This window comes from Saccoglossus kowalevskii, chromosome 4, assembly GCF_978046115.1.
Source record: "Saccoglossus kowalevskii chromosome 4, keSacKowa6.1, whole genome shotgun sequence".
Taxonomy (NCBI): Eukaryota; Metazoa; Hemichordata; class Enteropneusta; family Harrimaniidae; genus Saccoglossus; species Saccoglossus kowalevskii.
Genome location: NC_140644.1, coordinates 26252267 through 26362150, shown reverse-complemented (window position 1 = coordinate 26362150; position 109884 = coordinate 26252267). Strand labels below are relative to the sequence as shown.

The 109884-nt window shown below is 34.4% G+C and overlaps 3 protein-coding genes across 3 annotated transcripts; 2 read left to right on the top strand and 1 right to left on the bottom strand.

Moving 5' to 3' along the window:
* The first annotated feature begins 1375 nt into the window (after positions 1 to 1375).
* LOC144355082 (uncharacterized) lies at positions 1376 to 75523 on the top strand. The gene is made up of 7 exons (XM_085498588.1): positions 1376 to 1554; positions 16746 to 16827; positions 18171 to 18256; positions 68631 to 68723; positions 68960 to 69028; positions 70220 to 70300; positions 74801 to 75523. The coding sequence occupies exons 1-7, from the start codon at positions 1480 to 1482 to the stop codon at positions 75110 to 75112; spliced, it is 798 nt and encodes a 265-aa protein (XP_085354714.1). The 5' UTR covers positions 1376 to 1479; the 3' UTR covers positions 75113 to 75523.
* A 10942-nt stretch (positions 75524 to 86465) lies between these two features.
* On the top strand, positions 86466 to 91518 carry LOC100374281 (uncharacterized). The gene is made up of 7 exons (XM_085498587.1): positions 86466 to 86677; positions 88549 to 88630; positions 88938 to 89032; positions 89473 to 89574; positions 89790 to 89849; positions 90386 to 90499; positions 91282 to 91518. The coding sequence occupies exons 1-7, from the start codon at positions 86606 to 86608 to the stop codon at positions 91342 to 91344; spliced, it is 588 nt and encodes a 195-aa protein (XP_085354713.1). The 5' UTR covers positions 86466 to 86605; the 3' UTR covers positions 91345 to 91518.
* A 3085-nt stretch (positions 91519 to 94603) lies between these two features.
* Positions 94604 to 99611, bottom strand: LOC144356229 (uncharacterized). Its single transcript, XM_085498585.1, has 2 exons — positions 99507 to 99611; positions 94604 to 97790 (listed from the first exon to the last, which is right to left on the bottom strand). The coding sequence occupies exon 2, from the start codon at positions 97775 to 97777 to the stop codon at positions 96974 to 96976; it is 804 nt and encodes a 267-aa protein (XP_085354711.1). The 5' UTR covers positions 97778 to 97790; positions 99507 to 99611; the 3' UTR covers positions 94604 to 96973.
* Positions 99612 to 109884: the final 10273 nt, after the last annotated feature.

Genomic DNA, 109884 nt, shown 5'->3' with positions numbered 1-109884 from the left:
TGATGCAACGGATCTTGCATCAGAAACACTGAAAAAATATTTGGTGTATTTTTTTATTGAACTTACTTTTTATTTGCTTGCAGTCTTTTTAAAATGTTGGTAATCGTGAAAAACCACAAGGTGGCGATAGTAAAAATTATACAAAATAAGATGCATGTAATAATAAAAAAATCAATCACAAAATAATAAGTATATTATTATATAAATATATTAGTTTTTAGTTTTTATTATATATTTTATTTATATATCCCACGCCTTGATAAAATGCAATAATATAGAGAATATAACAATGTTTTTCCTGTATTATTCTCGCTCAATCGGTAGTTATGAAAATTAGCATTTATTTGTGTGCGTATGGAATACATTTTGACATGAATTATTCTGAATATACTTCTGAATTTGTCAAAATCAGTTGTTTTCAGTCGTAAGATGTAATATTGTTGTTTTGTACTGTATGTTGGAGAATACATTGAACTCCTGGTATGTAAACGCTGTTTTTGTAGTAGCAGTATTTGTGAGTTTTCGTTCGATGACACAATGAAGTTGTCTAATATGCATATGCATCGGTTGTTTTTGGTACGTACAAATAATGCATATGCGTATCTGTGTTTTTGATTTACCCAATACTATCTTGTGTCCTGCAAACAATACATTATAATCTCATTTGCAGTATAAAACCAAGGCTGTTGATCACTATATCTTTGTAACTGTTTTTTCTTAACGAGAATCTTTTTACCAAAGCAGAGTAACATTTCCACTTTCTATTATATGCATTAAAATTGATAAAATCAGTTTGTTTGGCAAAGATCACGGAGGCTAGTCTGTGCCTAAATCAAGGGCATGGTGCCTAATCACAAATTAAGCACAATTGTCATTACTGACAACGGTTCTGCGTCTGTGCCAGAAATGTTTAGACAATACATACATATGGCGGCTATGGCCCTGGCAGATTCAGGCATAAGGTAGCCAGAAAAGTGCTTAATACAACGATAGAACGTGCCTATAGTAGTAATTGGCATAAGTGTAGGCACACTTCTAAAGGTTGTCTATATTTACATTATTAACCCATGGAGGTATTATTACCTCCATGATTAATCTAACACTATTGTGTGATGTGAAGTACCGAAAGCAAAGTCATGCAACAATACTCAAATATCGATAATGTGTGTTTATAATACCAGTTCTGATGATCTAGATTTTGTATTGCGGGAGAAATAAACTATTGGCATTTGTTTTATTTTACCCACCTCAACTACTAATATTTCAGTGGCCCTTAGCATTTGAAATTAAAAACAAAATAATTACAAAAATTGCCTCTGGGGGCGATCTTCTAAATCCCTACTCGTTAATATCTCATTAGCATAGACTGACGTCAAAGTCTGTGATCAGTATCACTCTCAATGCATAAGAAGATGCATTTTCCTGATAAATAACATCGGTGCTGCACCTGATTTCTCACAACCTGTCTTCGTCTTCGACATGGCTCTTTTACGACAATGTTGCTGTTGGAATAACGTGAGATCAGGATCGTTAGCAAGCGGAATTTACACATTGGTAAGTCATACTCACTGTAATATTGTATGTCAAAACACAGTCCTCTACTAGAATAGTGACTGTGGTCAAAATGATTTGATCAAATCCGCGCGCTTACATGTTGCCGATCAGTATTTATCAAACAAATCCATGACATCTACTCCAAACAGCTATCATGTCGTCGGATTTTTCTAACTGTTAATTGTATGCAATCCGAGAGCTCCTGATCTTAATTTTACTCAGAGAAGTTCGTATGTTGACCTACCCTGACCTACATTGTGTAACAGTATTGACCAACGTTCGGTGACCACCTTCATGTCTGACATATTTTCACCACGGAGGCTAACGATGTAAGCACTTAGTAGTAACGTTGGCGATCAGTACTCCGGATTGTGAGCTAAAAAGACTTTAAACAATTGCGGGATGATGTTTTTTACTGTAAATAATAGATTACATTTCTGGAACAAATTAACCCAAATACCATTCACGTTTATACTCCCACAAACAAAACGTGCTTATATCGTGAGCCCCTGTGTTTTTTTCCACTGATTTCAAAAATAATGATAAAACACGCACTTATGTCAAACAATTCATGTTGAACTCATGGTAATTGATATAATGAGTGGATCGAGCAAATGATGTTGCCTTGTTCAAGGATAACACAGAAACCCCAAAGCACGTTGCAGGCACTTGTAAAACAAAGACTATACCTCTGGCATTATATTACAGAGGTTGCCTTTAAGGATGAGACCCAGGTTCGTGGGTGCTTATATTCAAACCTGTATTTTCACAGTGAAGATGGAATTTGACTACCTACATGTTATATATTTATAGTTAGCTAGGTGTGTGAATCATGTGAAAATATTGTTTTTTCTCAAACTAGTGAAGTGTATGTGTGTTTCTCTCGAAAATAGGCTTTTTTGAGTTTTTTCACTCAAAACAGACGTAATCAAAAAATGCGAGCCTTAGTTTTCTTGGAATAGAAGTCAAAAACTTTTCAATTTATGAATGAATAAATTAGCGTTTGTTTTTATTCTACTCAAGATTTCTGTCGTTTTAATAAGTTCATCGAATAATGCGGTATGTATAGTTATTGGTGTACGAAATGAGAATCTTCTGTGAAATAATTGAACTGTTCCATTGATTCTGTGTCTGTCAGACGTCTATTAAAGTATTATTCGTAGTGCCAAAATGAAAGGCCCGAAAACGGCAAATTTGCATAAAAGTAATTTCTTGTCTTTCTACCCGACTGAAAACCTACCTATTTTTTTTCGTGGTATAAAGTACAAGTTTGATTGCTTTGATACTTGGTATATATGTACCTCTCTCAAATTTGTTCATTATGTGACAAAATCTTAAATGTTGTAATTTTGAAGAATTTTTTTTGTAATTTTTGTTAAAAGTGATATTTTTGAATTGCTTGATTTCATGTACTGTGTGGACTTCTCTCACATTTCTTTGTAATGTAAAATTACCTTCAATGTTTTAATATTTCTGTCATTATTAGTATAAAATGATATTTTTGACTTCTTTTTGAAAACAGCTCATTATTTTTTGTATGTAGGTACCTCAAGCGCACTCATGTAAGATTTGTTTCTTTGTGACTTCTATTCCCTAAAGATATCAAATGTTGTAACCCTTGGCCGTACCTGTGACGTGACCAAGATTTTACTTGTTTTACTTGAATGTCCCTTTCAAATATTAAAAAAAAACTTTCTCATGTAATATTCCTTCTTTGCGTTCCTGCAAGGATTAGAGATTATCTCTCTCAAATATGAATATAAAACATTTTCTCCCATAAAATCCCTGTAAATATTTTTTTTTCAATATAAAACGCAGTTGTCAATCTGTCTGCAATCCTGACATATTTACATATACAAACAATGTGACAACGTCTAAGAACAATATTTTGAAACAAAGTATGTAATCAGTTATCTTAAAATATTCAGAGTAATGTCAATGACAAAATCTCTGTGGTTTTCACTATGAGACGTCAGAGTTGTTGGAACACTTCCTGTTTGATATGGTCACATGCTACCGGTACTTTATTATAGATTTCCTGGAAAATACAAATGTGTGATGCTTTGTGATTATTATATCACATGCATTGATTTTGTTACCATGGATACATGCATGTGCCCCCTGATCAAAGGTAAAAAACCTGTTCTAATCACTTCTGACTGGTTCACTTGTAGATTGTTCAGTCTCGTGTTCAGCACGTAATCTATATGTGTTTCGGTTAAATGTTATTTGTAACGTTTTAACATTTTAAAAGTTTTCTTGGGTTGAAATCTGTCACAAGCACGTTTTTGAGCGTATCTCTTTTTATGTGATCTCTTCTTTTTATCAATAATCGATTACATTAAATGTCATCAACCCCGATTTAAATTGACTCAAAACGTGGCCTGGTTATTCACATTGAAATTCATTTTAAAATTCACATTGCCCAAACTGAAGCAGAACACTATTAGTACCCTATACAATAATGTCAAATCCAGCAGGATGCAACAGTTCGATGCTTTTTGGTTAAATATTATTTTGCTACATATCGTTTATAACGCTGATCTGAACCACTGCCACAATGATAAGGAATATTTACAGTGCAATTTAGCCCAGTGTTTGTCCGCAAGCATAAACAAGGCTTATTAATTTTGTTTTTGCGCATGGTTACTTATCATTAGAATTGGGTACTTCATAGCATTAGGTATATTCTATTATAGTCCCGACAGAAATTATTAGTCCCCGTTCGAACGCAGTCCGAAAACGGGGACTTATGTTTTGACCTCTGTGCGTGTGTGCGTCTGTGCGTGCGTCTGTGTGTGTGTGTCCGAACCTGTATCTTAGAAATGCCTGGACCAATCACAATCAAACTTCACACATACATCATACATGGTATTATACATATGCACATTGATTTGTTTCACGATCTGATTCAAGATGGCCAAATGGCGACCATTTTTGTTCTAAAAATCATCGAAATCAAGCATTTCTCGGCTGTTTACAGATGGATTTTGTTCAAACTTCTCAAGTATCTCTCAATACTCGTTTGACGATCAGATACAAATGTCAATCATTTAAATGTTAAACAGTCATCATAATCATATTCCTGACATCATATTCCAGCTATATAACTAAAAACAAAACTATATATCTTAATTTCGATAACTAACGGGGACTGTGCCATGCATGGCTTGTTTATGTATGATTCTTGACAGTAAAATATGTACATCTGAATAATTGCGATTGCAGAATTCATTTGAGTAAACACAGTGTAATAGGTCAGAGGTCACATGGACTAGGCATGCAGATAGCTGAAAATAAATTCCTAGCTGCTGCTTATCCCATGTATAGTTATTTGATAGTCTTGAATTCTTTTCAAAAACTGCAAGCCTGATTGCTTCGATTTCATGTACTGTGTGGACTTCTCTCACATTTCTTTGTAATGTAAAATTACCTTCAATGTTTTAATATTTCTGTCATTATTAGTATAAAATGATATTTTTGACTTCTTTTTGAAAACAGCTCATTATTTTTTGTATGTAGGTACCTCAAGCGCACTCATGTAAGATTTGTTTCTTTGTGACTTCTATTCCCAAGATATCAAATGTTGTAACCCTTGGCCGTACCTGTGACGTGACCAAGATTTTACTTGTTTTACTTGAATGTCCCTTTCAAATATTAAAAAAAAACTTTCTCATGTAATATTCCTTCTTTGCGTTCCTGCAAGGATTAGAGATTATCTCTCTCAAATATGAATATAAAACATTTTCTCCCATAAAATCCCTGTAAATATTTTTTTTTCAATATAAAACGCAGTTGTCAATCTGTCTGCAATCCTGACATATTTACATATACAAACAATGTGACAACGTCTAAGAACAATATTTTGAAACAAAGTATGTAATCAGTTATCTTAAAATATTCAGAGTAATGTCAATGACAAAATCTCTGTGGTTTTCACTATGAGACGCCAGAGTTGTTGGAACACTTCCTGTTTGATATGGTCACATGCTACCGGTACTTTATTATAGATTTCCTGGAAAATACAAATGTGTGATGCTTTGTGATTATTATATCACATGCATTGATTTTGTTACCATGGATACATGCATGTGCCCCCTGATCAAAGGTAAAAAACCTGTTCTAATCACTTCTGACTGGTTCACTAGTAGATTGTTCAGTCTCGTGTTCAGCACGTAATCTATATGTGTTTCGGTTAAATGTTATTTGTAACGTTTTAACATTTTAAAAGTTTTCTTGGGTTGAAATCTGTCACATGCACGTTTTTGAGCGTATCTCTTGTGATGTGATCTCTCTTTTTATCAATAATCGATTACATTAAATGTCATCAACCCCGATTTAAATTGACTCAAAACATGGCCTGGTTATTCACATTGAAATTCATTTTAAAATTCACATTGCCCAAACTGAAGCAGAACACTATTAGTACCCTATACAATAATGTCAAATCCAGCAGGATGCAACAGTTCAATGCTTTTTGGTTAAATATTATTTTGCTACATATCGTTTATAACGCTGATCTGAACCACTGCCACAATGATAAGGAATATTTACAGTGCAATTTAGCCCAGTGTTTGTCCGCAAGCATAAACAAGGCTTATTAATTTAGTTTTTTGCGCATGGTTGCTTATCATTAGAATTGGGTACTTCATAGCATTAGGCATATTCTATTATAGTCCCGACAGAAATTATTAGTCCCCGTTCAGACACAGTCCGAAAACGGGGACTTATGTTTTGACCTCTGTGCGTGCGTGCGTCTGTGCGTGCGTCTGTGCGTGCGTCTGTGCGTGCGTCCGAACCTGTATCTTAGAAATGCCTGGACCAATCACAATCAAACTTCACACATATATCATACATGGTATTATACATATGCACATTGATTTGTTTCACGATCTGATTGAAGATGGCCAAATGGCGTCCATTTTTGTTCTAAAAATCATCAAAATCAAGCATTTCTCGGCTGTTTACAGATGGATTTTGTTCAAACTTCTCAAGTATCTCTCAATACTCGTTTGACGATCAGATACAAATGTCAATCATTTTAATGTTAAACAGTCATCATAATCATATTCCTGACATCATATTTCAGCTATATAACTAAAAACAAAACTATATATCTTAATTTCGATAACTAACGGGGACTGTGCCATGCATGGCTTGTTTATGTATGATTCTTGACAGTAAAATATGTACATCTGAATAATTGCGATTGCAGAATTCATTTGAGTAAACACAGTGTAATAGGTCAGAGGTCACATGGACTAGGCATGCAGACAGCTGAAAATAAATTCGTAGCTGCTGCTTATCCCATGTATAGTTATTTGATAGTCTTGAATTCTTTTCAAAAACTGCAAGCCCGATTGCTTCGATTTCATGTACTGTGTGGACTTCTTTCACATTTCTTTGTAATGTAAAATTACCTTCAATGTTTTAATATTTCTGTCATTATTAGTATAAAATGATATTTTTGACTTCTTTTTGAAAACAGCTCATTATTTTTTGTATGTAGGTACCTCAAGCGCACTCATGTAAGATTTGTTTCTTTGTGACTTCTATTCCCTAAAGATATCAAATGTTGTAACCCTTGGCCGTACCTGTGACGTGACCAAGATTTTACTTGTTTTACTTGAATGTCCCTTTCAAATATTAAAAAAAAACTTTCTCATGTAATATTCCTTCTTTGCGTTCCTGCAAGGATTAGAGATTATCTCTCTCAAATATGAATATAAAACATTTTCTCCCATAAAATCCCTGTAAATATTTTTTTTTCAATATAAAACGCAGTTGTCAATCTGTCTGCAATCCTGACATATTTACATATACAAACAATGTGACAACGTCTAAGAACAATATTTTGAAACAAAGTATGTAATCAGTTATCTTAAAATATTCAGAGTAATGTCAATGACAAAATCTCTGTGGTTTTCACTATGAGACGCCAGAGTTGTTGGAACACTTCCTGTTTGATATGGTCACATGCTACCGGTACTTTATTATAGATTTCCTGGAAAATACAAATGTGTGATGCTTTGTGATTATTATATCACATGCATTGATTTTGTTACCATGGATACATGCATGTGCCCCCTGATCAAAGGTAAAAAACCTGTTCTAATCACTTCTGACTGGTTCACTTGTAGATTGTTCAGTCTCGTGTTCAGCACGTAATCTATATGTGTTTCGGTTAAATGTTATTTGTAACGTTTTAACATTTTAAAAGTTTTCTTGGGTTGAAATCTGTCACAAGCACGTTTTTGAGCGTATCTCTTTTTATGTGATCTCTTCTTTTTATCAATAATCGATTACATTAAATGTCATCAACCCCGATTTAAATTGACTCAAAACGTGGCCTGGTTATTCACATTGAAATTCATTTTAAAATTCACATTGCCCAAACTGAAGCAGAACACTATTAGTACCCTATACAATAATGTCAAATCCAGCAGGATGCAACAGTTCGATGCTTTTTGGTTAAATATTATTTTGCTACATATCGTTTATAACGCTGATCTGAACCACTGCCACAATGATAAGGAATATTTACAGTGCAATTTAGCCCAGTGTTTGTCCGCAAGCATAAACAAGGCTTATTAATTTTGTTTTTGCGCATGGTTACTTATCATTAGAATTGGGTACTTCATAGCATTAGGTATATTCTATTATAGTCCCGACAGAAATTATTAGTCCCCGTTCGAACGCAGTCCGAAAACGGGGACTTATGTTTTGACCTCTGTGCGTGCGTGCGTCTGTGCGTGCGTCTGTGTGTGTGTGTCCGAACCTGTATCTTAGAAATGCCTGGACCAATCACAATCAAACTTCACACATACATCATACATGGTATTATACATATGCACATTGATTTGTTTCACGATCTGATTCAAGATGGCCAAATGGCGACCATTTTTGTTCTAAAAATCATCGAAATCAAGCATTTCTCGGCTGTTTACAGATGGATTTTGTTCAAACTTCTCAAGTATCTCTCAATACTCGTTTGACGATCAGATACAAATGTCAATCATTTAAATGTTAAACAGTCATCATAATCATATTCCTGACATCATATTCCAGCTATATAACTAAAAACAAAACTATATATCTTAATTTCGATAACTAACGGGGACTGTGCCATGCATGGCTTGTTTATGTATGATTCTTGACAGTAAAATATGTACATCTGAATAATTGCGATTGCAGAATTCATTTGAGTAAACACAGTGTAATAGGTCAGAGGTCAGAGGTCACATGGACTAGGCATGCAGACAGCTGAAAATAAATTCGTAGCTGCTGCTTATCCCATGTATAGTTATTTGATAGTCTTGAATTCTTTTCAAAAACTGCAAGCCTGATTGCTTCGATTTCATGTACTGTGTGGACTTCTTTCACATTTCTTTGTAATGTAAAATTACCTTCAATGTTTTAATATTTCTGTCATTATTAGTATAAAATGATATTTTTGACTTCTTTTTGAAAACAGCTCATTATTTTTTGTATGTAGGTACCTCAAGCGCACTCATGTAAGATTTGTTTCTTTGTGACTTCTATTCCCTAAAGATATCAAATGTTGTAACCCTTGGCCGTACCTGTGACGTGACCAAGATTTTACTTGTTTTACTTGAATGTCCTTTTCAAATATTAAAAAAAAACTTTCTCGTGTAATATTCCTTCTTTGCGTTCCTGCAAGGATTAGAGATTATCTCTCTCAAATATGAATATAAAACATTTTGTCCCATAAAATCCCTGTAAATATTTTTTTTTCAATATAAAATGCAGTTGTCAATCTGTCTGCAATCCTGACATATTTACATATACAAACAATGTGACAACGTCTAAGAACAATATTTTGAAACAAAGTATGTAATCAGTTATCTTAAAATATTCAGAGTAATGTCAATGACAAAATCTCTGTGGTTTTCACTATGAGACGCCAGAGTTGTTGGAACACTTCCTGTTTGATATGGTCACATGCTACCGGTACTTTATTATAGATTTCCTGGAAAATACAAATGTGTGATGCTTTGTGATTATTATATCACATGCATTGATTTTGTTACCATGGATACATGCATGTGCCCCCTGATCAAAGGTAAAAAACCTGTTCTAATCACTTCTGACTGGTTCACTAGTAGATTGTTCAGTCTCGTGTTCAGCACGTAATCTATATGTGTTTCGGTTAAATGTTATTTGTAACGTTTTAACATTTTAAAAGTTTTCTTGGGTTGAAATCTGTCACATGCACGTTTTTGAGCGTATCTCTTGTGATGTGATCTCTCTTTTTATCAATAATCGATTACATTAAATGTCATCAACCCCGATTTAAATTGACTCAAAACATGGCCTGGTTATTCACATTGAAATTCATTTTAAAATTCACATTGCCCAAACTGAAGCAGAACACTATTAGTACCCTATACAATAATGTCAAATCCAGCAGGATGCAACAGTTCGATGCTTTTTGGTTAAATATTATTTTGCTACATATCGTTTATAACGCTGATCTGAACCACTGCCACAATGATAAGGAATATTTACAGTGCAATTTAGCCCAGTGTTTGTCCGCAAGCATAAACAAGGCTTATTAATTTAGTTTTTTGCGCATGGTTGCTTATCATTAGAATTGGGTACTTCATAGCATTAGGCATATTCTATTATAGTCCCGACAAAAATTATTAGTCCCCGCTCAGACACAGTCCGAAAACGGGGACTTATGTTTTGACCTCTGTGCGTGCGTGCGTCTGTGCGTGCGTCTGTGCGTGCGTCCGAACCTGTATCTTAGAAATGCCTGGACCAATCACAATCAAACTTCACACATATATCATACATGGTATTATACATATGCACATTGATTTGTTTCACGATCTGATTCAAGATGGCCAAATGGCGGCCATTTTTGTTCTAAAAATCATCAAAATCAAGCATTTCTCGGCTGTTTACAGATGGATTTTGTTCAAACTTCTCAAGTATCTCTCAATACTCGTTTGACGATCAGATACAAATGTCAATCATTTTAATGTTAAACAGTCATCATAATCATATTCCTGACATCATATTTCAGCTATATAACTAAAAACAAAACTATATATCTTAATTTCGATAACTAACGGGGACTGTGCCATGCATGGCTTGTTTATGTATGATTCTTGACAGTAAAATATGTACATCTGAATAATTGCGATTGCAGAATTCATTTGAGTAAACACAGTGTAATAGGTCAGAGGTCACATGGACTAGGCATGCAGACAGCTGAAAATAAATTCGTAGCTGCTGCTTATCCCATGTATAGTTATTTGATAGTCTTGAATTCTTTTCAAAAACTGCAAGCCCGATTGCTTCGATTTCATGTACTGTGTGGACTTCTTTCACATTTCTTTGTAATGTAAAATTACCTTCAATGTTTTAATATTTCTGTCATTATTAGTATAAAATGATATTTTTGACTTCTTTTTGAAAACAGCTCATTATTTTTTGTATGTAGGTACCTCAAGCGCACTCATGTAAGATTTGTTTCTTTGTGACTTCTATTCCCTAAAGATATCAAATGTTGTAACCCTTGGCCGTACCTGTGACGTGACCAAGATTTTACTTGTTTTACTTGAATGTTCCTTTCAAATATTAAAAAAAAACTTTCTCATGTAATATTCCTTCTTTGCGTTCCTGCAAGGATTAGAGATTATCTCTCTCAAATATGAATATAAAACATTTTGTCCCATAAAATCCCTGTAAATATTTTTTTTTCAATATAAAACGCAGTTGTCAATCTGTCTGCAATCCTGACATATTTACATATACAAACAATGTGACAACGTCTAAGAACAATATTTTGAAACAAAGTATGTAATCAGTTATCTTAAAATATTCAGAGTAATGTCAATGACAAAATCTCTGTGGTTTTCACTATGAGACGCCAGAGTTGTTGGAACACTTCCTGTTTGATATGGTCACATGCTACCGGTACTTTATTATAGATTTCCTGGAAAATACAAATGTGTGATGCTTTGTGATTATTATATCACATGCATTGATTTTGTTACCATGGATACATGCATGTGCCCCCTGATCAAAGGTAAAAAACCTGTTCTAATCACTTCTGACTGGTTCACTTGTAGATTGTTCAGTCTCATGTTCAGCACGTAATCTATATGTGTTTCGGTTAAATGTTATTTGTAACGTTTTAACATTTTAAAAGTTTTCTTGGGTTGAAATCTGTCACAAGCACGTTTTTGAGAGTATCTCTTGTGATGTGATCTCTCTTTTTATCAATAATCGATTACATTAAATGTCATCAACCCCGATTTAAATTGACTCAAAACATGGCCTGGTTATTCACATTGAAATTCATTTTAAAATTCACATTGCCCAAACTGAAGCAGAACACTATTAGTACCCTATACAATAATGTCAAATCCAGCAGGATGCAACAGTTCAATGCTTTTTGGTTAAATATTATTTTGCTACATATCGTTTATAACGCTGATCTGAACCACTGCCACAATGATAAGGAATATTTACAGTGCAAATGCCCAATAACAAGGCTTATTAATTTTGTTTTTTGCGCATGGTTGCTTATCATTAGAATTGGGCACTTCATAGCATTAGGCATATTCTATTATAGTCCCGACAGAAATTATTTATGTATGAAAAAATATTTAGATTACAATATTTTATTCTTGACAGTAAATTTTGTACATCTGAATAATTGCGATTGCGGAATTCATTTGAATAAACACAGTGTAATAGGTCAGAGGTCATAGGTCACATGGACTAGGCATGCAGACGGCTGAAAATTAATTCCTAGCTGTTATTTACCCCATGTATAGTTATTTGATAGAAAGTACATGTACAATTAAAAATGCAGCTTTTGTTTTAATATTAATTGCACATTTAATAAATTATTTGTAATAATTGCTACTTGGTAAATATATCTTTTTTGACCATGGTTAAACTGTACCAAGCGTTTCACCAGATTCAAATTGCTGTTCTAAAAAGAATTTTGATTTTAATAAGCCACAAACTAATGTATGAGTATTTTGTCTGTACAGCCCTGTCATGTAGTCACAAACTTTTGAATATGGTTTCTGTTGTAAAATGTACTATACATCTATGTCAGTAGACGTAGGAAAGACAACAGTGAAATTCAATGTTGTGTGGTCCAAAAAATATATTTAAAAAACAAAATAATAACCCCCTCCAAACATTTACTTTTAAGCTTAGTCTTAGTGACTGAATATGATTTCAGAATGTCAACACACTGATACGTGTCTTCGATAATGTGGCTTTACATATATATCCTCTAGCATGTATTGGACTTACATCACTAAGGGACTGTGTGTGCATCTACATATTTTGTTTCATGATCCGCTTAACAATAGTTGAATGATGGCCATTTTAAGGCCGAAAATGCATCAAAATCACGTATTTTCACAATTCCGGAACCGGATCTCAGTCATGCATGGATGGATTTTGTTCAGATTTAGCACAATGTGTTGTACATATGCAGGTGCATTTCGGTCATGATCTGCTTTGAATGTATATGTCGCTCAAATATGAACGGAACGGGGACGTGTCATTGACAATGACTTGTCAAATTTTGATTTGTGTTCCAAAAAAATTTGTTTTATTATCATAAAATATATACCTATGTTTATTTGTAGATTGTATTAAATGTTCATAGTCAAAAAATCTAATTAATATTACAAAACAATTAATAAACATAAGTGAGTCCTCCTGAGATGCATATTAGCTCATACAACAGGTTGTGACTATGGGTGTGAGCAAACTTTACCTGTGACACTAAGTATGTTCTTAACATATATTATATGTTAGTCACTTGCTTGGTACATGTTCATGTTTTACTTGTGCTTTAATTGCCCACTATGTAAGTATTGTTAGACAGAGTGTCATTGGGTAACGCCATAACAAATAAGCTGGCATATGTTTACGATACTGAAGACATACACTTTACATTGAATACAAAAGTTGCATGAATATAAAAAAATCAGTTTGTGATGGGATAAAAGCCATCTTACTTTTTGGTCATATTACTTTATATTAGGCATGATTATTTCCCCTCCCCCTAAATGCAACAGTGACTGTGTCATTAACAGTGACTTCTTGATGCGTATTTGGATGTTTTTTCTAAATAGTGTGACTTGATGCCATCAATGCTCTTTAAATGTCATGCACTTGTTCTTTTGCTCTCATTTTTATTGACCTGAATGCTTTGTACACCTTTTACCAGACGTTCTCAGGGCGTTTTAAAGATGTAATTCAGACATTGTCTAAAAGTAGCTTAGCATGTTGTCATTACAAGCTGACTAGCACTTGCCAAACACCATGTCTGAACGGTTTGGCACCAGTGGGGAAATTGACCTAGACCATCCCTGACATCCCTATCAAATTATGGCTGTCTCAACACTTGGATTGGCTGGGTGGTTGGAGGAAAGAATTCACAACAAATATCAAAAGATAACATACAAACTTGCTTGCTTATAGGATTAAAGTTTGATCAGTATAAAACATATTGGATTAGAGGTGCATGTCATGTTAATTAACAACTACCGGTATTTCTATCAAAGCACTATTTAGGAAAATGTATAACCACACTCCTTGATCACTGCTAGTGATGGAGTTTGGTAAATACATAATGGGACCGTGGAATGTCATTGACCATTGACATTTAATCACTACTAATCATGGTGCATCTTATTTTCATCAGAATTGGTACATCTCTGATTGCCCATTTTTTTGGCATTCTGTTACAATTTTCTCTAAAACCATGATTCAAAAAATATTCAAAAGGCTGTGGAATATATCCAAATCTATTATTAAATACCGGTAGCACTTTTAAATTACAATATTTTGATTAACTATTTAATTTTTTGATTAATCTATTTTAATAGATGTGAAAATACCTGCTAAATAATCTTAAATTATCAGTTGTGACGTTATATAGTTGTAATATAAAACAACATGTCTGTCGTGGCGCATGTACATCTGACTTTAAATATTCAGATAAGCTAAACCATAACAAAGTGCAATCTGATCTTGGGAATTCACGCCATACATCATTACTTTCTCAGTTTCTATGAATGCAATGTTTAATCGAAAAAATTAAAACTGGAGGGTTGTCACCTGTGCACATGCAGGAATTCCCAAGCGACGATAACAACACAAAGACTCATGGTTAGATGCTTGTTAGTAAACAATGACACGCTATGGTCTTCTGATGCACGCGCAGGTGACGACTTCCCCACTTTAAATTACTAGGGATGACCATTGATAATAAGACCACAGATCTGTAATAGGTATCAACGATGCATTTATCTCGCCCAGATATCAGATTTTACATGCAGACTGGTAGTTTTATTGATTTGTTAGTAGTGCTCGGTGGGTTGTGCAAAAATCGACGTGTTTATCAAACAAATCTCATAAATACATGCCACGACGACCTCCGTACTTATCCATCAATAACTGAGAAGAATCTTATTTTTCAAACATATAACTTTAAGGCATGGGATTAATCAAACACTCTTCATCTGACTCCTACACATTGTACCCCCGGCAGCAGAATTAAATGTCATATGATGTTTATTGTTCTTAAATCTCACGATTACCACAGATAATCCTCTTAGAACCTTTAACTTTTGCATAAAAAATGAATATTTATTTTGTGTAAAGTGACACCGAACAAATGTATAAACATCTTAAAACATGTATTATTTCACTGATTGATCTAATGGATAAAATCAGGCAATTTTTAATTTTTAATTTGTTCACTAGTCTAAAACCTGAAATAACATGTCAAACTTGCAGTGGTCCTGAGTTTTTTGATTAAAAATGGCTGACTGGCAGCCATCTTGTTTTTTGAAAAAGTTGTATTTTGAACATGCTTTGTCAGTTTTCATTCAAACTTGGTACATAGATTATACATGTTAGGATACATGTCCATGACAATTTCTGTCGCAATTGGATAAAAGATGGCCGACTGGCAGGCATCTTGTTTTTTTTTTAAATGTGGTATCTTGGACATGCTTTGTCAGTTTTCATTCAAATTTGGCACATACTTTATACATGTTAGTATACATGTCCATGACAATTAATTTCAAAATCAGATCAAGGAAGGCCAATGGACAGCTATCTGACTTTTTGGCCTTACTACTAATTTTGAAGATTTATGTACCATTTTCATTTATATTTGACACATACATCATCCATGTCACTTTGTTTCATAATCAGATCAAAAATGGCCAAATAACGGCTGTTTTTATTTTTGGCCATATTACTATGTCACACATGTATAATTTTCATTGATATTTAGCATGTCATAATTGGATACATGTACATGTCAATTCAATTTGCAATTTGATCAAATATGGCAGACTGGCGGCCATCTTGTTAGTTTAAAATGTGATAACTTGGACATGCTTTTACTTGTGATCTATGTTTTTCTTTTCCATGTCTCAAACCGGAGGGGTCGTCACTCAACACGTGTTCAAATTTGATGTAAATAAACAATCTGTTGTATACGCCACTTTGGACTAAAATTTCAGGGACACGCTCGCGATAACCCCTCCACTTTAATATGACAAGCACAAAGAAAACTTTCAAAAATTTAACGAGGACTGTGACATTTTCAATGACTTGTTATTCTGGGTTATTTCATTATGAGGCGCAAGTGAAAAAAAAAATTAAGTTCACCTAACAATAACGTTTATCTCAGACATGCTAACTGCTCACATTTAAACTCCACACATACATTGTACATTGTAAAGCAAGCATTTCTGTGATTTCGGTTCCAGATATTCATATATTGATGAACTTTGTTCAAATTTAGTATATACATTGAACCTTGATGCATGTAATTTTGTTTTTCAGATGAGATTCAAAATGGCTGATGGATTCTTTGTAGTGTTACTATTATGATACAGATTTAGGCAGACTACTGATCACTAAATGTTAAGTCAGCTCGGACCAGTATAATTTTTAGCTTGTTAAATATTACCTAACAGACCAGAAAATGTACATCATTAAAGAGAAAAGTTTGATCAGGTCAGGTTCTTACTGAGGATCTTAATGATGTCACTTAATCACTTGTTGAATTCAATGACCAACTTGGTGGCTTTCAAAATTGGAACAGGAAACACCTAGATATGATACACGTGATAATATTATGCATCTTTTGTATTATTTTTCAGGTATTTGCGATGATTTGTATTGCTATTGACTTGTACAATGCTATCTGCTATCAGCAGGAAGGTGTAGTGTATACATACCAAGGTGAGACTAAACACGCAAATAGCACCCTCATGATGAATGACAGTCCCTTTGCATTGCTAATGTGACAAATCTTTCAGTACCATGAAGTTGGTGGCTGTATGTCTGTCCTGCAAACAGTTATGTTAATTTTTGTGCTAAAAATCATCAAAATCAAGCATTTCTCGGCTGTTTACAGATGGATTTTGTTTAAACTTGGTATATACATTAGACATTATAGAACCTTGATGCACATCATTTTGTTTTACGATCTGATTCAAGATGGCCTAATGGCGGCCATTTTTATGCTAAAAAATCCTAAAAATCAAGCATTTCTCGGCTGTTTACAGATGGATTTTGTTCAAACTTGGTATATACATTAGACATTATGGGACCTTTTTCAGATAAGATTCAAAATGGTCGACTGGCGGCCATTTTGTTTTAATGAATATGGTTCTCGTGCCATTTCTCTGACTTGCTTTCACTGATTATGTTCAAATTTCAAATATTCATTATACATCATGCATAGATAGACAGATATATTGGTTTGACAATCCTATTCAAAATGGCCAAATGGTGGCCATTTTTGTGCTAAAAAAATCATCAAATATCAAGCATTTCTGGCATTTATAGATGGATTTCGTTCAAACTTGGTACATATATTAGACATTACAGGTTCCTGATGCACATCATTTATTTTTCAGATGGGATTCAAAATGGCTGTCTGGCGGCCATTTTGTTTTAATGAATGGGCTTCTAGACCCATATCTCAGACTTGTTTTGACTGATTATATTCAAATTTTAAATATTCATTATACATCATGTCATAGATAAACAGATATATTGGTTTGACGATCTATTCAAAATGGCCAAATGGTGGTCAATTTTGTGCTAAAAAATCATCAAATATCAAGCATTTATGGATGGATTTCATTCAAACTTAAATTGGTACATGCATTAGACATTACGGGTTCCTGATGCACGTCATTTTATTTTTCAAATTGGATTCAAAATGGCTGACTGGCGGCCATTTTGTTTTAATGATTGGGCTTCTAGAGCCATATCTCTTAAATGCTTTGACTGATTATATCCATAAACAGTGCTCAATTTACTCATTAGGCTTAACTCGCGGGTTTGTTTTGAAGACCTCTCTGTCAAACAGTCAAAAAGCTGATTTTTGTGATTCCATTTTAATTAATGAGTGTGTGTAAAAAATTACTGTAATACAGCATGAATAGTGTGTGGGGAGATTACTTTAATACAGTGTGGATAATATATTGCCGTAATCTCCGTAATACATTGAATAACAACCAGTCACAATTCTTCACACATGCATTTCTAAATCCCTAAATCATCTTTTACTCCAGTTATTGAGGTGGTGTTTTACGTGATGTTGTCCATGTATATTTTCATCGCTGTGTTATCAGTTATCGTCATTGTAGGCGTTCATAAGGTATGTACATATACATACTACATGTGCATGTTTGTTTGCTTATACCCCTAGAGTAAAAAAAAGATTATATATCAGTTAAACCCACAGTTACATTTCACAGCAAGAACTATTGAGTTTTTTCCCTTTAAAAGTAGATTTGTTGTCTTGTTTTAACATCTTCTAATTTTTTATACACAATTAATTTATAATTAAATTATTAGATTCAGTTCATGGCTATTTTAAAGAAATATCCACTTGCATTTTTTTGAACCCAGGATCGAGTTATAAGACACAAATCAACCAATATTGTTATTTCTTTCACATGATAATGTTTTTATTGGCATCATAAGTTTATTAACTCATGATATGTACAGGATAAAAATGGTTCTACAAAACAAAATAATAGTAGCAAAGCTAAGGAAAAAGAACAAACAAACTCTAATTCCATAAAAAAATCCTTAGGTATGTTGATGATGTTGTCTGACTGAACTGTAATGGATTCAGCTCTGACCAGTGACATATGTGTGCCGTTCAGGATAAAACTAATTTGTTATCACTGTTGTTAGTGTTTTCCTTTAAGCTGGGAAATTTTAACAAAGTGTTTTTCATCTTTACATTCGTTTTGTGCGGTCCTACTACTTAACGCGCAGACACGCGAGGGAGGCGAACAGGGGGAATACCTAACGCGCGGGGCAGCGGCAGCAATCCTTGTACTGTATAATATTCGTTTATGCTCAAAATTTGAACCGGAGTGGCGAATTCGAGCAGCTATCCACACTTTTTATGATCAACGTCCGGGCAGGACCCCGTTTTGTGTACAATTGTGACATGTTTTAGAATTGACTGCAGTTTGTTTATGTCTGCCAGTTGCAATTTTAAGACATGGTTACTATTATATAGGTAAGGTCATACAGAGCTGAACATTCGTAATAACAAGTAGGTAACTTTGAGTTTTAGTGTCTTTTTGTTCGCCACAATATTTGTGGTCTGATTCTATTTGCAAATAGTTTTCACTTTCAACCATATACAACTTGAAGAAGATGTTGTGTCAAATGAATATTATTAGATTTGTATATTGTAGTTGGCATAATTATTTTTGGCAAAAAGCGGCTGGGGAATTATTTGACATCGCTTATCCTGGTTATGTTATCATCCAGACGCTAACCTTCAAATAGTAAATATCACCGTGCTTGTTGAAAATCACAATCCTTATTTTTAGAAATAAAAGTTTCTTATATGATAGCTAACTTATACGGACGGTAGTGAAATTGCAAAATATTATAGTATTTAATGTGTCTTGCCATCTGAGAATGTGAAAATATACTTTAAAAAATTCATTTTTCAGTTGAAAAATTGACATACAAATACTGGAAATCTTAAGCATCTCACAGAGAAATGTGTACAAAGTTTATAATTTCTTTCTCAGTTTGAAGTTTGTTGCTAGTCCACTTGAAATCAATCTGTATCTTGTCCCATTATGCCTTCAATTTTGTTTTTAGTATACCGGTATTCCTATATTGTTTTTAGTATACCGGTATACCGGTATTCCTATATTGTTTTTAGTATACCGGTATTCCTATATTGTTTTTAGTATACCGGTATTCCTATATTGTTTTTAGTATACTGGTATTCCTATATTGTTTTTAGTATACCAGTATTCCTATATTGTTTTTAGTAGACCGGTGTTCCTATTTTGTTTTTAGTATACCGGTATTCTTATATTGTTTTTAGTATACCGGTATTCCTATTTTGTTTTTAGTAGACCGGTATTCCTATATTGTTTTTAGTATACCGGTATTCCTATATTGTTTTTAGTATACCGGTATTCCTATATTGTTTTTAGTATTCCGGTATTCCTATATTGTTTTTAGTATTCCGGTATTCCTATATTGTTTTTAGTATACCGGTATTCCTATATTGTTTTTAGTATACAGGTATTCCTATATTGTTTTTAGTATACCGGTATTCCTATATTGTTTTTAGTATACCGGTATTCCTATATTGTTTTTAGTATACCGGTATTCATATATTGTTTTTAGTATACCGGTATTCCTATATTGTTTTTAGTATACCGGTATTCCTATATTGTTTTTAGTATACCGGTATTCCTATATTGTTTTTAGTATACCGGTATTCCTATATTGTTTTTAGTATACCGGTATTCCTATATTGTTTTTAGTATACCGGTATTCCTATATTGTTTTTAGTATACCGGTATTCCTATATTGTTTTTAGTATACCGGTATTCCTATATTGTTTTTAGTATACCGGTATTCCTATATTGTTTTTAGTATACCGGTATTCCTATATTGTTTTTAGTATACCGGTATTCCTATATTGTTTTTAGTATACCGGTATTCCTATATTGTTTTTAGTATACCGGTATTCCTATATTGTTTTAGTATACCGGTATTACTGTATTGTTTTTAGTATACCGGTATTCCTGTATTGTTTTTAGTATACCGGTATTCCTATATTGTTTTTGTTATACCGGTATTCCTATATTGTTTTTAGTATACCGGTATTCCTATATTGTTTTTAGTATTCCGGTATTCCTATATTGTTTTTAGTATACCGGTATTCCTATATTGTTTTTAGTATACCGGTATTCCTATATTGTTTTTAGTATTCCGGTATTCCTATATTGTTTTTAGTATTCCGGTATTCCTATATTGTTTTTAGTATACCGGTATTCCTATATTGTTTTTAGTATACCGGTATTCCTATATTGTTTTTAGTATACCGGTATTCCTATATTGTTTTTAGTATTCCGGTATTCCTATATTGTTTTTAGTATACCGGTATTCCTATATTGTTTTTAGTATACCGGTATTCCTATATTGTTTTTAGTATTCCGGTATTCCTATATTGTTTTTAGTATTCCGGTATTCCTATATTGTTTTTAGTATACCGGTATTCCTATATTGTTTTTAGTATACCGGTATTCCTATATTGTTTTTAGTATACCGGTATTCCTATATTGTTTTTAGTATTCCGGTATTCCTATATTGTTTTTAGTATTCCGGTATTCCTATATTGTTTTCAGTATACCGGTATTCCTATATTGTTTTTAGTATACCGGTATTCCTATATTGTTTTTAGTATACCGGTATTCCTATATTGTTTTTAGTATACCGGTATTCCTATATTGTTTTTAGTATACCGGTATTCCTATATTGTTTTTAGTATACCGGTATTCCTATATTGTTTTTAGTATACCGGTATTCCTATATTGTTTTTAGTATACCGGTATTCCTATATTGTTTTTAGTATACCGGTATTCCTATATTGTTTTTAGTATACCGGTATTCCTATATTGTTTTTAGTATACCGGTATTCTTATATTGTTTTTAGTATACCGGTATTCTTATATTGTTTTTAGTATACCGGTATTCCTATATTGTTTTTAGTATACCGGTATTCCTATATTGTTTTTAGTATACCGGTATTCCTATATTGTTTTTAGTATTCCGGTATTCCTATATTGTTTTTAGTATACCGGTATTCCTATATTGTTTTTAGTATACCGGTATTCCTATATTGTTTTTAGTATTCCGGTATTCCTGTATTGTTTTTAGTATACCGGTATTCCTATATTGTTTTTAGTATACCGGTATTCCTATATTGTTTTTAGTATACCGGTATTCCTATATTGTTTTTAGTATACCGGTATTCTTATATTGTTTTTAATATACCGGTATTCTTATATTGTTTTTAGTATACCGGTATTCCTATATTGTTTTTAGTATACCGGTATTCCTATATTGTTTTTAGTATACCGGTATTCCTATATTGTTTTTAGTATTCTGGTATTCCTATATTGTTTTTAGTATTCCGGTATTCCTATATTGTTTTTAGTATACCGGTATTCCTATATTGTTTTTAGTATACCGGTATTCCTATATTGTTTTTAGTATACCGGTATTCCTATATTGTTTTTAGTATACCGGTATTCCTGTATTGTTTTTAGTATTCCGGTATTCCTGTATTGTTTTTAGTATACCGGTATTCCTATATTGTTTTTAGTATACCGGTATTCCTATATTGTTTTTAGTATACCGGTATTCCTATATTGTTTTTAGTATACCGGTATTCCTATATTGTTTTTAGTATACCGGTATATTGTTTTGGGAATACAGGGGTAGGAAGTACATTTATAGGCTAAACTAATGTAATGCTTTGGATGGTGCTATTAAACGTTTCTAACTCAACAAAGCATAGAAGCCGTTCTGAATTTTTCAGTGGTGATTTTGAAATACAATTGTCCATAGATAAATGTATTAATTATGTGCTCTATATTAGATTACTGTGATTCAATGCATTATTTACAAGGGTTGTGGACAAGCTGAGATATTTTCTGTTTGAAGGTTTGCAGTCAAATAATGATGTCACACAGATAGGCACTGTGTTGTTGAGTAACTATTACCTTCAATAATGTATCTGTTTCTGAATTTTTAATTAATTGTTTTTTTATGAATATGTCAACTGGGTATTTCTGCATTTCATCATCAATTTCCATTTTTTATCCGTCTTCAATTGCTAATGTCATTGCCCAATACATAATTAATTATTAGATAATTGATTATGTTGATGATATTAATTGTTTTTCCTTAAAAGAAAATATTTTACTTTGCCCAAAACATAGATGAAAAAACAAGAGAAGTAACCTATTTACAATAGGCAGTATAAATCATTTTTGCTGCCAAAAATTTATAACAGGCAATACTTTTCTCGCAAAAACTGTGGGTAGTATTTTTTATTATTAAATAACAAGATAAAATAGAAGTCATTGTTCTGGACACTGCCTAATTTATTATGCAAGTCAATAAAGCAAGCATACCGTATTTACTCTATTAGAAGCACATCTACAATAGAACCCCATATACATAAAACATTTGTTGTATGGTGAATCTTAATATTGATTTATCCATGAGTGTTTTTAGCACTGGATGAGAAGAGAAGAGAACCTGGAGTGAACCATTTTGCTACCAGTTCGCAAAGCTATTCCAAGAACATTTTGCTACCAGTTCGCAAAGCTATTCCAAGAACATTTTGCTACCAGTTCGCAATGCTATTCCAAGAACATTTTGCTACCAGTTCGCAATGCTATTCCAAGAACATTTTGCTACCAGTTCGCAAAGCTATTCCAAGAACATTTTGCTACCAGTTCGCAAAGCTATTCCAAGAACATTTTGCTACCAGTTCGCAAAGCTATTCCAAGAACATTTTGCTACCAGTTCGCAGAGCTATTCCAAGAACATTTTGCTACCAGTTCGCAGAGCTATTCCAAGAACATTTTGCTACCAGTTCGCAGAGCTATTCCAAGAACATTTTGCTACCAGTTCGCAAAGCTATTCCAAGAACATTTTGCTACCTTGTCGTAAAGTTATTTAGATACGCTGATTGGAATCGTTTTTGTTAGCGACTACAAACGAATATATTTAATATTTTACCTATACAATTACCTCTACAATTTACATGTATGTGCTACTAATAGAGCTAATACAATGTTGTTGTTTTTTCTATTTCTTTTAAAAAAAATGTTGTTGCTTTTAATGAGTATTTTCTTTTTCATGATTGTTTTTGTTTATGACAGAGGTAATTATTTACCTATTCAGTTTTCAAAAGTAACAGATTATCAATAGTATAGCAATTGTGCCTAAGACCAAACTGAAATTTAGGGGAAATGCTGTTATTGAGATGAATGCTGTAAGTTGAAAATGTTTTACCGAGCCAACTGGAGAGTGCAATTAATTCCTCTGTAATTATTGTGGTTATATTTTGAGACTGATTTGTGTAGCTGAATCAACAAGACATATACATGTTGCTGTATTATGAAAATATTCCAGTGGATGTTGGTGAATTATTTTTTGTAATATACCACCCGGTATAGTATTTATTTCATTTAGAATGTTTTATTCTGTGTTATTGCTAAATGATTCACAGAAAGTAATTTTGTTTAGCAACTTCTTGAAGTGACTCACTTGATGTTATTGTGTTAGTTTCATCCATTTTCTTCAATAAATTCCAAAACTTTGGATTATTCACTCTCAGAATTCTAAAACATTATGAATAAAGAGAAAGGTATATAGAGGGGAAACATCTCTCTCATCATTGTCGCCGTTTCCATTTTTCGTGTAGTCACAATAACTGAAAATGTTTTTATCAAATTTCTTACAAACTTGGATATTATATCAACCAATTTGGGAACTTAGCCAAGTTGATTTTGGTATGTTTTCTGTGTATATTTTTCAAGATATTGGTGAAATTTCACTAAAAATTGTCTTCTTGGTCACAAAAACTCAAACAATTTTATATGTTCAACCTGGAAGTCTTATCAATTCGTATGAAATGTCAAGCAAGTTTTATTTTCGCGTGACGATATAGCAAGAGCATTTTTCAAAATATGGGGTAAAATTTGGCTGAAATAAAACATTTGTTAGTCATAGAAATAACTGGACAGAATAAAGACATTAATACTACTGATAATGAGAACCAAATGTTAGTAATATGCTCTCCAGGACCCGTCAATTAGATAAGTGTAAACAGATATGTTGTTTTTATATGTAGTATAAAGCAAATTGTACAATGTATTTTTCCTGCCAAATCTGGCTATATTTTTCTTGCCACATTTTGCTTATACAAATGTATATATTTACTGTGCTATTATTTGGAATCTTTTATAAAAGTCCATGTTATATTTATTCTATAAGGGACATTGAGATGTTTCCACCTAAATTTTAGCCAGTATTTTTTGCACCAATTTTCAGATATGTTATTGAAATTTTTCAGGTTTTTTTTACTTGCATGCCATGTATTGTTCCAAGCAGGGAGTGCATCATTTGTATCCAAATATCCATTTTTAGCTCCGCTGTCGACTTTGTCGAGCGGAGCTTATCATATGAGTGATTGTCCGTCGTCCGTGTCAATGTTTTACTTTTTCGACTTCTTCTTGAAAACTACAAGCCTGAATGCTTTGATACTAGGTGTATATTTACCTTGGGTAGACTTCTCTTACGTTTTTTTCATTTCATGTTGATATCTTCAATTCTCAAATTTTGGTGAATATTTTTGTCATTTTTGGTAAAAAGTGATATTTTCGACTTCTTGTTAAAAACCGCAAGTGCAATTGCTTTGATATTACATATATAGGTACTACATGTGGACCTCTCTCAGATTTGTTCATTTTGTGATGATATCTTCAATTCTCTAATTTTGGTGAATATTTTTGTAATTTTTGGTAAAAAGTAATATTTTCGACTTCTTGTTAAAAACCGCAAGTCCGATTGCTTTGATATTACATATATAAATACATGTACTACATGTGGACCTCTCTCAGATTTGTTCATTTTGTGATGATATCTTCAATTCTCTAATTTTGCTGAATATTTTTAGCTCTGCTGTCGACTTTGTCGAGCGGAGCTTATCATATGAGTGATTGTCCGTCGTCGTCGTCCGTCGTCGTCCGTGTCAATGTTTTACTTTTTCGACTTCTTCTTGAAAACTACAAGCCTGAATGCTTTGATACTTGGTGTATATGTACCTTGGGTAGACCTCTCTCAGATTTGTTCATTTCATGATGATATCTTCAATTCTCTAATTTTGGTGAATATTTTTGTCATTTTTAGTAAAAAGTGATATTTTCGACTTCTTGTTGAAAACCGCAATTGCTTTGATATTACATATATAGGTACTACATGTGGACCTCTCTCAGATTTGTTCATTTTGTAATGATATCTTTAATTCTCTAATTTTGGTGAATATTTTTGTCATTTTTGGTAAAAAGTGATATTTTCGACTTCTTGTTGAAAACCGCAAGTCCAATTGCTTTGATATTTACATATATAGGTACTACATGTCGACCTCTCTCAGATTTGTTCATTTTGTAATGATATCTTCAATTCTCTAATTTTGGTGAATATTTTTGTAATTTTTGGTAAAAAGTGATATTTTCGACCTCTTGTTGAAAACCGCAAGTCCAATTGCTTTGATATTACATATATAGGTACTACATGTGGACCTCTCTCAGATTTGTTCATTTTGTAATGATATCTTTAATTCTCTAATTTTGGTGAATATTTTTGTAATTTTTGGTAAAAAGTTATATTTTCGACTTCTTGTTGAAAACCGCAAGTCCAATTGCTTTGATATTACATATATAGGTACTACATGTGGACCTCTCTCAGATTTGTTCATTTTGTAATGATATCTTTAATTCTCTAATTTCGGTGAATATTTTTGTAATTTTTGGTAAAAAGTGATATTTTCGACTTCTTGTTGAAAACCGCAAGTCCAATTGCTTTGATATTACATATATAGGTACTACATGTGGACCTCTCTCAGATTTGTTCATTTCATGATGATATCTTTAATTCTCTAATTTTGATGAATATTTTTGTAATTTTTGGTAAAAAGTGATATTTTCGACTTCTTGTTGAAAACCGCAAGTCCAATTGCTTTGATATATTATACATATAGGTACTACATGTGGACCTCTCTCAGATTTGTTCATTTTCTAATGATATCTTCTGTTCTTTAATTGCCATGTGCATTGCTAACAGCGGAGCTATCTCAGCCGACAGGCTGCTTGTTGTATTTTTTGGTAAAAAGTGACATTTTCGACTTGTTAAAAACCAATAGTTCAATTGCTTTGATATTACATATAGAGATACTACATGTAGACCTTTCTCAGATTTGTTCATTTTGTGATGATATCTTCAATTCTCTAATTTTGCTGAATATTTTTGTATTTTTTGATAAAAAGTGATATTTTCGACTTGTTAAAAACCAATAGTTCAATTGCTTTGATATTACATATAGAGATACTACATGTAGACCTTTCTCAGATTTGTTCATTTTGTGATGATATCTTAATTCTCTAATTTTGGTGAATATTTTTGTCATTTTTGGTAAAAAGTGATATTTTCGACTTCTTGTTAAAAACTGTAAGTCTGATTGCTTTGATATTACATATATAGGTACTACATGATGACCTCTCTCAGATTTGTTCATTTTGTGATGATATCTTCAATTCTCTAATTTTGGTGAATATTTTTGTCATTTTTGGTAGAAAGTGATATTTTCGACTTCTTGTTAAAAACTGCAAGTCTGATTGCTTTGATACTATACATATTGTTCATTTTCTAATGATGTCTTCAGTTCTTTAATTGAAATATGCATTGCTAACAGCGGAGCTATCTCAGCCGATAGGCTGCTTGTGGTGAATATTTTTTGTCATTTTTGGTAAAAGGTGATATTTAGGGGCCCAAGCCTGTAGGGCGTGGCCCCTATTCTTATTGTTCGGTTTTTTCTTCTTTTTAGGGGCCCAAGCCCGAAGGGCGAGGCCCCTATTCTTATTGTCCGGTTTTTAGGGGCCCAAGCCCAAAGGGCGAGGCCCCTATTATTATCGTCCGGTTTTTTCTTCTTTCTTTCTTCTTTCTTTCTTCCGTAACTTTTTCGTCAAGCCGTTTGAGAAAACTGCTGAACGGAATGATCTGATAATGCTCTCTACTGATAGCCTCTAATGTAAACTGGTGCAACATGCTTTCAGAATTTCGATTGGTCAATTAGTTTGGCAGCCATATTGGATTGAAATAAAACCGGAAGTGGCTGTTTGACCACTTTCTGAGGGTCTAGGCGTCTTGATTTTTTTATGGTGTATAGTACAACTCATGAATAATAGATATTAGCAATAAAAACTTTAGCGGTCATGTGACTTTTCCCGCCATTTTGTTTTTCCTAAAAACGGCAAAAAACACTTAAAAATCTTCTTTTTGAGAACCACCAAGTAGAATGCTCTCATATGTAGTATTTAGCTTCTATATATGAATCCCATTTATGTTTGAACATTTTTTTACGATTGGTCACGTGGATTGGCCACCATTTTGGATTTCTTCTAAACAGGAAGTAGTTTTTTACTCTGGCAACACTTGAGGGATTATTTTCAATTTTGCTTCATGGCATCAGTGTATCAAACCCTTTCAAAAATTTTAAAAAAAATTCAGATCAGTCACATGGTTTGGCCGCCATTTTGGATTTTAAGCAAAATTGACAAAAAGTTTGGGTATTTGTTTCTCAGAGATGATTCAACCAATCTACTAGATGTTTTTATATTTACCATGCCTGCCCTTAGCTCCATATGAGAAAAATAATATTATTTTGATCAGTCACATGGTTTGGCCGCCATCTTGGATTTTGTGAAAATAGACATTATGCAACTACATGTTTTGTATTAGTCTGATTTCATTCAAATTTTGTATGTGCATTTGTGTTATCAGATGCATCATTTTGCCCCAATAGCACACTGCTAAGCCACGTGGCTGGGCACCCATGGGGTGGGGACTTCTAACCTCATTAATATGCATAACTGTTATAACTCAAGCACTGTTGTAGTTAGGATGATGAATCCTGTGTTATTATGACAACCTTGAACAAGAGATTCGATTAAAATAACAAATGACCATATATGGTCATGTGAACTCATTAATATGCATAACCATTATATCTTAAACACTGTCGCAGTTAGGAAGATAAATCCTGTGTCATTATGACAACAGTGAACAAGAGATTTGATTAAAATAACAGATAAGCATATATGGTCATGTGAACTCATTAATATGCATAGCAGTCATATCTAAAACACTGTCGCAGTTAGGAAGATGAATCCTGTGTTATTATGACAACAGTGAACAAGAGATTTGATTAAAATAACAGATGACCATATATGGTCATGTGAACTCATTAATATGCATAACCATTATATCTTAAACACTGTTGCAGTTAGGAAGATAAATCATGTGTTATTATGACAACAGTGAACAAGAGATTTGATTAAAATAACAGATAACCATATATGGTCATGTGAACTCATTAATATGCATAACCATTATATCTTAAACACTGTTGCAGTTAGGAAGATGAATCCTGTGTTATTATGACAACAGTGAACAAGAGATTTGATTAAAAATAACAGATGACCATATATGGTCATGTGAACTCATTAATATGCAAAGCAGTCATATCTAAAACACTGTCGCAGAGCAGGACATGTAACAAGTGTCATTATGAAGACATTGAATGAAAGATGTAACTGACATTAGAAATGGCTATATATGATTATGTAATCTCATTATTAAGAACATGGCTCATTATATATCCTGAAAACCATATTTCGATAACGAAACCAGGTAAATACATGGTACCAACTTCATTTTGACCTCATGTTACTGATAATTCAAGCTACCTGATTGTCTAACATGTGACCACATTAATTATGAAACAGAATCTTGTCAGCTTGGGCCCCGGTGACGCCGCTTGCGGCTTTAATTAGGGGCCCAAGCCTGAAGGGCTAGGCCCCTATTGTTATTGTTCAGTTTTTTCTTCTTTCTTTCTTTCTTCCGTAACTTTTTTCGTCAAGCCGTTTGAGAAAACCGCTGAAGAGAATGGTCTGATAATGCTGTATACTGATGCTCCCTAATGTGAACTGGTGCAACATGCTTTTAGAATTTTGATTGGTCAATTAGTTTGGCAGCCATATTGGATTGAAGTTAAACAGGAAGTGGGTATTTGACCACTTTCTGAGGGTCTAGGCGATCAGGGTTGTTTATGGCATATAGTACAACTCATGTGTAATAGATATATGAAAAAAAATTCTAAACGTAAACCTCAACTTTTTCCGCCATGTTTTTTCTCCCAAAAACGGGAAAAAACGCTTGAAAATCTTCTTCTTCAGAACCACCAAGCGAAATGCTCTCATATATAGTATTTAGCTTCAATATACAAAGCACATTTATGTTTGAAAAAATTGTTTTGATTGGTCACATGGTTTGGCCGCCATTTTGGATTTCTTCTAGACAGGAAGTAGTTTTTTTTATCCAGCTACAATTATGTGACCATTTTCTAATCAGCTAAATTGCAGCTTTATAATGACCTCTTTCAGATATCGAAGAAAAAATTCAGATAAGTCACATGGTTTGGCCGCCATCTTGGATTTTAGGCAAAATTGACCAAAATTTTGGACATTTGTTTCTCAGAGGTGCTTCAACCGATCAACTAGATACGTTGTATATCAGATGTATGGCCATAGGTCCATTTGAAAAAAATAATATATTTTCGATCAGTCACGTGGTTTGGCCGCCATCTTGGATTTTAGATAAAAATAACCAAAAGTTTGGCCGTTTGTTTCTCAGAGGTGCTTCAACCTATCAACTAGATATGTTGTATATATTATGTTTGGCCATTGCTCCATTTGAAACAAATGATATAGTTTTGATCAGTCACACGGTTTGGCCGCCATCTTGGATTTCAAATAAAAATGATCAAAAGTTTGGGCATTTGTTTCTTTAAGCTGCTTCAACCGATCTACTAGATGTTTTCATTAATAATATGTCTGGCCATAGCTCCATATGAGAAAAATAATATAATTTTGATCAGTCACATGATTTAGCCGCCATCTTGGATATTGCGCAAACAGAAATTGTTCAATTACATGTGTTGTATTCGTCCGATTGGAATAAAATTTTGTACGTGTATTCAACTCTTTAGATACATTCTTTCCCCTGAATGGCATATGGCTAGGTCATGTGGTGGGGTGGGGTGGGGGTGGGGGCTTCTAAACTCATTAGTATGCATAACTGCTATATCTCAAGCACTGTTGTAGTTAGGAAGATGTAACCTGCGCTATTATGATGATGTTGAACAAGAAATGTGATTAAAATAACAGATGACCATATATGGTCATGTGAACTCATTAATATGCATAACCATTATATCTCAAACACTGTTGCAGTTAGGAAGATGAAACTTGTGTTATTATGATGATGTTGAACAAGAAATGTGATTAAAATAACAGATGACCATATATGGTCCTGTGAGCTCATTAATATGCATAACTGTCATATCTGTAACACTGTTACAGAACGGGATATGTAACTAGTACCATAATGAAAGCATCAAACAAACCTCATTATTATCCATAAACGCATGGCTAATTATATATTTTGAAAACCATATTTTAATAACCAGACCAGGTAAATACATGCAACTAACTGCATGTGTACTTAATGTAACTGTTCATTCAAACTTCGTGGTCTACATTATTAAGATGATTGTAAACAAGAGCTCTCACTAAAATAAAAGATGTCCATATATGGTCACGTGAACTCATTAATATGCATAACTGTCATATCTGAAACACTGTTGCAAAACGGGACATGCAACCAGTGCCATAATGAAGTAATCAAACAAAAGACTAACATAAAAGAATACCATATATGACATTGTAATCTCAATAATATGCATAAGCACATGGCTCCTTATATATTCTAAAAACCATCTCTCATTACCAAACCAGGTAAATAGAAGGCACATCAACCTCAAGGTACAAATCATTCAAAGTACCTTAATGGCAATTCGGTGACCACTTTAATGACGAAATTCGTCCGATAGCTTGGGCCCCGGTGACGCCGCTTGCGGCTTTAATTTCTTTCTTTCTTCTTTCCGCCGTAACTTTTTTCGTCAAGCCGTTTGAGAAAACCGCTGAACGGAATGGTCTGATAATGCTCTATACTGATAGTCCCTAATGTGAACTGGTGCAACATGCTTTCAGAATTTAGATTGGTCAATTAGTTTGGCAGCCATATTGGATTGAAATAAAACCGGAAGTGGCTATTTGACCACTTTCTGAGGGTCTAGGCGTCTAGATTTTTTTATGGTATATAGTACAACTCATGTGTAATAGATATCAGCAATAAAAACTTTAGCGGTCACGTGACTTTTCCCGCCATTTTGTTTTTCCTAAAAACGGCAAAAAACACTTGAAAATCTTCTTCTTCAGAACCACCTAGCAGAATGCTCTCATATGTTGTATTTAGCTTCTATATATGAATCCCATTTATGTTTGAAAAAATTATTACGATTGGTCACGTGGTTTGGCCACCATTTTGGATTTCTTCTAAACAGGAAGTAGTTTTTTACTCTGGCAACACTTGAGGGATTATTTTCAATTTTGCTTCATGGCATCTGTGTATCAAATCCTTTCAGAAACCTAAAAAAGATTTCAGATCAGTCACATGGTTTGGCCGCCATCTTGGATTTTAAGCAAAATTGACCAAAAGTTTAGGCATTTGTTTCTCAGAGGTGCTTCAACCAATCTAATAGATGTTTTTATATTTACCATGCCTGGCCTTAGCTCCATATGAGAAAAATAATATTATTTTGATCAGTCACATGGTTTGGCCGCCATCTTGGATTTTGTGAAAATAGAAATTATGCAACTACATGTTTTGTATTAGTCTGATTTCTTTCACATTTTGTTATGTGCATATGTGTCATCAGATGCATAATTTTGCCCCAATAGCACACTGCTAGGCCACGTGGCTGGGCACCCATGGGGTGGGGGCTTCTAACCTCATTAATATGCATAACTGTTATAACTCAAGCACTGTTGTAGTTAGGATGATGAATCCTGTGTTATTATGACAACCTTGAACAAGAGATTCGATTAAAATAACAAATGACCATATATGGTCATGTGAGCTCATTAATATGCATAACTGTCATATTTCAAACACTGTTGCAGTTAGGAAGTGGAATCCTGTGTTATTATGACAACATTGAACAAAAGATTTGATTAAAATAACAGATGACCATATATAGTCACGTGAGCTCATTAATATGCGTAATCGTTATATCTCAAACACTGTTGCAGTTAGGAAGATGAATCCTGTGTCATTATGACAACAGTGAACAAGAGATTTGATTAAAATAACAGATAACCATATATGTTCATGTGAACTCATTAATATGCATAGCAGTCATATCTTAAACACTTGTTGCAGTTAGGAAGATGAATCCTGTGTTATTATGACAACAGTGAACAAGAGATTTGATTAACATAACAGATGACCATATATGGTCATGTGAACTCATTAATATGCATAGCAGTCATATCTGAAACACTGTCACAGAACAGGACATGTAACTAGTGTTATTATGAAGACATTGAATGAAAGATGTAACTGACATTAGAAATGGCTGTATATGATTATGTAATCTCATTATTGTGCATAAGAACATGGCTCATTATATATCCTGAAAACCATATTCCGATAACCAAAGCAGGTAAATACATGGTACCAACTTTATTTCGACCTCATGTTACTGATAATAAGAGCTACCTGATTGTCTAACATGTGACCTCATTAATTATGAAACAGAATCTTATCAGCTTGGGCCCCGGTGACGCCGCTTGCGGCTTTAATTAGGGGCCCAAGCCCGAAGGGCGAGGCCCCTATTCTTATTGTCCGGTTTTTAGGGGCCCAAGCCTGTAGGGCGTGGCCCCTATTCTTATTGTTCGGTTTTTAGGGGCCCAAGCCCGAAGGGCGAGGCCCCTATTCTTATTGTCCGGTTTTTTCTTTCTTCTTTCTTTCTTTCTTTCTTCCGTAACTTTTTTCGTCAAGCCGTTTGAGAAAACCGCTGAACGGAATGGTCTGATAATGCTCTATACTGATAGTCCATAATGTGAACTGGTGCAACATGCTTTCAGAATTTCGATTGGACAATTAGTTTGTCAGCCATATTGGATTGAAATAAAACCGGAAGTGGCTGTTTGACCACTTTCTGAGGGTCTAGGCGTCTAGATTTTTTTATGGTATATAGTACAACTCATGTGTAATAGATATCAGCAATAAAAACTTTAGCGGTCATGTGACTTTTCCCGCCATTTTGTTTTTCCTAAAAACGGCAAAAAACACTTGAAAATCTTCTTCTTCAGAACCATCAAGCATAATGCTCTCATATGTAGTATTTAGCTTCTATATATGAATCCCATTTATGTTTGAAAAAATGTTTACGATTGGTCACGTAGTTTGGCCACCATTTTGGATTTCTTCTAAACAGGAAGTAGTTTTTTACTCTGGCAACACTTGAGGGATTATTTTCAATTTTGCTTCATGGCATCTGTATATGAAACCCTTTCAGAAACCTAAAAAAGATTTCAGATCAGTCACATGGTTTGGCCGCCATCTTGGATTTTAAGCAAAATTGACCAAAAGTTTGGGCATTTGTTTCTCAGAGACGATTCAACCAATCTACTAGATGTTTTTATATTTACCATGCCTGGCCTTAGCTCCATATTAGAAAAATAATATTATTTTGATCAGTCACGTGGTTTGGCCGCCATCTTGGATTTTGTGAAAATAGAAATTATGCAACTACATGTTTTGTATTAGTCTGATTTCTTTCAAATTTTGTATGTGCATTTGTGTCATCAGATGCATCATTTTGCCCCAATAGCACACTGCTAGGCCACGTGGCTGGGCACCCATGGGGTGGGGGCTTCTAACCTCATTAATATGCATAACTGTTATAACTCAATCACTGTTGTAGTTAGGAAGATGAATCCTGTGTTATTATGACAACGTTGAACAAGAAATTTGATTAAAATAACAGATTACCATATATGGTCATGTGAACTCATTAATATGCATAACCATTATATCTTAAACACTGTTGCAGTTAGGAAGATGAATTCTGTGTTATTATGACAAGTGAACAAGAGATTTGATTATAATAACAGATTACCATATATGGTCATGTGAACTCATTAATATGCATAGCCATTATATCTCAAACACTGTTGTAGTTAGGAAGATGATTCCTGTGTTATCATGACAACAGTGAACAAGAGATTTGATTAAAATAACAGATTACCATATATGGTCATGTGAACTCATTAATATGCATAACCATTATATCTTAAACACTGTTGCAGTTAGGAAGATGAATTCTGTGTTATTATGACAACAGTGAACAAGAGATTTGATTAAAATAACAGATGACCATATATGGTCATGTGAACTCATTAATATGCATAGCAGTCATATCTGAAACACTGTCGCAGAGCAGGACATGTAACTAGTGTCATTATGAAGACATTGAATGAAAGATGTAACTGACATTAGAAATGGCTATATATGATTATGTAATCTCATTATTGTGCATAAGAACATGGTTCATTATATATCCTGAAAACCATATTTCGATAACCAAAGCAGGTAAATACATGGTACCAACTTCATTTCGACCTCATGTTACTGATAATAAGAGCAACCTGATTGTCTAACATGTGACCTCATTAATTATGAAACAGAATCTTATCAGCTTGGGCCCCGGTGACGCCGCTTGCGGCTTTAATTAGGGGCCCAAGCCCGAAGGGCGAGGCCCCTATTCTTATTGTCCGGTTTTTTCTTCTTTCTTCTTTCTTTCTTTCTTCCGTAACTTTTTTCGTCAAGCCGTTTGAGAAAACCGCTGAACAGAATGGTCTGATAATGCTCTATACTGATAGTCCCTAATGTGAACTAGTGCAACATGCTTTCAGAATTTCGATTGGTCAATTAGTTTGGCAGCCATATTGGATTGAAATAAAACCGGAAGTGGCTGTTTGACCACTTTCTGAGGGTCTAGGCGTCTAGATGTTTTTATGGTATATAGTACAACTCATGTGTAATAAATATCAGCAATAAAAACTTTAGCGGTCATGTGACTTTTCCCGCCATTTTGTTTTTCCTAAAAACGGCAAAAAACACTTAAAAATCTTCTTCTTCAGAACCACCAAGCAGAATGCTCTCATATGTAGTATTTAGCTTCTATATATGAATCCCATTTATGTTTGAAAAAATGTTTACGATTGGTCACGTGGTTTGGCCACCATTTTGGATTTCTTCTAAACAGGAAGTAGTTTTTTACTCTGGCAACACTTGAGGGAATATTTTCAATTTTGCTTCATGGCATCTGTGTATCAAGCCCTTTCAGAAACCTAAAAAAATTTCAGATCAGTCACATGGTTTGGCCGCCATTTTGGATATTAAGCAAAATTGACCAAAAGTTTGGGTATTTATTTCTCAGAGACGATTCAACCAATGTACTAGATGTTTCTATATTTACCATGCCTGGCCTTAGCTGCATATGAGAAAAATAATATTATTTTGATCAGTCACGTGGCTTGGCCGCCATCTTGGATTTTGTGAAAATAGAAATTATGCAACTACATGTTTTGTATTAGTCTGATTTCTTTCAAATTTTGTATGTGCATTTGTGTCATCAGATGCATCATTTTGCCCCAATAGCACACTGTTAGGCCACGTGGCCGGGCACCCATGGGGTGGGGGCTTCTAACCTCATTAATATGCATAACTGTTATAACTCAAGCACTGTTGTAGTTAGGATGATGAATCCTGTGTTATTATGACAACCTTGAACAAGAGATTCGATTAAAATAACAAATGACCATATATGGTCATGTGAGCTCATTAATATGCATAACTGTCATATCTCAAACACTGTTGCAGTTAAGAAGTGGAATCCTGTTATTATGACAACATTGAACAAAAGATTTGATTAAAATAACAGATGACCATATATAGTCACGTGAGCTAATTAATATGCGTAATCGTTATATCTCAAACACTGTTGCAGTTAGGAAGATGAATCCTGTGTCATTATGACAACAATGAACAAGAGATTTGATTAAAATAACAGATAACCATATATGGTCATGTGAACTCATTAATATGCATAACCATTACATCTTAAACACTGTCGCAGTTAGGAAGATAAATCCTGTGTCATTATGACAACAGTGAACAAGAGATTTGATTAAAATAACAGATAACCATATATGGTCATGTGAACTCATTAATATGCATAGCAGTCATATCTAAAACACTGTCGCAGTTAGGAAGATGAATCCTGTGTTATTATGACAACAGTGAACAAGAGATTTGATTAAAATAACAGATGACCATATATGGTCATGTGAACTCATTAATATGCATAACCATTATATCTTAAACACTGTTGCAGTTAGGAAGATGAATCCTGTGTTATTATGACAACAGTGAACAAGAAATTTGATTAAAATAACAGATGACCATATATGGTCATGTGAACTCATTAATATGCAAAGCAGTCATATCTAAAACACAGTCGCAGAGCAGGTCATGTAACTCGTGTCATTATGAAGACATTGAATGAAAGATGTAACTGACATTAGAAATGGCTATATATGATTATGTAATCTCATTATTGTGCATAAGAACATGGCTCATTATATATCCTGAAAACCATATTTCGATAACCAAACCAGGTAAATACATGGTACCAACTTAATTTCGACCTCATGTTACTGATAATACAAGTTACTAGTATCTGATTGTCTAACATGTTGACCTCATTAATTATGAAACAGAATCTTATCAGCTTGGGCCCCGGTGACGCCGCTTGCGGCTTTAATTTCTTCTTCTTCTTTCTTCTTCTTCTTTCTTCCATAACTTTTTTCGTCAAGCCGTTTGAGAAATCCGCTGAAAGGAATAGTCTGATAATGCTCTATACTGATAGTCCCTAATGTGAACTGGTGCAACATGCTTTCAGAATTTTGATTGGCCAATTAGTTTGGCAGCCATATTGGATTGAAATAAAACCGGAAGTGGCTGTTTGACCACTTTCTGAGGGTCTAGGCGTCTAGATTTTTTTATGGTATATAGTACAACTCATGTGTAATAAATATCAGAAATAAAAACTTTAGCGGTCATGTGACTTTTCCCGCCATTTTGTTTTTCCTAAAAACGGCAAAAAACACTTTAAAATCTTCTTCTTCAGAACTGCCAAGTAAAATGTTCTCATATTCAGTACTTAGCTTCTACATATGGAGCAGATTTAGATTTGAGAAATTCATTATGATTGGTCACGTGGTTTGGCTGCCATTTTGGATTTGTTCTCAACAGGAAGTAGTTTTTTACTCATGCCACACTTGAGCGTTAATCTCAAATATTGCGTCATGGCATGTCACTATCTAATCCTTTCAGAAACCTAAAAAAAATTTCAGATCAGTCACATGGTTTCGCCGCCATCTTGGATTTTAAACAAAATTGATCAAAAGTTTGGGCATTTGTTTCTCAGAGGTGATTCAACGAATCTACTAGATGTTTTTATATTTACCATGCCTGGCCTCAACTGCATATGAAAAAAATAATATATTTTCGATAAGTCACGTGGTTTGGCCGCCATCTTGCATTTTGTGAAAATTGAAATTATGCAACTACATGTTTTGTATTAGTCCGATTGGAATAAAATTTTGTATGTGTATTCTACTCTTTAGATACATTCTTTCCCCTGAATGGCATATGGCTAGGTCATGTGGCTACACGCCCATGGGGTGGGGGCTTCTAACCTCATTAATATGCATAGCTGCTATATCTCAAGCACTGTTGCAGTTAGGAAGATGATTCCTGTGTTATCATGACAACAGTGAACCTTAGATTTGATTAAAATAACATATGACCATATATGGTCATGTGAACTCATTAATATGCATAACTGTTATATCTCAAGCACTGTTGCAGGTAGGAAGATGAAACCTGTGTTATTATGATGATGTTAAACAAGAGATTTGAATAAAATAACAGATGACCATATATGGTCATGTGAGCTCATTAATATGCATAATCGTTGTATCTCAAACACTGTTGCAGTTAGGAAGATGAATCCTGTGTTATCATGACTATGTTGAACAAGAGATTTGATTAAAATAACAGATGATGACCATATATTAATAACCTTTATATCTCAAATAAATATATGGAACCAACTGCATTTCGACCTCATGGTACTAATCATTCAAACTAATTGTGTATCATGTGTATCATTTGACATTATTTATGGCATGTATACTTGGGCCCCTGTGATGCTGCTTGCAGCTTTAATTTCTTCTTTCTTTCTTTCTTTCTTTCTTCCGTAACTTTTTTCGTCAAGCCGTTTGGGAAAACTGCTGAACGGAATGGTCTGATAATGCTCTATACTGATAGTCCCTAATGTGAACTGGTGCAACATGCTTTCAGTATATCGATTGGTCAATTAGTTTGGCAGCCATATTGAATTGAAATAAAACCGGAAGTGACTGTTTGACCACTTTCTGAGGGTCTAGGCGTCTAGATTTTTTTATGGTATATAGGACAACTCATGTGTAATAGATATCAGCAATAAAAACTTTAGCGGTCATGTGACTTTTCCCGCCATTTTGTTTTTCCTAAAAACGGCAAAAAACACTTAAAAATCTTCTTTTTCAGCACCACCTAGCAGAATCCTCTCATGTGTTGTATTTAGCTTCTATATATGAATCCCATTTAGGTTTGATAAAATTATTACGATTGGTCACGTGGTTTGGCCACCATTTTGGATTTCTTCTAAACAGGAAGTAGTTTTTTACTATGGCAACACTTGAGGGATTATTTTCAATTTTGCTTCATGGCATCTGTATATCAATCTCTTTCAGAAACCTTAAAAAGATTTCAGATCAGTCACGTGGTTTGGCCGCCATCTTGGATTTTAAGCAAAATTGAACAAAAGTTTGGGCATTTGTTTCTCAGAGACGATTCAACCAATCTACCAGATGTTTTTATATTTACCATGCCTGGCCTTAGCTCCATATGAGAAAAATAATATTATTTTGATCAGTCACATGGTTTGGCCGCCATCTTGGATTTTGTGAAAATAGACATTATGCAACTACATGTTTTGTATTAGTCTGATTTCTTTCAAATTTTGTATGTGCATTTGTGTCATCAGATGCATCATTTTGCCCCAATAGCACACTGCTAGGCCACGTGGCTGGGCACCCATGGGGTGGGGGCTTCTAACCTCATTAATATGCATAACTGTTATAACTCAAACACTGTCGCAGTTAGGGTGATGAATCCTGTGTTATTATGACAACGTTGAACAAGAGATTTGATTAAAATAACAGATGACCATATATGGTCATGTGAACTCATTAATATGCATAACCATTATATCTTAAACACTGTTGCAGTTAGGAAGATGAATCCTGTGTTATTATGACAACAGTGAACAAGAGATTTGATTAAAATAACAGATGACCATATATGGTCATGAAGGTTATGAATATTAATGAGTTCACATATCTCAAATAAATATATGGAACCAACTGCATTTCGATCTCATGGTACTGATAATTCAAGCTACCTGATTGTCTAACATGTGACCTCATTCATTATGAAACAGAATGTTGTCAGCTTGGGCCCCGGTGACGCCGCTTGCGGCTTTAATTTTTAGGGGCCCAAGCCCGAAGGGCGAGGCCCCTATTCTTATTGTCCGGTTTTTAGGGGCCCAAGCCTGAAGGGCGAGGCCCCTATTCTTATTGTCCGGTTTTTTCTTTCTTCTTTCTTTCTTCCGTAACTTTTTTCGTCAAGCCGTTTGAGAAAACTGCTGAACTTAATAGTCTGAAAATGCTCTATACTTATAGTCCCTAATGTGAACTGGTGCAACATGCTTTCAGAATTTCGATTGGTCAATTAGTTTGGCAGCCATATTGGATTGAAATAAAACCGGAAGTGGCTGTTTGACCACTTTCTGAGGGTCTAGGCGTCTAGATTTTTTTATGGTATATAGTACAACTCATGTGTAATAAATATCAGCAATAAAAACTTTAGCGGTCATGTGACTTTTCCCGCCATTTTGTTTTTCCTAAAAACGGCAAAAAACACTTAAAAATCTTCTTCTTCAGAACTACCAAGCAGAATGCACTCATATGTAGTATTTAGCTTCTTTATATGAATCCCATTTATGTTTGAAAAAATGTTTACGATTGGTCACGTGGTTTGGCCACCATTTTGGATTTCTTCTAAACAGGAAGTAGTTTTTTACTCTGGCAACACTTGAGGGAGTATTTTCAATTTTGCTTCATGGCATCTGTGTATCAAGCCCTTTCAGAAACCTAAAAAAAATTTCAGATCAGTCACATGGTTTGGCCGCCATTTTGGATTTTAAGCAAAATTGACCAAAAGTTTGGGTATTTGTTTCTCAGAGACGATTCAACCAATCTACTAGACGTTTCTATATTTACCATGCCTGGCCTTAGCTGCATACGAGAAAAATAATATTACTTTGATCAGTCACGTGGTTTGGCCGCCATCTTGGATTTTGTGAAAATAGAAATTATGCAACTACATGTTTTGTATTAGTCTGATTTCTTTCAAATTTTGTATGTGCATTTGTGTCATCAGATGCATATTTTTGACCCAATAGCACACTGTTAGGCCTCGTGGCTGGGCACCCATGGGGTGGGGGCTTCTAACCTCATTAATATGCATAACTGTTATAACTCAAGCACTGTTGTAGTTAGGATGATGAATCCTGTGTTATTATGACAACCTTGAACAAGAGATTCGATTAAAATAACAAATGACCATATATGGTCATGTGAGCTCATTAATATGCATAACTGTCATATCTCAAACACTGTTGCAGTTAGGAAGTGGAATCCTGTGTTATTATGACAACATTGAACAAAAGATTTGATTAAAATAACAGATGACCATATATAGTCACGTGAGCTCATTAATATGCGTAATCGTTATATCTCAAACACTGTTGCAGTTAGGAAGATGAATCCTGTGTCATTATGACAACAGTGAACAAGAGATTTGATTAAAATAACAGATAACCATATATGGTCATGTGAACTCATTAATATGCATAACCATTATATCTAAAACACTGTCGCAGTTAGGAAGATAAATCCTGTGTCATTATGACAACAATGAACAAGAGATTTGATTAAAATAACAGATAACCATATATGGTCATGTGAACTCATTAATATGCATAGCAGTCATATCTAAAACACTGTCGCAGTTAGGAAGATGAATCCTGTGTTATTATGACAACAGTGAACAAGAGATTTGATTAAAATAACAGATGACCATATATGGTCATGTGAACTCATTAATATGCATAACCATTATATCTTAAACACTGTTGCAGTTAGGAAGATGAATTTTGTGTTATTATGACAACAGTGAACAAGAAATTTGATTAAAATAACAGATGACCATATATGGTCATGTGAACTCATTAATATGCAAAGCAGTCATATCTAAAACACAGTTGCAGAGCAGGACATGTAACTCGTGTCACTATGAAGACATTGAATGAAAGATGTAACTGACATTAGAAATGGCTATATATGATTATGTAATCTCATTATTGTGCATAAGAACATGGCTCATTATATATCCTGAAAACCATATTTCAATAACCAAACGAGGTAAATACATGGTACCAACTTCATTTCGACCTCATGTTACTGATAATACAATCTACCTGCAGCTGATTGTCTGACATGTGACCTCATTAATCATGAAACAGAATCTTATCAGCTTGGGCCCCGGTGACGCCGCTTGCGGCTTTAATTTCTTCTTTCTTCTTTCTTTCTTTCTTCCGTAACTTTTTTCGTCAAGCCGTTTGAGAAAACCGCTGAACGGAATGGTCTGATAATGTTCTATACTGATAGTCCCTAATGTGAACTGGTGCAACATGCTTTCAGAATTTTGATTGGTCAATTAGTTTGGCAGCCATATTGGATTGAAATAAAACCGGAAGTGGCTGTTTGACCACTTTCTGAGGGTCTAGGCGTCTAGATTTTTTAATGGTATATAGCACAACTCATGTGTAATAAATATCAGCAATAAAAACTTTAGCGGTCATGTGACTTTTCCCGCCATTTTGTTTTTCCTAAAAACGGCAAAAATCACTTGAAAATCTTCTTCTTCAGAACCACCAAGTAGAATGCTCTCATATGTAGTATTTAGCTTCTATATATGAATCCCATTTATGTTTGAACATTTTTTTTCGATTGGTCATGTGGTTTGGCCACCATTTTGGATTTCTTCTAAACAGGAAGTAGTTTTTTACTCTGGCAACACTTGAGGGATTATTTTCAATTTTGCTTCATGGCATCAGTGTATCAAACCCTTTCAAAAATCTAAAAAAAAAATTCAGATCAGTCACATGGTTTGGCCGCCATTTTGGATTTTAAGCAAAATTGACAAAAAGTTTGGGTATTTGTTTCTCAGAGACGATTCAACCAATCTACTAGATGTTTTTATATTTACCATGCCTGCCCTTAGCTCCATATGAGAAAAATAATATTATTTTGATCAGTCACATGGTTTGGCTGCCATCTTGGATTTTGTGAAAATAGACATTATGCAACTACATGTTTTGTATTAGTCTGATTTCTTTCAAATTTGGTATGTGCATTTGTGTCATCAGATGCATCATTTTGCCCCAATAGCACACTGCTAGGCCACGTGGCTGGGCACCCATGGGGTGGGGGCTTCTAACCTCATTAATATGCATAACTGTTATAACTCAAACACTGTCGCATTTAGGGTGATGAATCCTGTGTTATTATGACAACGTTGAACAAGAGATTTGATTAAAATAACAGATGACCATATATGGTCATGTGAACTCATTAATATGCATAACCATTATATCTTAAACACTGTTGCAGTTAGGAAGATGAATCCTGTGTTATTATGACAACAGTGAACAAGAGATTTGATTAAAATAACAGATGACCATATATGGTCATGTGAACTCATTAATATGCATAACCATTATATTTTAAACACTGTTGCAGTTAGGAAGATGAATCCTGTGTTATTATGACAACAGTGAACAAGAGATTTGATTAAAATAACAGATGACCATATATGGTCATGTAAACTCATTAATATGCATAGCAGTCATATCTGAAACACTGTCGCAGAGCAGGACATGTAACTAGTGTCATTATGAAGACATTGACTGAAAGATGTAACTGACATTAGAAATGGCTATATATGATTATGTAATCACATTATTGTGCATAAGAACATGGCTCATTATATATCCTGAAAACCATATTTCGATAACCAAACCAGGTAAATACATGGTACCAACTTCATTTCGACCTCATGTTACTGATAATACAAGCTACCTGATTGTCTAACATGTGACCTCATTTATTATGAAACAGAATCTTGTCATGATAGATCAGCTTGGGCCCCGGTGACGCCGCTTGCGGCTTTAATTAGGGGCCCAAGCCTGAAGGGCGAGGCCCCTATTCTTATTGTCCGGTTTTTTCTTCTTTCTTCTTTCTTTCTTTCTTCCGTAACTTTTTTCGTCAAGCCGTTTGAGAAAACCGCTGAATGGAATGATCTGATAATGCTCTATATTGATAGTCCCTAATGTAAACTGGTGCAACATGCTTTCAGAATTTTGATTGGTCAATTAGTTTGGCAGCCATATTGGATTGAAATAAAACCGGAAGTGGCTGTTTGACCACTTTCTGAGGGTCTAGGCGTCTAGATTTTTTTGTGGTATATAGTACAACTCATGTGTAATAGATATCAGCAATAAAAACTTTAGCGGTCATGTGACTTTTCCCGCCATTTTGTTTTTCCTAAAAACGGCAAAAAACACTTAAAAATCTTCTTCTTCAGAACCACCAAGCAGAATGCTCTCATATGTAGTATTTTAGCTTCTATATATGAATCCTATTTATGTTTGAAAAAATGTTTACGATTGGTCACGTGGTTTGGCCACCATTTTGGATTTCTTCTAAACAGGAAGTAGTTTTTTACTCTGCCAACACTTGAGGGATTATTTTCAATTTTGCTTCATGGCATCTGTGTGTCAAACCCTTTCAGAAACCTAAAAAAAATTTCAGATCAGTCACATGGTTTGGCCGCCATTTTGGATTTTAAGCAAAATTGACCAAAAGTTTGGGTATTTGTTTCTCAGAGACGATTCAACCAATCTACTAGATGTTTTTATATTTACCATGCCTGGCCTTAGCTCCATACGAGAAAAATAATATTATTTTGATCACTCACGTGGTTTGGCCGCCATCTTGGATTTTGTGAAAATAGAAATTATGCAACTACATGTTTTGTATTAGTCTGATTTCTTTCGAATTTTGTATGTGCATTTGTGTCATCAGATGCATCATTTTGCCCCAATAGCACACTGTTAGGCCACGTGGCTGGGCACCCATGGGGTAGGGGCTTCTAACCTCATTAATATGCATAACTGTTATAACTCAAGCACTGTTATAGTTAGGATGATGAATCCTGTGTTATTATGACAATGTTGAACAAGAGATTCGTCTAAAATAACAAATGACCATATATGGTCATGTGAGCTCGTTAATATGCATAACTGTCATATCTCAAACACTGTTGCAGTTAGGAAGTGGAATCCTGTGTTATTATGACAACATTGAACAAAAGATTTGATTAAAATAACAGATAACCATACATGGTCATGTGAGCTCATTAATATGCGTAATCGTTATATCTCAAACACTGTTGCAGTTAGGAAGATGAATCCTGTGTCATTATGACAACAGTGAACAAGAGATTTGATTAAAATAACAAATAACCATATATGGTCATGTGAACTCATTAATATGCATAGCAGTCATATCTAAAACACTGTCGCAGTTAGGAAGATGAATCCTGTGTTATTATGACAACAGTGTGCAAGAGATTTGATTAAAATAACAGATGATCATATATGGTCATGTGAACTCATTAATATGCATAACCATTATATCTTAAACACTGTTGCAGTTAGGAAGATGAATCCTGTGTTATTATGACAAAAGTGAACAAGAGATTTGATTAAAATAACAAATGACCATATATGGTCATGTGAACTCATTAATATGCATAACAGTCATATCTAAAACACTGTCGCGGAGTTGGACATGTAACTAGTGTCATTATGAAGACATTGAATGAAAGATGTAACTGGCATTTGAAATGGCTATATATGATTATGTAATCTCATTATTGTGCATAAGAACATGGCTCATTATATGTCCTGAAAACCATATTTTGATAACCAAACCAGGTAAATACATGGTACCAACTTCATTTTGACCTCATGTTATTGATAATTCAAGCTACCTGATTGTCTAACATGTGACCTCATTAATTATGAAACAGAATCTTGTCAGCTTGGGCCCCGGTGACGCCGCTTGCGGCTTTAATCTTCTTTCTTCTTTCTTCCGTAACTTTTTTCGTCAAGCCGTTTGAGAAAACCGCTGAACGGAGTAGTCTGATAATGCTCTATACTGATTGTCCCTAATGTGAACTGGTGCAACATGCTTTCAGAATTTTGATTGGCCAATTAGTTTGGCAGCCATATTGAATTGAAATAAAACCGGAAGTGGCTGTTTGACCACTTTCTGAGGGTCTAGGCGTCTAGATTTTTTTATGGTATATAGTACAACTCATGTGTAATAAATATCAGAAATAAAAACTTTAGCGGTCATGTGACTTTTTCCGCCATTTTGTTTTTCCTAAAAACGGCAAAAAACACTTTAAAAATCTTCTTCTTCAGAACCACCAAGCAGAATGCTCTCATATGTAGTATTTAGCTTCTATATATGAATCCTATTTATGTTTGAAAAAATTATTACGATTGGTCACGTGGTTTGGCCACCATTTTGGATTTCTTCTAAACAGGAAGTAGTTTTTTACTCTGGCAACACTTGAGGGATTATCCTGAATATTGCTGTATGGCATCTCTATATCAAACTCTTTCAGAAACCAAAAAAAGATTTGAGATCAGTCACATGGTTTGGCCGCCATCTTGGATTTCAAATAAAAATGACCGAAAGTTTGTGCATTTGTTTCTTAAAGCTGCTTCAACCGATCTACTAGATATTTTCATTAATAATATGTCTGGCCATAGCTCCATATGAGAAAAATAAAATAATTTTGATCAGTCACATGATTTGGCCGCCATCTTGGATATTGCGCAAACAGAAATTATGCAACTACATGTGTTGTATTGGTCCGATTGGAATAAAATTTTGTACGTGTATTCTACTCTTTAGATACATTCTTTCTCCTGAATGGCATATGGCTAGGTCATGTGGCTACGCGCCCATGGGGTGGGGGCTTCTAACCTCATTAATATGCATAACTGCTATATCTCAAGCACTGTTGTAGTTAGGAAGATGATTCCTGTGTTATCATGACAACAGTGAACAAGAGATTTGATTAAAATAACAGATGACCATATATGGTCATATGAACTCATTAATATGCATAACCATCATATCTCAAACACTGTTGCAGTTAGGAAGATGAATCCTTTGTCATTATGACAATGTTGAACAAGAAATTCGATTAAAAGAACAGATGACCATATATGGTCATGTGATTTCATTAATATGCATAACCATTATATCTTAAACACTGTTGCAGTTAGAAAGATGAATCCTGTGTTATCATGACAACAGTGAACCTGAGATTTGATTAAAATAACTGATGACCATATATGGTCATATGAACTCATTAATATGCATAACCATTATATCTTAAACACTGTTGCAGTTAGGAAGATGAATCTTGTGTTATTATGACAACAGTGAACAAGAGATTTGATTAAAATAACAGATGACCATATATGGTCATGTGAACTCATTAATATGCATAACCATTATATCTTAAACACTGTTGCAGTTAGGAAGATGAATGCTGTGTTATTATGACAACAGTGAACAAGAGATTTGATTAAAATAACAGATGACCATATATGGTCATGTAAACTCATTAATATGCAAAACAGTCATATCTAAAACACTGTCGCAGAGCAGGACATGTAACTAGTGTCATTATGAAGACATTGAATGAAAGATGTAACTAACATTAGAATTGGCTATATATGATTATGTAATCTCATTATTGTGCATAAGAACATGGCTCATTATATATCCTGAAAACCATATTTCGATAACCAAACCAGGTAAATACATGGTACCAACTTCATTTCGACCTCATGTTACTGATAATACAAGCTACCTGATTGTCTAACATGTGACCTCATTTATTGTGAAACAGAATCTTGTCATGATCGATCAGCTTGGGCCCCGGTGACGCCGCTTGCGGCTTTAATTTCAACTTCTTGTTGAAAACCGCAAGTCCAATTGCTTTGATATTACATATATAGGTACTACGTGTGGACCTTTCTTAGATTTGTTCATTTTGTAATGATATCTTTAATTCTCTAATTTTGGTGAATATTTTTGTCATTTTTGGTAAAAAGTGATATTTACGACTTCTTGTTGAAAACTGCAAGTCCAATTGCTTTGATATTACATATATAGGTACTACATGTGGACCTCTCTCAGATTTGTTCATTTTGTAATAATATCTTTAATTTTCTAGTTTTGGTGAATATTTTTGTCATTTTTGGTAAAAAGTGATATTTTCAACTTCTTGTTGAAAACCGCAAGTCCAATTGCTTTGATATTACATATATAGGTACTATGTGTGGTTCTAACTCAGATTTGTTCATTTCATGATGATATTTTCAATTCTCTAATTTTGATGAATATTTTTGTAATTTTTGGTAAAAAGTGATATTTTCCACTTCTTGTCTGATTGTTTTGATACTATACATATTGTTCATTTTCTAATGATATCTTCTGTTCTTTAATTGAAATGTGCATTGCTAACAGCGGAGCTATCTCAGCCGAGAGGCTGCTTGTTTATTTAATCTAGATTCTCAATGGGCAAGGTTATAATAGTTACGCTACGTTTTATAATATGGGAAAACACTGACTAAAATACTTGTTGCTGTTACAATAATTGAGACTTTTTTAGCTCCGCTGTCGACTTTGTCGAGCAGAGCTTATCATATGAGTGATTGTCCGTCGTCTGTCGCCGTCCGTGTCAATGTTTTACCTTTTCGACTTCTTCTTGAAAACTACAAACCTGAATGTTTTGATACTTGGTGTATATGTACCTTGGGTAGACCTCTCTCAGATTTGTTCATTTCATTATGATATCTTCAATTCTCTAATTTTGGTGAATATTTTTGTCATTTTTGGTAAAAAGTGATATTTTCGACTTCTTGTTAAAAACCGCAAGTGCAATTGCTTTGATATTACATATATAGGTACTACATGTGGACCTCTCTCAGATTTGTTCATTTTGTGATGATATCTTTAATTCTCTAATTTTGGTGAATATTTTTGTCATTTTTGGTAAAAAGTGATATTTTCGACTTCTTGTTGAAAACCGCAAGTCCAATTGCTTTGATATTACATATATAGGTACTACATGTGGACCTCTCTCAGATTTGTTCATTTCATTATGATATATTCAACTCTTTAATTTTGGTGAATTATTTTGTCATTTTTGGTAAAAAGTGATATTTTCAACTTCTTGTTAAAAACCGCAAGTCCAATTGCTTTGATATTACATATATAGGTACTATATGTGGACCTCTCTCAGATTTGTTGATTTCATAATGATATATTCAATTCTCTAATTTTGGTGAATATTTTTGTCATTTTTGGTAAAAAGTGATATTTTCGACTTCTTGTTAAAAACCACAAGTGCAATTGCTTTGATATTACATATATAGGTACTACATGTGTACCTCTCTCAGATTTGTTCATTTTGTGATGATATCTTCAATTCTCTAATTTTGGTGAATATTTTTGTAATTTTTGGTAAAAAGTAATATTTTCGACTTCTTGTTAAAAACCGCAAGTCCGATTGCTTTGATATTACATATATAGGTACTACATGTGGACCTCTCTCAGATTTGTTCATTTTGTGATGATATCTTCAATTCTCTAATTTTGCTGAATATTTTTGTATTTTTTGGTAAAAAGTGATATTTTCGACTTGTTAAAAACCAATAGTTCAATTGCTTTGATATTACATATAGAGATACTACATGTAGACCTTTCTCAGATTTGTTCATTTTGTGATGATATCTTCAATTCTCTAATTTTGCTGAATATTTTTGTATTTTTTGGTAAAAAGTATTATTTTCGACTTGTTAAAAACCAATAGTTCAATTGCTTTGATATTACATATAGAGATACTACATGTAGACCTTTCTCAGATTTGTTCATTTTGTGATGATATCTTAATTCTCTAATTTTGGTGAATATTTTTGTCATTTTTGGTAAAAAGTGATATTTTCAACTTCTTGTTAAAAACCGCAAGTCCAATTGCTTTGATATTACCTATATAGGGTACTACATGTGGACCTCTCTCAGATTTGTTCATTTTGTAATGATATCTTTAATTCTCTAATTTTGGTGAATATTTTTGTAATTTTTGGTAAAAAGTGATATTTTCGACTTCTTGTTGAAAACCGCAAGTCCAATTGCTTTGATATTACATATATAGGTACTACATGTAGTCCTCTCTCAGATTTGTTCATTTTGTAATGATATCTTTAATTCTCTAATTTTGGTGAATATTTTTGTCATCTTTGGTAAAAAGTGATATTTTCAACTTCTTGTTAAAAACCGCAAGTCCAATTGCTTTGATATTACCTATATAGGTACTACATGTGGACCTCTCTCAGATTTGTTCATTTTGTAATGATATCTTTAATTCTCTAATTTTGGTGAATATTTTTGTCATTTTTGGTAAAAAGTGATATTTTCAACTTCTTGTTAAAAACCGCAAGTCCAATTGCTTTGATATTACCTATATAGGTACTACATGTGGACCTCTCTCAGATTTGTTCATTTTGTAATGATATCTTTAATTCTCTAATTTTGATGAATATTTTTGTAATTTTTGGTAAAAAGTGATATTTTCCACTTCTTGTCTGATTGTTTTGATACTATACATATTGTTCATTTTCTAATGATATCTTCTGTTCTTTAATTGAAATGTGCATTGCTAACAGCTGAGCTATCTCAGCCGAGAGGCTGCTTGTTTATTTAATCTAGATTCTCAATGGGCAAGGTTATAATAGTTACGCTACGTTTTATAATATGGGAAAACACTGACTAAAATACTTGTTGCTGTTACAATAATTGAGACTTTTTTAGCTCCGCTGTCGACTTTGTCGAGCGGAGCTTATCATATGAGTGATTGTCTGTCGTCTGTCGCCGTCCGTGTCAATGTTTTACCTTTTCGACTTCTTCTTGAAAACTACAAGCCTGAATGTTTTGATACTTGGTGTATATGTACCTTGCGTAGACCTCTCTCAGATTTGTTCATTTCATTATGATATCTTCAATTCTCTAATTTTGGTGAATATTTTTGTCATTTTTGGGAAAAAGTGATATTTTCAACTTCTTGTTAAAAACCGCAAGTCCAATTGCTTTGATATTACATATATACCGGTAGGTACTACATGTAGTCCTCTCTCAGATTTGTTCATTTTGTAATGATATCTTTAATTCTCTAATTTTGGTGAATATTTTTGTCATTTTTGGTAAAAAGTGATATTTTCGACTTCTTGTTGAAAACCGCAAGTCCAATTGCTTTGATATTACATATATAGGTACTACATGTGGACCTCTCTCAGATTTGTTCATTTCATTATGATATATTCAACTCTTTAATTTTGGTGAATATTTTTGTCATTTTTGGTAAAAAGTGATATTTTCAACTTCTTGTTAAAAACTGCAAGTCCAATTGCTTTGATATTACCTATATAGGTACTACATGTGGACCTCTCTCAGATTTGTTCATTTTGTAATGATATCTTTAATTCTCTAATTTTGGTGAATATTTTTGTCATTTTTGATAAAAAGTGATATTTTCAACTTCTTGTTAAAAACCGCAAGTCCAATTGCTTTGATGTTACATATATAGGTACTATATGTGGTCCTCTCTCAGATTTGTTCATTTTGTAATGATATCTTTAATTCTCTAATTTTGGTGAATATTTTTGTCATTTTTGGTAAAAAGTGATATTTTCGACTTCTTGTTGAAAACCGCAAGTCCAATTGCTTTGATATTACATATATAGGTACTACATGTGGACCTCTCTCAGATTTGTTCATTTCATAATGATATATTCAATTCTCTAATTTTGGTGAATATTTTTGTCATTTTTGGTAAAAAGTGATATTTTCGACTTCTTCTTAAAAACCGCAAGTGCAATTGCTTTGATATTACATATATAGGTACTACATGTGGACCTCTCTCAGATTTGTTCATTTTGTGATGGTATCTTCAATTCTCTAATTTTGGTGAATATTTTTGTAATTTTTGGTAAAAAGTAATATTTTCAACTTCTTGTTAAAAACCGCAAGTCCGATTGCTTTGATATTACATATATAGGTACTACATGTGGACCTCTCTCAGATTTGTTCATTTTGTGATGATATCTTCAATTCTCTAATTTTGCTGAATATTTTTGTATTTTTTGGTAAAAAGTGATATTTTCGACTTGTTAAAAACCAATAGTTCAATTGCTTTGATATTACATATAGAGATACTACATGTAGACCTTTCTCAGATTTATTCATTTTGTGATGATATCTTCAATTCTCTAATTTTGCTGAATATTTTTGTATTTTTTGGTAAAAAGTGATATTTTCGACTTGTTAAAAACCAATAGTTCAATTGCTTTGATATTACATATAGAGATACTACATGTAGACCTTTCTCAGATTTGTTCATTTTGTGATGATATCTTAATTCTCTAATTTTGGTGAATATTTTTGTCATTTTTGGTAAAAAGTGATATTTTCAACTTCTTGTTAAAAACCGCAAGTCCAATTGCTTTGATATTACCTATATAGGGTACTACATGTGGACCTCTCTCAGATTTGTTCATTTTGTAATGATATCTTTAATTCTCTAATTTTGGTGATTATTTTTGTAATTTTTGGTAAAAAGTGATATTTTCGACTTCTTGTTGAAAACCGCAAGTCCCATTGCTTTGATATTACATATATAGGTACTACATGTAGTCCTCTCTCAGATTTGTTCATTTTGTAATGATATCTTTAATTCTCTAATTTTGGTGAATATTTTTGTCATTTTTGGTAAAAAGTGATATTTTCAACTTCTTGTTAAAAACCGCAAGTCCAATTGCTTTGATATTACCTATATAGGTACTACATGTGGACCTCTCTCAGATTTGTTCATTTTGTAATGATATCTGTAATTCTCTAATTTTGGTGAATATTTTTGTCATTTTTGGTAAAAAGTGATATTTTCAACTTCTTGTTAAAAACCGCAAGTCCAATTGCTTTGATATTACATATATAGGTACTATATGTGGTCCTCTCTCAGATTTGTTCATTTTGTAATGATATCTTTAATTCTCTAATTTTGGTGAATATTTTTGTAATTTTTGGTAAAAAGTAATATTTTCGACTTCTTGTTAAAAACCGCAAGTCCAATTGCTTTGATATTACATATATAGGTACTACATGTGGACCTCTCTCAGATTTGTTCATTTCATAATGATATCTTCAATTCTCTAATTTTGGTGAATATTTTTGTAATTTTTGGTAAAAAGTGATATTTTCCACTTCTTCTCTGATTGTTTTGATACTATACATATTGTTCATTTTCTAATGATATCTTCTGTTCTTTAATTGAAATGTGCATTGCTAACAGCTGAGCTATCTCAGCCGAGAGGCTGCTTGTTTATTTAATCTAGATTCTCAATGGGCAAGGTTATAATAGTTACGCTACGTTTTATAATATGGGAAAACACTGACTAAAATACTTGTTGCTGTTACAATAATTGAGACTTTTTTAGCTCCGCTGTCGACTTTGTCGAGCGGAGCTTATCATATGAGTGATTGTCCGTCGTCTGTCGCCGTCCGTGTCAATGTTTTACCTTTTCGACTTCTTCTTGAAAACTACAAGCCTGAATGTTTTGATACTTGATGTATATGTACCTTGGGTAGACCTCTCTCAGATTTGTTCATTTCATTATGATATCTTCAATTCTCTAATTTTGGTGAATATTTTTGTCATTTTTGGTAAAAAGTGATATTTTCGACTTCTTGTTGAAAACCGCAAGTCCAATTGCTTTGATATTACATATATAGGTACTACATGTGGACCTCTCTCAGATTTGTTCATTTCATTATGATATATTCAACTCTTTAATTTTGGTGAATATTTTTGGCATTTTTGGTAAAAAGTGATATTTTCAACTTCTTGTTAAAAACCGCAAGTCCAATTGCTTTGATATTACCTATATAGGTACTACATGTGGACCTCTCTCAGATTTGTTCATTTTGTAATGATATCTGTAATTCTCTAATTTTGGTGAATATTTTTGTCATTTTTGGTAAAAAGTGATATTTTCAACTTCTTGTTAAAAACCGCAAGTCCAATTGCTTTGGTATTACATATATAGGTACTATATGTGGTCCTCTCTCAGATTTGTTCATTTTGTAATGATATCTTTAATTCTCTAATTTTGGTGAATATTTTTGTCATTTTTGGTAAAAAGTAATATTTTCGACTTCTGGTTGAAAACCGCAAGTCCAATTGCTTTGATATTACATATATACTGGTAGGTACTACATGTAGTCCTCTCTCAGATTTGTTCATTTTGTAATGATATCTTTAATTCTCTAATTTTGGTGAATATTTTTGTCATTTTTGGTAAAAAGTGATATTTTCGACTTCTTGTTGAAAACCGCAAGTCCAATTGCTTTGATATTACATATATAGGTACTACATGTGGACCTCTCTCAGATTTGTTGATTTCATTATGATATATTCAACTCTTTAATTTTGGTGAATATTTTTGTCATTTTTGGTAAAAAGTGATATTTTCAACTTCTTGTTAAAAACTACAAGTCCAATTGCTTTGATATTACCTATATAGGTACTACATGTGGACCTCTCTCAGATTTGTTCATTTTGTAATGATATCTTTAATTCTCTAATTTTGGTGAATATTTTTGTCATTTTTGGTAAAAAGTGATATTTTCAACTTCTTGTTAAAAACCGCAAGTCCAATTGCTTTGATATTACATATATAGGTACTATATGTGGTCCTCTCTCAGATTTGTTCATTTTGTAATGAAATCTTTAATTCTCTAATTTTGGTGAATATTTTTGTCATTTTTGGTAAAAAGTGATATTTTCGACTTCTTGTTGAAAACCGCAAGTCCAATTGCTTTGATATTACATATATAGGTACTACATGTGGACCTCTCTCAGATTTGTTCATTTCATAATGATATATTCAATTCTCTAATTTTGGTGAATATTTTTGTCATTTTTGGTAAAAAGTGATATTTTCGACTTCTTGTTAAAAACCGCAAGTGCAATTGCTTTGATATTACATATATAGGTACTACATGTGGACCTCTCTCAGATTTGTTCATTTTGTGATGGTATCTTCAATTCTCTAATTTTGGTGAATATTTTTGTAATTTTTGGTAAAAAGTAATATTTTCGACTTCTTGTTAAAAACCGCAAGTCCGATTGCTTTGATATTACATATATAGGTACTACATGTGGACCTCTCTCAGATTTGTTCATTTTGTGATGATATCTTCAATTCTCTAATTTTGCTGAATATTTTTGTATTTTTTGGTAAAAAGTGATATTTTCGACTTGTTAAAAACCAATAGTTCAATTGCTTTGATATTACATATAGAGATACTACATGTAGACCTTTCTCAGATTTGTTCATTTTGTGATGATATCTTCAATTCTCTAATTTTGCTGAATATTTTTGTATTTTTTGGTAAAAAGTATTATTTTCGACTTGTTAAAAACCAATAGTTCAATTGCTTTGATATTACATATAGAGATACTACATGTAGACCTTTCTCAGATTTGTTCATTTTGTGATAATATCTTAATTCTCTAATTTTGGTGAATATTTTTGTCATTTTTGGTAAAAAGTGATATTTTCAACTTCTTGTTAAAAACCGCAAGTCCAATTGCTTTGATATTACCTATATAGGGTACTACATGTGGACCTCTCTCAGATTTGTTCATTTTGTAATGATATCTTTAATTCTCTAATTTTGGTGAATATTTTTGTCATTTTTGGTAAAAAGTGATATTTTCGACTTCTTGTTGAAAACCGCAAGTCCAATTGCTTTGATATTACATATATAGGTACTACATGTGGACCTCTCTCAGATTTGTTCATTTTGTAATGATATCTTTAATTCTCTAATTTTGGTGAATATTTTTGTCATTTTTGGTAAAAAGTGATATTTTCGACTTCTTGTTGAAAACCGCAAGTCCAATTGCTTTGATATTACATATATAGGTACTACATGTGGACCTCTCTCAGATTTGTTCATTTCATAATGATATATTCAATTCTCTAATTTTGGTGAATATTTTTGTCATTTTTGGTAAAAAGTGATATTTTCAACTTCTTGTTAAAAACCGCAAGTCCAATTGCTTTGATATTACCTATATAGGGTACTACATGTGGACCTCTCTCAGATTTGTTCATTTTGTAATGATATCTTTAATTCTCTAATTTTGATGAATATTTTTGTAATTTTTGGTAAAAAGTGATATTTTCCACTTCTTGTCTGATTGTTTTGATACTATACATATTGTTCATTTTCTAATGATATCTTCTGTTCTTTAATTGAAATGTGCATTGCTAACAGCTGAGCTATCTCAGCCGAGAGGCTGCTTGTTTATTTAATCTAGATTCTCAATGGGCAAGGTTATAATAGTTACGCTACGTTTTATAATATGGGAAAACACTGACTAAAATACTTGTTGCTGTTACAATAATTGAGACTTTTTTAGCTCCGCTGTCGACTTTGTCGAGCGGAGCTTATCATATGAGTGATTGTCCGTCGTCTGTCGCCGTCCGTGTCAATGTTTTACCTTTTCGACTTCTTCTTGAAAATTACAAGCCTGAATGTTTTGTTACTTGGGTAGACCTCTCTCAGATTTGTTCATTTCATTATGATATCTTCAATTCCCTAATTTTGGTGAATATTTTTGTCATTTTTGGTAAAAAGTGATATTTTCAACTTCTTGTTAAAAACCGCAAGTCCAATTGCTTTGATATTACCTATATAGGTACTACATTTGGACCTCTCTCAGATTAGTTCATTTTGTAATGATATCTTTAATTCTCTAATTTTGTTGAATATTTTTGTCATTTTTGGTAAAAAGTGATATTTTCGACTTCTTGTTGAAAACCGCAAGTCCAATTGCTTTGATATTACATATATAGGTACTATATGTGGTCCTCTCTCAGATTTGTTCATTTTGTAATGATATCTTTAATTCTCTAATTTTGGTGAATATTTTTGTAATTTTTGGTAAAAAGTAATATTTTCGACTTCTTGTTAAAAAACGCAAGTCCGATTGCTTTGATATTACATATATAGGTACTATATGTGGTCCTCTCTCAGATTTGTTCATTTTGTAATGATATCTTTAATTCTCTAATTTTGGTGAATATTTTTGTCATTTTTGGTAAAAAGTGATATTTTCGACTTGTTGTTGAAAACCGCAAGTCCAATTGCTTTGATATTACATATATAGGTACTACATGTGGACCTCTCTCAGATTTGTTCATTTTGTGATGATATCTTCAATTCTCTAATTTTGGTGAATATTTTTGTAATTTTTGGTAAAAAGTAATATTTTCGACTTCTTGTTAAAAACCGCAAGTTCGATTGCTTTGATATTACATATATAGGTACTACATGTGGACCTCTCTCAGATTTGTTCATTTTGTGATGATATCTTCAATTCTCTAATTTTGCTGAATATTTTTGTATTTTTTGGTAAAAAGTGATATTTTCGACTTGTTAAAAACCAATAGTTCAATTGCTTTGATATTACATATAGAGATACTACATGTAGACCTTTCTCAGATTTGTTCATTTTGTTATGATATCTTCAATTCTCTAATTTTGCTGAATATTTTTGTATTTTTTGGTAAAAAGTGATATTTTCGACTTGTTAAAAACCAATAGTTCAATTGCTTTGATATTACATATAGAGATACTACATGTAGACCTTTCTCAGATTTGTTCTTTTGTGATGATATCTTAATTCTCTAATTTTGGTGAATATTTTTGTCATTTTTGGTAAAAAGTGATATTTTCAACTTCTTGTTAAAAACCGCAAGTCCAATTGCTTTGATATTACCTATATAGGGTACTACATGTGGACCTCTCTCAGATTTGTTCATTTTGTAATGATATCTTTAATTCTCTAATTTTGGTGAATATTTTTGTAATTTTTGGTAAAAAGTGATATTTTCGACTTCTTGTTGAAAACCGCAAGTCCAATTGCTTTGATATTACATATAGAGGTACTACATGTAGTCCTCTCTCAGATTTGTTCATTTTGTAATGATATCTTTAATTCTCTAATTTTGGTGAATATTTTTGTCATTTTTGGTAAAAAGTGATATTTTCAACTTCTTGTTAAAAACCGCAAGTCCAATTGCTTTGATATTACCTATATAGGTACTACATGTGGACCTCTCTCAGATTTGTTCATTTTGTAATGATATCTTTAATTCTCTAATTTTGGTGAATATTTTTGTCATTTTTGGTAAAAAGTGATATTTTCAACTTCTTGTTAAAAACCGCAAGTCCAATTGCTTTGATATTATATATATAGGTACTACATGTGGACCTCTCTCAGATTTGTTCATTTCATAATGATATATTCAATTCTCTAATTTTGGTGAATATTTTTGTCATTTTTGGTAAAAAGTGATATTTTCAACTTCTTGTTAAAAACCGCAAGTCCAATTGCTTTGATATTACCTATATAGGGTACTACATGTGGACCTCTCTCAGATTTGTTCATTTTGTAATGATATCTTTAATTCTCTAATTTTGGTGAATATTTTTGTAATTTTTGGTAAAAAGTGATATTTTCGACTTCTTGTTGAAAACCGCAAGTCCAATTGCTTTGATATTACATATAGAGGTACTACATGTAGTCCTCTCTCAGATTTGTTCATTTTGTAATGATATCTTTAATTCTCTAATTTTGGTGAATATTTTTGTCATTTTTGGTAAAAAGTGATATTTTCAACTTCTTGTTAAAAACCGCAAGTCCAATTGCTTTGATATTACCTATATAGGTACTACATGTGGACCTCTCTCAGATTTGTTCATTTTGTAATGATATCTTTAATTCTCTAATTTTGGTGAATATTTTTGTCATTTTTGGTAAAAAGTGATATTTTCAACTTCTTGTTAAAAACCGCAAGTCCAATTGCTTTGATATTATATATATAGGTACTACATGTGGACCTCTCTCAGATTTGTTCATTTCATAATGATATATTCAATTCTCTAATTTTGGTGAATATTTTTGTCATTTTTGGTAAAAAGTGATATTTTCAACTTCTTGTTAAAAACCGCAAGTCCAATTGCTTTGATATTACCTATATAGGGTACTACATGTGGACCTCTCTCAGATTTGTTCATTTTGTAATGATATCTTTAATTCTCTAATTTTGATGAATATTTTTGTAATTTTTGGTAAAAAGTGATATTTTCGACTTCTTGTTAAAAACCGCAAGTCCAATTGCTTTGATATTACATATATAGGTACTACATGTGGACCTCTCTCAGATTTGTTCATTTCATAATGATATATTCAATTCTCTAATTTTGGTGAATATTTTTGTCATTTTTGGTAAAAAGTGATATTTTCAACTTCTTGTTAAAAACCGCAAGTCCAATTGCTTTGATATTACCTATATAGGGTACTACATGTGGACCTCTCTCAGATTTGTTCATTTTGTAATGATATCTTTAATTCTCTAATTTTGATGAATATTTTTGTAATTTTTGGTAAAAAGTGATATTTTCGACTTCTTGTTAAAAACCGCAAGTCCAATTGCTTTGATATTACATATATCAAGTGTTATATATATAAGTGTTTTTATTTGCCTCAATTGTTTATTAGTTGCTGTCTAATACCTATTGTTTAGATATTAAACTAAACAAATATAGATGAGTTCCATTCTTACATGCAGTCATCTGTGTTCAGATCTAGCTACCACTAGTGTTGTCAAACACTAGTTTAATAATAATAATATTTATTTATTCACCCAATAATAATAACAATAAGAAACACAAATGGTAAGAAAATAGTTTGACACAGTGTGTCACAGTCGTGTTGCGTTCAGTACCCTAATGTGCTTGCACTCCAATAGGAGGGCATGCTGAGCACATCGAAGAACATCTGTACAGCAACGTTGCTGATAGGACGGGACCACATCTCTCCCTGTTGATGTAGGTGAAAGTCACTGAATTTTTGCACTTAAGAAAAGCCAAACAACCCTAAGTGTTTTGCAAGTTGAACCACCTTCAGCTCCCTCCCTTCAGTTGTTGTGTCTGGATAAATGAGAAGTATCCCAGAGTCCATCCATCCATTATGTGTGTCCTCGCAAACTACATTTGAAGTACCAGTACTTGATAAGATGGCCAAATGTGCATGAATGAAAAGAATCCCGAATGATCGACCACAGCAAGTCTTCCAGCAATAGTCATACAGTAATAACATGCAAGTCCAGATAATTTCCCTGTTGAAGCTAATCCGTCAGGAATGTTTCTAGGTCTAGCTGAATGTCTGGAGCAAACATTCCCACTGCCCTATAACTAAAAGTTGTGCTGATCTTGTAGTGGCATTTGTCTCAAGAATAGAATACCATATATATATTACCATCCCTAGGTAAACCAGACAATATTTATCTTTAAATAATTTTGATAACAAACCCTAGTGACTGCAAGAAGGTACCAAAGGTGTTCGGACAAGATAATTGATGGTGAAGCAAGCTATCTAATTAAAAATGAATAGAGAAGCACTTGCCTTGAAGCTATATTTTACTACCAATGCCAGGCACATCTTTTAAAATGCCAGAGGCACAAAGACCGAGCGAACTGAAGAAACTTGTTGTTGTTTGAAATGGTTGTCTGTTTGGGTGTATTGCTATTTATAAGTATGCATCTATTACATTCTAAGTTGCCAGAAAGTCAGTAGATTTAATGCACTACTGAATTCAGTGTGGTGTGAGCAGCTGAAGGCAATGAAGTCACTGGTGTTTTCAAGAAAGAAATCTGTGTGGTGATCGGTTTCGCCATTGTGGTAGTGAATGTCTTGGCATGAGTGATAGATATCAACTTCAGACCAATATAGAGGACAGAGTGGGCGACAACATGAGTGACTGGTTTTACAGGGACTTGGTTGGTGTGTACTGGAACTGTACAGACCCATACAAAAGTAAAAAAAAATAACTTTTTGCAGGTATACCAAGGAAGAGTACAATGTCTAATAAAAAAATCTAAGCCGCCTGGATGACCTAAAACTTAGATAGGTTTAAGGTTTGTATCAGAATGTATGCCATAAGTACAAAGAGCATATTGACTACCAGTACAGAGACTGTGGAGAATTATGGGGCCTGTACCACCAGTAGAATCTGTTGCAGTGTGAGGCCTCTTATTGATATTGCGACAGACAGACACCCACAGAACTCACACTGGACAGGGGGTTATCAAGACTATAGTACTGGAAATGAAATACGCATACACCAAAATATCAAGTTAAATCTCCTGGCTTTTAATACCTCTCAAAATAATCACAAGAAACAAAGCACAGAATAATACAATGAATAAATTCACTAAAATAAGGGATTGCTTAGGGAAGTGTGCATTGATGATAACTCACAGTTCCAGGATGTGGAAATTGATGACAGTCAATGGCTTCTGCAACACAGCAACGAAGAGATACAGGGGTCTTGCTTGCGGAGGAACGCTGTTATTCTGAAGGGCACCGCTGATAGCAGAAGATCGCAGAGCAGTTCATACAAGTCTCACAGAATGATGATTGAAGCCTGTATCACATTATCGCAGCAGCAACACACAGAGTACAGTACTTAATTGAAATGGGAACCACAACTGTCCTCAATGTAGTCTATTTATAGAGCATAAATGGCCCAGTTTCAAGTACACCACCTGGGTTTCTACAGGAGCCAATCAGAATGTGGTCTTACTTATACTATAAAGACAGTGAAACTTGTACAGCAACATCGATTCACAGATCCCAAATAAAGTTATAAAGTCTTGCATGCAGTCAAGAATATACTACTGTAAAGATAGCCTACCCGTTATCTAGAAATTGACGAAACTACAGAGGGCTATTAAAGTGATATGAACCTGCTAAGACGTGCAAAACAACAAAACAGGTAACAAAGACGACAATGCAAATAATAAATAGTTGTAATATACACTGACTGCAAAATGAGCGCTGCATTATTCAGTTGTTTTGAGTTGTAAACTGGAGTATTGCTACAGTATATGATAAACCAGCTCAGCTAAGATTTCCTCTCAAAAGTGACAGATTTTAATTGGTAGAATTTACGTTTGCTCAACATGAGGAAAGAGCAGACCGGAACTTACCCATATTTTTTTAGCTTAGACAATAAATGAACAACATACATTTTTGGTGATAAATTGCCAGCATAAACATGTATACTTACTTTTCAAGATACAGGTGAAAGAAAACCTGAAAGACAATAATAAAGTTATTTTCATCACTGATGATGATGATGATAAAGATGTTAGACTATCAGAATATTTTTCACTCCAATTTTGATCAGTGTTTGTTCTCCTATGTATTGGTTATAATGGCATCTAAAATGAACTGAAATTTTGGTGTGAGTAGTATATATTTCAAGATGCAGTTAAATAATTGGTTGAACAGAGAAAGAAAGAATGCATGCACAGACAAGAAAGATATCTTTACTGAGTCCCAGGTATTAGATTACTATTCAGGTAGTGCAGTAATCTGTTATTTTGATGGCTCATTTTCCCTGCCAGATTTTGGTGAAATTGTTACCCTTCAATTGTTTATCAGTATTTGTTGTTATTTTTTCGTCTAAATGTTGTTGGTGGTATACTGTAGAACAATATGTTTGATGTTTTCCCTGTCGTTTGTACTTTCAATATCTTTCCAGATCAGCCTTTATTCTTGTCTTGTTTTTGTGTGTTTGTTTGTTTTGATATTATTTATTTATTCTTGAAATCTGCCAGTCTTATTTCCTTGTTAATTGGTATGTATGTGCCTTTAATGGTGAACCTTCATAAGATGTATTCATTTCTTGTCAATAACTTCTTTTGGTAAAGAAATTAATTACTAGTGTGATTGTTTTGTTAGTTTTATTTGGTATGTATGTGTCGTCGGTGGACCTGTATAAGATTTGTTCACTTTGTGAATTTTCTATTCCTTGTGAATACTGTTAATGTATTAGTAAAAAAAAAAAACGTTTTCATCTTGAAAACTATCAACCTGATTTATTTGATATGTGGGTATTTGTTCATTTAGTAATTGATACCTTCATTCATTGATTTTCAGTGAACATTTTAGTAATTTTTGGTAAAAAAAATTTATATTATCGACTATTTTTTGAAAACTACCAACTCATTTGAAAACTCAATTGCCTTATAGCATGTTAATTTTATTGAATTCTGTTATCAACAATAGTTCACATGTGTGTGCTTTTTTTTATTCTATATATGACAAGATCTGTCACCCTTTCAATGAATACTAACAAAGGGCAAGGTACCCACTGTTTAACTATGCTTTTTTTTATTTTTATTTTTATGTAGGTCTAATCTTGGTGACAGTTTTTGTTGCTGTGGTTAATGCAAAATTACTGAATTCTGTGTCTGCTACATCACAGATATTATCATTTGTTGTATTAATTAAATCTCTTATTGGATTGTTTTTTTGCCATCTGCCTTGTTGTTCCAAATGTATTTTACTGCTGATGGTTCAGGTTTATTAATTTGACGATCATCAATTGTATTCGTATTACGAGATACAGGGACGCATTTTGGTCAGAAATACAGGTTAGGTCATGAACTATACTGCATGATGTCATTCATATTATTCCAAAATCAGCTGTATTTACAGCCATTATAAGTATAAATTTTCGGACTAAGTTTCCAATATAGTACATCCATAGATAGTTCAATGAGCAGTCTACCAAAAATTTTGATACTAGAATTAAAGGAGCTATCTTTGATATTTCTTGCACTAAAGCATTCATCAGTATAATTACTGAGCGGAGGTAAGTGCTCGTTATTATCTTTCTTGATTAGGTCTTTAATCAACTCTATTGTAGAGTAAAAGTCATCAAGTGGGATAATATCACCCTTAGCAGAGAAATGTTTGACATCAATTCCTAATAATGCGAATTTTTCACATTATTTGTTTTTATGAATTTCAGAGTTTTCTGGTGGAGTATATAGTTTTTCGTCCTGATTAAGTATTTGATTTTTTATTGTTAGAACTACTGGATGAATTCCTAATGACAACATGCACACAATGTATGGATGAATTCCTAATGACAACATGCACACAATGTATGGATGAATTCCTAATGACACCATGCACACAATGTATGGATGAATTCCTAATGACACCATGTACACAATGTATGGATGAATTCCTAATGACAACATGCACACAATGTATTGATGAATTCCTAATGACACCATGTACACAATGTATTGATGAATTCCTAATGACAACATGCACACAATGTATGGATGAATTCCTAATGACACCATGCACACAATGTATGGATGAATTCCTAATGACACCATGCACACAATGTATGGATGAATTCCTAATGACACCATGCACACAATGTATGGATGAATTCCTAATGACACCATGCACACAATGTATGGATGAATTCCTAATGACACCATGCACACAATGTATGGATGAATTCCTAATGACACCATGCACACAATGTATGGATGAATTCCTAATGACACCATGTACACAATGTATGGATGAATTCCTAATGACACCATGCACACAATGTATGGATGAATTCCTAATGACACCATGCACACAATGTATGGATGAATTCCTAATGACACCATGCACACAATGTATGGATGAATTCCTAATGACACCATGTACACAATGTATGAATGAATTCCTAATGACACCATGCACACAATGTATGGATGAATTCCTAATGACACCATGTACACAACTTATGGATGAATTCCTAATGACACCATGTACACAATGTATGGATGAATTCCTAATGACACCATGTACACAATGTATGGATGAATTCCTAATGACACCATGTACACAATGTATGGATGAATTCCTAATGACACCATGTACACAATGTATGGATGAATTCCTAATGACACCATGTACACAATGTATGGATGAATTCCTAATGACACCATGCACACAACTTATGAATGAATTCCTAATGACACCATGCACACAATGTATGGATGAATTCCTAATGACACTATGTACACAATGTATGGATGAATTCCTAATGACACCATGTACACAATGTATGGATGTATTCCTAATGACACCATGTACACAATGTATGGATGAATTCCTAATGACACCATGTACACAATGTATGGATGAATTCCTAATGACACCATGCACACAATGTATGGATGAATTCCTAATGACAACATGCACACAATGTATGGATGAATTCCTAATGACACCATGTACACAATGTATGGATGAATTCCTAATGACACCATGTACACAATGTATGGATGAATTCCTAATGACACCATGCACACAATGTATGGATGAATTCCTAATGACACCATGCACACAACTTATGAATGAATTCCTAATGACACCATGCACACAATGTATGGATGAATTCCTAATGACACCATGCACACAATGTATGGATGAATTCCTAATGACACCATGTACACAATGTATGGATGAATTCCTAATGACACCATGCACACAACTTATGAATGAATTCCTAATGACACCATGCACACAATGTATGGATGAATTCCTAATGACACCATGCACACAATGTATGGATGAATTCCTAATGACACCATGTACACAATGTATGGATGAATTCCTAATGACACCATGTACACAATGTATGGATGAATTCCTAATGACACCATGCACACAATGTATGGATGAATTCCTAATGACACCATGCACACAATGTATGGATGAATTCCTAATGACAACATGCACACAATGTATGGATGAATTCCTAATGACACCATGTACACAATGTATGGATGAATTCCTAATGACACCATGTTATGTATAAAGGAAAGAGCAGTACTTTCCTAACTTCATTTCGACAAATGTTGTAATGTGTTCAACAATTGACACCATGCACACAATGTATGGATGAATTCCTAATGACACTATGTACACAATGTATGGATGAATTCCTAATGACACCATGCACACAATGCATGGATGAATTCCTAATGACACCATGCACACAATGTATGGATGAATTCCTAATGACACCATGCACACAATGTATGAATGAATTCCTAATGACAACATGCACACAATGTATGGATGAATTCCTAATGACACCATGCACACAATGTATGAATGAATTCCTAATGACAACATGCACACAATGTATGGATGAATTCCTAATGACACCATGTACACAATGTATGGATGAATTCCTAATGACACCATGTACACAATGTATGAATGAATTCCTAATGACACCATGCACACAATGTATGGATGAATTCCTAATGACACCATGTACACAATGTATGGATGAATTCCTAATGACACCATGCACACAACTTATGAATGAATTCCTAATGACACAATGTACACAATGTATGGATGAATTCCTAATGACACCATGCACACAATGTATGGATGAATTCCTAATGACACCATGTACACAATGTATGGATGAATTCCTAATGACACCATGTACACAATGTATGGATGAATTCCTAATGACACCATGCACACAATGTATGGATGAATTCCTAATGACACCATGTACACAATGTATGGATGAATTCCTAATGACAACATGCACACAATGTATGGATGAATTCCTAATGACACCATGCACACAATGTATGGATGAATTCCTAATGACACCATGTTATGTATAAAGGAAAGAGCAGTACTTTCCTAACTTCATTTCGACAAATGTTGTAATGTGTTCAACAATTGACACCATGCACACAATGTATGGATGAATTCCTAATGACACTATGTACACAATGTATGGATGAATTCCTAATGACACCATGCACACAATGCATGGATGAATTCCTAATGACACCATGCACACAATGTATGGATGAATTCCTAATGACACCATGCACACAATGTATGAATGAATTCCTAATGACAACATGCACACAATGTATGGATGAATTCCTAATGACACCATGCACACAATGTATGAATGAATTCCTAATGACAACATGCACACAATGTATGGATGAATTCCTAATGACACCATGTACACAATGTATGGATGAATTCCTAATGACACCATGTACACAATGTATGAATGAATTCCTAATGACACCATGCACACAATGTATGGATGAATTCCTAATGACACCATGTACACAATGTATGGATGAATTCCTAATGACACCATGCACACAACTTATGAATGAATTCCTAATGACACAATGTACACAATGTATGGATGAATTCCTAATGACACCATGCACACAATGTATGGATGAATTCCTAATGACACCATGTACACAATGTATGGATGAATTCCTAATGACACCATGTACACAATGTATGGATGAATTCCTAATGACACCATGCACACAATGTATGGATGAATTCCTAATGACACCATGTACACAATGTATGGATGAATTCCTAATGACACCATGCACACAATGTATGGATGAATTCCTATTGACACCATGTACACAATGTATGGATGAATTCCTAATGACACCATGTTATGTATAAAGGAAAGAGCAGTACTTTCCTAACTTGTAATGTGTTCAACAATTACTTCAAAAGCGGTAACTATGAAAGGTTATTAGTACCTAAGATAAGAGGGACAAATAACCAAAGATATTCTGCCAACAAAAAGACGATAGAAGACACGATTTCATGTTGTCACTTTCTGGGCATACGCTGTGGCAGCACATGGGGTTGGAATGATTCTTCTCATTTTATGATAATTTGGCTGTTGTTCAATGGATTTTTTTAAGTGAATCAATGTCCTTTTCAAATGAAAAACGTTTCTGGAACGTTATTTGAAAATTTATGATATACTTATTTCAAGACTTGTACATATGTAAACCGATTTCTTTGGTATTTCCCTAATTCTGAATTGATAGTATTCTATGGTGAGTCATGCTGTTTATGTATTAGCTTACATGAATGTGATGCTAAAAGTCTCATATTTTTTGGGAAAAAGTTTTTTGTGATTATTTCAAATTCAGAATGGTGAAAGTTGTTGGAATTAATTTGCTTGATTGTAAATATAAGTATGGCAAAAATCATCTGTCTGTAATTATAATTCCCATTCAGACAAAGTCTAAAAACTGTGCTTCTCTACCTGTATCTCAGACATACCTGGACCGATCACATTCAAACTTCACACATACATGTCCATTCATTTCACAATCTGATTTATATCTCTGACAAGCCCTGGCCGATCGTGTTCAAATTTCAGACTCATGTCGCATATGTTTTTGTTTGTTGATCTGATTCAAGATTCAAGAAGCCATGTCAATGTTAACAATTTGAGGGAATACAGTTCTGGAGTCATATTCCTGATTGTTTATCTCACTCAGCCTTATTGTATTCACTGTTTCTGTAACTACCATAATTAATATTTAAGAAAAACCTGACACTCTCCTGACATGACCATGCCACCTGTATTCAACAACAACTTCATCTATGTATATTATTTATAATTCTAAGAAACATCTTTGGCTTGTTCCCTGCAGGATAATGCAAATATGCTGTTGCCATGGATACACGGACTGATCCTGTTTATGCTTGTGGAGCTGGCCTGCACTATTTACATTTTTGTGGAAGCAGTAAGTGTGATTATTATGTGGTGTGTTCATTTTATGAGCTGATAGGTTTATCATGAAGGCATTTATTTAAAACATGTCACATTAAAATGCTGGGTAATTTAACTTCCTGTTCTTGAACTAGTTTCAGTATAATCATGCATTGCCTAAAAATCTATTTGGATAGTATCTGTATAGATAATGGTACAAAGAATGTTTATCAAATGCAATGTTTATGTCTGTACTTTGTTCTGTTTCAGGGTATGAGTAGCATGTACTGGTTTTCTCTCTTTGAGTTGGTCTTCTATGTTGGACGCACTGTGCTGAATGTGAGTAGATAGCTATTAGGTCTTCGTGTTCAATTTTAAACAAAGAAAACTGTCAATAATCATGAAACCTACATCAGTGTTAGCGTCGTAGAATACTATGTGTTAATTTGAATGTTGGAATAAGTGCAGATACGTTTATAAAGCGAATGCACATATGGCTTTCTTGTTTGTAGTACTAGATGTAATAATCTTCAACACATGACCATTGTGAATATTATTCAATCTGTTTTTAGAATTTATTTATTAACACAACACTTCAAAAAGTACGGCAGTAAGGTCACTAAAAACTACAAGACAATAAAAAAAATGATTGACAGTATAAGATAAAAAGTGGACACAAATTACAAAGTTACATTCACAAATTAAAAGATTTACTGGAAATTAAACATACTAAAATACATTACAATATATCTATACTCCTACTATGAGGTGCTGTCTTATTTTAAGGAAATGTTTTTTTTCAAAGTTTCTATATGTTCTTAAAATAGTTTTTCCTGTAGATGGCTTGTTGTCATTGTGAATATCTTCCAATGTAACATGAAGGATTCTTCAAGTTGATTTTTTATTTCCATTAATTTGCATTTAATAATCAGTATATATAATTACAGTTTGATCCATTTTTGTTGATTGGATATCCACTTTGACGAACCATTTGCTATTCATTTGATTATTCGCTTGTGCTGCTTCTTTGAGTAGTAACTTTTCTTTAGTTAATTACTTGGCAGTAATGTTTAATTATCGGTAGATGTTTTTTTATGAATATGTCCACCGGAAATATCCCAATTCTTCACCAATATTTTTAGAGTAGTGATACACCCTCAAAATGTCATCAGTCTGTGCATTAACAGTATGAAGAGAAAAAAACATGCGATAATACCACTGCAATATGATAATTTTGAACTAAATAACAATAACTGGCATAGTACAGTGACAGTAATTAAAAATAATGAGGACTGAAAGTTGATTTTGAAAAAAAAAAATAACAATTTTGAAAACCATCAACAGCCGTGCTGGTTTTAATTCGTATTTTCATTTCCTTCCTTCCCCTGAATCTGAATTAAAAACAGAATTATACCAGGTACCACCAAATAACTTCTAAAAATCACACCTAAACAGAAAACTGGTTTGGTGTTTGATTTAGATAATTCTTCATTGTATTCAATAAGTGAATGTTTTCTGTGTCCTCTGTAGATTTACTGCGTTCTGTGTGTGGTTTCTCAGTACCAAGAATTGAAAGCCGGTCGTGGTCGATTAGAAGATATGAGAAGACCTGTAAGTAGATCAATAGTTCCGATTCTTGCATCGTCTATACCTATATTATCAGTAATTACTGTACAATTGAAAAAACATTCAGTGCTGAATCTAATACTACTTGAACACATTCTGTGGTAATTCTCACTTTATCTTGTTATGAACTCTTTCCAATGTTTTTGACAAAACTTTAATATTGTTTACTTATTTTGACCAAAAACAAATTATTTTCATCAACATTTTCATTAAGCTAAATATTAAACATACCAGGTAACCATTTTTGTCTAATAACCCACCCTGGATGATATTTTGGAGGAAGAGTTGGGTGAAATGCTGACTCCAAAACGTTACCAGGACGTTCTTATAGCACATTTTGTTGTAAATACTATTTCAATTCATTACATGTATAGCCTTAAACACAATAGTCATATTGCTGTCAGTATTCTAGTATTGATGTCAGTATTCTAGTATTGCTGTCAGTATTCTAGTATTGCTGTCAGTATTCTAGTATTGATGTCAGTATTCTAGTATTGATGTCAGTATTCTAGTATTGCTGTCAGTATTCTAGTATTGATGTCAGTATTCTAGTATTGCTGTCAGTATTCTAGTATTGATGTCAGTATTCTAGTATTGATGTCAGTATTCTAGTATTGCTGTCAGTATTCTAGTATTGCTGTCAGTATTCTAGTATTGATGTCAGTATTCTAGTATTGATGTCAGTATTCTAGTATTGCTGTCAGTATTCTAGTATTGATGTCAGTATTCTAGTATTGCTGTCAGTATTCTAGTATTGATGTCAGTATTCTAGTATTGATGTCAGTATTCTAGTATTGCTGTCAGTATTCTAGTATTGATGTCAGTATTCTAGTATTGATGTCAGTATTCTAGTATTGCTGTCAGTATTCTAGTATTGATGTCAGTATTCTAGTATTGCTGTCAGTATTCTAGTATTGATGTCAGTATTCTAGTATTGATGTCAGTATTCTAGTATTGCTGTCAGTATTCTAGTATTGATGTCAGTATTCTAGTATTGCTGTCAGTATTCTAGTATTGATGTCAGTATTCTAGTATTGCTGTCAGTATTCTAGTATTGATGTCAGTATTCTAGTATTGATGTCAGTATTCTAGTATTGCTGTCAGTATTCTAGTATTGCTGTCAGTATTCTAGTATTGATGTCAGTATTCTAGTAATGATGTCAGTATTCTAGTATTGCTGTCAGTATTCTAGTATTGATGTCAGTATTCTAGTATTGCTGTCAGTATTCTAGTATTGATGTCAGTATTCTAGTATTGATGTCAGTATTCTAGTATTGCTGTCAGTATTCTAGTATTGATGTCAGTATTCTAGTATTGATGTCAGTATTCTAGTATTGCTGTCAGTATTCTAGTATTGATGTCAGTATTCTAGTATTGCTGTCAGTATTCTAGTATTGATGTCAGTATTCTAGTATTGATGTCAGTATTCTAGTATTGATGTCAGTATTCTAGTATTGATGTCAGTATTCTAGTATTGCTGTCAGTATTCTAGTATTGATGTCAGTATTCTAGTATTGCTGTCAGTATTCTAGTATTGATGTCAGTATTCTAGTATTGCTGTCAGTATTCTAGTATTGATGTCAGTATTCTAGTATTGATGTCAGTATTCTAGTATTGATGTCAGTATTCTAGTATTGCTGTCAGTATTCTAGTATTGATGTCAGTATTCTAGTATTGATGTCAGTATTCTAGTATTGCTGTCAGTATTCTAGTATTGCTGTCAGTATTCTAGTATTGCTGTCAGTATTCTAGTATTGATGTCAGTATTCTAGTATTGATGTCAGTATTCTAGTATTGCTGTCAGTATTCTAGTATTGATGTCAGTATTCTAGTATTGCTGTCAGTATTCTAGTATTGATGTCAGTATTCTAGTATTGATGTCAGTATTCTAGTATTGCTGTCAGTATTCTAGTATTGATGTCAGTATTCTAGTATTGATGTCAGTATTCTAGTATTGCTGTCAGTATTCTAGTATTGCTGTCAGTATTCTAGTATTGCTGTCAGTATTCTAGTATTGATGTCAGTATTCTAGTATTGATGTCAGTATTCTAGTATTGATGTCAGTATTCTAGTATTGCTGTCAGTATTCTAGTATTGCTGTCAGTATTCTAGTATTGATGTCAGTATTCTAGTATTGATGTCAGTATTCTAGTATTGCTGTCAGTATTCTAGTATTGCTGTCAGTATTCTAGTATTGCTGTCAGTATTCTAGTATTGATGTCAGTATTCTAGTATTGCTGTCAGTATTCCAGTATTGATGTCAGTATTCTAGTATTGATGTCAGTATTCTAGTATTGCTGTCAGTATTCTAGTATTGCTGTCAGTATTCTAGTATTGATGTCAGTATTCTAGTATTGATGTCAGTATTCTAGTATTGATGTCAGTATTCTAGTATTGATGTCAGTATTCTAGTATTGATGTCAGTATTCTAGTATTGATGTCAGTATTCTAGTATTGATGTCAGTATTCTAGTATTGATGTCAGTATTATAGTATTGATGTCAGTATTCTAGTATTGCTGTCAGTATTCTAGTATTGCTGTCAGTATTCTAGTATTGCTGTCAGTATTCTAGTATTGCTGTCAGTATTCTAGTATTGCTGTCAGTATTCTAGTATTGATGTCAGTATTCTAGTATTGATGTCAGTATTCTAGTATTGCTGTCAGTATTCTAGTATTGCTGTCAGTATTCTAGTATTGATGTCAGTATTCTAGTATTGATGTCAGTATTCTAGTATTGATGTCAGTATTCTAGTATTGCTGTCAGTATTCTAGTATTGCTGTCAGTATTCTAGTATTGATGTCAGTATTCTAGTATTGCTGTCAGTATTCTAGTATTGCTGTCAGTATTCTAGTATTGATGTCAGTATTCTAGTATTGCTGTCAGTATTCTAGTATTGCTGTCAGTATTCTAGTATTGCTGTCAGTATTCTAGTATTGCTGTCAGTATTCTAGTATTGCTGTCAGTATTCTAGTATTGCTGTCAGTATTCTAGTATTGATGTCAGTATTCTAGTATTGCTGTCAGTATTCTAGTATTGCTGTCAGTATTCTAGTATTGCTGTCAGTATTCTAGTATTGCTGTCAGTATTCTAGTATTGCTGTCAGTATTCTAGTATTGATGTCAGTATTCTAGTATTGATGTCAGTATTCTAGTATTGATGTCAGTATTCTAGTATTGATGTCAGTATTCTAGTATTGATGTCAGTATTCTAGTATTAATGTCAGTATTCTAGTATTAATGTCAGTATTCTAGTATTAATGTCAGTATTCTAGTATTGCTGTCAGTATTCTAGTATTGATGTCAGTATTCTAGTATTGCTGTCAGTATTCTAGTATTGATGTCAGTATTCTAGTATTGATGTCAGTATTCTAGTATTGCTGTCAGTATTCTAGTATTGATGTCAGTATTCTAGTATTGATGTCAAGCAAAAATGAAAGGCCTTAATTAGTTCTAAAATATTGGTTTTACACTTCAAAAAGTGATGGTAAAAAAATAGTGCTCAGTGATTTTAATGTGATAATATGCTTTTGTTTTTTTCATTATGTTGGCAAACAAAACTAACTAAACACAGATGCATTGATTCAATTACAAACGATCACAGTAGTTATTTAACTTGTTGTCAAGTCATTGATAACATTGATTATAAATCAGTCATGATTGTAATAGTGTTCAAAATATCAGTTTGTAGGTTTTGTTATGAAATGCAAGTAGAAGAATAAACCTGAAACTGCGCCATTTGATCTAATACATGTAGGTCAATCTGATTATTAACCAATCAAAATGCAGTGTCAGCAACAATGAAAATCTTATTAAAATTGGACTCTAATTTAGATGATAGATTTTCTAAAATGACTCCTAAATTACTGTTAAATACTTAATCATCATGAGGATCTTGATTTCGCGAGAGGTGATCTTGTGCAGGGTTAATTCCACATGAACATCTATTTTATGAATAATAATGAGCTTGTAGTATTACAGTTAAAATCAATGAAAATCATTTACTTCAGTTTTGAAATGCCGTCGCAGGAAAAAATGAAACGAAAATGAAAATTTCACAGTATAATATTTATGCCACATTATGATTTTGCTCATAAATAAATTGACAGCTTTTTTGCCATTAAAAGTTGCCAATCTGCCATTTTTTTTTTGATCGGCAGTGTATCGGGAAAATGTGGTACTACATGTGTACTTCTATGTAAATTTAGAAAAATTTGGAAATAATAGTGGAAGGGTGGTAGCTCTGATAGTTTCGGTAGGAGGGAGAATTCACTATGAATGATGAGGTCTTTAAACAGATAAGCATGGAAAAAATTGGCTGGAAAGTGCTAGGATCTATGACAAGAAAATGGTTGAATACTGACGCATTCATGATAAATCACTCGTATTATATCTTTCAATCCATTTGTTTAAATAAATTAACATTTTTTTAAACCTTCATCTTATTAATTTATAGATGTTTTCTGTGCTCTTGTGTCTCTTATGTAGATTCAACATATTGTCGTTTATCAAGCAGGCATCAGTGGCATGGTGGGCACAAACATCCCACCTAGTGGCCCTGTCATTATACAACCGCTCAGAGCAGATTTCCAAAGCATGACTGGTTCAACATTTCTACAGAACTTTGCAGCTTCACCAATGATGGCTGAGCCGCCTCCTTACAGTGCTCCTAATGTAGCGGCCCCAGCTTACCAAGCCAATCCGATGCCAGCAGAAATAGTAAGGACAAGGTCTGCCGCAACATTGACACCACAGCGGCCACCACGTTTAACGCTTCGAAAACAACTAGCTGAACCGTGATACATTCATGTATATCAATAATAGGTTGTGATATAATGTGACTGAAAGTATTAAGGTAGTGAGACTATTATTTGTGTTGAAAATTACGATTTTCACATTTATTTATTAATTGATGAAATGCACTATAAACTTTCATCTGATAAAGTCAACGTAACCTAGAATGTCATGTAAGTTGGTTAAAATGTAGATTTTCTGAAGGGAAGCAAGGCAGCTTCAGTAGTGTTTTCCAAAATCAACAACACAGGTTTAATCTGTGTGCCTATAAGTTTCAAAGATTAACTCAAGACAAAGCAATGTTAGGATGTGTTATCAGTAGCTATCTGACACACATTAGTGGCGTTCACGTTAGAGATCTCGGCACGTGCTGAGACTCGGGACCGAGTCGGCACGTGCCGAAAATTGTGTGTGAACGGCCGGGACCGAGTCGGCACGTGCCGAAAAGAACTCGGCACGTGCCGAGTTTCGGTTCCAAGCATCCATCGGGACCGAGATCGAGTTCTTTTCGGCACGTGCCGACTCGGTCCCAACCGTTCACACACAATTTTCGGCACGTGCCGAAAAGAACTCGATCTCGGTCCCGATGGATGCTTGGAACCGAAACTCGGCACGTGCCGAGATTTGCTGCCTGAACGCTCGGCACGAGCCGAAATCACGCCCTCGGTGGTAAATTTAAGAAAAACATAAGTTGATTGATACTAGCATGAAATTACGATGACAGGAAATTCGGATATACTAGTAGATGGTCGGATGCTGTAGTAATGAATGCAAACCGTCATCAGCGACGCATATTTATGTGCTGCTACAACCTCTATTTTCTTGCACATTTTACATTGACGTGAAAAAAAGCATTATGTTTCGAATCTTCTTTGCCGTTCATGTGCACGATGGCTCGTAATAAACACCATTGCAACAAATGGATATAATTTCACTATAACAATTATTATTATCATCATATGCGTATCGTTTGGGCCAACAGATCGACGAATGAGAGCGTGATTTCGGCACGAGCCCAGTCGGTCCTAAGTGGGTCCTGAATAACGTGAACACAACTGCTGTAATCCCTCTGCAAACACAACTGATTAAAAATTTCGGCACGTCCCGAGATCCCGTAACGTGAACGTAGTAAATGAGTGTTTCCAAACACACAGATTAGTCATTTGCATATGAATGTGTCAGACACAAGGTCACACAGCCACTGAAAAAAATCATTGATTTTGGTGTTTTCATCTGCCGATTTTATCGAATTATAGCTACCCCATTCCTTTATTTTTTGGTTTCCGATAGCCTTATACATTTGAATGCCCCTACAACATGTTAAAACAGACCTTGATGTGAAAACAAATCGCTTGTGCCGATAAACAAGCTTGAAAATCTTTGCTGTGACTTCATCAACGATTTCTAGGAGTTTATGTTTTTCAAAATACAAGGTCTTTAACAAAAAATAACGTATACTTATTGTCGTCGGATTAACACCAAATTTTCACAGCTCTAAGGTGACAATGAGAGGAACTTGAATGTGTCCAGACAAACTATTTAATGGATTATTTACCAATGTGTTGCGGTTTGAGTTGGGGGCAATGCAACTAAAACAGAAATTAAAATTCAGGACACTACTTTTCAAAACGCGTTGCTTGAATAAAACTGACCAGACACATTCAATTTACCAGATTATTGAACAACTAGGAAAAGTGAAAAAAAAACTTCTTATCACCAGCATAAATGCGTAATTATTTTTTTACAAAAAAAGTAATTTTTCACTTTTGATTAAGTAACGTAGCGTAGAATGCAGATATGGACATGGCAAACACGCCTTTGTAAAGGTTGAAGTCTGGCGATTCTAAAAATATATACTTTCCTGGGTCTATTTGTAGTCATTTGGTCACAATTAGAAGATGAAAACAAGCATGCAAATAATAGTCCCGCTACCTTAAATACAAGTTGAGTTATTTCAGAAATGTTTGTAAATATCAGATTTTGAGTTTAGAAGATGATACATGTGGCTTTCTTTGAAGTGCATGTAGATCACTGGGTCAGTGTAAGTGTACCAGAACGGGAATACCAGTGATACAATTTGTTTATCTAGTATGTGCAACAAAAGATTCAGTCTGGCACGGAATTAGTTGTTATTTTTAATGTATTACAAATGCTTGTTATCTACTTCTCAATTCTGTAAGAATTGACAAGTGTGTCTTCTTGTGAATGAATCATCGTCATGGCAATGGAATTTAACATTTAAAAAACATTCTTAAATTGAATGGATCTGGATGAATATGATTTGTGACAAATTTTGTGATTTTTTTTTTTAATTCCGCCCTACCTACATCGATGTAGGGAGGGCGGAATTAAAAAAAATCAAAATCAAAGTAAAATAATAAAATAAAAGGGCATTAATAACAAAAGTAATAAAAAATAAAATTAAAATAAGTTTATAGCCAAAATAATTAAAGCCCGTACACTACATCAGATTTTAATCAGATTGTAAAAACCTCTTCGTTTACTTTGAATTTATAAAGATGAAATGCCTTTGTTACGCTGAGAGTATTAAGATAGTCAAGTTTTTTTTTTAAGTTGCTTTCTTATTTTGTATGATACGCTAAACACCATCAGTGGATTGATTTTTTTTTTTATCACAATGATAAAATCAGTTGTCTTAGCAAAAAATCATGAAAATTTGAAGAACTAAAGACAATACTTTTCAGAGTTTTCTTTACTTGATTTCACGATTCTTTTTAAAAATATTTCTCGTGAATTGTCCAAATAGGGAATGTAACATTAAAATCAATATCAAATTTTACTTTATTTGTTATCATACATATAATAATGTTGAAAATCTACCAATGATTGGTATACGTACATCAGTGTGTCAGTCCGTCTGTGTTGTTTTTTAATTTCTGTTTAATATAGCAGTTGTATTCAACATTTATTTTTAATTTTAAACATATTTTAAGTAGCATGTCTTATTTTAATATTTATATAAATTGTTTAACAAGTTGTGCAAGATTTGTGCACATAAAATATTTATAATTTTGTTTGGTACAGTGCCCGCTATGTTGAAAAAAAATGCTTGTGAAATAATTATTTGGTCAACAAGCCTTGCAGTCATAATTAAACTCAATTCTGTGTTTTAATTTCTGTATTAGTAATTGTCGTAATTCTAAACATGTTTTACTTTAAGATTTAAACTTTATTCCTGTGATAGAAGAATCTGTGATTTATTTAAATTGTTTAACAAGTTTTGGATGATTTGTGCACATAAAATGTTTTTGTTTAATTCGGTGTTCTCTATACTTAAAAAAGTTGATAGGTTTTATTATTATTATTATTATTATTATTATTATTATTATTAATGTTTTAGTGTTTCAGTTTTTTTTTATTCAGAATCTAACATCAATAATTTATTAGCTTACAATAATACATTGATGAAAGTTATATTGTCGGCAAAACTTAGCATTTGAGTAACTTTTGAGTAACTTAAATCAAATCAAATTAAAACATTATAGTGTTCAGTGATCAAAACCTGATGGATTATGCCATTTATTGACTAAATTTTTATTTGTCTTCACTTACAAGAAATCCCACCATGCATTGCTGTTTGAATTCTGTTTCCATGGCACTAAACACAACTAACCTAGAAAGTATTTAAATGTTCTAAGTTTGTTTGGAAACAGTGGTGTCATGAATATCAAATTTATCCTATAAATTGAAAAGGAATGCACATAATGGCTATACAGGAGTGTGCATTAATCTTAATGCATTACACTGATTTTAAAGTCCATCTTTAATCATTGAACCGCCAATTCCCTGTGCACTTTGGTGACTTGATGACACACTAAGATGCTGAAAAATCAATCACAACTGAATTAATTGCTTATGAAAGCTTGCGAATATCCCAGCTCTTGCACATATTACAGTCCAAATACTACTTGTCAAATTTTGCCGACAGTACAATATTAATACTGTTTTGTCAAGTCTGTTGCAAAGTAACCTTTATTGATATACAATGAAAATATTACCAAAATGAGCGTTTTTGTTGTTAATAGATGTTCTTTATTAAATTTAATTCAATAAAATTGTCACTTAATATTAATTAGATCCTCTGTTGATGAACTTAGTCATCTTGGAGTAACCTAGCATAGAAAACAGAATCAAATTTTTAAAACAGAATAAAATTATAATTTAAATTTTCTATCAAGTGTACAAGACTGCTGTATTTTCATTTGTCTAATGTTAGTGTATATTAGACAGCTCATATTCATAATAAAACACCTTCAGAATGTTGTGCAATGATATGGCGATTGTTTTTTTCTTGGCAACGTACTGAAAATAGTATTAACTGTGAATGGTGTTTCAAGTAATTTGGAGCGTAATTGTAATATTATTTGTTATAATTTACTGATACAGACCTGATATGTTCTCACTAAAACACTGATGTTTACATTATCCAGTGTAATAAAAAGAAGTTTTCTTAAAATACAAAGTTTCAGTTTTATTTCAGTTGTCTGAGGAATACTCTATGTTTCTTTCTGTATTTGAATACCCTGTGTGCTGTGCTATCATTCCAAACAAAGTTGTTCCAGTTCCACCATCTTCGATGTAGCTAGTGCAATATATAAAGTAAGGGTCACTCCATGTCCAGTGTGTTGTCTTTATAAAATGAGCTCCTAGTTTGATGTTTTTACCTTGCCAGAATCATAAATGAGAAGGGTAAGGTATAGGAGGGGACGTTTTTGTCCGCCGCGTCTGTCGTCGGTTATGTTGACTCTGGTATAAATATGTATGTATTTATTTATTTTCCATATTTTTATTCACTTTTATTTATAGCTTGTTTGTTTGCTGGTATTTTTTTAAGGTTTTGGTATCCCACAAGGCGATAGTTAAAAAGTAATACAATACTTACATAATGAAAATCAAGAACGAATTGCAAAATAATAAAAAATTATAGTAAATATGAAATAAACTTTATGAAATTTAAAATAATACACACTGTACAATACATAAGATTTTAATACCTATCAATAATGATCAATTCATCGACCAGACTTTGTAGTATCAACTTCTCTGCCCTCTATTCTAGATTTTAATTTATTAGTCCTTTGGACCAACGGTCCAACGGACTAATGCTATCACAATTTGTAAGCCGTAGGCCGTAAGCCGTAGGCCGTAGGCCGTGTGCTGTAGACAAAGATATCTCAAAAACCCTTCAGTCTATTTTTCTGAAACTTGGCATTATGATAGCTTGTGTGAATATCTCCAGGGCATTTTTTTTTTATTTGGCTTGAATCATTTTAAAATTACTTTTTGGCCCAAAAACCTTCCAAAATCAGGCTTTTCTAGTGTAGGTACTCTCTGTCCAATTATTATACATGGTGAGTGGCACAATTTGCATAGTAAACATTTTGCGTTATTTTTTCTGATACACACTTCTTTTATCAAATTGTGGTTTCATAATAAAGAATGTATATTATTTGATGTGTTCATGTATGTTGTGATGGTTTATCGCATAAATTATTCGTTTAATGATAGATTAAATAGTACTAATTCGAATTTATCACGCATGCGCAGTTACGCATAAAATCACCATTGGACGATATGGCAGTGTGATTCGATGTCTCAAATTTCGCTATGAAAATTAAAGTATAATAATTGTTTTGATAGAATACAATGCGTGATGTGTATTTGTGATTACATGGGCGCTGTCTTAATAAAGTAGTGTGTGTTATTGGACGAATTGAACACTTGCTGCGCTGTTTTATTGCACGAACTGGTCACTGACAGGCAACAACCAGCGGCTATATCCATAGCTGCGGTTCCATAGCTCTTTTGTAGACTGACAACTGATTTTTACGTTTTTATTTATGTTCGTAGTATGGTTTTGTATCTTGTCAGTCACCTCTGTGGACGACTAATACCGTTGAGCAATAAAAAAAGACGTGCGCCGACAAGAGAGCTATGAACCACATACGGCTATTCATCGAATCACGATGGAATAAATACACGAGGTTACAGGAACGTGTGTTCAGGGTTAACCTCGATACAATGCTAGTAATAACTCCCAGCGTATCCCGGGTGTCTTGCATCATAGAGTGCATTTAGAAGATAAGTATGTTTTTACGGCGTGTCACTGAGAAAATATTAAACCGGTACTGATAGTGCGACATTGCACCGAGTACCGTCGCATCGCCTGAGCGTGGATGGTCTGTGCGAATGCACATGAAATCGCAATGCGGTCAATCATGTCAGTCGTGTCTGAGCGCAAACATTTTATTCAACATCATCAGAAGGTACTGACATGTTTTACGGAGTTTAACTGAGAGAATATTACTAACAGTATGACATTGCACAGCCCTGTGTAAATGCCTGATGTTACAGTCGCTAAAAACTGTAGGGTGGCGTACACATTGCACATGGCTACACATTTCACCGGAAGTACCGTTCGCTTCGCCTGAGGTGGGTGGTCTGTGCATGGATTTTTTTTAGCTCCATAGTCTGTGCGAAGCACACACAATCGTAATGCGGTCAATCATGTCATTGGGTAAATGGAATCAAACACAAAAATATTATTCAACATCATCGGTAGGTATTGACATTGTTTTCTTGGCCCCGTGAATCATAAAAAACGATCGAAACGCGACTCGATGTTGTCAACTTGGCGTTTTCAAATTAAGGATTTTGAAGAAAAAAACGAACTCTAGCGTTGACGATAACATTATGCTGATATATATACAAAACTCGTAAAGACTAATGTACTTTTATTAAATACAGTCAAAACAAAATCAGCTTGGACATTCAGTTGTGAGACATGACAAAATAAACAGTGCCAGCGATGGATTTCGCGAATGCAAGAACAAAATAAACGCAATCAAAGGCGCCGACCACGCGTGTTGGAAATAAATAGAACGCGTTGCGACGAGAAATCTCACCTGCATCTTTCACTCACGCAAACGCCACACACATCCTATTTCCATATATTGAATACGATCGCAACGGAAGGAACAAGTTTAAATCATCTTTGTATTATTAAACACAACTTGAAAGCAACAGTCTCACACTGGATCTATCAATGTTTATCAATTATCAAACTAAACATTCAATGAAGCAGACTGCGACGGTTAAGACGAAAAATGAATTGAATATCCATCTTTTGAAAAAAATCAGCTAAACAGTTTACCACCACGATTATGGTGAATTAGCAAGTTATCGACAAAGACGACCGGACGTCTCCGGTCATGAGCTGGCTGGTTCGAATTTATCCAATTTTACAGTGATGAATATTGCGTTCGAATTGAGTTACTTGTAATTACAAGCTTGATTTACATTTTTGCTTGTGGTGTTTTTCGTCAATGTATTAAATACAAGTGCGTTGGGAAATAGCATAATTTTATTGCGTCAGTGAAAGAGGCTGGTGAGACTGTGTCACAACGCGTTCTATTTATTACCAACTCGCGTGGTCTGATTGCGGTTATTTTGTATTTTTATTTTCGAAAAGTGTCACTGGCTGCATTTTTTATACGTCTCGCAACTGAACGTCCAAGCAGACCTTGTTTAGCTGTAATGCCAGGCAGGGGGACTCGGAAATTTTATTTCTTTTCGGAAAACACCTCCATCCAGCCACCTTTCATCGCACGTGAGGTCATGACAGTCAACTCACTGAACTCTTGAAGTACACGAAACGTGATTGGTCATTTTTCGACATGATTGGTCGCGACCCGGAAGTAGTTCACTCTCGCCCAACTTTTCTGGTAAGTAGCGTGAATTTATCGTTGCCTCTGCCATTTTAATAGTGTGTCGTTTTATCGTGGATTTTTTTCTAAAGTCCAATTATGAATATTTGTGATCGAACGACTTTTGTTAATACTTTTCTGATAATTAATGTTGTTAATATATATTCTGAGTAATCCTGTAATTTAGCAATTTGGACCCCTCGCTGTTCACGCGAGTCAGAGCATGTGGCTCCCGATGTGGCCACCCATGCTCGATCGGCTTAACGGTATACGTGTTTGTGGGTGTGGAGGTAAACTAAAATACGTTTGTAACCGCGGTCATGAATAGAAATAATTATTTAATTCATTACACATGTTTTGGGACACTCCTCGCACCTTTTGGGCTAAATCTGTTTTATATGCACAATATGTAATTTATATAATTTCCATATTTTTCTTAAATTGGGATTATCTCTTGAAGAATTCGACATATTTGCCCTTTGAGTCAACTTTGATAGGGATATGCATTGTTGTAATAGATGCACTATTAGGGATAATTCACTAATTGGATTAAATCCTAAACAACTCGACAGACTTTGACCAAATTTTATAGAGATTGATGTAATCTGTGTGCCATATTACTATTGGGGTTAATTTGCATACCGGGTATGTAAATTGTCAATAGCATATTGTTCTTTTACTAAATTTGGATTATTTCTTAAATGACTCAACAGGTTTGGATCAAATTTGGTAGGCATATACATTGATGTAATTGTCATGTCATATTATTGGGAGTAATTTGTATATGTAAATTAGCTAATGAACATCTCAACAGATTTGATGTAATCTGCATGTCATGTTGCTAGTGTGGATGATTTGCATATGCAACTTAATAGCTAAATTACATATTGTTTTGATAGTCGACGAATGTGTGGTGAAAAAATATGCCAGTATTTTATTTGTGCAATCATTATTTTTATTCAAATTCTAGTAGGCCTCAAAATTTATGTGCTACAAATTCATTGTAGGTATGAATGACATGGTGCTTTCATTAAACCTGTTTGTGTTTCTTCTTTTTTTCAGAGAACATGCAGATGAACCAAACAAACTGAGGAGACTGCCCTCATAAAAAAAACAGTCGCCCAATTAATGAGGAGTCTGCCTTCACAAAAAAGAGTCACACAATTAATGAGGAAACAATCCCAAATGCAAAATTGAGGGTATAATCCTTACTAATGAATCTCATAATTTACTTTGCAATATATCTTATAATAAACTTGACACTGAACCTGATAATGTACTTGATAATGAATTGAATGGAACTAAATATAAAGCAAGTTGATAGCACTTGTGCTAAGACTAGCAGTGTACGTATACTGGGTAACAAAGATGATTCTTTGCATTCATCTGAAGATTACTTGCTGAATTTTGAACATATTAATAGTCAGAATCTTGAACAGTAGCAGTTAAAATCATGCATGTCTGCTTCCCAAGTTCTACTTAATTCCAAAGGACTTCGGTGCCCCTGGGCCCCATGTTAAAGTGTTTATATTTACATTTGTGCCACAATGTTTTTGAAAAATTATTCTTGATACTGTGAAACTATTTAATTTCACTATTTGAATGTTTTGAGCAATTTCACTGGGTTTCAAATTCATGAACTTAGCAGAGAAGAAATTAGTTCTATCGTAATATAACAAGTTCCTGTGATTTTAGTTATGTGGATTTTCAGCAAAATATCGGAATTTAAAACCAAGTGAATATTTAATGCATTTACACTAGGAATTGTATATTATTAAACCATACCCTTTTCCTGTGAGCTGCGCCTTCTAGTGACAAAGCATTCTATGACGTAAATAGATGACGCGATGACCTGATTGTTTTGATCTGTTGTGGTTCGTTAATGAAGGTTATGTTTTTGATAGATTCTGTGCATTTGAATGCTTGTTGACAAAAATGACGTCATAGTTTGACGGTCTGTATGAGGAAATAAACTCATTTAGGAAACTCTTTCATTTCTATTGTTTTGATGTTTATTTTTAAATCCGAACGTAACACTATTCCCAAAGTATCTACTAGTAAGTTGCATCTTAGCAATATTAGCATATCATATGACATAATTTTACACACATTGCAAAGACACCATTTTGTTTTGGTTTCCTAAAATGTTCGCTCAAGAATGATCCTGGGTGATAGAAATATAATAGCGACAAGCCATGCGTGGCACAGTCCCCGTTAGTTATCAAATTTAAGATATATAGTTTTGTTTATAGTAATATAGCTGGAATATTACCATGTCAGGAATATGATTATGATGATTTGTTTACATTAAAATGATTGACATTTGTATCTGATCGTCAAACAAGTACTTGTCCACATTGAGAAATATTGCTCTGGAACAGCATTAATTAAAACAAAATCAGCCATTTTGAATACATGTATATATCTATAACATGATGTATAATGAATATATAAAATTTGAACATAATCAGTCAAAGCATTTAAGAGACATGGCTCTAGAAGACCATTCATTAGTACAAAATGGCCACCAGTCAGCCATTTTGAATCCGATTTGAAAAATAAAATGATGTGCATCAGGAACCCGTAATGTCTAACGTATGTACTAAGTTTGAACGAAATCCATCCATAAATGCCATTTTTAATAGGATCGTCAAACTAATATATCTGTATATCTATGACATGATGTATAATGAATATTTAAAATTTGATCATAATCAGTTAAAGCAAGATATAGCACTAGAACCACATTCATTAAAACAAAATGGCCGCCAGTTGGCCATTTTGAATCTTATCTGAAAAACAAAATGATGTGTATCAAGCTCCTATAATGTCTAATGTATATACCAAGTTTGAACAAAATCCATCTGTAAACAGCCGAGAAATGCTTAATTTTGATGATTTTTCAGTGAAAAAAATGTCTGCTGTTCGGCCATCTTGAAACAAAATGATGTGCATATATATAATGTCATGTATGATGTATGTGTGAAGTTTGATTGTGATTGGTCCAGGTATTTTCAAGATACAGACAGGTCCGGACACACACACACGCACGCACGGACGGACGCACAGACACACGGACGCACAGAGATCAAAACATAAAAATGTTCATTTCGATGACAACATCGACTACTGTAATATTACTGGGGGTTGGACCACTTACTCGTACAGTATGTAAGACATCTTGTCGAATATCAGTACCGTGAATGTATAAGATATAGGGCTTCGTGTAAATGAATGAATGACATACGCAAATGACTACAGAACATGAAACGGGTATTCCAAGGAGCAATTGTAAGTGATAAATGATAAAATTGGTGAAATGTTAACGAAAAATATGGTAAGATTGGCTTGTACGCATCATCGATAATTCCAAAAAAAGATACAGGTATTTTTTACTGTGACAATCTCGTTATTTCGACATGTGTTCATTCAATGAATCTGTTTCCGAGTCACAGAAAAACGGGGGTTGTCTAACAATGAAGTCGCTATCAGTGACCGGATATTATGACAGCCAGATTGGTGGGGAACTACGCTTATGTCATTAAATGTGACTCATATAAACTATATAATGCAGCTTCCGGGTGTGTCAAGGGTTTTTAGCGTGAATCATAAAAAACTATTACGCAGTATGAGAATATACATTGTATTAGTACAGAACAAGAATCAGTTTGTGGGGTAACCAGTACAACTGCAACTATTAACGTTAAAATCAAACTTTACTGTGAGAGATATCGAGAACGAAAGGGATCTGTGAGAGATAAGTTCAGTCACGATGGCACTGATTCGATCTTGTTGTTGTTGGGATGTTCGGAGTGGATCAATCGCTAGCGCTATTTACATGCTGGTAAGCACTGTTCCTCTCTCATAATTACGCATCATCTATTGCCTAACTTGTAATGCCACTGGATACCCAGGCCGGCAATACAAATATTGCTGGGCATAAACACAGTCCCTTTATCTAGGGATAGCGTCATAAATCAGAAGTATATTCTAATGTATACTTATACAAGTTATATTTCAGTTCCAAGCGCTAATTTCATATAGTAACCCATAGTAGTACCCCGTATCCACGTACTCAGTATATTCTAGCACCATGATACTCGCACCTTTAAGAATGTACCTTTATAATATTGTATACCATCTACAAACATGCAAACCAGCATTGTGACGTGGTTTAGAAAATGTAATTAAACTTGTACACCAGAAACATCGCATACACGGCCCGGCACGATACCACCACTATGTTATCGATTATACGCCGGTGATTAATAGTCGTAATAAACAGGAGATCGACTCGCGACTGAAATTGCAATTTTCGATGGCAAACGGATATTCCAAAACAATATACACAGGACGTATATAGAGTGGCGTTTCAGGTCTCATGCCACTAATTAACCAATGGCTGCTCGTAGCCCTCAATTTAAATGCCCAGCAAGAACCAATGAAATTTTTTAAATATTATTTTTCTCAGGTGCTCCCTGTTTGAGGGCGTAATCACCTGGGTCAGAGGTGAGACCAACATGTGGTCTTTTGTTTACTACTTAGCGGCTGTGTACCTGTGGGTTTATTCTGTGTGTTAATGGATGTTCTAATCTTGGTGTTTTTCCAGTGATTTCTCCTGGTGCAATCCAAATACAATAGGTGTGTCTTGTTTACCTGAGATTTGCAAGAGTTTGAGCTGGCCAACATGTTAGTTTTTTTCATATGGTTGATTACTGGCATGTTGATTTCCCATTTTTGAGCCATATTTTCAACTTTCTTCGTCATTTTCATATAGCAATCTCGTCATATGTTAACATTGTCGTCTATGGAAATTCAATTAGTGGTATGAGCCCTTCAAGAGAAGTCGTCGACTCGGAAGTGAAAAAGTAACGTGGGTATGACTCACCGGCGAATCTTCGTAAACAAAATGGCGCCATCATCGTTTTAAGACGAATACATTTCGTTTTTATTTCAACGACGTTCAGTACGAGTCTGTGTATTTTGGTATGAGGAAATATTGTTTCGAAGCCGCTTTCCGACTACATTGGCGGAAAACATGTATTATTCACATATATTACAGTGAAACGGTATGATCCGACGAACATATACTTTGAATACTTTTAACCTCGGGCACTCGAATCTAGAGTTATGATATGGTAAGGCATGGTCCTTCAACAACTGTTGTTGAGGGACTGGGGGGTAAAGGTCATAGGTTAACCTAATAACTCGATTCGAGTGCCCGTATTTTGAACCGTAGTGATCAAACTCATTTCCTCTAGGGTCCAATGGTACCCCAGTGTTGTCGATTTGTTGTCGAGTATCGTACAGATCACGTGTATCATATTCTGACGGTTGGGTCGACGTATTCTGCTGCAGAGGATCATTATATAACTAAAACATACATAGAAAATACTCACAATCAAATATGACACGTGGTAAAAATTTGCCCCTATAGATAAACCACACAAGAGAACAGAGAATCTGCACATACTGTATACTCTGACTTTCAGCGTAAATAACTTTCCACCAGAAATATTGGTTCATCCCTTAAGTATCAATGATGTGTACGTAATATCCATGGTAATATGCAGGCCTCATTAGTATGATAGTATAGGAAAATACAATAGAATAATTTTTACCAATTAATACTTATGTGTTATTGTTTATCAATGGCTTTCTCGTTCGTACTTTTGTTTACGGGCATTTTCAAGTTCGTGATTTGTCTGTTTTCAGATTTTCTGCATTATTGCTGTTACATATGAAGCCCGCCAATACGTACAGGTAGATTGCAACACAGACGACGCAGTCAGACATCGTGAGTACTGTATTCATATCGTTCACATCTTTTTCAGACTCAATGATAACATTGACATTCTAAAAGGGTAACGCCCTTTCATGCATTGTCGTAAGGGTTATAGTTGTGTGCTGTTTTGTGACGTAAACTCCTGTTCAATAGATGAAATTCAACAAATCACGTGACACGGTCTACATATAGTGTTAATGTTCAGAAATGTTTATTTATTTATTTATTTATTTATTTATTTATTTATTTATTTATTTATTTATTTATTTATTTATTTATTTATTTATTTATTTATTTATTTATTTATTTATTTATTTAGAATTTGACCTGATTAAAATTTTCAGTATCGTTCATTTCGTACGATATTCAATAATGGCGATGTTATCAGTGATGTTACTTGTTGCTATCAATATGGTAAGTCTGTGTAAAATCGCGGAGAAAAAATTTCTATGTTTCCTTTTATAGACATAATTAACATAATTGACATTTATCATACAATGAGTAAATTATAGTTTTTATTTGTAACTGGTGACTTCATTGCACTATTGATAGGAAGTAATTCGTAATAATGCGTGAATGTCATACCAAACAAACAACGTCCATATACATGCAGTCGAATGATACAAACTGCCACGTTAGTCGTGGACTTTTAATTTTTGCCATTTCCCGTTCGAGTTATTCGTTATTTACAAGTTATGCCGCCCTGTGATCCGTCTATTGTCTGGGTCCATTCTGGGAAAACAATCACAGAAAGTGACGTTATTACTGTGTGGAAGTGATAGATACGAGCAAATAAGCAAACTATCGAACACTGTGATGTTTATTTTTTTCAATTATATTTAATTTATTTGTAGGAGAGACGGAAGCTTTTCCTGCCTTGGCTTCTTGGTGTTGTTGTTTTCATTATTTCCGACATGGCGATTGATATATGGATTGCCGTAATAGAAGCACAATTGGTGAGTTAACTTAAATATTCTATCAGTTCTATTCTTGTCAGAAGACAGCACGACATTTTGCTAGAGGTATAGATCCATAAAGTCACATGATCGTTTCTCAAATTTCATGATTTTTTTAAATCTAAAATATTCATGTGGCATTTATTTATTTCACTCTCGAAACAGTAAAGAACAATATATAATACTAAAACATAGTTTGCATTTTGTCGTTTCAGAAGCACTACCCAGTGATGTACGGGACCATTCTGGCGCTAATTGTATCCACCTTATTGAATGTATGTACCCTTAATTTTGATTTATTTATAGATATTTGGTAAAATTCGTGGCGCAAATTCGCGACACTTGTTGATGAACAAATTGAAAGTGACGTGGTGCAATTTAGTACCACAGAATCTACTAGTATATCACGCTTAGAACGATGTGATAGGTCATCTTCTTAATACAACGACGTTTATGACAAGTTTAATAGGTTATCCTAGTGTTAGCCTCTCCCGGTTAAATACAAGCACATGTTGCACCCGTTAGTTAATTAGCTATGACACAAACTTTTAGCCTCCCCATTTGTGGTGACGAATTACAGTATCTCATGTCTGTGATTGCAAGGTTGTATTTCCCCCAATAGTTGCCATTGGCGACAGCGAACATTACAGGGAGAAGCCATACAAGTGCGTGCATGCGCATAACAATCCATGTCAAATTCAGCGGCAGGCAACGTGAGTGCGTGCTTACCGACCACTTAATCTTCATGACATTGAAATGACACTCAGTACATTTGCAAACGCCTTCATTGTTTTCTCTCTAATTTATGTAGATATACTGCATACTTTGCGTTACGTCACATTATCAAGAACTTGGTGATTATGAATATTATTACAACAGGATAATGAATTACAGTGATCGAGACATTGACAGAAAACTATGTAATGTAAGTGTCCCAGAATGCACCTATTTTTTCCGTTTGTTCTCTTGCTCTGCGTTTCGTTTCGCGCAAAGGACGCCGGGTACAACGAAATCTGTAATTTTTCTGTTTGTTCAATGTCGGCACAAAGAACATTTCAAATCATCGCAAACAATTTATATTTGACACGCATTTGGATACTAATATTTGGGGAATGATGTATTTAAGGTAGAATGCTACACAAGGGTAACAATATTTCCGGATGAAAAAAATAAAATAAAATATAATGGGGTTAACGTATCCCGTTAAAAGAAAATCGATCAATGAACTTCAGTGAAAATGGCATGTTTTGTCTGTTTCAGGGCATTTTATCATTGTTTCCTATAAAATAAATGTATCTCAATATCTTAATAATTTTTCTCAGTACATGTGGTGATAAAAAGATATATAGTGTCTTACAAGGTACTTTTTGGTGTCTAAAAGTATTAAGAATTGACAATATTTGTCAGTTTTTATCGAGAAAATGTGTTTTTCTTGTGGTCTATTGACACCGCTGCTAAAATGACGTTTTGTGTCATTTTCTCAACAAAAAAAGAAAAAAAAAACAGATTAAAAGTGAACCAAAAATATTCATATACCGTTGACTATTACTAAAACGAATAATAGTGAACAGATTTTGACACAAAATATTGCTTATGCTATATGCGCTAAATCTTGCGCACATAAACATGACCACGAGTAGCATCATACCTTAAAATTACTTCTAACGTTTCACTTGTATTTAATAAAACATATTTTGTGTCTTCCAGGGATATGGTGTGCCAGCAAACTACGATAGCCTGCTTCCACCTTATGATGTCAAAATTACGTAACAGGAAATACGTATCATGACTTGTATTACATGCCATAAGATGTAATTTATACATCAAGCTACGTTTTATAGCTTGTAGGAAAACATATTAAGCGGTTTGATATACCTTTATGATTTTCACACCGTTTTTATTGTTTATTTATAATTTTTAATAAAACATATAAACAACAACAGATCCATCTTTGTAATAGTCGAACATCAATGAATGTCCTCACTCAGGTAACCCTAAATAAACCACACCCAACGTAAACTTGTATGTAGTGTGCACATGGAGGGTTAACACAAATGATTAAATGCAATTCTTTCCTACATATGTGTTATGCTGTAAAACATGTTGAAAAAGCGGCATGCAATTTTAGCGAATTGTTGTAAAATGACGTAATAGCGAAATGTTGATTTAGCGAATCTTTCTTGTCATCATTGTTGATTCCTTTTTTGGCGGCCATTTTGAATTGATAATAAAGTCATTAGCGACATCTTGAATTAGCGAATCACTTCTCTCGCTAAATTCGCGAAAAAGACATGTTTTACAGTATAACATAACATCTCAGGTTTGGTAAAACGTGACAGGAGTAATCATGACATCAATAAACAATAGTAGTTTGTTATTAATAAATTCATAAGTTCTCACTTTGGATATTAACTGCAAGAAAATAAAGTCACGTGGGATACAAGATGGACACAGTTATTCCCTCAGTATGCTAAACTGTTGACAATAACGGACAGAAAGTCAGCAATTACAAGAATATGCTACAGGATATTGGCGAACAGCGAAATAGATATGTGTAACAGCAAATACTGTATGTGAATACTAGTAGTCAACTGCCTTCATTATGGTGAAATATACATTAGAATATAAGTGACCTCGTATCTGGGTCTCACAGGCAAGGCTCAAACAGGAAATAATGGTAACTTATCTTAAAGGGCGGTAGTCGTCGTGACGCGTCCTGTTCGACATGGGACTCATAGCGACGTATACAACGCGTGTAAAATACATTGTTTATTTACATGAAATTCGAACACGCGCTGCGCGACGACCACCGCGCTTTAAAGTGAGTCACGGTGCTTTTGAAAAAATTGCTGAACATATTTGGAGGGTCAAATGTCACTCAACAATTTAAATTGAAAGCCACTTGTAAAATTCAATTTATGAGTATAATTATTCTACTACCTTTTAGAATACAAGATAAAACAATTAACACCCTCCAAATAAGTATGGCGCCACCTATGATGTTGTCCAGTTTTTAGTATACATACATATGCAAACAAAGTTGTTTTTGTCTTTACTTCAAAGCTATGTTCCTGATTTTAATCCTAAAAGACTTAAAATTATGATTTGCACACGGGGACGATCATTCATAACTCAAATTGTGAATATATAGTGATAACATGCACAAAACATGACCAAATTGCTAAAACTGTGTGCAGTCTGACAACTGATTTTTCTTTCAGTTTACTGTAAACGCATTAATTTTTCAGTGCTTTTTAATTTCGCTAATTTCGTCGAAAAGTAAAATCCGCTACAAATTAAATCCATGTTTTCCTGATAGATTAGTGAACTTGAAACCCAGTGAAATTGCTCAAAGGGTCAAAATAGTAAAATTAAATGTCCGTGAAAATAAATGATTTTACAGTATAATGAGGCCTGGAACATTGTCAATACCCTTATATCTAAGGAACAGAATAACTCATCCAGTACCAGTATATCTTGTGATTCTCGGTTTACCACGTTACCGAAATACCTTACCGCTCCACAAAAACTAAGTATTTGATGCTGGAAACGCATGCTTGGCAAAAGTCATATTTTTCTAGTAGAAAATCATAGTCTAAAAATAAAAAAAAAACTAACTAAGCTGTAAATTACGTTTTGTACCACTACTATAAAATAAAATAAGTGAGCAAATGACAAAGTCTACGATACATGTTTTCTATTTATGTAAATTAACATGCGTTCAGTGCTGTGCACTGGCAATGCAACCGATTGCTGAATCTTTTAATTTTATCCTTTCCATCGTGGTATAAGTCATTAATGGCATCTCGTTTTGTGCGTTTACAACTGTAAATGAGCAATCTCGTAAACACACTCGGACTTTCATCGCGTGTTTAAAAAGTGCTGACAAAAAATATGGCATTTACAGTTTACGCACTCCAACTCGTGCCATTAACTATGTATCTCGGCGGTCTGTTTGTAGTGGTTGGTGAGGTGAAGCTATGATTACACCATACTACGGTTATGAAAACAACTTTTGTTTTTTTTAAAAACTCCACCAACTAGATACATTTCTATAAGAACGAGTAAAACTGTGTTCGCCAATTCTCTTGAGCCAGAGTACTGTGTATTTCACTGGGTATTGTTATTTTACATGTACACGCGGATTTTATTTTTTAGCGAATTTGACTAACCAGCAAAAATGAAACCCAGTGTATCATTAATGCATTTAATAGTACTGTGATTTCCTGTGGACTGAAGAATGATGTCATTAGGAGCCACCAGAAAAGGGCGTGGTATGTTACGAAAGTGTTCCCGTTATGGCAAAGATAATGTATATGTACCAACAAAAGTAATTATTTCGCACTGCGTTTTTCCTCAGTAAACTACTGTTGTTTCACTGTAAATGTATAAACAATGAATTACCGGTTTTACTCTGTAAGTGCATGCAATTAATAAATATAATTTATTTTACAACTGAATCTTTGTTTTTTTCCCGAGTCTAGTGCGGATAGCATTGCCCACAGCCACCATGTTCCTCCCTGACTTACAATGTGGTAACTGACTGACACTTCGGGACAGCTTGGAAACAGTATTACGCCAGGATTAACACAAGGCACAGAACACATGGCAAGGATGAAACAATAAAGTTGTCAGCAACAGATACAATTCAACAACATCAAATGTAACTCGTGAAGAGTTAAAGCTGGGGAGTCGTCACCTGCGCATGCCTCAGATGGCCATAGCGTGTCATGGTTTACAAACAGGCGCCTACCCATGAGCCTTTGCGTTATTAGCGTGTTGTATCGTCGCTTGGGACTCAATTCCCGCGCGTGCGCAGGTGACGACCCTCCCGCTTTAAGTTGTCGAGCACGCTAAATAAACAAGTTGATCGGTTGTATAGTTTACCACTGTTTCCTATGGTGAATTCATTCATACCAATATGCTGAGATGATGAATATTTGGTTATCGATGCAGCAACTAATTTGTCAATAATATATTGTGCTACAGTTATGAAAAAGAAATCAAATCAAATCAACATGGACTCGAATTTCTACAATTTTAAAAACTAACATTTATTTAATGTATTTATTTATTTCATAGTACATTTTCTAGTTTGGCAATATACTATTTTCCGTGTACAGCGAGATACCGCGTTATGCGTGAAATCAAACTTGAAAACAGGACAGACAAAGGTCATAGAGTCGGAGTGACGTCAAAAACACCGCGTGGGATTCGACAAACGCGAAAGTATTTTAGGAGTTTTTTCCGCGCGTAATAAGCTATCCACATTTGATGATGGTCAATTTTGAAGAAGTAAAGATATCTCAACGCAATATTCGTAATATTATGATCGGTATTTCAACATTGAGCTATAAAAAGAAACCAGAAATTAAATCTCAGTCATGAATAGCTTCTCCTCAAATTATTGTATAACTTCTCTAGAGTACATTACCAATCCTCACATTTGTGACTTACATACCGTAATGTATAAGTTCTAAAAATAATTAAAACTTCACTTTATTGGAGTAATGTATATTTTTATTACAGTTATGTAAAATGTATTTCAACTGAACAACCCAATAAAATACTATTAAATACAAAAAAAAAACAAAAAAAAAACAGAAATTCAAAATTACAGACGTTCGGTCCACGCCTTTCACGTAATGTAGGGGAAATCACCTATTCAGTGAGGCATAGTGATTTAAATGAGAAAGCCGTTCAGTGTCCGTATTCAATTTAAAATCAGTTGTTTTCAGGGGTTTTGTCTTCCCTAAAACGAAAGAAATTTCACAATTATATCGAAAACGGAAAGTCCTTTATCGTAGTTTTTGAATACTGTTTATTATGAACTTTCCACATTTTGCATGGCCCAGTGACTGATTTTTCAATTAAACAAATATTTCATTTTCCACTTTCATCACATTTACGTCACAGAAGAAGGGGTTAGCCACCGTTAAGTTATAAAACATGTGTCATAATATTTATGCTAAAATGTTTAAGTACAATGAAACATTATGAAATTTTAGTTACATATTTAATAATACAATTTATCCAAAATATCCCAACTTTGTATTTTTATTGCTTTAATATCAGTTTCTTTATTGTATTAGTACTTTCAAATTTTAGGAATAAGTCTTATCATAATATTTCAGAAAGTTTATCATGAATCGCATGGCAATGTACTAGTATTATGTAAAATGGTGGGGCTATTGTTTCATGTCATATCTTTGCCATAGAAACCTATGATAAAACCGTTATAATACTTTTTTTATACTGACAAATTGGCAGCTATCCACTAATTCTCAAAATTAGGCTGGTGACCCGCAACGTTTTTTTTTTTGTGTTAGTATCCGTTTATTGTCTAGGAGTATAATGTATGGCAAAATTAATAAATTCTGGATATTTATGATTAAACACGTTTATGCAAAAGACACATGACGTCATTCAATGTTTGTTTCACCATTTTCCAAATGCAACTACATAGTATGTACAACTACATAGGATATAAATCGCATTGTTCGTTTCATGTTTTCGCCCATGTGTTTCCATCAATACTAATAATTAAGAAATAATTATAAATTAACCATGTGTTCAAAATTTTAAAATGGTAAGTACAATGTTAGTGTAAACTGTGTGCATTACAAGCGTCATATATATGTATAATATAATAATAATAATAGTAATACTAATTATAATAATACTAATAATGCATATATGGGCTGTTTTGTCGGGATGTACCTTACTATCAATTGAACCACTCCACCACCAAAGGGGTTATAGCAAAGCATTCTATTAGAGGGGAATGTCCGAGTGAAATATGGTTTGGTGCGGTGTGATCGTAGTAATGTTGGCGTTCAAGTGATAATAAAATAAATACGTTACCGATACTCGATTATATTATTATTTTATTTCCATTTCTCTAAAGAAATATATATGGTGGTAGCCGTCTTGAAGACGGCTTGAAACTGAATAAAGCGACAAGTTGAGAAACTTTTTTTTTTCAGGTTCCTACAAATCAGGGAAATAGCATTTATTTTATTATCACTTGTACATACTCCAGCTGAATGTAGGTGTGGGTATAGCTCGGTGGCAGGATTTCTGTGCTGTACGTGTATTATAGCTGGTACGTAATATAAAAAATGGCAACCGGCTTAATATTTAAAGATTCCCCCCCCTTGAAAACTGGGGTGTGAAAGCGACCGTGACTGCCACGGCGAAGTGCAGGGAAAAGAAAATTACACGATGACTGTCAATGAACGAAATTGTCAGGTCACTCTAGCCCAGGAATTTCAAATGGTAACCTCTTAAAAAACAATAAGTGAACGCATGATAGCAAAAACTGTTATCTGTTCGATCGGGGTGTTCTGCGTGTTTAATACAGCACTTGGCTTTTGTGTTATAATAAGCTGTGTTCAAATCACATTTCAAACACTAGTAATTTATTGGAGCCATAGTTAGCAACTACCATATCTTCATTAGCTGTGAGGGACAGTGCTGTCGGAGAATCCAGGTCCTCCTCGCTCGCATCACTCACGAGGACATCGATGAAATTGCCATTACTGTCAAATCTTTGTACTCTGTTGTTTCGACAATCGGCCACTAAAATCTCACCGTTGTCGGTGACACGAACACTTCTTGGACGATCAAATTGACCATTTCCTTGGCCGTACTCACCGAACACTTTCAAAATTTTTCCAGAATAATCTGATATCTTCACGTGGTTGGAATCACGATCCGTGGTGTACACTTTTCCACCTTTCGCACAGACCCCCCTAAGCTGGTCGTTGTTTGTATCTAACCCAGAGATGAATTGTCCCTGGTTGTCATAGATACAGCATTGGGATGCGTATGCAACCAAAACACGACCACTCTCATCGACGGTGATTCCACGTGGATGTAAAAACTCATTCTGACTGTCCCCGAACAATCCAAGAAACGATCCACTCTCTGTACTGAATGATTGCACCCGGTCGTTGTAGGGGTCGGTGACCAGTAAACGTTGTTCAGCAACCATGGCGACTTCACACGGGAAATTGAATTTTCCAAGGTCTTCCCCCTTTTCTCCAAATTTCACTTGAGTATTTCCATGGTGATCAAAAACTTCTACGGTATAGCTCTTTCTTCCTGTCACTGCAATTCTGCCGCTCTGATCTATGTCCACGCCGTATGGGCCATCGGTGTCCGTTAGTCCAATTCGGCGGATGCATCTAACTTCCAACATAATGTGAATCGGCCTAAAATAAAACATGCAAAAAATGAGTTATTTTATTTTGTTTCCTTTTAAAATTATTTTCACAATTACTCTCACGCGAATTGAAGAAGTCACGCGAATTGATTACAAAACCGCAAGAGAAATCTTTCTTCTAGAAATCATAAAGCACATTAGTGAGTTCGTGAGAAAAACTGGTTCGTCTTCATCTCAAATCGTTGTTATTTGCTTTCAGTTCCTTTACGCCATTTTGACGTCGCAGAAGCGCTTTGTTTCATATTCTCTGTTTGCGCAGTTATATGCGCAAGTAATTCGCCATTTTCTCGAACCCGCTTTCGAAAGTTCAGTGTTTGGATAAAATAAAATGACTATAGTGAACTATAACTAAGTTAACATGATTGTTTTTGAAACTCAAGATAAAACTGTATTAATCAACCATATAGTTTCCCGAACGTTGTCGGATTCGAGGCGGGCGCGCTTGTCTCAAAGAACAATGTTGTCCGTGACCCCAATTATGTCAACTCATAACTTTGTATAGAAATATGCAATCTATACGTAAAATGGAAAAAAATCTGAAGACTTTTATGAAACTGCATTGATTACTATCTTAACTATGTAACCGGCGTAATGACAAGAGTATCTCAACAAATTTTATTCGTTACCCAATTTTTCTCGCGCTTATGATTTTATACTGCAAAGAGCAAATACACGTACTAAAACAGTTTTCAAGAACTTTCATGAAACTTCATCGATCAACCTCAATATAACGGTATAGGCACACAGCAACACACGTTTCAGTTTTTCGCGAAACATGTTGATGTGACCATAGATCAACAAACCGTTTGTACGTCCACGATACTAAAACAAAAGCAAACATATACTGTTTTCGTGTCGAGTCGAGGGGTGATTTATAGTGGAGTATATAACCATTCGTGTGGACGACAGGGACCGCTGAGTATGTACCTATTATTTAACGGAGTATACAATACATGTAATTGGGCTGACCATTCGCGCGTACTACAGTGGTATCCGGGGTACATCGTCACAGCGCTGGGAGTTAGTGTAGGCTGTCCCTCAGGCTGTCGGTTAAAAACACTGAAAACAACATAGGTGTGACTGCAACGAAAGTTAATTTGTCCGCGCTGAGCAATTTTGAAATGTATTTTATTCAATACGTTATTATTGTATTTGAAGCGTGACGTCAGCCAAGCACGTAATTTTCAAAACGGGAGATGTCAAACATAACAATACCAGAGGCATATGCAACTATAGGGATCGAAGCTATACACAGCTCGTTTCGACGCCGCAGTAAGTACTCGACTGACTATATATGGGTCAGATGGGGCAAGGCGAAATGAGCAAACCTTCCTATATACATCCGTGCGATGTGACGATGTCAGGAGTACGTACATTAAAGCGCGGTGGTCGTCGCGCAGCGCGTATTCGAATTTCACGTAAATAAACAATGTATTTTACACGTGTTGTATATGTCGCTATGAGTCCCATATCGAACAGAGCGTTAAGCGCTACAGACTGTGGACTTATATGACATAGATTATACAATGGTTACTCGGCGCACGCTGTGCAGTTATGTCAAACGGCGCTATCATTCATATGTCACAACTGTGTTTTATTTCACTCGGTGTGTAAGCAACTGTGACAGTACAGCGCATAATGGAAACGAGCTGATATTGGGTGAACAGTCACTGCTAATAATCATAGAAAAAGGGTTGACACTCACCGTATATTTGCTAGGTAGACTGCAAACACTGTCGACACACGGTACGCTACATAGGTCGCCGAACATCAGCGTTGAGCACTACTGGGGTACACCAGAGCTAATAACCCCATACGAAATGAGTATGTTATTTATACATCGATGACACACACTGTAAATCCACTGATACTGCCAATCAGCTCCCCAGTGGTGACTCATTTACGCTGTGTATTTTACGGGACCACATAATATCCGAACGCTGGGTTTTATTAGTTACTCATGAAACCGATTTGACCCTTCGTGGTCAAAGGTCGTCATATACCACTTTCTAACCACTAGTCCATAAAAGATGGGCACCTGTCCGGTAATACAAGATTCGTAGCTCTGACTCAGCGTATGTATGGTAAAATCCCACTGGATATGATTGGATTTCCAACTAGGGTCGGGAATTTATAAACTCAATGGTAAATCCCGGAAACAACAATACACTGGTTTTCCACAAATCACCCCAGGGCGGGAATTGCCGCTCAGGGGTAGAAAATTCGTATCAGTAATTCATTTTCATTTAAAAAGGCGTACTGTTTGTGTACATGTGGCAATGACATTGATTAGGGTTTCACTCTGGCATGGTAATTTTAGGTATGTTAGTGTTTTATTATAGAATAATTACGTATTCGATAACATGAATACTACGAATTGCTTGAAAGCGTACACAATTTAAAGAGTTCATTGAATTGTCAGTGATAGTTTTTTCAGGTTAAGTAGGCATCACAATTTACGTGAAAAAATCGAATTTGTAGTGCGGATCTATGCCTGTAACCTAATATCTGTTTCACAAATTCAATGAAGATGGAAACAATACGTTAAAATATCTCTCCTGAAGCTTTACTGTGGTCTTTAGAGTGTTATGTGAAATATTTTTATGATCTAAATGTTAACATTTCAATTAATGTTTTTAGAACGACCGGGGCCGTTTGTCTGTGTTTGCCTACTTTCGAATGAACATGAATCGCCTGAATAGTGCCCAAGGCAATTTTTCGTATAATAGTCGCAATGCAGCTCTGTGGAGTGCAATTTTCAAACTCCTAGTATCTCACAAATTATAGGGAAAGCTCGGATGAGGCATTGTTCGTGAAAATATCCAATCGTCGGAGACAGGCACTATGATATTCGATTTAACCGACTTCTCGTGCAAATAACAAAAAGTGAAATTCGTCTTCAACAAGATTCAACTCTCAGAAGTCACATATGTTACATTACCATCCACCGACCCCCGTATTCATGCTGTGCACAGAGATTCTAAATGTACACAAAGCTAGTCTGAATATTGGTGTATCAGATTATTGTTATATATGATTGTATTATAACAAATCTGTTGAAATATTGCATGTTAATGACAGAAACAAATTTATAAATGTCGGATTTGCAATTCAGGACATATAACAGGGAAGGATGTCAACTACCCGGGTCGAAAAACTGCTACAAATTTTAGTTTTTGATAAAACTAAACAATAAGCTCAGTTCACCTTCTTTATTAGCTCCTTAGTTAACTGACGGTTACTACCCGTGGTTCGCTGTGACATTCTCAGTATTCGGTGACGAAAGCGAGGCTGTGCATTTAAGCATAGACCCTCCAGTGGAGGGTCTATGATTTAAGAAAGTACGCACAATTATATATTAGCAATCACCTCATAACAGTACAGTACTATAATAGTACATGTAATGAATATGCAGCCTGTGTGGTTGAGTAACCAGAGATCGCTTCTTGGCCACGCTCCAAGAGACTTTGGCTTGCTCCCGCCTTCCACTTGATCCCATGAAAAGTTGGTGCACCATAAAACACGAGGTCGCAAATAAGGCTTGACCTGACAGTTCTGAGCCGTGCCCGCGTTATTTGGTAACTTTACAATGACTATTATCATTAAAGTGCCTACACGGATGGAGGTGGTGGTACTCACCTGGATTTTGGCTGGGATTCAAGTTGCTTCGGAATATCCATCATACGACTACGACTTACTGTGAAGATCTTAGAGTGTGGCTCGTCTTAATCTAAATCCGTGGGCAACAATAAGGAAATAAACACCATTTGTACAACATAGCGCGAAAAATAAAACTTTATGTAAAAACGGGCGGGATGGGATTTTGATTACGCTGGAAATAGCTTCTGTGAGTCTAGACAAAAATACCTACCGGTATTGTGTTTGTACTCAGTCAATGTACTGTATACCAGTGTAAACCAGGAATCACAGAAACACATACGCGAATATTTGAGTTGTTAATTGGATAATGTCGAACTAACGAAGATGTCACAATAAGATTTCTCGATTTATACTACGTTTCAACCACATATTCATATCCGTAACCTGGGATAAAAGTGACCGTAATCGAGTTATGACTTTCTGTGTTCCGAAGCTCGGAAACTTGTGCAACATTTATATTATATGCCGAAACGGTCGGGACCGAGACAGCACGTGCCTAAATAGACTCGATATTGGTCCCGATAGATGCTCTGGACAGACCCGACCGTTCACACACAATTTTCGGCACGTGCCGACTCGGTCCCGAGTCTCGGCACCTGCCGAGATCTCTAACGTGAACGCCACTAGAAACTCGGCACGTGCCCAAGTGGGTCCCGACGAACGTGAACGCAACTGTTGTAATCCTTCTGCAAACATAAAGGATTAACAATTTCAGCACGTGCCGAGATCTCTTAACGTAAACGTAGTGTAGTTTATATGCGATTAACATTCTTTGCCAGCAGCGGTTGGGAAACTCAACTCGCTTGGCATTCTAGGAAACTACACTCGCTTGGCAGGCTGGGAAACTAAACTCGCGAGGTAGGCTGGAAAACTCAACTTGCTTGGCATGCTGGGAAACTAAACTCGCTTGGCATGCTGGGAAACCTAAATCGCTTGGCAGGCTGGGAAACTAAACTCGCTTAGCAGGCTGGGAAACGAAATTCGCTTGGCAGGCTGGGAAACTAAACTCGCTTGGCATGCTTGGAAACTAAACTCGCTTAGCAGGCTGGAAAACTAAACTTGCGTGGCATGCTGGGAAACTTAACTCGCTTGGCAGGCTGGGAAACTAAACTCGCTTAGCAGGATTGGAAACTAAACTCGCTTGGCAGGCTGGGAAACTAAACTCGCTTGGCAGGCTTGGAAACTCAACTCGCTTGGCAGGTTGGGAAACTCAACTCGCTTGGCATGATTGGAAACTAAACTCGCTTGGCAGGTTGGGAAACTCAACTCGCTTGGCAGGTTTGGAAACTTAACTCGCTTGGCATGCTGGGAAGTTCAACTCGCTTGGCAGGCTGGGAAACTCAACTCGCTCGGCAGGCTGGGGAACTAAACTCGCTTGGCACTTTACACTATAAAGATACTGGGCGAATCGACCAAAAAAGAGCGTCCGTTGGGTCGCCTACCGAGTCACATAACTTTACATTTCTATAAACGTACAATGTGTGGCGTGTCTCAGAACACACATACCCCAAAACCCATTAAATACGTAATTTTTTCATCCATACCTTATACCTCCGTATACAACTTTTTATTACTCTTTTCCGCGATAAAATACACCAGTGAATACATATGGTATGATTCACTGACTTTCTAGTGAAAAAAACAACAAAAAACAAACAGAGTTCTTGCATCAAACGCACGTGGAATGGACTGCCAACGCAGGCCCGCACCGACGGAGCACTCACCGGAAAGCGCCGAACGCGTCAAACCCGAAGCGTTTGATACTCAAACGCGATTGGTTACAAGTACGAACGCCACGGCAGCGTCTTGCATTGAGGACGTCATAGTTTGTTCTATCGTTCCACTCGCTTCGACAAACGCAGTAAACAACACAGCCAAGTGCAGCCGCAAGAAGTCCCACATTTGTTGATTTTGTAAATGTTTTCAACGGTGTGTAAGTATATATCATAATTTCGTATTTCGTTTATTGGCATGTTCTTTTTAACGGAGCTATTCCTCGAAGTTGACAAAGAATGAAAGCTGTACATTTGGCATTATTCGTGTGTGCACATACATGTAATGACGCACATCAACTACACAAACAAAAACGTCCAGCATCGAGTAGAGACGGCACAACAGTAATGCGTAGTTTGTTTCTAGCAAGAGCACACATTTTCAATTGTCATAACTTGGATACATTTGAGAAATCCGTTGTCATTAAATTGTTACTAAACATTTTGCCTGCGTATCGACAAAACTTGAGAAAACTGACGGTTTTGCAAATTTTGCAAAAAAGTACGGGTGTGTAGTGTGCAAGTTAACGAGTACTTATATTTTGTGTTGCATACTAGGGCCAATATTCAACAGGATGCCATTTGGTTCACGTACAGCGACATATGCGTTTGATTTCCACAGCATATCAAATATGAGTTACACTGTATTACACGAATATAAACATTCATTGATTGATTGATTGAATGCAGATTTTACTCACCGTCGTGAAAAAAACTCATCGGCATCTGATGGTCAAGTTTGGAAATGCAAAATGCAACGAGCGAGAATAATTTTACTCGCTAATGTGAATGATGAACAGTTTAAAAGCTACAGACAAATACTCGATGAACAGATGGTAAAGATCTATTCCAACAAAGGTCAAGTACTAGTAACCTTTGACCTCATACAAATAAACCCATATGTATGATCTACCAGGAACAAGTATGCAGATTATGAAATTACTGGTCAATCCCAGACATTGGTTTTGAAGGTTGATAAGCAGTTGCAAAACTACAGAGAAATGCATGATGAATAGATGGTAAAGATCTATTCCAACAAAGGTCAAGTACTAGTAACCTCTGACCTCATACAAATAAACCCATATGTATGATCTACCAGGAATAAGTATGCAGATTATGGAATTACTGGTCAATCCCGGACATTGGTTTTGCAGGTTGATAAACAGTTGCAAAACTACAGAGAAATGCATGATGAATAGATGGTAAAGATCTATTCCAACAAAGGTCAAGTACTAGTAACCTCTGACCTCATACACATAACTCCATATGCAAGTTCTGCCAGTGTGTTGATTATGAAATTACTAGTCAATCCCGGACATTGGTTTTGAAGGTTGATAAGCAGTTGCAAAACTACAGAGAAATGCGTGATGAATAGATGGTAAAGATCTATTCCAACAAAGGTCAAGTACTAGTAACCTCTGACCTCATACAAATAAACCCATATGTATGATCTACCAGGAACAAGTATGCAGATTATGGAATTACTGGTCAATCCCGGACATTGGTTTTGCAGGTTGATAAACAGTTCCAAAACTACAGAGAAATGCATGATGAATAGATGGTAAAGATCTATTCCAACAAAGGTCAAGTACTAGTAACCTCTGACCTCATACACATAACTCCATATGAAAGATCTGCCAGTGTGTGTTGATTATGAAATTACTGTTCAATTCCGGACATTGGTTTTGAAGGTTGATAAGCAGTTGCAAAACTACAGAGAAATGCGTGATGAATAGATGGTAAAGATCTCTTCCAACAAAGGTCAAGTACTAGTAACCTCTGACCTCATACAAATAACTCCATATGCAAGATCTGCCAGTATGTGTTGATTATGAAATTACTGGTCAATCCCGGACATTGGTTTTGAAAGTTGATAAGCAGTTGCAAAACTACAGAGAAATGCATGATGAATAGATGGTAAAGATCTATTCCAACGAAGGTCAAGTACTAGTAACCTCTGACCTCATACACATAACTCCATATGCAAGATCTGCCAGTGTGTGTTGATTATGAAATTACTGGTCAATCCCGGACAATGGTTTTGAAAGTTGATAAGCAGTTGCAAAACTACAGAGAAAAGCATGATGAATAGATGGTAAAGATCTATTCCAACAAAGGTCAAGTACTAGTAACCTCTGACCTCATACACATAACTCCATATGCAAGTTCTGCCAGTGTGTTGATTATGAAATTACTAGTCAATCCCGGACATTGGTTTTGAAGGTTGATAAGCAGTTGCAAAACTACAGAGAAATGCGTGATGAATAGATGGTAAAGATCTATTCCAACAAAGGTCAAGTACTAGTAACCTCTGACCTCATACAAATAAACCCATATGTATGATCTACCAGGAACAAGTATGCAGATTATGGAATTACTGGTCAATCCCGGACATTGGTTTTGCAGGTTGATAAACAGTTGCAAAACTACAGAGAAATGCATGATGAATAGATGGTAAAGATCTATTCCAACAAAGGTCAAGTACTAGTAACCTCTGACCTCATACACATAACTCCATATGAAAGATCTGCCAGTGTGTGTTGATTATGAAATTACTGGTCAATTCCGGACATTGGTTTTGAAGGTTGATAAGCAGTTGCAAAACTACAGAGAAATGCGTGATGAATAGATGGTAAAGATCTATTCCAACAAGAGTCAAGTACTAGTAACCTCTGACCTCATGCAAATAACTCCATATGCAAGATCTGCCAGTGTGTGTTGATTATGAAATTACTGGTCAATTCCAGACATTGATTTTGAAGGTTGATAAGCAGTTGCAAAACTACAGAGAAATGCGTGATGAATAGATGGTAAAGATCTATTCCAACGAAGGTCAAGTACTAGTAACCTCTGACCTCATACAAATAACTCCATATGCAAGATCTGCCAGTGTGTGTTGATTATGAAATTACTGGTCAATCCCGGACATTGGTTTTGAAAGTTGATAAGCAGTTGTAAAACTACAGAGAAATGCATGATGAATAGATGGTAAAGATCTATTCCAACGAAGGTCAAGTACTAGTAACCTCTGACCTCATACACATAACTCCATATGCAAGATCTGCCAGTGTGTGTTGATTATGAAATTACTGGTCAATCCCAGACAATGGTTTTGAAAGTTGATAAGCAGTTGCAAAACTACAGAGAAATGCGTGATGAATAGATGGTAAAGATCTATTCCAACGAAGGTCAAGTACTAGTAACCTCTGACCTCATACAAATAACTCCATATGCAAGATTTACTAGGAACAAGTATGCAGATTATGAAATTAAGAGTCAATCCCAGACACTGGTTTTGAAGGTTGATTATCTACGATTCAAAATTGACATGTGGTAAATGAATTTCGAACAACCTCTGACCCATATTCAGCAGTTATGGACAGCATTTCTGTTGCATTTGTTTTGCTGGTAGTCATCGGCTCAAGAAGTTTAAGGTAGAGATGCAGGTTGGGAGACTATATTTCTAATTGCCTCTAATTACATGAGTAAAATATACTTTTTACCAATCAAGTTATATATCATTTGAAAGAGTTTTATTTAAACTTTTGAGTTTTATGGTTTACAATAATGTACTATGATACCATATTAAGTGGTGTTGATTTTGGGTTAAAATCATGCATTTTAGGTGAAAGTGCACTTAAAACTATTTAACTTTTGAATGCATACCCTGATTTTAATTTAAGAACACTTATTTAAAACTTCTGTTCACTAGGAACATAATGGCTTATTTATTAGTGCTTCCATTGAAAAGTTTTTACACAGTGCTCTTTGAAACATTCACATTTTATAAATCGTTCACAGGTAACAGAGCCGCTAATTGGCAGCTTTATTGTTTCTGTTCCAGTAAAGATAGTGAAACCATACGAAGCCATTTACTTAGGATAGACCCGAATAATGACCCCTGAAAATTTCATCGAAAACAAATGAACCGTCTAGAAGTTAAATAGTTTTAAAGTTGAAATTTTGAGTAAAAAATGAAACCGAGATAATCGCCATTTTGTAAAAAAAAGTTTTAAAACGAATCATTCGCTTCATATGTGTAACAGAAACTCCTAGAAATACACCGTAATTTGTCGATGTTAAATCGTCAGGTAAAAAAATAAAATAAAAACATTTACGATTTGAGGGAAACGGACAAAAAATCGTCCGCGAAGTCTCAACCTAGCGTGAAAACTGTCATGGCGTCGTGTTATCAATTCCACTGAGGGAGGGACACAATGGATTGCGTAAAACCGATGACTTATTCATACAGTTATATAAACATAGCGATCGCCATTGGGTGGGTTGAGTCTAAATTTAACTTCCCTCAAACCTTTAAAAAATACTTTGTATGACGCAGTTTCCATGGACCGTGCGAAGTTTGACGACCAGGTTGAAAAGGGCCCTAATATTTTACTACACAATGGCTATTCGCAGTTTTTACAACTCAATCACCCAAACGCCGGTGAAATAAATTCGAAAGAAAGTCACATTGGAAAGGGAACTATTGTAAATCGAGGAAGATTTCATTCAACTACAGACGAGACAGGTCGATGCAAATTAAACGAACTCTGACCTCTGGAAATACCTCATTCATAGAGTTCCTTAGTACCAGAGGTCGCCGATCACGACCTAGACTGGCGCAGTCGGGGCGATTAATTTGTTTTTGTAATTTAAATAAAATAAACAAAATTCGCGAAAAGAAAGAAAGAAAATCACCTATTTCGCCCTAACACCTCCATTTCCCGATTTTTTTATTTTATTTAAACTACAAAAACAAATTAATCGCCCCGACTGCGCCAGTCTAATCACGACCATACAACGTAGTTTGCGACATCGCTACCGGTGCATGCTAGCTGACAAGGGAGTTTCCGATTAAGGTAACCAAGATGGCATCGCAGAGTGCATGATTTTTCCGCGGTGTTTAAAAACAGCATGTCATTGCCGATTTTTCGGTAATTTCCAGGGTATTTTTTTTTTATTTTTAATTAACCGAGCATTTTGGCACTGAAAAGTTAGTTATCGATGACAGCAACAGCAGTGTTGTTTGTCAATTGCCTCACAATTCTATCAGCACGATAATCATTACATCGAAACGAAAAATGTTTACTTCAGTTTTAAAATGCCGTTGAAGTAAAAATTTGTGAAAATATTTTTTAGTTTCGCCCACAATGCGAAAAAGCTTGAAATCTATGCACCAAGAAAACAAGAAAAATGTTGGCCTTGTTTTGCGTGAAAATTAAATCGCCTTATCGACGCTACCTCCTACATGAAAATAAATGAAAAAACAATTTATTTAAGGGTGAAAACGTTTACTTATCAGTTACAAGTGCATGTTTTGTTTCATTCCGCTTGCATGCTAGAAGCGTCTACGTCTTGTCTGTTTTTTGTAGTTTGCTAGTTGATCGCGCTTGAGGTAAGTAAACAGAGAGCCAGGACGTCGCACACCGGCTGCTTCGTAACTGGGAGCAGCAATCATTTGCATATAACATCAACAGTGACTTGTCAATCAAAGAGCAACGCGAACAAACTTTCTGGACTTTTAATCACATACGCGTGCCTCGGTTTCCTATATTTTAAAATTGATTTTTGAGTATGTTCCGACAATGCTCCGAAATTTTAACACTATCTAGCCAAGACTGTCTAAGTGAGAAAAAGCAAAAAAAAAAAAAAAATTCACGAAAAGTGCCCACGAACCTGCATCTCTACCTTAATATTATAATTGAAATGAAAATGTACTTTAGATTGGTCTGGGTGAACGGTCACCAGGTCTTTGAAACACACAAACTGTTCAGGTCTGCAGTTTTATTCAATTATTTTTACTAATAAAGTATACTTTGCATTGAAACTGGAATATTGTATCACAGACAATTTTTTAACCTTGAAGATGGTCACTGATAGCATCGTGGTTGTCGCATCAGACTCATGAACGGTAGACTCAAGTTCAAATCCTACCTTAGGTTGAATATCAAAAGGGTCGACCCCTACCCTGGGCGAGTGTGCCACAGACTCAATGGGAAGGCCAATTCCACTGGCTGAGATTCATTTACTAACGAATGCGACTTTGGGGGAACCTTGGTTAAGGTTCACAGGTGCTAGTGTTCGACAGGGCCTAGTTGATGCCAGGATAGCGCATTAAATTGCCATTTGATAGGAAAATGGCCGCACAGCCCCGTCATGTAGTCCCAAACATGAATATGACTTCTGTGGCAAAATTGTCAGCACTTACAAAAAATAGTCAGGAGGGACAACAGTGACATTCAATGTCCAGAACTGTCGCCTGGCACAAAAAACATTTGAAAAAAACAAATAAACAACAATCTTGAATCGTTAAAATTTATTCTGCCATTTATAATTAATTTATTAAGGGTAGTGGTCGTCAGGTAATTCATCTGGCTGAACATCGGTCAAAGCATGGCAGAAATGGCACTAGAACCACATTCATTAAAACAAAAAAGGCTGCCAGTCTGTCATTTTGAATCAGATCTAAAAAATAAAATGCATCAAGGACCGAAAATGTCTAATGCATGTACCTAATGTGAACAAAATGAGTCTGTCAACGGCCAAAAAAATGCTTGATTTCGATGATTTTTTCAGCACAAGAATTGCCAAATTCGGCCATCTTGACTACCGGTATGTACAATGCATGTGTGAAGTTTGAATGTCATCAGT

Coding starts and splice junctions, on each gene's coding strand:
- LOC144355082 (XM_085498588.1), top strand. CDS start 1,480: ATGGCTCTTTTACGACAATGTTGCTGTTGGAATAACGTGAGATCAGGA. Junction 16,828..18,170: donor TGTAGTGTATACATACCAAG/GTGAGACTAAAC, acceptor CTTTTACTCCAG/TTATTGAGGTGGTGTTTTAC. Junction 68,724..68,959: donor TTTACATTTTTGTGGAAGCA/GTAAGTGTGATT, acceptor GTTCTGTTTCAG/GGTATGAGTAGCATGTACTG.
- LOC100374281 (XM_085498587.1), top strand. CDS start 86,606: ATGGCACTGATTCGATCTTGTTGTTGTTGGGATGTTCGGAGTGGATCA. Junction 86,678..88,548: donor CTAGCGCTATTTACATGCTG/GTAAGCACTGTT, acceptor GTCTGTTTTCAG/ATTTTCTGCATTATTGCTGT. Junction 89,850..90,385: donor TTGTATCCACCTTATTGAAT/GTATGTACCCTT, acceptor TAATTTATGTAG/ATATACTGCATACTTTGCGT.
- LOC144356229 (XM_085498585.1), bottom strand. CDS start 97,777: ATGTTGGAAGTTAGATGCATCCGCCGAATTGGACTAACGGACACCGAT.